This window comes from Manis pentadactyla, chromosome 4 (genome assembly GCF_030020395.1).
Source record: "Manis pentadactyla isolate mManPen7 chromosome 4, mManPen7.hap1, whole genome shotgun sequence".
In the NCBI taxonomy this organism is placed as follows: domain Eukaryota; kingdom Metazoa; phylum Chordata; class Mammalia; order Pholidota; family Manidae; genus Manis; species Manis pentadactyla.
The window spans coordinates 75811666-75922037 of NC_080022.1; the positions used below are offsets into that span (position 1 = coordinate 75811666).

The 110372-nt window shown below is 37.9% G+C and overlaps 2 protein-coding genes across 3 annotated transcripts; both read right to left on the minus strand.

Annotated features, from left to right (window-relative positions):
- Window positions 1–1986: 1986 nt before the first annotated feature.
- Window positions 1987–30407, minus strand: GTF2B (general transcription factor IIB). The gene is made up of 7 exons (XM_036890290.2): window positions 30259–30407; window positions 26271–26377; window positions 8633–8766; window positions 6189–6335; window positions 5927–6056; window positions 4356–4637; window positions 1987–2405 (listed from the first exon to the last, which is right to left on the minus strand). Exons 1-7 carry the CDS (start codon window positions 30273–30275, stop codon window positions 2272–2274), a joined length of 951 nt encoding a protein of 316 aa, XP_036746185.1. The 5' UTR covers window positions 30276–30407; the 3' UTR covers window positions 1987–2271.
- Window positions 30408–46287: 15880 nt separating this feature from the next.
- KYAT3 (kynurenine aminotransferase 3) lies at window positions 46288–104782 on the minus strand. Of its 2 annotated transcripts, XM_057500397.1 has the most exons (14): window positions 104650–104782; window positions 98597–98696; window positions 83790–83848; window positions 83055–83199; window positions 81895–82044; window positions 66846–66932; window positions 64837–64962; window positions 64617–64737; window positions 58691–58767; window positions 57603–57692; window positions 55783–55969; window positions 52244–52320; window positions 51888–51974; window positions 46288–46682 (listed from the first exon to the last, which is right to left on the minus strand). In XM_057500397.1, the coding sequence occupies exons 2-14, from the start codon at window positions 98693–98695 to the stop codon at window positions 46620–46622; spliced, it is 1368 nt and encodes a 455-aa protein (XP_057356380.1). In that variant the 5' UTR covers window position 98696; window positions 104650–104782; the 3' UTR covers window positions 46288–46619. The 2 variants fall into 2 exon arrangements, with proteins under 2 accessions (XP_057356380.1, XP_036746164.2); XM_036890269.2 differs by lacking the exon at window positions 98597–98696 and having other exon boundaries at window positions 104650–104777.
- Between the last annotated feature and the right edge of the window lie 5590 nt (window positions 104783–110372).

The following is a 110372-nucleotide window of genomic DNA, read 5'->3' on the forward strand; positions in this document are numbered from 1 at the left end:
CAAAATTTACCTTCTGTCCCCTGATTAAAGTTAGTTCTGCTGACCCGCTTTGTGAAATGTATAAACAAGAAATAAGCCAAAATGTTGAGATATGAATAACTGAGTGGCAGAGGCTAGGGCTCCCCCACCCCATTATGCTTATCTGCATTTTTTTCTAGTTATCAAATATATTTTTGTAACCAGGAAAATGAAGACTGAAGAAATCACATGACTATGCCTGAACTCTATTTAAAAAATAAGCTGTAAAATAGGCACAGACCTGATCATCTCCATTTGCCCTCTTACAGCACTAAACTGTTTTCTACCTTTATCTTGCATCTGCCACTTCAGCATTTTATTTAAAAAAAATAAGGGAGAAATGTGGGATTCACATATAAATCAAGTATAAAAATCAAACGAATATCTGACTTGTTTATAGTTCATGATGCATGATCAAAACCAAAAGTTTCTGTGATATGACTGCCCTTGCACTGTTCTCCATGTAAGAACTTGTTCACCATGTAAGAACTTGTTCCTTATGCTTCACAAGATTGGAGAATCAGGCTTGGGGTTAATGATTGTGCATTGGGTGCCCTATACAGAATTTTATTGTTGTTAACAACCATTTGATCAATAAATATGAGAGATGCCCTCTCAAAAAAAAAATAAAGCTGTAAAGAAAAAGACTGGTGGTTACTTCTGGGTTCTTTCATATGCATTTTCCAAAAGCTTTATAGAGTACATGTACTGACCTTTCATAATTGCAAAAACAACTATTTTAAGGTCTAGCTTGCAGTCTTTACTGATGGGAAGTTCTGTGGTTGATCACTAGAAACTAGGGAGCCTGAGGAAGATTACTGCTCAGTCCCTACTTGGAAAGGTGGAGACGTGTGGTTCTGGGGACCAAAGATGGTACCCAGGAGGGACCTAAGATTTTTTCTTCTCCTCCATCTCCCTCTAGGATGGGTTCTACCTACCTGGAGTATAAAATTATCACTAGCCCTGCAATACTGTATTTGAGTCACAGCATTCTTGTGTATGTTTGTCTGGTGTTCTCCCCCAGCTTTGGGTAGTACTGTTTTGTTTTGAGTGTCCTACTCAAAGGAGAATTACCATTCATCTTTGTAGCCCAGTACCCATCCCCTTCCCTTTCCAGGATCATTAGAAATGACAGTAGAGGTCTGATCTTCCAGAGGGAAGTCCCTCTAAGGACTAGAGCCTGAATCTGCCCACAAGGCTGTAATAGGACTCCCCTAATCTAAAGCTAACCTCTCTCCAAGTGTTAAGAACCAGACAATTGTTCTAAGGGAGGGCAGTTTACAGTGGTGATGCTTATTTTTAGTATGGATTCAAATCTCCTGTACACACTACCTAACTCGTAAAAGGGCAAAATTCTGTTGGTCATTGCTTCCTAGCCTAGCAGTCAAGAGACTTACAGTGTCCCATGAGTGATATGCAAAACACCTACACATCATGATCACCTGGTGGAGGGGATGGGGGAGAAGGGAGAGTTAGAAAAAATTCGTTGACATTCCCAGGCCAATCATCTCCATTTAAAATATTACTTACCTTATGAGTATCCCAATAAGTAAAAGTAAGAATTATAAACATGTAGATACCATAAAATGAAATGTTAACGTCCAAAAGTTGAAATCTGTTGATCTGTTAATTATTTACCATCACCTTCTCTGCTCAATATGCTCACTGAGGAAAAACACAAACTCAAGCCAGTGTCTTTCAAGGCTCAGTTCATCACGTCTTGCTTTTTTAATATACATTAAAAATCACATGTATCCCCTTTCAAACTGCAAATTAAATATTTTTTTATGTCAACAGTGGTTCTCAAGAAGCGTTTACTATTTCCTTGAGTTTAAGATAAAAAAAACTGAATATATATGGCAAGAAAATGGGAAACAAGGACCTCTATCAGCATTATTAGCTGCAACAGACATTGTTTGTAGTTATATTATAAATTACATATTACATATAACATGTAATAACAAAAACTTGTTTTGAAAAATGTTTTATTCAAGAATTACATAATTTCAAATATCTTCCAAAATACTGTTCCCTAGATTGCTACAAAAGAAAGCAAATTCAATTAAGAAATTTAAATCATTAAATATGTGCCACTAGTATGTACATATAGAATGCCAAGCAATTAGTAATTAGCCCTGGAATGCGTACCATGTCTCTTGTTTTTCCTTATTACAGGCTGGATCCAGCCCGTTGGATAGGCTATGTACAACAAGCAAAGTTCAGCGTTTATAAAGGTTTGACATCTGCCTCAACTTATAGCTGTGGTAGTTTGTCCACAGGGGTGTCAAATTTGAAGTCTGTTGGAAACAGATCTGGGGCTCGAGGATAGATTAGTCTGTAGGACTGTCTGATTGTGACATCAGCAACACCAGCAATGTCTCCAATTTCTGGAAGACAAAAATAAAAATTAAATATAACTTCCACCCTACCTCCCTTCTATTACCGACATTCCAATTTGTGTGATACTGTGGTATAAAACGCTAAAGTGGAAAACAAAACCAAAAACACTGATTTTAAAAACTGATACTGGGAACACATTCTAAAATGCAAAAGGTGGGGCTAAAGTTACTAACAATAATAATGGTGTAGTACTTACTACCTTACAGGGTTGCCATTTAGTATTAAAAGGTTTACTATATGTAAAACATTTAAACAGTACTTGGGGCACAGCACTGTGGGTGATAACTATTATACTGTCAATGCATTTAAACACTTCTTTTTTCTTCACAATCTTTTTGAGGGTCACAGAGTAATGCATGAATATATTCTTATGTAAGTTCACCATATTAGCAGCTAACTTCTATTAAGAGGTTAAAACCAAAATGGGATCATACTGTAAATACTGTTCTGCAACCTTTTTTCTACTTAATACATCTGACAGATATCAAACAGCTGTACATTATAGGGTACTGCAGACGTTTTTCACTATTACACACACACACCTTAGCACATACATACACTGAGCTCACATCAGCATTTCTACAGTCTACCAGTCAATCCTAAGAGTAGGTCCATTTTTACCATTCAAAGTTAAGGGTCCCTTTTCTTCCTTTTTATTCAAAGAAGTCTCAAGGATGCCACTTAACAATTATTTGGTTAGTTAGTTACTTAAAATAGATTTTTTAAGCACACCCTTTAATACAAACTCATTTTACCACCTTTTCAGTTGCTTCTAATCAATGAGGTTTTTACAGATTTTCAGTGTGGCTGCCTGCAATCAGTATGCAACTAGCCAATTTTGAATTTCCTTATCTCATGTTATATTACTTTGTTACAGACACAGACACTGATGAATATTAACTGGCTTATGGGCAAGGAAGAAAAATACCTTAAAGTTCAAGAAAACCCTTCATGTAGAAGACAAGCAGCAGTAAGTGCCAAGATAAACATTTTTGTGTTGTTACAATTAGATAAATCATATGACTAGGAAGGTAAGGACAACCTGTCTAGCTGCAACTTCTAGATTTTACTTGAAGACTCAAAATTTCCCTAAAAAATATGAATGGAAGCCAAAGGGAGTAGATAATGGCATATTTAAGTAACTAATGCTTGTCATCTTCTTTCTAATCATTCTTCTATATAATTTATTACTTTTATTAATACAGAAACATGCCACCTAAGCTGAGGTGAAAGGCTGTCCTGAATAGGGTATTACAAAGTTAGTATAGCAACTAATTTCCCTACCTCATTTTTAAATGTAGAATTAATTGCCTGCTCCTTTTTCTTTATCTTTGGGGATCAAAATAAATTCACTTAATACTTGTGAAAGTTCCCCTACAACACTAAATTCAAGATGGCTTTAGAAGGTTGAACCACTTATGTGAGTATTTTCATTAAGAAACTGTGAATACTGTAGAGAGTGAAAGAGAACAGGCTTCATAAAATGTTACAGCGCGACTGATGGTCGACACATATTTTAGTGTGCCTGTCTATAGGGAACCATGCCAGGCAGTGAGAAAGAAAGCATGGCCCCCTCCTCTCAAAATTTAAAAAGGTAAGTTTTGAGGGGGGGAAAAGGACTATTCAAAATAACCAGGAAAATACAGGGAGAAAAAAATTTAAAAGTTCTATTTTTATAAAAATGAAAAATGTTCAAACTAAAATTAAATTCAAATGGAAAAGAAAAAGCAAATCTATAGACAGGATTTTGCCTCCAAACATTGTTGTTTATGAACTACTTAAAAGCAAAATACTGTATTTTCTTACATTCTGATGCTAAGAAACCTCCTTTTAAAAGTGGGTTGGATATTCATCTCCCTCATACTTAAAATGGAGACACAATCACATACTACAGGCTTCACAGTTTCATCACTACTCTTCCTAACGAAGAATCCTACCTTTTTGGGTCCTCTTCTCAGCTGAAGCCTGTGAGGCCATGTAAATGGCTGCCGCCGCCACAGATATCGGGCTCCTTCCAGGAACCAAGTCCAGTTCCACAGCTTTACGGGCTATATGTGTGGCTGCCATCTGCACTTGTTTAGGAAGACAAAGGTTGGAACAAAACCTGGACATGAAGTCCCCAGTTGTAATCAAATCCACACTGGTTTCCAGTGCTTTCAAAATAAGTTTAAAACATCGACCAATTTCTTTCTTAGAAATTCGTGATACGGCACATATTTCTAAAAGAGAAAAAATTTAAATAAATCCATGTAAGCCATATAGTTCATTTTAAAATCTATCATTTCTGATTACAAAAGACATTCTACTCACAAAAAATTCATTCATGCCTTAAACAACCCAATCAAACAATGGGCAGAGGATCTTGAGTATTTTCCCAAAGATACCCAGATGACCAACAGGCACGTGAAAAGAAGCTGACATTACTAATTATTATGAAAATGCAAATCGAAACCACAATGACACATCACCTCACACCAGTTAGAACAGCTATTCTCAAAAAGATAAATAACAAGTGTTGGAGAGGATGTGGAAAAACAGGAAACCCTTGTGTACGGTGGGAATGTAAATTGGTGCAGCCACTATGAAAAACAATATGGAGGTTCCCAAAAAAACTTAGAGAACTAGCATACGATCCAGCAATTCCACTTCTGGATATCTACCCACAGAATACAAAAATTTTGATTCAAAAAGATATATGCCATGTTCACTTCATTATTTATAATAGCCAAGAAATGACAACAGCCTAAGTGTCCATCGACAGATGAATTAAGGACATGGTGTACATATGTAATGGAATACTACTCAGCCATAAGAAAGAGTGAAATCTTGCCATTTGCACCATCACTGATGGACCTTGAAGGTATTATGCTAAGTGAAATAAGTCAGATGGATAAAGACAAATACCACATGATTTCACTCTTATGTGGACTCTAGAATAAAACAAAACAAAAACTCCATATAGAAAACAGACTGAAGATGGGTAGGGAAAGGCAAAAAGGGGTTGAAGGCGGTCAACTGTATGGTGATGGACAATAACTAGACTTTTAGGGGTGATTACTTTGTAGTTGTATACAGATGTCAAATTACATTGTTATATACCTCAATTAAAAACCAATTTTACCTCAATTAAAAAAGTTGTAGGAGTAGAAACTGCTTTCCTCTACAAAGGCCCACTCTGGCTTATGATGCCAGGGCTCAAAGCCCACAAAATACCACAAAGTTGGTAAAAAATCTTATTAGCAAAGAACCCAAGGGTTACATGGACTAACATGACTTTTCCTGGGGAAACAGGTACAGAACACGGTCAATACAATTTTTTACAAATACACTACAAAATGAATTTTTTTCAAGGAACAAAACAAGTAGTCACTATTAGAAAATGATACTTAGGTGGATTATTGTATGACACCAGGACGACATGACTCAGGTGTACAGTGTCAGGTGTGGCTTTGTCTATTACTTTCATGTGCCACAGAGAACATTTTTATCTATGCAACCAAAACCTTACCTTTAAAAGTCCTAGGAACCCCTTCTTGTCTACAAGCAATATAGAGACAAGCAGAAGCTATGGCATCATTAGCTCTCCCCTTCAGGCTCTTTTGTTCATACACTTGTTTGAATAAATTATTTGTTCGATCCTTCAAAGAAGAGAAACTAAGTTTAATTAACTCTAGGCCATTTAATTAGTTGCAATATGAAAATTTCATGTGTTCATTAAATTATGCTAAATTAATGCCAGAATGGCTTAAAGGAAACAGACAAGAACTTACAACTATATTTCGAGGGAGGTTGATTCTATCTGCCATGGTAGTGATTTCCTTGAATGCATTCATCATTGCCCGATCAGAACTACTCATTGTTCTCCGATTTTGGTACTTAGAATTACCAAATTCATCAAAACTTGCAGCTCCTGTACCCTATTAAAAGAAAGTTTTATAATTTTATAGAAAATTTTTAAAACATGAATGAACATTTTCTAAGAAAACATAACTATACAATCTGACTTCATATGCCCAAGAAATCTACCCTGTGCATCCTTCCCTATTCCTCAGTAGAAAAAGTACCAGGTTAAGATGGTTCTAAACAGGTTTTCTATCAAATGTAAGATCTTATCTATTATTAGATAATCTAATAATATAAACCATTATTTTAACAGATCTATGGAGAAAAGTCAAATGATCACCCTTCAAGGTGCTAAAACAAAAAAGGACAGGTAAGCAAACCTCAAAATGCCCCTTCTGACACAAACTCCTAAAACACTACAAATGGGTACTTCTTCATATTAGTAAACCATGATCCTAGACCCAAAGCCAGCACAATGATTAATACACATTAGCACCATCACAGAAGCCAGAAAATACCAGCACCTCCTACCACTAACCACTTTTTTAACAATGTACTACAAGACCTAGCCAATACAATGTAATTACATAACATGATTATATGTATCACACTGGTGTAATTATATCAAAATCATTCAAGAGAAAAACTCAAAGTACAAATTCAGGAAGGCAGTGATGAACTATTTGCAGACAGTATTTTTGTATACCTAGAACAGTCAAGAACACTGAAAAACTGCTATAAAAAGAATTCATTTGAGTGGCAAGGTCAAAATGGACAAAAGTCACAGCCTTCACATATATATGTACAAGTTAGAAGACAAAGACAAATGCTCCAAGACAACAGCAACAAAAATGATAAATATCTAGGAATCAACTTAAGAAACACACAAGACCTTCAAGGAGAAAACTTTTTAAAGATCGCTTGAAGGATGCCTACAACCCAAGGAAACAGAATGCCCTACTATGTTTTGGACTGGAAGATTTGTCATGAAGAATCAATTTTCCCCAAGTCAACCTACAAGTAACTGACCAAAACATCAGTGAAATATCCAAGTTTTATTTTTAAACAAAGTGATCATAACCTGTACATGGAAAAAATCAAGGAAGAAAGTGCTAAGAAAAGAAGAGCAACAAAGGAGGACTGAGGCTACCAGATGTTAAGAGTGTGGTAGGGCATTTAACTAACTAGGCCTGGGCCCAGAAAGGAGACAACGTTATAGATAGTCCCAAATACATACAGCAATTTAGTGTATGATAAATGTAACATCTTAAAAAAGTCCTTGTTTGCCATATAAGCATAAATAACTTTCAAAGGATACAGAAGAAAACTAATTAATAGTGGTTACCTGTTTTTGACAGGTAAGAGGGTTGCAGTGGGAACTGAAAGTTTGGGGGTCAAGGGTGAGGAAAATTTACTGTGTTGTTTTTTACACTTTTATTTTTGAGTCATGTATTTCCTATTGAAAAAAATTAAACATGAAAAAAAGTCACAGTGGCAATTAGTTACAATCTTAGTTTAAAATATCCTTTACTTTTTTCCAGTCTGTAAAGCTAAAGCAAACATAGAAATCATCTACTTAAAGTTATTACTAACTATAAAACTGCACATTTTTAACATAGCTTACACTTTGTTCTTCAAATTTGATTATGTACTTTAGAGCATGAAAAAATAATGACCTACTTTTTCATACTTCCTTAAAACTAAGTAGTAGTATAAGATTAAGTACTAAAATAGCACTTCCTTGGTTAGTCCTTTGAAATACTGCCCCTACTACTTCCAATTTAGATGGTGAAGCAAAAATAAATCAGGTATCAGGAAGATACTGCCTTAATAGCAGCAGCTACCACTTATTAAACACATACTGTACACTACATGTTGTTACAAATACTTTACAAACATTTCCATGTAACCCTCAATATGTCTCTGAAGTACTATTATTTTCATTTACTGATGAGGAATGTAAAGCTTAGGTAATTGTCATAACTTCGCCGATATTAGAAAATAGGCTATGCTAAGCTCTAATTTATCTTAGGTGGCATGGAGGGAAAATAGATTTCTAACATTCAAGGAACATATCAGTGTGAACTTATAAACACCATACTATAATCAACTTCATTTCTTCAAATGTGCTTCATGAGAACAAGGGCCTGATATATTATAAAAACTTCATAATTTCAGTCGGTTGGTCTCCCCTTTAAGAAGGAAGAAATGCACAAGGTAACCTTCACTCACAGTGGCAATACTGGCAAATCTTTTTCTTCAATCAAGATTCCTCATTGGAGCAGTGACTGATAATTTTGCAAAGTTCCCCAACTCCCAGGTCTTTTGGTCAGTCTGCACTTTGATTTCTCTGCCAAATTGATGTTATTACCTTTCCAATCATGGTAGACAAATCTCCATCACTCAGAAGAGGATTCTGAGAATCTCCAACTCGAGATGGATCTTTTGTTGCTTTATCATTGCTGAAAGTTCTCCATTCAGAGCCCACATCGATAACCCGGTCACCTAAGAATATAAGCACAAATGTAAATTGTCTCGGCAAGATAGGATTTACTTAAGACTGTCTAATACCCAACTCAGCCCTTTTATTCCCAGGAAATCTCAACATGGACATCAAAGCTCCAACAAATGTCATGTCTCAGACATTTGGCCTAAAGCATTCTTCTAACTATTGTACCAGTCAATAACACTCTTTAAACACTGTGCTATGATTAGTCATATTCTAATTCTTTGAAGAAAAAAAATGAATCAAAATAAAGACAAACAGCAAAAAAAAAAAGCTATTCATGTGATGCTGATATAGTATGATAATTCAGAACCAAAATTTGCATAGAATGTTCAAGATGCATGGGAAAAAGCCCAGAAAGCAATGTTCACAATAGTACTAATGCACATAGTTTAATGTAAAAAGTTACTAAGTTTTCATGGGAAACACTTTGCAAATAACTAAGCCTAAGTCTGTATTTCAGTAAATATAAAACTATTTGAAGAGAAAATATTTTGGCCAAACAATTTATACAGAATAAGTTTTACACCTAGAATTCACTGAGAAGCCAGGTAGACAAACCTCCTTTTAGGCAAAAAGGCAGTGGCTAAGTATGTCATGCAATGAAACCAGACATGAATTATTCTAGATGACTACTGCTTTGAGGGGAATGCTCAATGGTTGGTAATATCTCCACAGCAGATAAGAGTTAACAATGGACACTTGAAAATGCTAGACATTATGCCTTGGTAAATACTGTCTTTTAATTCTCACAGCCTTATAAATGTAGCCACCACTTTTAATGACAATTAAGAAATAAAATCAATTTGCCTAAGATCACACAGACTGAACTGTACACTGGATTTCAGAGTCTGTTGTATACTGCATCTGTAAAAGCTTTTCCACCATAGTGTGATAAAGGTGAAAGCAGAAAGCAGGCCATTTTCATCTTCGCCTGTATATGACAAAAAGAGACAGCAATGGCAGAAATCAGTTACCTTAGCAATTGGAAGTTCTGGTACTGACAGACGATTAATATAATGGTGAAGCACGTGGACTCTACATTCGCTGTTAATTACGTCATTTTAGTGTCCTCACTTCCTCAGCTTTAAATCTCTCAATAACCTCATATTTTAATGACTGTAAAGATTCTAACACAGGTACAGTGCACAGAAAGAGCTTAAAAGGAGGGCTGAGTGCTTGATATTAGCTATTTACCGCTATAAAAATAAGATGACAAGATATTCTGACATTATCCCCCTTTTGGTGGGGGAAATAAGGAGGGACATCAGTTGTAAGACAATCTTTATATTAGACTTTTAAAGCATCAAAGTGCTCTGCTGCACATATCTGATAAGCAGGACAGCAAAGGAGATGGGGCAGGAACAGAAGGAAGGAACTGAATGTAAATTGCTATCTTCTAAACTCCTTTCTATATAATACATTAATTAAAATTCTCATAAACAGTGTTTAGTGATCATAATCCCACCTTAGTATTATATTTAAGAGAGCAGGTAAATCACAGAACAGAATCACTCTATTCCTGATGGTTTTGGAAAAACTCATTCTTCTTCGAACACTTGAAGGAATCACTTGGGAGTAACCAGATATCACTTGGACTAACGTGTCCATATCACGGAAACAGAGTAGAGGTAGGGTCCCCAATTACCATACCTGTATGCAATGAGAATGGCCAAGGAAAGCAGATGATCATTTATAAGGCAGTTTCAGATTATAGAGATTGAGTAGGTGGCCCACAGTGAGAAAAAAGTTAAATGGAAAGGAATGTCATGATAGATGTCCTCATAATAAAAAATATCACTCAACTTGGGAAGCAATTATATAAAATAACGTAAATTAACATTTTAAAACTTACTGAAAACTACATACATCTGTTAACTGTACACTGAGCCATATTATAATACTAAACAAGGCCCTGTCTCAGAGACCACTCTGAAGAGATTGGTTTTTCTTCCTTTTTATAAAATAATAATACTTGCTTACAAAAACAAAAAATAAAAAACAAAACCCACATACATAAGCTAACAAAATTACCTATTTTCCCAACACTCAGAGACAGCCACTATAAATATTTTGGTATATACTCTTCCTGCCTTTTTTCTTTCCCATGTATAATGTTTTTTTCCTGAAGTTTAAATTAGCTATATGCTTGTTCCACGACAAGCTCTTTTCATTCTGTTTGTATCATAAACACCAAAATAAGATTTTTAGACTATGTTGAGCCTCTTTAATAGCATTCACCAATTCAAGTGATACCACAATGTCTCCATGCACTTATGTTTTCAAAGGGAGAAAGGTGGATCTAACTTTCCTAGTCATCTAAATAAAAACACAAATGTACCTGATCATCTACATTTGCTCTCTTTACAACACTAAGTTTTCTACCTTTATCTTACATCTACCTACCACGTCAGCATTTTATTAAAAATAATAATAATAATAATAAAGGGAGAAATGTGGGATCCACATATAAATCAAGTATAAAAATCAAACATTCATATTTGACCTGATTGTTTATGGTTCATAATGCGTGATCAAAACTGAAAGTTTCTGTGATGACTGCCCTTGCACTGTTCACCATGTAAGAACTTGTTCATTATACTTTAGAAGATTGGAGACTGTTGAGAATTAGGCTTGGGGTTGATTAATGATTGTGCATTGAGTCCCCTATACAGAATTTTATTGTTGTTAACAACCATTTGATCAATAAATATAAGATGCGCCCTCTCACAAAAAAAAAACAAACACAAATGTGTAAAACAAAAAACTGCTGTGGCCTTCAAATTTGGAGTACTTGCTAAATTCTAAACCCCCCCCCCCAAATTCAACCATGATCATTACGTGTAGTGTATTAACACTCTGAATGTACTAAGAGAACACTGCAAATGAAAAGGCAGGTATGCTTACATCTTTTCAGTTTCTCTAGAAATCTAAAAGCATCAGCTAGCCAAAAAAGTCTTTATTTCATCTAGCGTTTTTATTTTGGGCCTAAAGTAATTTACCATGAGTTTCTATCTAACTTCTTGCTTTGATTGGCCATAAAAAAGACAAGATGGATTAGGGGGTTAAAAAAACAACAAAAAAAGGCTGGCCTAGGGTAGTATAAATAGAAAATCCAGAACTGGATAAGTGATGTAATTTTCCACATACATGAGAATGATCTACATGACTCATTCAACAATCTGTAGTTTATGCTAAGAGTAATTCTCTTTTTGTATTTTGTTGCTCAAAACAGCATTTTTAAGAAACAAATAAATAACTTAAACAGCACATCATGAAACCATTAACTAGACCATAAGTGCATGAGTAACAATCAATAGGTCAAACCATTTGTAACAAGTAAGAATACATAAAGGATTTCAAAACCTAAATGAAGTTGCTCTGCAAGGAATCTGAGATACAGAATCTCTTCAAAGGCTAAGTGTATAAACAAGCCAGCTACAACGTTTGTGTGTCATTAGCCTCTGACAACAACACAGCCTACCAACTAGAGCTTGCACACACACAACCATAACACAATCTGAGTGTCTCAGAAACAGAGAAATACACTGACTTTTACCAGTTTCTTTTCTTAACCACACACTGACTTTTGTAAAATTAACACCAGAGTCTGTATATGAAGATTTATCATAGCCAAAATAGTACTGCTGCTATGAATGTTAGGTCTCAAGATAGATATGAGTATCGGGGAAAGGGGAAGATAAGGTTCAAGGAAAAACTGCCCAGGTAGGAGTTCCCATTGGAGACAACAAAGGTTTTGCAGAGATAACTTACTGCCTATTGCGACCAGGCCAAACAGGTCCTAAAACAGGCACAATCTAATAAAACTAAAACTGCCCAAACCACACCTCCTCATAATATCATTAAAATAAAACTGCAATTTTGCTCCTCTCCCCTCCAAGAGCTTTTATCTGTGCATTTTGGGAAGACATGCGTACTAAGAGGACTGGGTGTGTAACTAGAGCTGTCAATCAAATGACCTCACCCTGCCCAACAAAAGTAGTGCCTTCCCTCTAAGTAAACACACCCTCCCCTAAAAGTTCAGGCCTGCCTTTGTCTACCTTGACTTTGGCCCGCTCCGCCCTAGGACTGTATTCAAATAAATTTTCACTCTGCCTCCCTACTTGTCTATGCCTTTCAATTCTTTGCTGTGGTGAAGAACTGAAAACAAACTCAACCTGTAACAGTGCTACTGTAATATATATATAATAGACCTGCTCCTCCTCCATCTATGAGTATGATAACTTAACACTTTGATCGGGTTCCCCATCTAAAAAAGTAAAACACACTCAGTATGTTCATTTTTATATTACACATATGGACAGTTCTCAATTCATGTACGAAGATTGGTGTCCAAGAAGTAGTAACTAAGATATTTTACCATATTCCAAAGAGAATGACTCTCATTTTCTTAATTTTTCAGTAAGAAATTGGGAATAATTGCCAAAAACATTCACACCAGTTAAAAATGGTTCAACTATTTTGGCATCTACCCTGACCTGGCAATTCCACTCAAGTATTTAGTCACAAAAGTCTCACACCAGAATATTCATAGCAGCATTACTCGTATAAGCTAAGAACTGGAAACAATCCAAATGTCCATCAACAGGAAAATATATATAAGGGAATACCCTCAGCAAATGAAGTACTGGTACATGCATAACATAAACACATTTCAAAGACACTAAATTGAGCCAAAAACCTCACAAGAACACACTATATGATTCCATTTATAGGAAGTTCAAAGCAGAATAACCTATGAGGACAGAAATAAGTACGTGGTTGCTACTGGAGAGGAGAGGTTAATAGCTAGAAAGAGGAAGAAGAGAAATTCTGAAATAAAGGAAATGATCTAATTTTGATTACTCTGTTAAGGTAAATCAGTATATGCAATGTCAAAATTCAAACTGTACATTTGGGATTTGTCCATTTATTGTATGCAACTGTACCTTACTAAATTCTAACTCAAACTGACTCCCACCAAAATACTGATTCTGAATTAAACTGCACCAAACATACATTATTTTGAGAATGACACAATTTTTCCAATCTTCTTGGACAAGGCTTTCCTTAAGTATGTAAATCACATTTACTAGACCTTTTTTTTTTCCTATTAAAAATCTCATTTTCTACAACACAGAGAAGACAAGTAGTGATTTTATAGCATCTTACTACATTGATGGACAGTGACTGTGAAGGGATATGTGGGGGGGACTTGGTGAAGGGGGGAGCCTAGTAAACATAACGTCCTTCATGTAATTGTAGATTAATGATACAAAAAAAAAATCTCATTTTCTAACTAGTAATTGCTGTAATATTTTATATGCTTGTATTTAGCCACTTTCAACAGACTATTTTTAAAAGTTGATCTGAATATTCTAGATATCCAATTCCATTAGTGGTAACGAACTTGTTTCCTTTCCAGTGCCTCTCATTTTATAGCTAAAGCACTTGTCAGAACTTTCAAAACAACCCCTTTTGATTTAAAGCAAACATCTCCAATATGTCAACATTATGTAAAAATTAACAGGTGAACTGAAAGTGTTCAATTAAAGCATTCTACTCAGAGTACCTCATGTTAGGAATATTGTGCTGAGTTCATTAAATGTCTGTCATCTTAAACCAGTTTCTTACATACTATACTGTCTTCTTACATTAAAAAAAAACAACCATAGCTGTTTGCAGATTATTCTTCTTGTATTTATGTTATGATCAAGTAAGATAGTCTGTAGTCAGTAATTTCAGTTCTTATTCATACTACAGAGACAGGACAAGCTTTCTATGCTGTCCTTATTTAAGATTTCTATCACTTGAGACATGCCAGTCACAATGGTGGGGGAAGGGAATGTGGTGAATTATGCAGACTTAATGGTTTCTAATTAGTAACATTTCCACTCACATGTCATTGGCCAAAGCCATTCAAGGGGTGATGTTTTACCTCAAAGGGGTGGGAAAGTACAACTGTGCCCTATAGCAGAAGAGCCAGAAGTATCAATGAATAAGTCATCAGTGCTGTTCCATGTGACAATTTAACAAACAGAATTCAGCACTGTATTCTGGGGGATTCATATATAACTTCATTAGAAGAAACTGTTCTGTGACGTTTTTGTGCCACACGACAAACTGAGGAATCAGAGTTAATTTCATTGTATTCTGACATTTGTCACAAAGAAGTAATTCATCAGTAAAATTTCAACTGTTTTCAAAGATAAGTTTTTACTGGTTGGTTACTTGCAAATCTTTTATTAATGAGAATTGTGTATGTTTAAAGGTTACATTCCCCACAGTGGGTGGGATTTTTGATTTGCAACCCTGAGGGTCTTCTGTGAGGACTGTGAAGTTTTCTTCTACTTTTTACCTTTAATACTTTATTGTATTGACCTGGATCTTCAAGTATTACCGTAATGGCTATCCTATCTTTACCACTTACCCTTTCCCTCTTTTTATTCTCACGTTTGTTCTCTGCTTTACTAAATTTTTTAGAATGTTAAGTCAGCTAATTGCTATCTAAAACAGTTCTACTGTGTTTGTCCCATTGTGCTATCTTCTGTCTGACCACATTTAATAGAAGCATTATGGAAGCTTTATTTCGTATCACAAAAAAATCAGTTACTTCCTATTAACTTTCTTCTAGGAAACTATATTAGGGGCAGAGATTTTCTGTCAAGTACATAGGATGACTACTACTCTTCATTGCAAGTTTGTATTCATTAGCCTCTTGTTGATTTTTATGCTTAACTATTCTGTAATAAAGAATTGTCAATCCAAGTCCAGTGGTGGTCGTGATGGTGGACAACCTTCCAATCCATTACCATCCATACTCTGTGACTCTGGGTACTCACAGTCCCTGACAGGTAACAGATGACCCAAAGTGAATGCCCAGTATGATTCCAGAAATATATTGGGAAGGATACAGGTAGATTCATAATCAAAGCAAAAATAACAGTGACTTAAACAAAATAGAACTTAAACACATTAATAGTCCACAATAACTAGTCCTGGATTAGTGTGACCCAGGTTCCTATCATTCTGATATGCAATCTTCATCATGACTTGCATTTTGTAGCATAAGATGGCTGTTGGTAGTTAGTTCCCTCCATTATGTCTGCATTCTAGCCAATGGGAAGGGGGAAAAGGGGCACATCCGTTAGGGTAGGATCTAGAGTTGCACACATCTCTTCTATTCACAACCAACTGGTTAGAACTTAATCACATGGCCATACCTAGTAACAAGGGAAGCTGGGAAATATGATCCAGCTGGGGAGTCACACTCCCAGATAAAACTCAGGGATTCTATTACTAATAAAAGAATAGGGGACACACCTGATCATCTACATTTGCTCTCTTACAACACTAAACTATGTTTTCTACCTTTATCTCGTATCTACCTACCACTTCAGCATTTTATTAAAAATAATAATAATAAAGAGAGAAACGTGGTATCCACATATAAATCAAGTATAAAAATCAAATGACTATTCATATTTGAACTGACTGTTTATAGTTCATAATGCATGAACAAAACCGAAAGCTTCTGTGATGACTGCCCTTGTACTGTTCACCATGTAACTTATTCACTATGTAAGAATTTGTACTCCATGTAAGAACTTGTTCGTTATGCTTCAGAAGATTGGAGACTGATGAAAATTAGGCTTGGGGTGGATTAATGATTGTGCATTGAGCATTGACTCCCCTATACAGAATTTTATTGTTGTTAACAACCATTTGATCAATAAATATGAGAGATGCCCTCACAAAAAGTATACACTTCCAATTGTAACATAAATAAGTAACAGGAATGTAATGTATAGCATAAGGAATATAGTCAAAATATTGTAACAACTTGGTATGGTGATAGCTGGTACCTAGAATTATCATGTATATAAATGTTGAATCACTGTGTTGTACACCTGAAACTAATGTAATACTGTGTCAACTACCCTTCAATAAAAAATAATTATCCAGAAAAAAAAAAAAAAAAGAAAAAAGAATAGGGGAATAGATATTGGGAAACAACCAGCAGCCTCTGCTGCAAGGAATAATGGGATAGGGAAAGAGAAATGAGAAAGTCCAATAGAATTAAGGTACATTGCCTTACAGTCTAAAGGAAATACAAAGACACAGTAAACAATTAGCCTCCTTACCATGCAAGCTATAAACTATAGATTCAACCAAAGGTATTTTGTAGTATAACATTAAAACAAAAATGGTTTAAGGGAACAGCTTAACAGTGCAGGGGAAAACTGGAACATACAAGAGCAGCCAGGAAACTAACGCTGAAGTCTGTTTTTCTAGCTTGACATGGACTCTCCGAAGAGTTTTTGTTTTCTGTTTCTCACTGTAAATTTAAAAAGGAATTTTTGAAAATTTTTAAAGAAAAAAAACCCAAAATTTTGTAAATTTAAAAATGAATTTGCCAGAATTTCAATTATTTCTGCTGTCTTCCTATAAACTGCTCATACTTAGAATTTTTGGTATATGACCTGTAGTCAAGAAATCAGAAGTAGCAATCTTAGAACATTTTCCAAATTGTTTTTATAGAATAGATATATCTAAAATAATTTAGCTTAAAACTACGGAATTTTCCAAAATGTGCTGGTAATTCTAAAAGTTCAATAATCAGAATGTATTATTATTCAAGATGGACAAACCCTAAGTATCAAATTTTTTTTAATGAAAAAAATCGAAGTGCTTTGGAAAAAACTATGTAAGCCAACACACTCTAGTCTTTAAATCTCTTAGGCAGGAAAATAGGTATGAGTGGGGTAAAAAGAGAAAAAGGCCAGGAAAGTCTACTAAAAAGACCCAAAATTAATCAATTAAAGGTCAAAAAGCCAGGAGCAACTTGGCCTGGAATGTTTGAATATTCCCCAGATAAAGGAGGGTACCTCAGCATAGCCCATGTCTTTATTGTGCTAAGCATGCAGGCCCAGCTTATTTTTTTACCTTTACCTATATGCTGCTTTTTTTTTTTCTCCTTCCCGCCCTAATTAAGTAGTTTGTAACCTAGGCAACTAGCATGCAGGCCCAGCCATATAAACAACATAGTGAAAGGCAGGAAGAATTCCATCTTAAAGATTATATTTTAAGACCCAGGAAGTTAAAAATCTAAAGATTCTTAACTTACTCTTTAGCAAACAAACAATAACTCAGCCCACCTTGGGGGCTGGGCAGGCAGCCTGTTTGATCTGCTCCCAGACCAAAACGCAGTATCCCAGGGAGAAATCAGAGCAGGAAGTTCCTTGTGTTAATTCTAAGTATTCAAAAACCACTTAAGAAGTCTGCACCCCCAGCCCTTAGTCACATTCTTAAAGAAGCTTTAAAAGGGAGGAACCCCCAGCCTTTCGGGGCACTCCTCTCCCTGAGGTCGCCCGTGCTTTGTAAGTGTCTAACCGTTTAATCTTAAACTTTCTCTCTCCAACCTTTCAGGGCGCCACTCCTTGCTGAGGTTGCCTGTACTTTGTCTGTCCTTAAGTAACTTTAAATAAAACTTTTAACTCTGCTTCACTACCGTGTCTCTGCCCTTCAATTCTTTGTCGCAGCGGGGACAAGGGCTGAGGAAAATACACCACGCTTCCCCAACAAATCTAATGCTAAAAATGAAATGCACCATTAGTTTCCACACCTCCCTCAGTCATTTAACCCTTTTCTACCATTTCTTCTCATGATATTTAAAAGAAATCATATTTTTAGCCTAGTGTTCCTATCTATACATTCTTATCAGAAATCTTGGGTTCAAGATAATATTGAAGAGATCTTTGATCAGGATATACTTTATAAAGAAATACTATTAATAATTATAGCCAGCCTCTAAGTCACAGTTTATGTTTGCATAATGTAAACTGGGCATGAACTCAAAATGAATTTTTCCCTAGTATCAAACCACACCCTGGTTGATTTTCCAGACCAGCCCATAGATGCCTACTTTACATGGTGTTTAAACCCCCCCAAAAATCAAACTGTACAAGTCAACAGTGTTGTTACTAGATAGAAATTAGTTTGTAAAGGAAAATGCATTATGAGTTCCATCCCTGAGTATCTCAATACATCTTACTTTTCCTCAAATACAAGCACCTGTAGCAGCAGCCATCTAAGCTAAAGAACAACAGCTCTAATGGAAGGTAACACTAGCCTTACTCATGATAAATTTAGTCATTCACATACTAATACTTCCAGGCCTCTACACTATGGCATGTTTCTTTTCCCTGTACTTTGAATGACTTTCTCTCCATAAACCCTTACTCACTCCTAATGTTTTTATGTAAATTCAATAGTAATTACCCCAGAAGTTACCAACTTCATCCCTGTTCTCACAAAACTTGGAAGATCTGTAATACAGCTTTTACCACATCACTATGTGATTTACCCACCTCTGTATCACACACTGAAGAGCTGCTCCACAGCTTGCTTACAGCATCTCATATTTCTATTGGTCTCCCTGACCAGCACAGTGCTTCAGGAAAATGTGGTACACAAAGACCAAAGGCTCTACAAGCCCTGCAGTTCTGGATTTAAGTGGCTCTGTCACTTAAAAAATGTGGAATCTTGAGCTAATTACCCAAGCACTCAAGCCTCAGTTTCCCTTTCTGTAAAATAGAAAAAAACTACCTCAAAGACTGTGTTAATCAAGTAGAATTAGTAATTCTCCAATGCTTGAGAGAAAAGAGCATCTAAATTAAAAATTCTAAGGCTGTCTCTGAGGGCTAGTAAGAGATGCCAATGCAAGATTTGAAACTGATTACATACATTCCTTAATTTAAAAATACAGCTTGGCCATGTTTAACTAACTCTAAATTTCTTCCTTTAGGAAACATTGCTTAGTGCAAATTTAAAGATGGTAACCCAGCGATCTTTAAAGTACCATAAATGGAGCATTCAGTATACCAGACCCATAGCTATCAACACATTTTGCAACTGACCTGCTATGAAGAATAGTATCTTAGACTTAAAATCACCCTCTTTTTCAATGAGGTTAAGAAAAAAAGGAGTACCTGAGTCCCCAAAATACCTATCAACGAAATCTCACTAAAATTACACTGTATGTTTTACACATTGTCTCATTTGATTCTTAACAGTAACTAACAATTCTGAGATGTATGGTATCTGCCCTTTCGATGGGGGGACACACAATTATCTTACACATGAAGAAAGTTAAGCATGGAGAAATTATGTTACTTGACTATAGTTAAGTAACTTATTAACTAGCAGACCTAAGCCTAGACTTGAGGGCCACTGACTCTGAGATACACCAGGAGCTATGACACACATAAATATCTACCGTACAGGAATTTGCAGTCTAGGTCTGGAGACATGGGAAATATAAAAACAAAGATGAAAACTCTGAAGGTACAAAAGATCTAAAAAATGTGGTAAATTGTAAAGTTGAAAGTACAGATTTGTGTTCCTTAGTATGTTACTAATGTATGAGCTAAACTACAATTTTTGGAAATGGGGCCTGAAATCTTTTAAAACGTATTTCCCAGCTGATCCGTAATGCATTCATGCATTCATGTTTCAGATTCACTGGTGTAAACAATATCCAGAATGAGTTTAGGAGGGAAAGATCAAATTGACTAATTTTTCTCTTTCAAACTTACCTTAATTATTGTTATTTTCTTTATACTGCTCTTAAGAGCAAAGAATTCAGTTTTAAATGGTACTCAAAAAGTGGCTGTAACTAGTAGAAATTACACTATCTCTAAAACACCTTTTTGTGAAATCTTCATTTATGAAAGTCATGATAACCAATCTCATGTTTTAACAGATATTACAGCATCTTATTAACCTAATACTTTGCTGGCTATAATTCAATGTGTAAACAACATACAAGGTCATATTCATGAACAAATTGATAATCCAAATATGATTATACTGCCACCCAGTGCTCAACTTTTAAAGTGACAAAATCACACTGAGGACTTGGGAGAGAAAACCCCACAAAACACTGCTCTTAGATCCAGTAGTTTTGTAGTAGAAATGACGAAGCTTTGCCTTAAAAAATTGGTCCTACTTTAGAGATCATTGTCATAACACTTCGTATGTTTAAAATAAAAATCTTGTAATTCAAATCAAAGAGGAACATGTATCAGACAACTATTACATGGTTAATAGTATTAAAAATAGCCACAAAAAAATTGGGCTACTAACTACTACACAATCATTGGAATAACAGAGAAAAAAACATTAAATGTATGACAAACTGTTATTTTTCAAAGATGGCAGCAATTATATACCCCACCCACGTGTTCTGCAACATGACCGTGTTGCTCTCACGCTGATGCAGGGCCTACTTCTCCACCCCTTCCAATCCAGATAGCCCCATGGCAGCTCTAAGAGAACACAGAGTGATCCTCCTCCAGGCACAGCCCTCAACCACCCAAGTCGTTTCAACTCTCTCAAAACACCAGCTCTTGGGAAATATTTCTCCTGTAAACCATCATATATGACAAGATGACTACTTTGAGATGACTATGGAGAAGCCCTGGAGGACGACAGACCCATATGGGGCCAGGGAGCAGAGGCACCAGAAATGCAGGCAAAGGAGCCATCACAGAAGTGGATCCTCCAGGTCCAGCCTGTGCCACATGTAAAGAAACAATGACCTAGATGAGTTATTCCCAAATTATTGACATGTACAGTCACAAGCAAAATAAAATGGTTGTTAAAAGATACTAAGTTTTGAGGTAGTTTATCATGTAATTAAACTATTTCCTGAAAGTATCTGTTGCTGTAAGAAAACTCTTAAAACATGTGGTACCAGTTTTGAGAATGAGTAGTGGCCTTCCTCAAGCAGCCTATGAATGAAGGTTTGAATGACTGTGAGAAGATTGTTATTAGAGATGGAGAAAAGGTAGTTATCACCATGTATGAGAAATATACTTTTTTATCAAGAATTATTTCATTAAAAAGGGTGATGATAATTGGTTCTCCTAGTCGCTGACTCAGTTGAGGGGGTAAATATACGACAATGAAGATGACAGTTCAGTAGTTTGAAATTGAGGGGAGTTAATGTTAATGATAAACATTAATTCAGTTGTCCAAAACAATTCTAAAGGAGTTCCAGTTTCTGAAGTTGTCTTGATTATTTATACCAAAGTCTACTCAAAATGCTTACTCAATAAATATTATGTAATCTAGAAAGTTTCCAGCTATGTGAAATTTTAAGGCAAGCACAATCAAACCATGTGTACCAAGGTCATTAGGAAACACATAATGATGTCTGGATTTAAATCTCTATGAACATCAATACCTGAAATATTAAAAATAAACAGATTTTTATGCCCTTAGTGGACTGCAGACTATTTGCTCAGCTTAGTTTCCTCCCTGTCTCCATAACATAAGATATACAGGCTGAATTGAGCTGGCAACAAAAGGCATATGCCTTTAAACCATCATGATACTGCAAACTCAATTAAATATATAATACAATCCAATCCAATGTATTGATGCCTGACAATGATACGTATTTTTAAAATTAAGACTCATGGAGTGTCATGTTCAATCACACTATTTTCAATGTTATTTGACTGATGGTTTCTTCAGTAAAATAGAACTTTCTTGCCTGCCTGACCTTGTTTAGTCATGATATAGATTGTTCACTTGCAGGACATATTATACATTTAACCAAAAGTACCTATGAATGAGGCTACTGTGTATTTTAAAACAACAGCTATTTTATATTTCTATATACAGAAAAGAAGTTAAACCAGGTATTTGTCAATTTTCAGGCCTTAAAATTTAGCCTAGTAGCTTTAGTTAGGATATACAGTACATCCAATACTGTAGTTTAAGACTAATACATAAAGAAAGCAAAATTAAAATTCACTTCCTTTTTTAATGTAACAGAAAAATGCAACTAAAAAAATAGGAATTCTAAGAAAAAAAGATATAGGCCTTGTGAATTACATCTTCCTTCTCCAGTTGGTTTACCTTACCCACCTATTTTGCTGGTCAAAGTGGAAGTGGAGCTGATGGAAGGGCTGAATATATAACACAAAATTTCTGCACTACTTCTTTTTAAATGGCTACAGAGGTTAGGAGAGTCAAGAAGCTGCTGAAGTTATCTTCAATCTCCTGTCTCTGTATGACTCTTAAACATTACCAATTTGATCCGAATACTTTGGAAGAATTAGAATGCTCTCATTTAGCTTAGAATTCAGAAAACTTTTTCTGTAGAGGGCCACACAGTAAGTATTTTGGACTTTACAGTCTAATAGCCAAATTGAAGAGATTACATAAGTACTTATATAAAAAGAAAAAATCCGCTTTTTAATTGATGATTTAAAAAATATAATAAGTATAATTTGTTGTAATACATATCTACTACTAAGAATAGAATTCTCTTTTGGGGGGACATTTTACTTAACTGAAGATCAGAGTAAATCTCTATCATCAAAATCATTTACCGATGTTCACCTGCCAGTGCTGTTAACATATTAATTTCATTTTTAAAAAGTGTCTTTTCACACAAATACTGCCAAATACTGATATTAATCTGCAAGCATGATTTTAACCAAGCATATTTAATGCTTAGAAGGCATGTATAGACTTTTATTACATTCTTCTGATATTTGCCTTTTAACATGTCATTACATCATAGATTAATCACTTCCAACTGGAAGTTAGGTGGAAGCTCCTTAATTGCATAGTTGAGTGGATTTTAAAATATGAGTATTTCCTTTGCACTTGCATCCAACTCTGAAAAACACTAATTAAAATATAGTTTGAGTTTGGGTACTGTATCTATTGCAGATTTGTGTGGGACTGAAGATCTTAGTTCTTTTAACTTCTGACAGCAATGAAAGCATATAAAATATATCAAGGCAATTGACATGACTTTTGATTCAAAAGTTTTCAATCAAAACTGTCGTCAACTCGACTTTACTACACTATCAGTTTATAACTGCTTTGTCTTCCAATTCTAGGTTGATTCATTAAATGTTAGCAAGTATGCAGCAAAAGCTAATTTTCAGTCATTCAGTGTTCAACAGTAGTTGCTGAAGGAAGTACTAGTACAGAAAAATTTCAACTTTGGCCCTAAGATAAAGACAGACAAACAAACAAGAAAACTGCCAGTGCTAAGCTACCAAATTACTGTGCTGTCAGGTCATTCAGCTTCTTTTTCTGACAAAAATTCACGGAACTGATAACGGTTAAGTCCATGGAAGTGAATGAAGTTCACTACTGGATCAGTAACACATGACAGATTCACATACAAGGTACCTGCTTTTGAATAATAAATGAGTAACTATAGACTTTTAAAATCTTATTTTCATAATCTTTGTATATTTGTCCAACTAAGTCTTCCTCTGCTTCACATATTATCACCATGAGTTTTAACACATATTAGCAGATTCTACCTCAGACTGTACTGAATTAGTATTTTTTGCAACTTCTTTGAAAATAAGTTTCTCCTATAGTTGTTCCATGCAGATGATTTAGTCACTTCAAATTGCAGACTCCACATTGACTCCTTGAGTAAACAACTCAGCAGGATCAGTAACATCTGTCTAGTCATCAAGAGTCTAGGAAAAATACTTGAAATAATTACAATTTGCCTTGAATTTTTATTAACTATTGATGTTGTTCCCAATGTCCTTAACTCTTCAAGCAACTGTTTTTGCTAAGAGGCTAAAAGTCCTAAATAATTAATTTTCTCTGGACACACTTCTCCAGTTACTGTAATTAAATCTGAATTAGCTTATCACCAGCAAATGGCTTTCTATACCTGGCCTACAAATGAGTCACTCAGAAACTTACTTTAGCTGCAGCCTTATTTTTATTAATTTTTTTTTTTTAATTAATTTTTATGAAGAAATTCTTCTGTGATGAGATATTCCACTTTACATTTTCTGAACCTTCTGACCCATTGTTTTCCTGGGTTGGTAGTACTGTGATGAGTGCTTCGTCTGATAATGCCAGTATTTATTCTTTTGGCACAGCTATTGTACCATGAATAATAAACACAACACGTGGCCATCTAATTCAACAACAAAATAGTCCACACTCCCATGTCTCAAAAGCATGACATTCAAAGGTCACATATTTTTCTTGTTTAGACATGATGGGTATGCAGTGGTTAACAAAGCAAATAAATAAGTGTTACCATATAGAGATATGCTTGACACTCAGTGCTGTTGTAACTGCATTACTGGGATATGCTGTACACCGAGCAGCAGTGATGTACACACCACATATGGTTTCTGTTCCAAATCCAAAGTTCTGCTATCTTAATACGAAAGCAGTCATAGACAATACACAAACAAATGTGTGGCTATGTTCCAATAAAACTAGTTATGGACACTGAAATTTGTGTTTGGTGTTATTTGCACATGCCCCCAAATATTGTTACTCTTTTTTTTTTCCAACCACTTAAAAATGTAGAAGCCATTCTTAACATCCATGCCATTTGAAAACAAGTGGTGGGTCATAGTTTGCAAATCTCAGATTAAACTCATGAAAAGCAATGCAGGATAGTAATTTGGCTCCCATGCAGACAGTGGAGCTACACTACCAGACTACCTAAACTTCGGCTTCCTCATCTCTCAAATGAAGATAATGTTAATACTCACCTCGTACATTTCTCTTGAAGATAAACTAAGTGATTATATAAGTCACTTAGTAAACTGCCTAGCATATAGTTAGTGTATTAGTTGTTAACACTGCTTACTAAGTAGAATACAATTGCAAATGGATTTTAATTCCTATTAACAACCCTGTATGATTTAAAACTCACTGGAGGTCTGAGGCAAGCAGCCTACTTGGATATTAATAGATGTCCTCCAAGAAAGAAACTTCCAAGAGTGTATTCACCACCATTCTTTGTTATATTTCCCACAGCCTTACTAGCATTTTCATTCCCAGGGTATTTCAAACTGGCAAATATTCCTCCTTTTCTCCAGTACTGGCTGCAACCCCACCATGAGAGTAATTTTTGGACAGACCATATCTAAAGTTCTGCTGCATATCTAGATTAGTGAGCAAGTATGAATAAAAGTGACATTTCTGGCAATAACATTGTTATACTAGAAATTCATAAATCAATCCATATAAGCAAATGAAAATCACAACCAAGTTTTTTGGTTGACCACAAGGCCTTAGATGAGACTCAATACTAATGTAACTAATATATATCTTTACTGCTCTGAAATAAACCACATCTTAAATGTATAAAAGCTACTAAAGTTGGATTACATTTATTCATTATGATGTATGCATCAGTGTCACCCCCACCCCATCAAATATTTAAGACTAAGGACTGAGGGCCTTTTCTTTTGGATCAATTTTAGATGTTCCCCACATTATTAAATATATGCATTTGTATAGAAAATAAAGTACGATGTCCCTGATTTTACTGCTTCTTTTCCGAATTCCTTGTTTTACAATAAATATGAATTACCTGTAGGGGAGAAAAGCCAGTATGTATTCATTAAAACAAAGTTTGGAAAATACACCAAAGCCAAGTACCCAAAATAATGGTTTCAGTTAAAACCAACTTGCTCACCTACAACCAGGCCACATTCAGGACAGATCATATCACCAGCTCTATAGTCTTCCACTAAAATCGCATCTGGGTGGTTTGGACATGTGACTCTTGGAAGAGCATCCAAACTAAATGGGGAAAAAAAAAAATTTATATCCTCCCAACCAACATGTAACAAAGTATAGTCTTTTGTGGGAACAAAGGGGGGGTTTTGAACACTTCCAATATTATACATTTAAGCTAAATATTCAAAATAAACATCCAGTTACACTACTTTCATTCCAGATAGTAATTAACAGGTAATTTCCATTGAAATTATTTTTTCTAAGAAGTTACTGGTTTGTAGACAACAAAGGTTTCAAAACTTATGTGGAAAACAAGTGTTTTTTCTTTTAACATTAAGGCTACAAAGATTTTTAAATATATTGATTAGAGTAGAAATAACTAGCTACCATGATAACCAGAAACATTTGCATATAGTCATCCTGGTTTGTGTGCCTTGCCACTTCTCTGGTCTGTTTCTACTTGCTAGGTATTTTTGTGATAGATTTTGAATAGTACACTGAACCTAACAGGTATGTAAAGTATGGTGGTAGATGTGGTTCAGCTGAACTTAAGACCTGATGATTTCAATAGTCCAGAATGGAGTTGGTCAGCATTTGAGAAATGGTTTCAAAAGCTACTTTTTAATCTGTTTGTGATATTAATAATTAGCTCAGTTACTTTATTTTGAAATAAAGCAGTTTGGGGAAGACACAACACACATACCTTAAATGACCTGATAGAATCAGTTTAAGTAACAGAGATATTTATCAAAAACTTAGTAATTATTTCTGGGAGTACAACCTCACAATGCAACCATATGGCATCACTGAAAATAGGCCCTCTTCCAAAGTTCACCTGAAGTAACAGTACAAGGTTATATCAGGACCATCACAAAAATACACCTAAAGGACATCAACCATTCTTTATAATATGTACTGATTACCTTTGGTTTGGATAAAGTTTCTCATACTAGCAAATACAATCCAGAACATTCTCAACATAAAAGGTGATTCCCACTGAAAAACTGATGAAATAACACTTAGCCCCAAAATTTGTATGTTCAGGTTAACCAGAACACATCTTGGGTTTTTTCACTGGGAAATGGGGGATGGAGGCTTGCTTTATATTCCCGTTGATTCCATAAATTCCTATCAGGGAAATATTTTTATAAATTATGACAAATAAATACTAACCAGTTATAAATTTTGAAAAACTATGTCAAAATTTCTAGGAAAATGCCAGCAGAGTAACAGTGATTACAACGCCTAAAATGGGCAGGCCTGTGTCACACGGGTTACAAATAAAAGAATTGATTTATTTTGCACTATTAAGTCTATACAGATATGTTGTAGGGTGTGTGTGTATATACATATATGTATGTGGTAAGGCAGTATCTCAGATACGCTAAAAGAGTGAAGTGGGGATTTACTACAGAACTGGACAAAGTATTAACTAGTTACATACATTAACGTGGATTACTCTCAATATGCTTACCAAAATAAACTAGACACAGAGATATACAAATGCTACTTATATAAACTTTAGAATGGACAAAACAAATATGTATCTATGGTGTTGCAAGTCAGGATGTGGTTATCTTTGGGAAGGGGTAATGACTGAAGGCACAAAGGAAGCTTCCAGGATGCTAGTGGTATTTAGTTCCTTGAGCTGGGTGGTAGCTACGTATATGTGCTGGCTTCGTTAACTGAACTGTGCACTTAAATGTGCACCCTAACTTCATAGAAAGGGCAAAAGGTAGCAAAAAAAAAAAAAAAGTTTACATTAGACTCCTTTTTTGGGGGAAGATATTAAAAATACATGCGTAAGTTCTGTTAATGCACAGAATCACTAGGAAAACATAAGGAACTTGTTACAATGGCTGCCTTTGGGGAGAATTAGAGGCTGGGAGGGAGGGAAGGAAGGAAACTGCTTTTCTTTTTCTTGTTTTTGCACTGTTTTTAAGTGTTACCTATCTGAAACAAGATGAGACCATAGTAAGGTAGTCAACTTTTAATCAAATTACCACTCAGAGTAATAAAAGAGGAACCACAGGAGTGGGGTGGTGAGGGAAGGGAGAGAAACAATAGGAAAGGAATAGAGTAAATAACCACCAGTGATATAGTAAAACAATTTAGACAACCAAAGGAGCCAGATAATCCGAAACCTCATTTTATAGTTATTATTTATTGGGTGCTTATACATGTTATTAATTTTCAGAGCAACCCTGCAAGATGAACGTTATCTCCATTTTAAAGATTATGCTCCAGGAATGATTTTTAGTCAGAGAGTAAGTGGTGGAATTTGAGTTCACAGCATTTATGCTCTTCTCCGTGAAAGTACGATGCAGCTTCATAGCCTAGTAACTGTACATCTTCCACAAGGTAAAAAAAAAGCTAAAGAAATACACTAACATTTACCTTTGTTCTCACTGACAGAAAAACTTGAGAGATGGACAACTGCAATGGCACATATATTTAAGAGCTGGACATGTCTGGAAAAAATTTATTTCAAACATTTTCTTAACAAATGAAGAAAATAAAGGTGTACAGAGGGAAGTATATTCTTTCAGTAAACAATCTATCAAGCCACCTTACTATATTTAACTACTGCAACATTTCTTAGAAACACAATTTCCTGTTCATTATATGCAATACCTGTGCCCAAATACGACCATTATTTACCTTTCAGATCTACTGCCATGAGAATATAAACGGTATTACGATGCCTTTGGGAAGCTTAAGTTTTCCATTTACCTACTAGGAAGCCTTACCTGACAGAGCCACACCCAGATTGATTAAGCGTTCAATCACAAAATTACAATCAGTAAACAAGACTGCTGTGGGATAAGATTTGTTTCCAAGTTGTTTTAGGTAAAAGCTGACTCTCCAATGCCCCACATTTTAAAAATACAGTAATATGAAAGAATAAGTCTTGTCTGTTACCATAAAGGGATTGGACTTGGCCAGTTTCCTATTTTGTGATTCGGGCTTTCATTGTAACTCCATTCCGCAGAGGATAACAAGTTCATAAAAATTATGCCAGAGTTGGCTTCCAGAAAAGACAGAATTTAAGTTGATACTTCTGATACATTATGGGTTAACTAGAGGCCAAGAATCGTGAAACTCTACCCTCTGTTCTAACACTAACCTTCAAAAAGTCAACATCAGCATGACTCAGTTTACACTTTTGCAAAAATACTAGTATCTACCTCACAGTGGTAATGAGATATAATTAGGGTCTGCATACATTTTTCAGGTTACAGGATTAAAGGCTGTCTCTAAGGCTGCATACAGTACATCACATATAAAAATATACTAAAAAGTAGCTTCCCAGCATACCTACGTAACCTTTTGCAGGCAAGATTTTCTTCAGAAGTATGCAGAAGAAATTTGTAAAAAAAAAAAAAAAAAAGTCTCTCAGAAGGGAACTTAACCACTCTTCGGAGATGCGCTAGGTTCCACTTCGGAGGGCCTCTGGGATGGTAATCAGTTTCCACCAGGCTACCAATGCTGACTTTCTTAACTTTGTAGCTGTCAGACTGACAGGGGCCTGGAGCTAACCCTTTCCCGCTCTTCGGAAAGGAAGACCCACGAACCCAGGGCTGGCTGAGCCACAGATGGAAAAACAAGCGCAAGAAAAAAATTAGCAAGAAAAAACACCGAAAGTTTAAATATCCGCAAAAGACGCAAAGCCAGGGGCAGGGCACACAGGGGCCCCCACATGGTGGCGCCTGGGTGAGAAACGACCTTAGACGCTGGATGTAACGCCGACGGCTCGGCACCGCCTGCGACACCCGACAGCCCTGCCGGCTGGAAGCGCCTTTGTCCGGGCCGGCCCTCCGGCCCCGCCGCACCCCACGCGGCCTCTGGGGCGCTCTGCTCGGCGCGGCGGTTCTCGCGGCTACCTCGCAACCCCCAGCACTCACTCGCCCCTCAGCTGGCCGGGCTCGGCCGGGCATACTAACCGGCTGGTAGACGCCATCTTCGCGGCCACTGCGGTTGCAGAAACAAGAAACAGACAAACGCAGAATAGGAAGAACGTGTGGCTACTAGACGCTCGAAGATGAGCTTTTATAAGCAAGTCACCCACGCAGTCGTAATAGGGCGCGGCTACGGGTCCGGAGAAGGGCCAAGAAAAGCGAGATCCTGTACGCAACGTGCTTTGCGTTTTCTTGTTTTCCTGTTCCGTTTCCGTAATTTGCTACTTTGCTGGGAGAATCAGCAAGATTACACAGAAAGACTCTTAAGGAAACCGTGCAAACGGGCTACATCAGAGATATCATCAACTTAACTGAGTTAACACGCAAATACACGCAAAGCCTCTGTCTCTGAAGACTAACCACCCCTCCCCCCGGGGAGCCAGTTACTTATTTTAAGCGCACATCTTCCTTCCCCAGAGGGGTTATTCTACCAGGGAAATTGGAATGAAAAAAGAAGTTCCCTTAGGTCAGCCAGACCTGACGTCAATTCTTACCCTGCCATCAGCTGGCAAGCCTTCTTAGGCACATCCTGTCGACCTTCGGGGCATAGGATAATAGTGTCTCTCTTGCATACCCTTTTACAATTGGCGAGAGATGAAACAAAACCGTGTGAAAGAAACGTGCACCCAGGAGACAGGGAGCTGTTCGCCCTATCCTGAGAAGTTTTTTTTATATGGACTTCGCAAATTTGGCTCAAAGCTGAAGTACAGAGAATTTAGCAGAACAATTGGATACCGCAAAGTCCCTAGATTTATTCATTAGTCAAACTGAGACAGGGACCATAGATGTAGTCAGAATGGAGTGAGGGCCTCCGGAGGGGCAGGGCAGGATATCTGCAGTCAGAGCAATGTAACTGCATGCAAGGAAACCCCCCCCCTGCTAAAACTCTATGTTAAACATTGAGCTCTAGAATCATTCTTCAGTGAGGTCAGTTAACGTTCCCCAGATAAAGAAGGGTAGCACATGTTTTATTATGCTAATCATTTGTAACCATGTGTAAGATTCACTTTAGCATGCTAAAAGGCCCAGGCCTATGTGCTGTCTTACCTCCTTCAGATCTGACAAGGTGATTTTGCAAACTGAGCAACTAACTTAGCATGCAGACCCAGCTGTAGATGACATGGTAAAAGGCAGGAAGAATTCCATCTTTAAGATAAGATTGCATTTTAACATCCAGGAAATTCAAGACGCAGGATTCTTTAGCATAGCAAGTAGACAATGCCTCAGCCCACCTTGGGGGCTGGGCAGGCAGCCTTTTGATATGCTCCCAGACCAAGGCGCTGGTGTCCCAGAGAGAAATCAAGGCAGGAAATTCCTTACACTTAAGTTAATTTTTAATATTCAGAGATCACTTAACAAGTCTCCGCCTCTGAGTTTTTTCATGTTCTCGAAAAATCCTCAACTGCCTATAAAACACCCTAGACACCGCACCACTACGGACTCTCTTGTCCCCTCCTGGCGTGAGTCGGGAGCTCTGTCCTTTCACTTTATCTCTAAATAAAAGCCTGTACCTTGCTCTCCTGTCTTGGCTGTTTGTGAAGCTCATTCTTCGGCTCCGCAAACAAGAACCCCGGCATCAAAACTAATGTCAGAATAGTTATAATAACACTACCACCCTACCACCGCTTTGCTGAAAACAAACCACTCTTGACCTTGTGGGAATCTAAAGAAAGAGGAAAAAGGGTGTTCTAGGTTTCTATGGGGATGAGGACTTAGAATATAGTGGCTGCTTTGTTCATTTGGGCATGGGACTTAAGTGTCACTGAACACTCATTGTTTTCTTGAAAGGTGGAAAAGTCTCGCTTCCTTTGAAGAAAAAAGGGGCGTAAGAAGCAGGAGTTGAGTACTGAAATCTAGATAGGATGGGGGGAGCCTTTTCTTTCTCACTGTTCCAATCGTAATTACGTAATTTAAAAACTTGACTGTACCTTGGGGAAGGGTGGGGGAGGAGGTCCCTCTTAATAGCTGAGAAAGTTTCAGAAATACCAGTTCATTGTCGCTGGGCCAAGTTCAACCAGGAAAGGGCGTGGGGGTGGGGTCTCCACCGGAATTCGGCAGGAAGTTTTCAAGGTAGAGCACCTTGGCTTGAAGGAAGAGAGCGAGAAGGAGGAGGATGGGGGCACTGGGCACCCCTTGAGGTCCAAGAATAAGGACCTACCACCTAATAGTTTATGGTAGATATTAAGTAATGTTTGTGAAAGGAAGAAACCATCAGAAAAACTGAAAGCCCAGTGGAAGGAAGCAACCAGTTAAATTACTTCTGCCTCACCTGGGGAGTCTCTTATCTGTCATAACCTAGCTAGAATTTCTTTTATATTAAAACGAGTTTAGGGAGCCATTTTTTCTCTTTTGTTAGTACAGCATTGGCAAGCATTTTCATCAACATTTACCCCGTTTAATCTTTATATCCAATCCTGAGATTAAAACACACAGCTCGGGTTTTATCACCTAGAAATCATTGATCCAGTCTAGCATTTACCAAAACTTGATATGTTTGTATCATTTTTATTTAACTGAATTATGTGACTTAATGGAAATAATTTATTTAAGTCAATTACTTAAATTGGCTCATCTTTTTTAACTTAAAAATTTATTTAAAAAGTTTATATCACTACTGTGAAATCATGACTTGATGTGCTAGTTACAGTTCTTAAGTATAAAATACTTTACATACCTAGTAAATAATTTTTTAAAAGTTTGTGACCCATCTAGATCTTTTTTTAATTTGAGGTATAATTACATATAGAATTCACCTGTTTAGTAGTGATTTTTAGTAGTTACAAAGTTGCACAACCACCCCCACAATCTAGTTTTGGCATATATCCCTCATCCTTGTGAGACAGAGACCGTGGATGTAGTCAAAGTAGGGTGAGGGCCTCGGGAAAAAGCAAAGCAGGATATTTACAGTCAGAGCAATGTAACTACATGCAAGGAAGCTCCCTACCAAAACTCTGTGTTAAACATTAAGCTCTAAAGTCATTCTTCAGTGAGGTCAGTTAATATTCCCCAGATAAAGAAGAGTAGTACATGTTTTTATTATGCTAATCATTTGTAATCATGTGTAAGATTCACTTTAGCATGCTAAAAGAAAGACCCAGGCCTCCGTGTTGTTTTTCCGCCTTCAGACCTGATGAGGTGATTTTGCAAACTGGGCAACTAATTTAGTATGCAGGCCCAGCTGTAAACAACATAGTAACAGGCAGGAAGGATTCCACCTTAAAGATAAGATTGTATTTTAATACCCAGGAAGTTAAGAAGTAAGATTCTTAACTTGCTCTTTAGCAAAAAATACCTCAGTCTACTTTGGGGGCTGGGCAGGCGGCCTTGTTTTTTATGCTCCCAGACCAAGGACACGGTATCCCAGGGAGAAATCAGAGCGGTAAATTTCTTGTGTTAATTTTAAATATTCAGGGAGCACTTAACAAGCCCATACACGTAAGACTTTATCCGGTTCCCAAAATTCCTCAACTGCCTATAAAACCCCTAGACAAAGCACCTCTGTCCTCTCACTGTATCTCTCAATCACTGTCCTCTCACTGTATCTCCCTTGCTCTCCTGCCTTGGGTATTTGCTAAGTTCATTCTTCAACTCCGCAAACAAGAACCCTGGCATCACTAGTAAGATCCTCATGCCCATGTACAGTTAATGCACGGTCCACTTTTAGCCCCAGGAATCACCAGTCTTTCTGTCCCTATATATTTGCCTTCTCTGGACTTTTCATGTAAACAGAATTATATGATATGTTGTCCTTTGTGTCTGGCTCATTTCACTTGGCATAATGTTGCGGAGGTTCATTAGATTTATCTTATGGCCTCACTTTTGGAAGCATTGGTATATATGTGTTGGTTATAAAAGTGAGTGGAGATATGGGAGAAGATGACAATTTCCTAACTTAAGCAAGATTTGACAAATATTTGTTTGGAAGTTATATGACATATTCTGCTGGACTAGGAAGAATGGGGAATTCAGTGAAATGTATGATCAGATCTAACTTGGACTCTTGGAAATGGGATGAAATGTCAAGAATGTTAGACAAGACTCATGTGCCTGTGGCCAAGATGCCATATATATTAATTCTAGAAACGTGAGGGGTTTTTTTCTTCTAATTTTTCAATATTTTTATCAGTTATGAACAATTAAAGCATACTAAAATTAGAATAATATAGTCATATGCCTATTATCCTGATTAAACAATTTTCAAGATTTTGCCCCATTTGTTTCATATAACCTTTTTTCCCCTTTTTTCTCCCTTCATTAAGATTTTTAAAAAACAAGTCCCATATATCATCTTGACCCATACATGCTTTAATGTACATTTCTAAAAAATATGGACTTTAAACCTTTTATATATACATTAGAATACTTAATAAATTACCAAAGATCTCCCTACACACTGAGTTTTCAGTTGGTGATTGTACTGAGCCTACTTCTTGGTAGTTTGGTTTCACCAGACAGATAAAGTAAGGCCTTGCGGAATGTGGCAAGGAGCCACAGAGGGAGAAGGGAGGAGCCCCACAGGCAGCTGCAAAAACTAGTGAGTTCTGGAAAGCAGGCCTGAGGCCCTTATGCATTAGACCTTCTATTAGGTGCCTCACATTCATTTTCTTATCTAATTCTTGGTTATCTTATCAGGCAAATATTATTCTCTTAAAGGTTAGGTTGAGTGGGTAAACTGTCCAGGGTCACACATCACACAATAAGTGAGTGGTAGAGGTAGAATTCAAATCCAGAACGACTGACTAAAATTTTCCTGCTTCTGTGCATGCCTACTATGTGTAAGGCTATATTTTTAGGCCTAAATTATTGTATTGCCCTGGGAAATACAAGTTATGTTTTTAGAGGCATTTACTATCCTTTTGATTCTCTAATGAAGGTGTAAAGCTTTATTTGATTTCAAATAGAAGTAGTAATAAAAATTAATAATCATGATATTAATAAACAGTGCTTACTGTATGGCAGTGCTATCTTAAGGCTTTGCATATATTAATTTATTTAATCTAACAATTCTCTGAAATGGATATTATTATCATCCCTATTTTATAGAAGGAGAATATGAGGCACAGAATGGTTAAGTAACTAGCCTGAAGTCACACAGCTAGTAAATGGCAGAGCTGAGATTTGAAACCTGGCAATTTGACTCAAGTCCATGCAGTATGCCTCCTAGTAGAAAACTCAATACACAGAAATTCAATTTGCAAACTTTAAGATCGAAGAATGAATTCAGCAAGCAATGCACCTGCAGCAATCATTTGGACCTGATTTTACAGGGCAGCTGTACTCCAAAATATTTTGGTCAGCTGTCTGTATAAAGACACTTGTGTCTGTCATCATGTCATGTGCTACTTAAACCAAAATCTACCTGGCTCATATCGCATTGTTAAATGTACTTGCATATGTGATCCTGAATGTAATTTCTCTATTTGCTTGTTTGTTGATTCACTTGAAATCTCTGATTCCCCAGTATTAGTGGCTTGTCCACCATTTGAGAATAAGCCCAGCTTCTCACTGAGAAAATCCAGCAGTTTCTCCAAGTGCTAGGAAGTAGAATATAGGCTTAAAACACTAATAATCAATCAATAAAAAATATTAACTGTTAGTTTTCTCCCAGCAGAATCAGAAAGATTGCTAGAAATTAATTCACTTTTTAACTCAGTATTCACTGAATGTAGTTTCCTTTTAAACTTCTAAATTACTCTGATAAAAATCAGACAAAACTAAATAACTCTTAAATGGTTCACATTAATAGTTTGTGACTTCTAAAATTATTTTTTTTTCCAAAAAGATACCATTTGGCCTTAAGTATGTATCTTCAAAATCTATGCTATACTATATAGTCTTGTTTCATTATATGTCTTGAAGCTAATATTTTTTCCCAAAATAACAACTTTCTCATTTTATACAAAAAAAACATGAGGAACTTGAATGATGATATATGAGATCATAATTTTCTAAAAATGTGTTTACATACATTACTTGTAAATAAGATTTGCCTTTGAAGTCCCACATGGTTTTTTAAGTGAGATACTGGGGGAAAATGAGAACATGAAACATGTTCACATTCATGTGACCTGTTACTTGACACTTTCTTAAAGACTGAATTTTAACATTAAATGTTTATTTTCTCCATGAGAATAACATGCCAAAAGCCTTATTGGTTGAAATAAGTAGTTATTTTCAAATAATTTTGTATTATTTGAATATTAAATTAAAATTCTGAAAATATTAATTATAAAGTCTGACCACATAATGAGAATATAATATCGCTTCTCTCATTACAGTCATGTATTACTCACAGTATTATTAATTGATACAGCCCTTTTAGAAAGCAATTTGGCAATACTTCAAGTATGATTTAGATGTTAAAGCCTCTTGAGCCAGCAATCCCACTTCTGAGAACTGGAACAAGAAAATAGTCTAAATTGTGTGATGCTATGTTCATGAAGATGTCCATTGTAATGTTGTTTATAATGATATAACATTGGAAGCAAGACAAATGCTGAAAATAGGAAAGTTGTGACTTTGGTTATTATGTTATAAAACAGGAAGGAACCTTTACCTTTGAAATAGGAGAATGATATACAGATGGTCCCTAAAGTCTTAGCACAACTCACGTGGTAAAACCAGTGCATGTACCAAGGACCTTTTCTAATCAACACTTTGCCAGGACTGATTCTGTTATTTCAGGTGCTTAAAAGCAAACTGCAGTGAGTTCACTGAGGGCCGAAGCATCCTAATATTTCCTTTGGACCTTTGTGACTAACTTTTTGCACACAAGAGATACCCAATAAATGTTGGTTTGTGTGAGTTATTGGTTGATTGAGTACAAGATTACATTTAAAAATATCATTATCCCGACTGTTCTTCACAATAATTAAACCAAATTAGTGAGGTTTACCAAGATGGCTCTCCCATTACAGCTTCCTTTTCCATTTCTTGTCCTTAGTGCTTTCTCATTTCAACCAAATTGTCCATAATACCTGCTCATTCCCATTATCTTCTGACCTTTCCTCCTCAGGAATTTGCTCTTTCACATGATGAAAGGACCCAGCCCCACACTTTTGTGAAGTAAAGCATTTGCCACCACTGCCCTACCTCTGATCTTAGCCAAAATGGGTAGTCTCTGCTCTGTGTCTCATGTTCAGACATCACAAGAGCCCACGCTATCATCATTATTATTATTATTATTATTATTCTCTGAATACTAGCAATGTACCCACCACTAAACCAAGTCTCTTAATGACTGACGATAAGATAAGCAATTCCCAAATATAGCTCAAAAAAGTTGGTATTTGGTATTCCATCAGTTACATAGAATACGTTTATTGGAGTGGGTTTTCTCAAGTTAAAAAAATCGAAGTTAACTTGGATGCAGTTTTTCTGTTAAAACCACAAAACTCACGATGGGTTAGCTCTCTAATAGCCCTTTTAATGACTTTCTGTATCAGCATCAAGATGCAGTATAAAAGCTACATAAATAGTTCATGCCACTTGCTGCATTTTTTCTAACCCAGTGTTTTGACCATGCAAGCTCATTTTGTAGCACTCTTTATCAAATGCTCACTCCTGTCTATGTATTATTATCTTTACTCTTTCAGTTATATTAAACTCTGGCTGTAGTCTTACATTATTCTTTATTTTGAAAACAAGGGGTTGGTTATATCTTTCTTCTTTCTCTTCTGTTATGTGGAAGCTAATGTTAAAAAAAGACTCCTCACTAACCCAAGGTCAATAGTTTGACTTTACAGTAGAGATCCTAAGAATTTTCCACTAAAGTAAATGGTTGCAAATTGTTCTATCTAAAATAACTAGTCTTGTGTGATACTTTCAAATTTTCATGAAGTTGTTCCAGAGTAATACGATGTGAGCTATACTTTAAGTTATTGACAACTTAGCTATGGCTTGCTTTCAAAACACTCTAAATTACCCTATGATAGATAATACCTTTGAAGTATTTTCATTTGGAACTCAAAAGTATTTGGACCTATTAATATGGAAATATACTTTTACAAGTAAATATGAAATAAGGAGAGAAAAAGTTTAAGTGACTTCCTAAAATCCTTTGTCCAGCACCATAGACCGTCAGTCCCATTTCCTAAACAAACAGCTATGCCTGAAAACAGCCCTGGGCATCACACCAAACGTGTTCACTGGGTCCTGACTTTCTCAGCTCCTTTCCACCTGAGCACCTTGGCCAAAAGGTGGTGCTGCTTAAAACTCAGGTGACTCTACCATGTTGCAATTGTATAAACACTGGGCCTGACAGTCTTGAAATTACATACTTTGTAAAATAAAATTTTCCTTTGAGGAAATTAAAATTATTTAGAATTCTGAACACAAGTAAGACTGCATTAATATTTTATACGGTCCAATATCTAATTTGCATAATTCTAATTCATAAAAAATATATTCAAATTGTGTCAGGGATCTACTGATATAATTTTGTTTTACTTGCATAAACAGATCATATTCAATAGTCTATTAGTTCTCTTCAAGTAACAAGATGAACTGCATTCTTTGATTATATACCATAATTTATTTAAACACACCATCAATAATGGAGGGATTGGTTGTTTCCGGATTTTTGGTATTGTAAACTACGATGTCATGAACATTCTTGTTTATATTTGTGGGTGAATTTTTGCATGTTCAAAATGTAAAAACCAAGCAACAGAATCAAGACGTCAAAGGCCATGCTCATAAAACATTGTGATAGGTATTGTGAAATTGCTTTCCAGAAAGGTTGCTCTGATATAAGTGCCCATTTCACCATGTTTGGACAGCAGGAGCTAAGTAAGATACCCTCTCATTATCATTTCAGAATAAGAACCAGACCCTGATGAGAAATATTCATTTGCCAGGCACAAGTGAGATGGATATAATTCCAGGCTTTTGTGTGTATCTATGCATACGTAAGTGTAATATGCATTACGTGGCTTAAAAATCCTTACAGACCACTACTTGGCTGAATCTGTTTTTGGACCCAGAAGCCAAGTGCAACTTTGAGCCCTGTATCCTGGCATTGGGCTTCCAGAGGTCAGAGTCCCACACTATTAATTAGCTGAAGCATCAGCACAGGTGATTTAGCTGCCTGGCCAAAGTGACTCTGAGACAAGCTAATCATCGTATCTGCAGCTTTTGAAACAATCTTTGGCATTTCATGAAATCATTAATTAGTGAAAGACCTGGGCCAGAGACCCAAAGTTGAGAACAAAACAACAGAAAAAACCAAGGGTGTTCTGAGGGTCAGTTCCATTTGCAGAAATTCTTAATTCTACAAATGTTTGTTGAGTGCCTGCTATGTGCCGAACTCTGCTTTAGGTGCTACAGACACAGCAGTGAACAGAACATTAAAAATCCCTGGCTTCATAGAAAATGTATGAGGAGGGCATATAGATGATAAATGAGAGAAACATCTTGTAGGTTCAATGGTGCCAAGAGCTAAAGAGAAAAAAATGAGGCAGGTATTGGGGATGTGTTGAAGGAGGGAAAGAGTGTTAGGAGCTGAGGGTAGGAAAGAGTGGGGTCTGGTTACACAGGGGCTCAGAGGTCAGGGATGATTTTAGCTTTTACTCAGTGTGAGGTGGAGTGGCTTGAAGGGTTTTCACCAGAACAGTGTCATGAGCTGACTTTCCTTTAAAATGGTCACTTGCCAGGATAGAGCAAGCAGACTAGAAGGGCATTCCAGAGAGATAAAAACTAGAAAACCAAACAGTTTTCATGAGTTTGGTACTCCTTCATGCATATGTTGGTCAGCAGAACATTACAAAAGCCTTCTCAGGAATTTCATGGAAAATGAAGCTAAAAGATACAGCTCTAAGGTTTCAGCTACAATATGATGTTTATACTTTCAATGGACAATTAATGAGAGGCAAAAAAGAGTTCATGAAAATAATACTTCAGATATGATAAACACTCTCACTGACAAAAGAACAAAATTATCTATCTTTTTAACAATGAGATTTTGCTACAAACGAACAGTTTTACCTAAGAAAAAAATGCTGTATCTAAATGTAAAAGTAGCAACTGTATAATATGAAGAAATCAATATTAATTAGAAAATTCCAATTATTTCTGCAATTTATTTGATATCCCAAGACAGCTGTTTGTCAGCAAGCCAACTTCCTATTTAATTGGCATGATTGAGTAATTAGATGTCTTCTCAGAGCAGCAATAAAATGAAATTCTCATGTCTCAGGAACTTGGTTGAAGTTTTTGTTTTGTTGCTTTCCCCTGGGTTTATCCAACTGAGACCAAGGAGACTCCTTGTTTAATCTGGGAATAATTTTTTATTTAAAATATTTGGTAATTGCATGGCTACAGAATTGTTTTCATCATAAGAATGATGGGAAAAATTCATGAATTTGACAAGAATGGTGATAATTTGCCTTTCTCATACTAAACCGTTCAGGCCCTCACCATTTCACCTGGGCTCCAGGAGGAGCCTTCTGACTGGTCTTTCTCTGTGTCCAGGACTCTTCATCAGGTCAACTAGACTGCTCCTAAAATGTTGAGACAGAAAATTCCTTTTTGTTTGATTTAAACACATATGGGTTAGGCTTTCTGTAACTTTCAACATGAATATGCTTAACTAATACATGTAGCATGATCACCTTTGCGATTTATAAAGCTTATTTGGTCTACAAGGATAATGGGTTGCAAGGATCGAGGCAAGTGGAACTGTTAAGAAGGTGCCTAATAATCCAGTTGAGAGATGATATTGCTAGACCAGAGTAAGCAGTTGGGTGGAGAAGGGATGAATTTAAGAGATACTTAGCATAATTCATAGAGGATTTAGATGTGAGAAGAAAAGTTAAGAATGACTTCTGGTTTTCTGAAGTTAAGCCACTGGATTGCTGGCACCATTCATTCAGGTGAGGAGACCAGATAGACAGGGTTTGCCTGTGAAATGTCCATGCAAGGTGACAGATGGGGTATTAGATATATTGGTCTGAAATTCAGTAGAAAGGGGCAGCCAGAGAGGTGGGAGGCAGTTCACAGATGCCCAGTGTCACAGGAACAAGAAAGGATGGGGTTTAAGGAGGCCAAGATGGTCTGCAGTGGTAAATACTAAGAGGCAAAGTCAGATAGGACTGAGAAGTTCCATTCAAATCTAGAAACATGGAGGGAGGTCTTTACGGCTCCAGTTGTGGGCAGTCCCCCAAGTGGAAGGCTATGGCTTTCCATCCTGAGACTGAGACAATACGGATGGAGGATGGAGAGGGGAAGAGCAGTCAATGGACTGAGTTGTGGGCAGTATGGTTTGTGATCACCCAGGATCCTTCCCCCATAGTTGTCTGCACTGATAGCTGGGCCGTCTATCGGGTCTTGACCCTGTGGCTACCAACATGGTATCATGCCAACTGGATGGTTGGTCACAGGCCCCTTTGGGGGCAAGAGTTGTGGCAAGGGCTCTGGTCAGACTAAGACAGTTACTGTATATCATGTGACCAGTCATTTGCCTTTTGCATCCCCAGGGAATGATGAAGCAGACACATTGGCCTGTGTGCACTGGCTAGAAGGAGAGCCTGCCTCAGATGTGGCCCAATGGCTACATCAGCATCTGTTGCATGTGGGGCAAAAGACAATGTGGGCTGTAGCCTATCCGTGGGGCTTGTCATTGATCTTTGAAGAAGTCAGCCGAGCCTGGAGGGAGAGCCATGCACATTGTGCAGATCAGCAAACCACCAAGAGGGGGCCTAGAGAATCTCTTTGTAGCCTATGGCCGGTCGCCAGTGATTGAGAGCAATCAAGGCACCCACTTTATTGGACATGTGTTACAAGGATGGGTGCAGCAATTAGGAATAAAATGGGCGTGGCTCTGGGCATTTCAACACATGGACTGGCAATGGCTGGCTCTTCTGGCACCTTGGGGAAAAGGCCTGGAAGGTGTCCTCCTGTGTATTCCTGGAATAACAGCAAAGTGACCCCCCACTATCACGGTTATTTGCTTCTACAGTCCTTGTGTCCTGGATGCACCCCCTGACTGCAACTGCCCTGTGATGGCTGGAATGGACAAGTTTTGGACTTAATCTGCATGGGACTTTGAACCTAGCTGAATCCTCTGGCTTGAGAATTATGATTGCATTGTTGTTATCAAGAAAAAAATGCTTAAAGAGAGGCTTGACTTTGTCTAATGTTTGGTAAAAGTTTTGTGAGCAATCTGGCATGGTTGTTAGGAATGAGTAAACAAGTGTAGAAACATATTTTGTGCTTAGTGAGAGACTGTGCTGTAAAATACATTTACTTAATCTGCATAGGCTGAATCCTCTGGCTTGAGGATTAAGATTTTATTGCTCTAGATTGGTCGGAAGAGGGGGAACGAGTACACTGTAAGGCAAGATTTCTGGAGGGGTGGCCTGTGGGTAAAACTATAACATTTCCAGAATATCTCCCCTGGCTTTAGTACATCTGCATATCAATAGGCATTCAGAAGTGGAAAGAAGTATGACTTTAGTGCATTTGTATCATTCCTCAGTGGGGGAGAGAAGTTAGTCTCCATATCAATGGGTAATTACTTGGGCAAGGAGGGCTTATCTGTCCCTGAGAGGTGAGGTGGATGGCTGGTTTTTGACTTCTGCTGGAGTAGGAAAGAGAGAAACGGCCTCAGACTGCAGTTTGTGAGCAATAAATGGATTTTAAACTTTATTTCTCCCTTTGACTGATTTTGGTTTTTAGAGGTATTGCCCCAGGATTTCCTCTCCCCGGACTTACAGATATAGTGGTCTGAAATTCAATAGAAAGGGGCAGCCAGAGAGGTGGGAGGCAGTTCACAGATGCCCAGTGTCACAGGAACAAGAAAGTATAGGGTTTAAGGAGGCCAAGATGGTCTGCAGTGGTTAAATACTAAGAGGCAAAGTTAGATAGGACGGGGAAGTTTCATTCAGATCTAGGAACGTGGATGTCTTCAGAGAACTTAGAAAAGTATTGTGTGTGGAATCCAGATTGCAGAGAGTTGTGGGTAAGCAAGGGATGTGTGTGTGTGTGTGAAAGTACAGCATCAAATGAGAAAAACTCAAAGCAGGAAGATTTCTCAAAACTCCAGAGCTAAATCAGCAGTCCTCTTCTTGTTGCTAATCCTGACATATTTGGTGATCTATCTACTTTGATGTCTTTAAATATCATTGATATGCTGCAGACTCTCAAATATGTATATATATATATCTCCAGCCTTTTTCTACACTCCACAGTTGAAAATCCAGCTGCCTAGTCAACATCTCCACCTCAAGTTTGAATAAGCATCTCGAACTTAATGTGCTCAAAACTGGCTTCCTGATCTTCCCCTAAGCCTGCTCCTCCACAAGCCTCTCCACCTCAGTGATGGTGGTGCCGGGGTTCTTGTTCATGAATCCAAAGAATGAGCTTCACAAACATTCAAGGTAGGAGAGCAAGGGCAGAGGCTTTTATTTAGAAATAAAGTGAGAGAATAGAGCTCCTGGCTCATGCCAGCAGGGGACAAGAGAGTCAGTAGTGGTGCACTGTCCAGGGGATTTTATAGGCAGTTGAGGATTTTTTGAGAACATGAAAAAAACTTAGGGGTGTGGACTTGCATCACCTGCCCTGTCCTCAAGGTGGGCCAGGTCATAGTCTAATTGCCAGGACTGACACTGGAGTCATGGGTTATGCTGATACCCTTACAGAACACTCAAACATTCCAGGCCAAGTTGCTTCTGGCCTTTTGACCTTTAACTGACCTCACTGAAGATGTCTATATTCTTAGGTATCTTTCCCTAGAGAATTAGTGTGACTTTGACTTTGCATAATGCTGAACAGAGTTTCAGTGGGGACTTCTTTACCCACTGTTACATTGCTTTGACTGTAAATATTTCACCCTGCTTTTCCCGGAGGCCCTCACCCTATTCTGACTACACCCACCGACCCTGTCTCATTGGCACTCAATACTTCCAGTTGCCCTGGCCCCAAACTGGACTCATTCTTGTCCTCATAAACTCTGTTAGCAAATCCTGTTGTCTCTGCCTTCAAAAGATATCCAGAATCTGACCGTTTCTTACCTTCCACAGTCACTTCTGTTATCTTTAACCCAAATTATTGTAGTAGGTCTCCACACCTCAACCTTTGCTGCGCCTACAGTCAGTTCTCAACATAGCAGCCAGAGGGATGCTTTGAGAAGATTGAAGAACTTTCAGAACCTGGGGTCCTTTCAAGAGGAGTGCGAGGAATGCACTCTCAACAGCAGAAAAGGGGAAGAAAGGTTGAGGTCTTTGAGATGACCAAGTGCCCAATTTTCAGTGAGGGAGAAAGAGGTTGGAAACCTCAGCCTAGATGAGTGCAAAGACAGGATTTAAAAACTGAGGGGCCAAGTACTTTGAGCAGCAGCATCAACAGTGACTGCCAGGGGAACCAACCCAACTCAAGGATGTAGGTGCTAGTGTGAGAGGGCAAGGCAGCCAGAGCCGATGCTGATGCTGTTGTTCGGGGAGTCTTAGCTCCTCGCAGGTGCCTCTGTCCAACCCCTTGGGGTTTCCCACTGTAACAGTTTACACTGTCTCTAACCTCAGTGAGGCCTGGATAGCTAGTTAGGCATCTGGAGGCCTCAGGTCTGGCCTTGGACTCTAAGGTCCCAATAAAGTTGACAACTTTCCTTTGTCCAGTATTGCATCACTCACTGGCAGACCCCATATTCACAGCCATGCCTTCCTCCTCTCCATGTCGGCTCTCCTAAAATCCCAGCCAGGTGGAAGGGATGGTAACCTCTGTCCCTGGTTCACCCAGAGTTCCCTATGGACCAGCCCTAGGCCTGACTGTTGGACCAAAACATGGAAGCCCTCACTCCAGAGGTCACAGAAATTCGAGAAACTGCACAGCTGGGCCTGCTGCTGCATACCCACCACTCTGCTTCCCACCCCCAGGAGGAACTGAAGGATGGATGCTGATGCACGTAAACCATAGGCTTATTGCTAGGATCTTAGTTAGGAGTGCTGGTCTGGTAGGTTGTTTTTTCACTTTGTTTTGTTTTTCATAGATGTGGTAGATGAGGTCATTCGCAATGATTTAATTGTGCTGGTGGTGGGCTTTGAGGTGTGAGGAGAATGGGAGAATATTAGGAATTCCTACTGAGGTAAAAGGTAGAAGACTTATTGGGTATCATAGAAGAATTAAGTCTGGTTAAGGTCAGTGATGTGCATTCAGTTGTCAGAACCTGCCCAATTGTGCATATGCGACAGCAGTGAGCAGCAGCCCAGCTGCCAGCATGGAGCTTCAGCCCCAGGCTAGAGGCTTTTTGCCCATGTAGGAGATAGGGCAATGGGCAAGTTATTCAAGGCAGCAAAAGTATCTTAGCTGGTGATGGGTGATGAAATCTAAGATGGATGATTTAGGATGAATATATAAGGGGACTGATGGGGATAAAAATGAGGCAGCAGTGATTGTTTCAATGGGTATAAGAATCCCTAGGAAGGGCCAGATCCAGAAATTACTATTCAGTAGTTCTGGGATGAAGACCAAAATCTATTTTCATAGATCAATTCTGATTGTGATGTAAGAAGGCCACAGACCATTTTCTGACAAACAGTGGATTTGAAATTATAGTGAATTTAAAGAAGATATTTTGTGAGGAGGTGAGAGAGAGAATATTGTAAGGATAGATTGTCACTGTGAGAAGACTAATTTACTATCTTAAAGGTGGAACAGCCTTGAATACTGAAAGGTTAAGGGTGTGCACAAGGAAGTGGGCAGCCGCAGCAGAGATGGAGTGAAGGTGAACAGCAGCAGAGGTGAGGTGGGCAAAGTACTGAAACATACATAATCCATGTGGACCTTGAAGCCAACCCCGATAATGACAATACTAGGACAGAGAGGCAAAACTGTGAGCAAAGGTCAAAGCCATTGGTAAATGAAGGGGAGGGGACTAGAGGTGGGGAGAGGCAGAGAAGATATGGAGTTGAAACTGGCCAAGAGTTCTCACACAATGGTGAGAAGTGAAGCCGACTAACAGTTAGTGTTCATTGTTTGCCACACTTTACACGTCATTCTCACAAAAAACTCAGAAACTTCACATAAAGTAGATGCTAGTTTTTACTGCCCTTTTAGAACCAGGAAACAGAAGCACAGAGAAGTTAAGCATCAACAAGTCTTTCACAGTCCCCATTCACCATGCAACATTTCCTTTCATAAAATGGTAGTGGAAAGTGTTTTAATACATCTTAACTGAAAGGAAAAAAAAGGACCCATCACCTGAATAGTGTTAGTAGTGGGATTAACTTCGGAAAAACAATGGAAATATGTCTTTAAATTGCCTTTGTATAGACATATTTTTCAGTATCCTGCAGGTGGCAGCACCAAATGATAATTTCGCACTAGGTCATCCAACAGAAACCAGTCTGTGAACATCAACACTTCTCTCTATTCCATGCCTTCATGATTTCTTCAGCAGCATCCAGTGTACTGTCTTTCTGTAAACAAATGAAATAGCCATCACATACCAGAATAAATTCAAGATGAAGTAAAGATCTAAATAGAAAAAGATACCTAAGTCAGTAGTATTATCAATAAGTCATGTAGTGATTTGGGAACCACGAGCCAGGCTGTCGGGTTGCAGCCTGTCATTGGCCTCCCTAGTGATGACAATGCCTGAGCATTTGCTGGGGAGGTCATGCCTTCCCAGTGCGTTGAGCCACTGGAAGCCTTGGCTATACTAAGCTGCAGCCCCAGCAGAAGCCTAGACAGAGCCCGGGGAACGGTACCCACAGCATCTTCCCCTGCCTCCATGGTCCAGTACACCGGGCCTCAGCTCTGTAAGGAGCCCAGCAGCAAGTGAGACAAACAGTTATTTATAATGCTATATTCCACTGCTGTCTGGCTGGAAAAGGGAATGAACCTCACAAGGATTCAAAATAAGAGGAGCTGGGGAAGTGCGAGGACAGTCACAACATATGCTCTTGTGATGCTGGCTGCCAGTTCAGGACACTTTATTGCTACTCTCCTGACACTAAAGGAATGTACGAATTAACTGGCATGGGCCCAAAGAGTATCACCAAGAAAAATGATGGGCAAATGGTATGAATACAGCTCAGATTAAAAACAGTTTAACCTGATGCCAGGAAAATCACGTCCATCAGTGTGGACACTCACTATTCATAACCACTTGTGGCAGACTGGGTGACCCGCAGGGCCAAAGAAGACCCTGACTCATAAATGACACTAACACAGGTGCAGACTCTGAAGGAAATGCCAGTGGGATTGACATTTATTACTTTTATCCATTTGGGTATGAAGTGTGCAAAATCAGAGATGTCTTTCAAAGAGGCTTCTAGACCACAGAAGAAAGCCCCTCTCTTAGCTCCCACCACACACACAGGATGCCAGGTGGAGCAAGAATGGAAGAATAAATGCCATGTTTTCCATGGCTCATAGCTGCTGTGGTCACTGCTAACTATGAAGGCTTTCAGACTAGGGATGTGTGGGCAGCAAGATCTCTATTGATTGATCTCAATTGATGAGAATTTTTCAAAGTAAAAACATGAAGGCAGATCTCCACAAAGAAAACAATCAATTGACATATAATTGCAGAAACAAGTCAGAGTATAGAAGAGCTTATGCTGAAAAATAATCATTTGCTCCATACTCCACCTGCCATTCCCCAAGACCTTTATGATAATTTCTGTTTTTAGTTCTTGTGATTTACTACCAAAAGCTAAGTAATGCATATGGTCCTATTTCCTTATTTATCAGCTTTGGACAATATTCACCATTCTCTACTCTGAATGTGTTAAAGTTAGTTCATTCACACGATTCTGACCCCTTCTATCAAAGTTTCATTGTTATAATAACTAGGCAATACATGCATATGGTATAAAATTAAATTGATGGGTAAACTGAAAATCAAGCCTTTTGTTCTTCCTCTTCTGCTTTCTCTACTTCTTCTTTCCCTTTCTCTTCCCTCTACAGAATGATTTAGTCCAAAAGCCATCAGGTGGGGCTGACTGAAGTAGGTGCTGATGTATGGGGGCAGGGCAGTGGGTTGGCTCCTTGGCAGCCTGGTTCAGCATGCTGCAGTCACAGTGCAGTGAGGAGGGTTTCCAGTGTGGGTGGCATGATGTGGCGAGGATAGCAGTGGGGGTGCTGGCTCTGAATAGGACAGGAGAGTTCAAGCAGGGAGAGGAAGGTATCTGTATGGCAGGTGGCTCCATGCAGGTTGCTGGCACTTGGAAAGGAAGATGCAGGCATGGCCTATGCAGACTGACATGGGTGTCAGAACCCACAAGCGATGAGGGCTTCTGTGCAGTGGGTGCCAGTCACAGCCTGGTGTGCTGTGTTAGAGAGCCAGAGGAGAGCACCTCTGCGTGAGGGTGACAGCACAGCACCCTGGCACAGAGCATCAAAGCCTGAGTGGGATAAAGGGCACCACCAGCCAGGGGTGGTGGGTAGAGGGGCAGTGGCACTGACAGGAGATAAGTCAAATACAGAGGCACTGATTAAAGAAGGGATCACATGCTGAGAGACAGGTTCTTCACCATCAGAGAAGGAAGTTACAATATGGAAAGGGAGAGAGCTAAAATAAATCCCATGGTGGTTTCAATTAAGAGAGACACAGAAATAAATGCAGATGTAAATATGTGTATTTATGTACAGTGTGTGTAGGTATGTACAGACATTCACGTATTCCCTACCTCTCTCCACTGGTAAGCACTAATACCCTAAAAGTAATGAGTACTTCTAATGCCCAGTTCTTAGCATTCTCCACGGAAGCTGATTCCGGATTGTGGTAGATAATGACAAGATGAACCTGCTGCGTCTTGCTCTGCCAGAAAGTAAGGAAATGCTCAAAAATGATGGGGACATATCAAAGGAAACAGTGGGCAGCTTAAAGGGGCTCCTAATGGCCACATCTGGGAAAATTTGAACATCAAATTAAGCAATAATAATATTATAACCTATTGCATAAAACAGGAATCAATGAGTCCATACATAAATGAATGAATTTTAGGTACATGAACAAATTACTTGATGAGATATGGAATATTTTCATAGTTTCAAACTACCTCACCACAAAATATTTATTATTTTATCAGGGGAAGAAGTGTAACTTCACAGTAGAAAGCCTGGCAGACACCACATTCTTTAAGTGATTAGAGTTAACATCACCAGTTTAGTTTAAGGAAAAACTAAAATCATGTGCCACCTGACAGATGCAACAAAACAGAGAATCCCTTCTGTGGTTCCCTGCCAAAGGTCCATAGCCTGAATCTAACCAGGAAGGTATGTTAAACACATGTTGAGGGACTTTATTCAAAACAACTGGCAGATTAATTTCAAAAGTTATCGAAGTCAAGAAAGTCAAAGGAAACTGAGGACCCATTCCAGCTTGAAGGGGACATCACAACTACATGCTACACACAGCCTGGCCTGGACTGATTGGTTGATTTGTTATAAAAAGGACTTTATTGGGACAATTAACGAAACACTTGAAGGCACCTGAAAATTAGAGAGAATGATATAGCAAATGCCACCTTCATGATTTTGATGGTTATATTGTGGTTTTGTAGAACAATGTTGTTTATGGGGAACATATGAAAAGTATTTGGCATGTTTTGCCATACATTTATTTTTACTCTTTCCATGGGGTTAAGTTAGGTGTGTCAGCGTGCACTAGGGAATTTTCAGTATTGCTCCACTACCTTCTAATATCGAATGTTGACATGAAGGAGGTGAGCCCACATTGATCCTCCTCTCCTGCCCCCATGGAGGTTTTGATCTTTTTTGTTTAGAAGCCAAAGGATCATTTCTATAATTATCTTTAAAGCCCAGTATATTAAAGAAAGTATATCTCAGTGCTAAACTAACCATTCTGTGAATCTTGAAACAAAGCTCTCCCTTTCAATTTTTTGATTTTTTTTTTAAGTGCAAAACATTCTCAGAATAAAGCTATAAAATTCTTTCCCACCTCCATTTGTTCTGCCTTCCCTGACCTTCCCCACTGCCCACAGGGACTCTACATGTTTCATTTGTTTTCCACATCTGTAATTCTTCTCCTAATGTTTTTTAATTCTTTGTTCTTTTCCACTTCTTTTTGCTCATTTTTCTCAATCCTTAATGTGCTTACAGTGTTCCCTATAAAGGAATTGGTGTTCTTTGTGCTGTTTCCAGTGTCAATAGAATTAGCAGTAGCTTTATTTTTTTCCCTTCAATTTGTATGACAACATTTTTCTTGCTGAATAGTCTTCCTCTGACACCTGTTTTTCCTTGTACCTTTCTCTTTTTTTCTGCATACTATCTTTTTATAGACTCATAGCTGGTTCCTTTCTATTACTCATTTTTTATTGAATTCTTTGTAAGTTTCTATTGTTTTGAGTAATGACTACTGGCTTTATCTATGATTCAATTTTATCTATCATTTGGTACTTCTTTTTTTTGGTTTCAGAAAATTTTTTTTAACTGAGATAAAATTCACCATTTTAACTGTTATAAAGTTTACAATTCCATGGCTTCCACTACATTCACAAGGTTCTGCAACCATCACCATTATCTAATTTCAGAATATTTTCATCATCTAAAAAGAAACTTGATACCCATTAGCAGCCATTTACCATTTCCCCCTTTAAAGTCCTAGACTCTGGTGACCATTAATCTACATTTTGTGTCCAGATTTACCAATTCTGAACATCTCATATAAATGGACTTATTTAATATGTGTTCTTCTGTGTCTGGCTTCACTCACTTAGTATATGTTTCTGACAATTATCTATATTGTGTCAGTACTTCATTCTTTTTTATGGCTAAGTAATATTCTATTGTATAGATATAACACATTTGGCCTGTTTACACTTTTTAAGCTCTGTACATTTTTCATAACAGATATTACACAACTGACCCTAAACAATCCAGGGGGGTTAGGGGCACCAACCTTCACTGCAGTAAAAAATCTCTAAAATTTTAACTCCCCAAAAACTTAGCTACTAATAGCCTATTGTTGACTGGGAGCCTTACTGATAACATAAGCAGATGATTAACATATTTTGTATGTGATATGTATTATATACTATATTCTAACAGTGAAGTTAGCTACAGAAAAGAAAATGTTTTTTGAAATTGTCTCATATCTCCAAATATTTTTCCAATATATTTATTGAGAAAAAAAATCTGTATGTCAGTGGATGCCTGCAGTTCAAACCCACATTGTTCAAGGGTTAGTTACACTTGTAAGTTTTGAATTTCCACTTGGTTTTCTTTTTATGGTTTTAATTTGTTCACTCATTATGATCATATTTCTCCTTTAATTTCTTGAATTTATTTATAATATCTGCTTTAAAGTCCTTATCAGCTAATTCCTACATCTGGGTTACCCTAAGATCTGTTTCTATTGACTGCCTTTTCTCTTTATTAATGGTCACATAATCTGTATCTTCACATGTCTATTAATTTTTGATTGCATGATCATATGTTACATGGTAAGGAGCCCAACTATACTGTAATCCAGAAAACTCAACACTTCAAGGAGTTTTGAGTTTTGCTGTGGTAGGTAATTCATTTAATAGTAGCAAGCCTAAACTTAAAAACTGCATATAAGTACATCATGGCTAGCAAGAGAAAAAAATATGCTTTATAAATCAATAGAAAGGACATTATAAATGTGTTTTTGAATAGAACAGGGAACTTACTTTAATAAAGCAAAATCTCACAAACTTCTCAAATTGTGATTTTGTCTCTGCATTACAGAATGCTGAAACTGGGATTGCTGATAGTTTCTGAAAAAAAAAAGGAAGACAAAATAGGAAAACTACTTATACTTCAGGTATTAACTTTATGACCATAAACATTAGAAACAAATACAGATACTTATAAATATTCACAACAATTTCCAAAAAGAAAAGTGTTTTCAACATCCTTCAGATAGCCAGGAGTTTAATATTATATGCAAAACTACTGTTAACATTATTCAAACCATGTCAGCAAGTTTCCTTTATAAATTAACTGTAAAATACAATACAATATTGCAAAGGCCAATAAACGTTACCTTATTTTTAGTCATCCATTTGACAAATTTGTAGTCATAAGGTTCATTGCTGTTCTTCATATCAGAGAGATCTACATCTAAAACAACAATGAAAATTAGATGACCTATGTCTTGTATCTGAGGCAACATGTATTTCATTTAAGTCTATCGAGACTTAAAATTTTCTCAGAAGATATTCACAGAATTTGCTGAAGTCTCATACTGCATGGTGTGGGAAGTGAGAAATTCATAGACAAGCTTTATTGCTATTCTAAGGCAGTACTCACATATACATTTGGGTGATCATGTTTGTGCATACAGCATTTAGCACCAGAAGAGAGTAGGAAAGGGAAAGGAAAGAGGAGTGTTACCTCTCCCTCTAGAAATAATATAAGACTATGATCACTATTAATGAAATAACACCTAAATTAATAGAGCATTCATCAGTAATAATTATGTCCCCAAAATAGTCATTCATTATTAGATTGTAAGCCCTACAAAGGTAAGGTGTCTGTATTTCAACCTATCATTATCTCCAACTCTTCGGACAGTATTTCATATGTAAGTAATAAAAGCCTTAGTTGTTGAATAAATAAATTAGTATTATCCATGATTAATAAAGGGAGAATGTCTGTGTAGATCTCCCAAGTGATATTCTTATTGTTTTTCTCTTTCTTCCATATAGTAAGCTCCTTTTTTTTAGTTTAATTTGGGGGAAAAACTTCAAATATGCATTCCTATTCTTATCTCTTGCTCCTATCTTGCTTTAAGGTCTGGGCCAGATATTTCTCTGGCACTCAGCTTGAGAATTTATATTTCATATTGTTTCAAATTTATTGACTTATACTTTTAGATATTTTTGAATGTTCCAAAGCAACTAACTGACGGTTATTGTGATCAATGAAATTTTACAATTTATTGTTCAAAATAAATTGAGTCAGTTATCTTCTTTTACTCACTAAATACTATTGGGTCTCTTCAAATTAATAGTGTAAAAACATTGACATTGAAGAAACTTTCACCTGTATTCTTTAAGAAGTCTTAATATACAGTTTTATTTAATTTTATTTCCATTCTCCTTTGTGCTTTAAGAATGTGAGATTTTCATATAATAAAGCTAATAATATACTACCATTTATTGAGCACTTACTCTTTAATTGTTAAGCATGTTATATTATCTTCTCATTTACTTGTTCTGTAATTATGAGAAGTAGCTACAATTTTCACTTTACAGAGGAGAAACTTAAATTATTATTTCAAGTTATATGTATGTACACATGTTTAAGTCAGGTTTGGTGCTAGCAAAAATGACTACTTAAAAAAGTTAAAGTCTAACTAAAGTATGTGAAAATTCCTTGTGACAAGAACACGATAGTAGTGTGTTCAAAGGTAACCTCGAGAAAGGAGTGATTACCTGTAGCAGCATAAGGAAGAAAAGTAGTAACTAACTGTAACTGACACCACTGTACTACTCGTTTATTCTTATAAAGCTTTAAAAAGAGGAATTTATTACCATAGTGCTCAAAAGAAAAGGGAATAAATACATTTCTAAATATTTTATAATTAGAAGAAAGCTGCAATCTATTTCTTTTAATGTTTGAGTTAGAGATCCTCAAAGGAACCAAACAAAATATTTCTTATTTAAAGGTAGGAGCTTGAAACATATAACAGCATTTGCATATTTAAATAACCTATGAAAATCAAAATTAGTTTTTACATTCCCACTATCTCCTCCATAATTTTGGACTTTTTCATCTCACTAGAACAACTGTAATAGCTCCCTATTTGTCATCTTGTCTTCTAATCAAACGTTTCCCTTTACAGTTCTAGGATGAAGCTCACTGGTCTGGAAAGCTACTTAGTATAGCAGAAAAATGGTAAGTTCACTGATTAGGACATGGATTCCTGGGCTCAGAGCCCAGTTTTGCTACTCATTAGTTGATAAACTTTGGTAAATTTCTCCATTCTCTGTCTTATTTTTCTCATCTAACAATGAGGATATAGCACCAATCTCATAGGGCTTTTGTGAGAACATGACATTTGTAAAGCTCTTAACATAATACCCACTATGTCATAAATGCTCAAAAATATTGGCCAGTTAGCCATTGGTACAAATTGTAAAAGGAAGTAATAACTATGTTTATGAAATTTATGGCTTATTTTCACAGTACCATCAAATGAAAGTTTTGTTTTTTGCTTATCTTTAGAAATGATGGGACCAACCTGTAGTATATAGAATGTCCACATTCAAACTAACCTGAGCAGATGAAAGAGTAAAATAAAATGAACTTGTCCTCATATGTAGGTGGTCTTATGGACATTAACATTTTCCCTCCACAGGTGAAGGAGGACCACGAAAAAGGGACATTTTTCCCCCATCATCACAAAAGTTTCTAACCAAAGTCCTTTCTGTTCTTTTACAACCACATCAGTTTAAGATCTAAGAACTAAACTAATAGTATAAATAAGATAGATCAACTAAGATAAAGTGAGAAACTATTTAAGAGCTTAATGCCATCATTCAAGCGAAAGTTGCATCATTGTCCTTTTGATGTTGAGTATCATGTCATAAATTCTTCTTACTATCTGAATTTACAATCTGGAAAAGTTTGTGTCCAGGAAAGAAGTATTTTTAACTAATAAGTTAGCTTTCTTTTTATCTAAGAATTATGTAACTAATTCCATTTTTCTATTTTTATTTGCTACCATGAAATTTGGTCTCAAGTTAATGCTAATTACAATACTATAAGAATCTATATGACTGAAATATTTGCTTCCTCTCTCTCTTATGTGACATTGATTTTTTTATTATATATAAACATTTATATTTATATATTATTGCATAGAAAACTTTTAATGTGAGTTAGTTTAAATTCCTTTTGGAAGCATTTCAAGTATTTTAAACAAAATAATTCATGTTGAAAATCTTGTGGATTTCTAATTCAAAAGCAAAAATTATGAAAGTGATGAAAACTGCTATTTCTTTTTGCCATTTCATGAAATAAGCTGCACTTTTAGGCCCAATTTAGGAAAAGTGATTTCCAAACTTGCTAAGTCTTCACATCTTTAAAAATGGAGCTAACAACACTTTCTTCGAAACGGTGTTTGGAAATGCTAGGCATGGAGACCCTCAACAAAATTATTTTCCTTCTTTACTTCATTTCAGTATATTCTAAAATGGCCAATATCCCTGCAGCATCAACATTCTAGAAATCTTATTTTTCTTAACTAAAAAAGGAAATTAAAACCTTAGGAACACAGGGTACATATATCATTTCATGTGCCTATGTTCTAAATCACACACCTGAACAAGATGACAACAAAGTCTGTATTTAACAGAACACCTAGGACAACTGGCCCATAACCATGTAACATCTGAGTCACATTTAAGGTCAACGATCTAAAAGTCAAGACTGTAGAAAAATACTGACATTGTAAAAATCCATTTTTCCACAGATAAAATGCTGATACAGCTATGACACCAATCTTTTCTCCCTAACTCTGATATAGTTCCACATAGAAGTTCCCTTGTATTTGAAATGATACAAATTTTTACAAACCTAGGGAAGACACATCGACAATGATGAAGTATCCCCCATCAGGAACTATGGGTTTTAGGCCAGCGCTTTCAAGCAAATGTACCATCCGACCTCTTTTTACTTCTAACTCTTTCGGCAAAGAATTAAAGTAACACTCCGGATCGTCCATGCGCTTGATATCAGTCCAAAATGCTTGAGTCAAGGCTTCCTGCGTGTTAAGATTGAAAAATGTGGGAAGGAAATATGGTAATGTTATTTATTGCTGAGTCTATTGGTATTATAAATAAAGACTGTCTGAGTAATATTGGCAAAAATGTCATTCAGGGAATCACAGCTGAATTCCTATGAACCCATGTTAAACTGTATTGATTAATGGAAAAATCAAGTGACATGTAAGTGACTAAATCTAATGTGAAGAACCGAGAGTGAGCCATGAAAATCCAAGTTGAAAAAGAGGCATTAAATAAAGATGACTTACTTGCAAATGAAAAGACAGTATTTTTTATTGAGGTGAGCTGCAGAATGACTCAGTAGATGTAAGTTTGACGGGTGACCAAAGAAATGATGAGCCAGCCAGGCTTTCCCAGTTACCCTGGGGGATGCGGTGGGGATGGAAGCTGACCCAGTGTGTCATTCCCTGGAGGTGTGCAAATCCCTGTTCTAACCATTGATACCCTTGGAAAGGAGTCTCAGTGCCACAGGGATTAGAAGCAAGCTTCTGTGGTTTCCCTGGAAGCATGGGCTGGTTTCCAAATATGGTTGTTGGAGGGCATGAAAAGAAACAGGCACTTTGCTGGAGTACAGAATCAGATAGTTCAGAAAGAGATGCTCCAAATTCTTACCTGGAATTTTTATTTTTCTCAGAAACTTATTCATCCCCTATATTAGGAGATACTGCCCTAGAAAATTCCAAGCCTAGAAGACATAACATCCCTCCTAACAGCAGAATTATACTAGACTCTTCTCTTTTTCTCATATCCCACATGTGACTCATCAGTACATACAATTAGTTCTACCTTAAAAATATATTCAGAACCCAGTCACTTCCCACCACTTCTACTGTCCCTATATTAGTTCAGTCCAGTGCTGTCTCTTTCCTGGATCACTTTAATAGTCTTCTGACTCAACAAAGCAGTCAGAGTCCCTTTGATAACACAGGTTATATCCTGTCTCTCCTGTGCTCAGAACCCTCAGTGGCTTCCTATCTCGTTCAGTCTTGGCAGTCACAAGCATTGTCCTACTCTGGCCCTCCATCTAGCCTGGCTCCCAGCTACCCCTGATTTATTTCATCCTACTTTTCTCCATTGATCATCTCATTCAAGCCTCTGTGCTTTTTGCTGATATGAACACTACGTTTGTGATAATTTGCTACAAAGAAATAGGAAACTAATATAGTCACATAATATTTAAATGCTTGGATAGACCATGGTTTATTTAACCAACTGTCTGTAGATGGTTAGCAATTATTCCCTATTTTCGGCAATGAATAGCCATGTACACAGAGAGTGTCTTACATGTGCAGGCAACAGCTATGGGTAAATTCCCAGAAGATAGATCGCTGCTTTGGAGGGTGCTCAGTGCTGTCACTGTCCACCAGAGTGCAGTTTGTAATCCTGCTAGCAATGTATGAGTATTCAAAGCTAGGATATTTTATATTTAAAAAGACCCAACAAACTCTTCTTGATAGATAAAGAGTATGTGTCTGCTCTTAAACTCCCATATTATATTGGAAGCCCTGCTCAAAAAGGTCATGAAGGAAAGAACCAAGCCATTTCAAATATTAAAACATAAAAATGACATCTTCATAAAAAGACCATGCTTCAACCCAAAGTTACACCCACCTGTAGAGGAGTTGCACAAGTATAAACAGAGTTTTGTTGAACTGTCTGTAAATGTTTTATCAAATGATTAGGACCAATGGACCAGCCGATCTGGAAAAGGAAAAAATAAAAGCAAGTCTCAAAAAATGAATCTAACTGTATATATCAAATCTGTTACAGTATTTAAATTTAATGCAATTATCAAATGCATACAAATCTAAAAGGTTCACTCCACGGAAGTAGTGCAGTAATCGTAGTTAGAATCATTTCAACACTGCTCTTTTTGTGGGAAAGTTTCCAACTGGAGTCGGTAAACTCTGCCTTCAGAAGGTAAACAGTACCTTATTATTATTATCCTTCTCTTCTAATTTGCTACTTCTGACACTCTGGAGATCTAGAAACTGGTAACAAGGCATGTTTGGATTAGCTGTAGGTAAAATAGGCCTAAGGGACTCTTCTATAACTGGTTCTGCAGGCCTCTTTTCTGATACTCCCTGCTTTCTTAGCCATGCTCAGGAGAGTAGAGGTTGCAAGATAGCAACTTTCAACTGGATACATTGTTATTGTATTACAGAGGGCAGTGGTTAGGTGCTTGGGTTCTGAAACTAGACTGTCCCCCTGGCTTGGTTTATTTATTAGCAGTGTTAACAGGCAAGTCACTTAATTTCTCTGTACTTTAGTGCTACTGTCTGTAAAATGGGGATAGTAAATCATACCCACCTCATAATGTGGTTTTGAGGATGAAAGGAATCAGTACGTGTTGAGCACGTAGCAGCACTAGGCACATAGTAAGTGCCAAAATATTAGCAATTGTTACTTTTCTCCTTTTATATTAATATGTAATAATCTGAACACTTTGTAAAGACAAAGTGTCACTAGTTGGTTACATATAAAATGAAAAATTACCAAATATTTCTTACTTTTAAAGAAATGATCAGGTCTCAAAAAGGACAAAGGCCAACATGAAAGTTAAATGAGTTAATAATAAGCAGAAGATCATCAAGTATAAAACCTGTGTAAACTCAGTATGTACACATGGAAAACACAAAAAAAACTCTGTAAGAAGTAAAATACATGTGGTTTTGAAGCATTTAAATTCTTCATCTTACCTTCCAGCCAGTTACACTAAAAGTCTTTCCAGCGCTTCCGATTGTTATGGTCCTCTCCCACATACCTGGAAACGTAGCTGAATAGGAAAAAGGGGGAAAAAAAGGTCAAATAATTGCTTTCCAATCAATCTGCATGCAGTACAATCTAAACACGTAATTATATCACAGCACAGTCAAGTTATTTCAATAGGCTTTTTAAAGGTAATGTACCTTTAACCCAAAGGCAGTTGAAAATGTTATAATGCTTGAAAACACTGTAATATTGAACCAAAGGAATATGTTATAGATTGAATAATCTTAAGTAGCAAAACTATTTCAAGGGGCAGAAGTGGCAGAGGTGCCGGCAGGCTGCAGTGTTCCAGTCTGAGTTGCTGCAATGGACACACAGTCCATGGCACGCCACACGCAGTGGCAGCAGCCGCCTCGTGTTCAGTACGATCATTCTGGGGCACAGTTTGCTTGTGGTCCTGGCTACTGTTTAACTCATCTCTACTCTACCCATTTCCGAGTCTATTTCTACAGGATTCCTAGGACAATGGTTCTTAAAATGTGGTCCCCCTGCCAGCAATGTCAGTATCACGGGGGAACTTTTAAGAAAGGCATAATCTTGGACTGCATCCCAGACCTACTGAACTGGAAACTGTAGGCTAGCCCAGCGATCTGTGTGTGCATGTGTATGTGTGTGTGCTTGGGTTGTCCTGACGACTTTATTGAGATACAAATCTCACACCATATAATTCACTTATTTAACATGTACAATTCAGCGGTTTTTACTATAGCGACAGAGTTGTGCAACCAATTTTAGGATGATTTTTTTCACCCCCTAAAAAGCCCTGCATCTTTTAGGTTATCACCCCCTGAAAGTCCCATGTCAACAGCCCTAGAACTTGTGCCTGACTGGAGCTTAGCTAATGCACATATTCTCTCTGTAATGCACATCACAGGACCCCTGCACTGAGAAATATTAGATAGCACTTCAGCACTATGCTTGGGAGCCATTTTAAAGAGCAAAATCACTGTGAAAACAACGTGAGCTGAAAGCAGAAGGCAGAGTGTTACCATGTGGACCTCAACTGGAGAAATGCATATTAGGGGACTTGAAGTCCCTTTGTACATGTCTGTGAAGGAAGTGCCCTGAGTACTGATTCAGGGATAAGTACCCTAAGTATTGATTCGGGGATACAAATATACTTTAGTGATAGATGAACTCACAAATACAGATTCCATGAATAATGAGACATGATTGTATAGACGTTTTCAAGTTGATTGGTACCTTTAATAAAATCATTCATTCATTTATTCACCAAACATTTATTAGCAACAATCAGGTGCCAGGGACTAAGCTAGGGATAAAGGAAACAAAGAGGAGGAAGATACAGTTCCTATCCTCAAGGAGCTTACTGTCTAGTGGGGTAGGAGACAAATGAAACAAGCGTAATACCGTGTGGTTAAGTGCTCTAATAGCAGCAGGCATGGGATATTATGTAAGGGTAGAAGGTGTAGGGGCAGCTTTCTGCAACATTCTGTAATGCTTGAGCTGAGACTTGGAAGACCACATGTCTTTGCCAGGCAGAGAAGGGGAAGAAAGGTATTTTGGGCAAAGGGAATGCAGGTTAACAAAGTCATGGAGATATAAAACGCAAGCATCTGTAAATTTTGCTAGACATTGGAAGTTATTCCCCTGTTAATCCGAGAATGCTACCTACAGCATGGCTTTGGGATACGTCAAGTGATTTGGGTGTCAGGGTCTTCACATGGAATCCCACAGCTTTTCATGTTTTTTAGAGGCACAGTAGATGCTCTAATAATATCGTTGTAAGAGTGTTGGTACACACAAAGGGAAAGTAAACACCCATATCTGGGGGGCTCTTGTTTTCTTAAAGTAATCTCATAAGCAAGTAAAGTGCCTACTAATATGTAAGGTATCTAAAGAAATTCCCCAAATGGATGCATACATAATTTTGGTCTATCAAGAAATACCTGACAATATTTGTAAAGGGAGGAAAACTATATAAATCAGAGAAGTCATAATGGCATTTTCTATAGAGTATAACAAAAACCAAAAAAGATAAATGAAGAAAATATTTAAAGGGTCCATTCAAAAAAGGGATATTCTAACATTTGATATAAATAATTATATTCCTTCAAGTTTGGAGACATTTCTAATCTTTCAAAGTATTCCAACACCATGACACATGTCCCACTTTCCTATTTGACCAGAGAAAATGTAAACTATATATAATGCAGAGTATCACTACTGTCAAATATCCAAAATCACGAAGGCCTATTAGCAAGAACAATATTTAGAAATAAATTCTTTGGAAATAAGAATTACCCATGGAAACTAATGCATCCCAAATGTGTTTTCACTATAAGTTATAGACAAAGAAAACCAAACTGCTCACAAGTCAAATACAGGTTTCAATCACAAAACATTAAATCTAACTACATTATTTAAAAGGAGACCTAAATAATTTGTTAATGGCTATTTTAGCCATATAAAAGTGGATGTCTTTTTTTCAAAGAGTAAGCTGATCAGCTAAATAACTTACAAGGAATTTATATTAATTTGCCAAATATCAATGGTTGTTATATAAATACCAGCATATTCATATATCTCTTTTAGAAGAGAGATTTCTTTTGTTGACTGAATCATCATTTTACTGAAACGTGGAGACATCATTTGAATCAAGAATTTGATCCAATAAGAACAAATTCTACATTTCAGTAAAAAGGGCCCCGCGTGTTTTTTAAATCATTTAGATGGTCATGTCTTCTCAATCTCGGAGATTTGGAGAGCCACAGAAGTTAATGTAAACAGACAGGCAGAACAGATGACCACAGCATTGAGTATGAATGTAGTAATCTATGGGGAGAAAAGAAATCTATGCAGGTCTGATGATTTTTAAAAACTATACCCAGTATTGGTTAAGTTTAGCTTGCAGTTGTATCTGAAAGACAACTGGTAACTTCGCGTTTCTAGTTTATATCCCATGACCCTTAAATCAGTCACAGCAGCTACAACAGTTATTTATAGGCAAACTAGGCCTCAATAGAAGTCAAATAAAGATTAGAGATGTGATGAAGAGTACTACACCAGGGAAAACTGCCTCTGTGACAACCTGAAGATGATGCTAATTTCATGATGTATGGCTAGAAAGCCTTGTTGAATTACATTGTAGAACGACTATCTGCAAATTGATGGAATAGCCACTTTGCATCTTTCATATAACAAAGGCCACTGTATTTGACAGAATATCTAAGTTTTCATGCAACCAAACTGTACTCTCTAAATGATGAAATAGTGAATTCATTTTCTTGTTTTAAATTCAGATTTAAAAGTATGTCTTAGCAAATAATATTATCACTTTTATCATTCAGGGTTTACAATACAAGGTTTGAAGGTTTAAACAATAAATTTCAAGATAATTGAAAGTAATCCTTTGGAAATGATATTGCTAAACTGAATTAACTAAAACTCTAGAGCTTTGAGTCATTATCGCATAGACATAGACACGTTTTATGTTGAGTCTCAGATTATATTCATTAGATGTCCTTCCTCTCTCTACTTAATCTAAAAAAATTACCAAATAAATTAATTGCCTATGTCGGTCTCATTTTCTCCTGGGGAATAGTCTGATGACCTGAGGTAGTGGTCATCCACTAGACAGGAAAAGGTGAACTCTGCTGCAATTCTGACGTATAACAACAGGTTGCTGTATTAAGGCAACACACCTTGCAATCTCTGGCCTTTTCTGTTTATACATTCTCCCTGGGAAAATTCATTCTCTTCCATGGGTTCCCCTATCAACAAAATGGTGATGACTGCCAAAAATGTATCCCTTCTTAATTCATCCCTGACCATCAGGCCTATGACTCCAGCCTCCAGACATCTCCTCTGTGTCTCACAGACACTGAAACTTAGCAAGACCAAAGCATGAGAAGCAGGAATTTCCTCTGCTCAGCTCTTCCCCGCAGGTCTGCTCCTCCTCTCCACATCGCCATCTCTGGTTAAGGGCCTCATCCCTTGTGAGTGGTCTAGGCTGGAGATCTTAGAACCCTACTTGCTTATTCCTTTCCTTCTCATCTTCAAATGCTATGCTCTGTGCACCGATTTTCTACTTCTAAATGGCCCCCATGCATCATCTACATGGCCAGGCGTCTGATTTACTTAAGATTCTCACCTGTGACTGGTTCTTACCTTTTTAAATAAATCCCATCACGTAACCAAGTCCTCTGCCTTGTCACACCTTTTACAGTAGCTCTTAAAGTATGGTCACTGGTACTCAGGTGATTAAATTAATATGTAGAATTTTTCTTTTAACAAATCAATTTGAAGTTTTCTTCCACAAAATTTTCTTAAGCCACAAAAGTTTCTTAAGCACTTATGATAATCAGTGCCATGACTTATCTGATAGTGAGTGCTACCAACAGTGAAACAAATGAGCATTTAGTAAATGAACATCCATGGTGAAATCAGAAAAACTCAGATGTGTTTATTACAACAGCTCTTTGTTACAGACAGATGTGTGCAGAATTCAGTATTTTATATTGAATTTCCTCTAATTATTGAATTTCTGTTAGGAAAATTGCTTCCAGTTTCAGGATGGAGTACAATATATCACTATTTTATGATGTAAACATTGTGGCTCCAAGGTGCTCTACCACTAAAGTAAATTTAAGAACCACTGATCTCAACAAAGTTCAGACTCTTTTTTTCTCATATTCAAAGCCCTTCAGAATCATCCTACTTTTCCACTCTCACCTGTGCTAGTTAGTATAATACACTTTATAATCCACTTACCTTTCTTTATATCTTGATCTTCTGCGCTCCTTTCCACATTCCATATTAGTTTACCTGATAGGCATTTTCTTTCTCTTCTCTGCCTAACAAATTCCATCTTTTGATCACTCCTCTGTTGATGCCCTAAACCAGTTGCTTTCTCTTCTTTATCTCTGCTATAATTTGTAAGGTACCACAGGGGTAATTATGGTAAATGCAACAGCTCTTTAAATATAACATAAATCATTTTTTATTTATTGGTTTCTGCCCAGTGATTTTTAGTTATCCTGCCCTTATTCTTTCCATACTTCCTATCATTCATTCAACAATCACTTTCTGATCATCTATCACATGCAGGACACTATTCTGGACTCAGAAGGGACCAAAACCAACAAAAATGTCTACACCTTCTTGCAAGTTAGAAGTAAAATGTATAGACCGTGATATTTGTTATAAAGAAAAAATGACAGAAAAGGACAAAGCAAATGCTGGAAGGAGAGGTGTAACTGTCTTCAACGTCATGGTTATAAAAACTGACACCTGGACAAAGACCTGGGGCAGGTGAGAGACTGAGCCATATAGCTATCTGGAGGAAAAGTATTTCTAGGCATAAGGAGGGCAAGTGCAAGGACCCAAAGGTGGCAGCCCAGTTTATAATCCTCTAATTGATACAAGTTTGGATTTCCCGGGGAAACACCATGGCGGTTGTGAGATGGTCCAGTAGTGATGGTGAGATCCCAGGCAAGGGCCAAAAAGCAGTAGCTTACTGTGTACCTGTAGTTTTTGCCTATGGACCTGGTGTTTTGGCAACCTGTTCAGTAGAGACAGTCCAGGTCAGGAACAAGTAAGCTCCCTGTGTCATATGCACCAAGTAACAGCTGGATTCTTGATAAAAAACCAAGGGTGTTTTGCAGCTTTATGGTGTGGTCCAAAATCTCTTCCTGTAAGTTTGTACCATTTGTCCTTTAATCTGTGTACTAATTCCCTCAAGCATCTATCATTCACATCCCATTTTTAGGTGCTCATACAAATAGGTACCCATTACAAAGACTATTTGAAAGCTGTTCTGGGATCCTTTCCAATCAGTTGCTCCCCATATGCCCACAAACACTAAGACTTGTGACTCTACAGAATAATCAGTACCTATTTTTAAATGCTTATTTCCAGTATATACAAGCCATTCATAGACCTCATCACTAATGCACAGTGTGTCATACTTGATGCAAAGGTCAGCAATCACTTGTAGTTCTTCTCTGGAATACACCTGCACATGTTAAAGGAAACAGAAGAGCAGAGCCAATCATGATTTGAAACGTCAGAAAATGGTGGGTCAGAAGACTGTATAAAGAGATCAAAGACTCACCTTGCCAATGGGGTTATGTGGAGTATTTAGTATAATAGCTTTGGTTTTGGAATTAAATTTACTTGCCAGTTCTTGAGGATCCAATATCCAGTCAGAACTAGACCATTTTTTCCCATCAACAGGTTTCTAAGCATGAAGAATGAAGATGTGATTTAATTCAATTAATTCATGTTTGCTATCTTACAAATAAGTAACCTAATGAGGAAAAAAAACTAGAGAAAGGCATGGCAAAGGTAACTGAAAAATGACTAGCAAAGAAAGTAAGTAGAAACAACTAAGCTTTAGTTCTGTCTTATGAGCCCAAGAGGACTTGGGTCTTGTGTTCACATCTGTTAAATGGAAAAGTGAAGTCTGTCAACGTTCACAGCTGTTAGCATTTATATTCCTTCAAAGGAGCCAGCTATAACTATGTTAACAAAGTTAACTATGTAACATGGATAATACTCTAAGGCTAATAGAAGATTTTGTGATTCACCCTAGTGTATTATTTATTTTGATAAGATTTTTAAAAAGACAATGTTAATATACTTTATTATATTTCTCTCTCTTTTTTTTGTGGTTTGTATTTTATTTTTTTTCTTAAGATATCATTGATATATACTCTTATGAAGGTTTCACATGAGAGACAATGTGGTTACTACATTCACCCATATTATCAAGTCCCCCCCATAACCCACTGAAGTCACTGTCCATCAGTGCAGTAAGATGCCACAAAGTCACTACTTCTCTTCTCTGTCTACACTGTCTTCCCCATGATCCCCCCAAACACACCATATGTACTAATCATAATGCCCCTCAATACCCTTCTCCCTCCCTCCCTACCCACCCTCCCCCACACCTCCCCTTTGGTAACTGCTAGTCCCTTCTTGGAGTCTCTGAGTCTGCTGCTGTTTTGTTACTTCAGTTTTGCTTCGTTGTTGTATTCCACAAATGAGGGAAATCATTTGATACTTGTCTTTCTCTGCCTGGCTTATTTCACTGAGCATAATATCCTCTAGCTCCATCCATGTTGTTGCAAGTGGTAGGATCTGTTTTCTTCTTATGGCTGAATAATATTCCATTGTGTATATGTACCACATCTTCTTTATCCATTCATCTACTGATGGACACTTAGGTTGCTTCCATATCTTGGCTATTGTAAATAGTGCTGCAGTAAATATAGGGATGCATATGTCTTTTTGAGTCTGAGAACTTGTTTTCTTTGGGTAAATTCCTAGGCATGGAATTACCGGGTCAAATGGTATTTCTATTTTGAGTTTTTTGAGGAACCTCCATACTGCTTTCCACAATGGTTGAACTAATTTACATTCTCACCAGTAGTGTAGGAGGGTTCCCCTTTCTCCACATCCTCACTAACATTTGTTGTTCCTAGTCTTTTTGATGTTGGCCATGCTAACTGGTGTGAGGTGGTATCTCATTGTGGTTTTTATTTGCATTTCCCTGATAATTAGTGATGTGGAACATCCTTTCATGTGCCTGTTGACCATCTGAATTTCTTCTTTAGCATTCTCTTACATGTAGCTATACTTAATTATGTTTCTAAGCAGACTTTATTATATTATTATATTATTATAATTCTAGCAGAATTTTTAAAAATTGCTTTGTTTAGAATTCAGCAAGCACTTATTAAGCACTCAGCATATACCTTATCCTGTTAGTTAGTAGGAAGCAGTGCTGTAAAAGTGACACAGAAATGGTCTCTGATCTGGTGGTGCTTATGTCAGTGGGGGAAGACACAAAATATAAATAACTAGAAATAACTATTTCTATTTATAACCACAAAAGAGAATATCATATATGGTGCGGATGCTGATATAACAGAGACAGACACATGGCAAACACATGATAACTTATAAAAGTTCCCCTCTTAAAGTTGTTGACTACCTTTAGTCATAGTAGAGATATATAGTAAATCCCTCAATGTAATTAAGGTAGGAACTTAATCAATGACAAAGTAACTGGTATGTTCAAAACTTCTCAAAGCAAGTGAATCATCCTGGCACACTTACAGATTTTAGGGTAATAAAAACAGGTGTTGCTCCAGCCATTCTCACCATGGGCTCATAGCAGTCATAGAAAGGCACCATTATTATGACCTGAAATAAAATAAAATAAGAACACAACACATTAATTATTAATTCATTTAACAAATATTGTGTACCTACTACATGCAAGGCACTATAGCACATGTGAGATGCAGCAATGAATAAGGCAGGCCTTTCCTTCATGGGGCTGACGTCTAAGTGGAAGTGACTGCAGGGATGAACTCATCCAGGGAGCTTCACTGGAGTCCTTGGTCTCTGCAGGAGCTCTTGGGTGGGCCTGCAGTGGGGACCCTTGAACTGTATCACTAAGCAGATTTTTCTGGGGAGAGCAACCATAGCCTTTATCACATTCTCGAAAGCATGTTCCAGCCAAACACATTCACATTCTTTAAATTTCAAATTAGAAAATAAAATATTAGAGAGTGGTAGGAGCAAGGCTATAAGGAAAGAGAACACTGCCATGCTCTCTATTATGAAATAATTTATAAGTATTATCCTGAGAGTAAAGATATTTCTCTTTTCTCAAAAGCATCCCCAGAACAAAATAAAAATTAAAACAAAGAGTGGATGCAGGGAGACCAGTTAGGATGCTATTGTTATTGTCTGATACCCACAGTTTCCCTTCAGATGACTTATACTTGGATTCTGTCTTTTCTTCTTAGCCCCTTGGCAGCTACTCACAGACCCTTTGCCCCTACATGCTCTCTCTTAATCACCTGTGGACTGGCTTTTAGGTCAGTGGCTCAGTCCAACTAGTCCAGCTGATTTTTCTCCCACAATCCACCAGCCTGGATCCAGTATCCCTGACTTTTTGCTTTTCTGTAAGGAAAATTTTAACTTACTCAAATTTACATAGTTTAGAACCATCACCTATATTCAAATTTTCTGTCTTTTTGAAACCTAGCAATATTTCATGAAAACTTCATAGTATTATGGTTTTAGTATTTATGATTTTCATGGCTATTTGAGTCTAACAAATTCTAGAATAATTTTCTTGTCATTTGTTTATATAAATAATGCTATGTTCATTTGTGAATATGTGTAATTTCTCTATTTCTAGATAGTTCACTCTATAAATTCATGTGATTGTATCACTAGATTAAAGGGTATAAACATTTTTAAAGGATATAAACATTTTATGCATCTTTTATATATATATGGAGCCATATTGCTTTTGAAATATCGGGTAACAATTTCTAATTTCAAAAGTCTACACTAAAGTTGTCTCATTTAACTTTTTGTTGGCTAAATTAATATCTAGTTACAAAAAAAAAGACTGCATTTTCTTACTGTTTGTAATTCTTACAATGTAAAATACCTGTTCAAGGCCTTTCTCACTGGACTCACATGAGGCCCTTCCATTCTAAAACCCATTTATTTGTACTAGTCATTTAACTTGCATTGGGTGCCTACTACACAATGTGCTGTGTTAGGTGTCAGGGACTGTGGAGGACAAAGAAATGAATGAAGAGTGGATTTTTTCCCTCAAGTAGATGTAAGTTCCTAATTACTCTGTGAAATTCTCAGGGACTAAGACGACCTATCTGTGTAACTCTGGTGAGAAACATCGTGCCTGATACGAACTCAATAAAGGAGAATAAACTGGAGAGGATGGGAAGTAAAATTGAAAGAATATACTTGTCACTCTGTTGTAATTTCCTTATTTTCATAATGGGAATAATTCCCCTTTCTTTTTGAAGGGTATTTATTGAGCTGGCAGGATTTTAGATGTTGGCAGTAAAGCAATAAATAAATTCTCCTGGAATTGACATTCTGCTGAAAGAGTAGAAAACAAGGAAGTGAGTTAGATGATCTCAGATAGTAATAAATGCTATAGAGAAAATAAAGTAGGTTAGTATGATAGAAAATGACATGTGCGTGGTTTCAAAATATTAGATCAGGTGATCAGGAAAGAAGAAATAGAGAAGGCCAAGGACTAAGCCTTGGGAAATTCCAATGGAGTGCAGAGGAGGAGGAAGAAGCAAGGCATCAAGAACATCAAAGTATGAGGTAAAACTCCCAACCTTTCTACAGGACTATTGGAGATGATGTATATGAAAGTATACCTGTACTTCCTTAAGTAGCCTACCGCCTGGCATAGAAGAGGGGGCCAGAGATATGAAAGAGCAACATATCACAAAGTGATAGTGGTATCCTTTACAGATAAAGTGCCAGGACAGTTGAAAGAAGGGAATTAACAGTTCAGGTCAGGGTAAATATTCATTCTTCAGACCCAGCTTACGCAACACCTCTGGCACGTTCCAGACCTGCATTAGCAGACTTGGCCACTTCTTCCTGTTGTCACCCCCATAACTGACACATCCTCCACTACTGTCAACTGCCTTCTTCTCCTGTTCATCTGTTTATAAGTCTCTCTCTTCTAGCAGACAGGGAGCTCCTTCCATGAGGAGACTATCTTTTAAAAATCTTCTCTCTTGAAATTAAAGGGGACACTAACAGATGGAAACTCATCCCATGCTCGTGGCTAGGAAGAATTAATATTGTCAAAATGGCCATCCTGCCCAAAGCAATATACAGATTTGATGCAATCCCTATCAAATTACCAGCAATATTCTTCAATGAACTGGAACAAATAATTCAAAAATTCATATGGAAACACCAAAGACCCCGAATAGCCAAAGCAATCCTGAGAAAGAAGAAAAAAGTAGGGGGGATCTCACTACCCAATTTCAAGCTCTACTATAAAGCCATAGTAATCAAGACAATTTGGTACTGGCACAAGAACAGAGCCACAGACCAGTGGAACAGACTAGAGGCTCCAGACATGAACCCAAACATATATGGTCAATTAATATTTGATAAAGGAGCCATGGACATACAATGGTGAAATGACAGTCTCTTCAACAGATGGTGCTGGCAAAACTGGACAGCTACATGTAGGAGAATGAAACTGGACCATTGTCTAACCCCATATACAAAAGTAAATTCAAAATGGATCAAAGACCTGAATGTAAGCCATGAAACCATTAAACTCATGGAAGAAAACATAGGCAAAAACCTCCTAGACATAAACATGAGCGACCTCTTCTTGAACATATCTCCCCAGGCAAGGAAAACAACAGCAAAAATGAACAAGTGGGACTATATTAAGCTGAAAAGCTTCTGTATAGCAAAAGACACCATCAATAGAACAAAAAGGAACCCTACAGTATGGGAGAATATATTTGTAAATGACAGATCCAATAAAGGCTTGACGTCCAAAATATATAAAGAGCTCACATGCCTCAACAAACAAAAATCAAATAATCCAATTAAAAATGGGCAGAGGTACTGAACAGACAGTTCTCCAAAAAAGAAATACAGATGGCCAACAGACACATGAAAAGATGCTCCACATCACTAATTATCAGAGAAATGCAAATTAAAACTACAATGAGGTATCACCTCACACCAGTAAGGATGGCTGCCATCCAAAAGACAAACAACAACAAATGTTGGCGAGGCTGTGGAGAAAGGGGAACCCTCCTACACTGCTGGTGGGAATGTAAACTAGTTCAACCATTGTGGAAAGCAGTATGGAGGTTCATCAAAATGCTCAAAACAGACTTACCATTTGACCCAGGAATTCCACTCCTAGGAATTTACCCTAAGAACGCAGCAATCAAGTTTGAGAAAGACCAATGCACCCCTACGTTTATCGCAGCACTATTTACAATAGCCAAGAATTGGAAACAACCTAAATGTCCATCAGTAGATGAATGGATAAAGAAGATGTGGTACATATACACCATGGAATACTACTCAGCCATAAGAAGAGGGCAAATCCTAAAATTTGCAGCAACATGGATGGAGCTGGAGGGTATTATGCTCAGTGAAATAAGACAAGCAGAGAAAGAGAAATACCAAATGATTTCACTCATCTGTGGAGTATAAGAACAAAGGAAAAACTGAAGGAACAAAATAGCAGCAGAATCACAGAACCCAAGAATGGACTAACAGGTAACAAAGGGAAAGGGGCTGGGGAGGTTAGGTGAGTAGGGAGGGATCGGGGGAGGGGGGATGAAGAAGGGGATTATTAAGATCAGCAGGCATGGGGGGGTGGGAGAAAGGGGAGGGCTGTACAACACAGAGAAGGCAAGTAGTGATTCTACAACATTTAGCTATGCTGATGGACAGTGACTGTAAAGGGGTTTATAGCGGAGACCTGGCATAGGGGAGAGCCTAGTAAACATAATATTCTTCATGTAAGTGTAGATTAAAGATAACAAAAAAAAAAAAAAGAAAGAAAGAAAAGGGGGATTAGTCCATGATAGGATAAAACTAACTGTAAATCAAAGATTAATGCATGCTTTAAATATCCTTAACTTTGATCACTTAAAGGGTGTCAGATGATCAGCTATGGAGGTACACTTTTCTGATAATATTCCTTTCCCTTAAAAAAAAAAAAAAAAAAAGCAGTTCCTGTGTGGTGACCTCCAATGAGTTCTACACAACAGTATAAAGGGCAGATCAAAGTGTGGGCAAAGGGTCTGTTTGTGTTTATACAGAGGATCAAAGCCTAATTTGGCTACCCAGAAAATGAACTAAGATATGATACGAAGAAGAACTTCCAACATTAGCACTACCTGGAAGAGTCATACCAGAAGATGATCATCAAAAAACCTCAACAAAGATCCAGGCGATGCTGCAGTTGTAGCTGCATTCATCCCACCGGTTCCTGGACTTGTCATAGGAATGAAAAGGAGAAATCTAAGCTGGCCTGTGCATACAGTAAAACAACAAATTTGACTGGATCTACACTGTTGGAACTCAACCAAGAATTAGGAGAAGTGCAAGTTGTAGCGCTCCAAAATCTTACAACTATAGACTATCTACTGTTAAAAGAACATATGGGATGTGAACAGTTCCCAGGAATGGGCTGTTTTAATTTGTCTGATTTCTCTCAGACTGTTCAAGTACAGTTGGACAATATCCATCATATCATAGACAAATTTTCACAAATGCCTAGGGTGCCTAACTGGTTTTCTTGGCCTCACTGGAGATGGCTGGTAATTATAGATCTGCTTTGGTTATGTAACTGTATTCCTATTATGTTAATGTGTGTGTGCAATTTAATTAATAGTTTAAAACCTATACATGCTTAAATTACTCTACAAGAAGATATATCAAAGAAATAATCAATCTTACCATGTTTTCTTCCGTCTGCTACCTCTATAGCTTTTCTTCTTCCTTCCTAATTACAACCCTTAAATAGAATTCGTGCCTCATATCGAATTTACCGAGTATCATAATTCCTCCAAGTGCTAAAGATACCTCAAGACAAATGCTGGGCATAGAAGCCACAGGGCATAAATCTGCAAAGAAGTAAAAAGCTATCCTTTTCAAACAATACGGCTTCTCTCTCACTTACCAACTTTACATCTCCCTGTTAGGCCGCGGAAGATGACTGGTTAGCCAGAGATGGGTAAGATTCCTCAAGGGAGGAACAACCTAAGACAGGTACAGTCACAGGGGGGTCATCAGGTGAGAAATTGGGGATCAACAGAGGTGAGGCTTAGAACCTCTCCCCCCATTTTGAGAGAAATCTTCTGCATCTGTGGATGTTTTATTGCCCTTGTATAGCTAGGATTAACACATAGTCTACAGGCACACACCTGATCATCTACATTTACTCTCTTACAACACTAAACTAAGTTTTCTACCTTTATCTTACATCTACCTACCACTTCAGCATTTTATTAAAAAAAAAAATAATAATAATAATAAAGGGAGAAGGGGCGGAAGATGGCGGCGTGAGTAGAGCAGCGGAAATCTCCTCCCAAAACAACATATATCTATGAAAATATAACAAAGACAACCCTTCTTAGAAGAAAGACCAGAGGACACAGGACAATATCCAGACCACATCCGCACCTGAGAGAACCCAGCGCCTCGCAAAGGGGGTAAGACACAAGCCCCGGCCCCGCGGGAGCCGAGCGCCCATCCCCCCAGCTCCCGGCGGGAGAAGAGCAGGCAGAGCGGGAGGGAGACGGAGCCCAGGGCTGCCTAACACCCAGCCCCAGCCATCCGGGCCAGAATGCAGGGCCCTCGATACTAGGAAAACAGGGCAGCAAGAACAGTGAGAGGGCACTGGAGGCCGGGTGTCAGAGGACATAAGAAAAGCGCGCGACCATTTTTTTTTTTTTGCTTTTTTGCTGTTTTGTTTTGGCGAGCGCTTTTTGGAAGTCTTAAAGGGATAGGGCCCCCAATACTAGGGAAACAGGGCAGCAACACCGGTGAGCAGAGGCCTTAAGCTGGCACCGGAGAATAAAGAAAAACGAGCGACCACCTTTTTTTTTTAATTAAAAAAAATTTTTTTTTTTTTTTTAAATAAAAATTTTTTTCTTTTTTTTTTTTTTGGTTGTCGTTGTTTTGTTTTGGCAGGTGCTTTTTGGAAGACTTAAAGGGGCAGGGCGGGACACTTAATCCAGAGGTAGGGAAACCGGGGATCTCTGGGAACCCTAACCCCTGGGCTTCAGGGAGCAGGGAGGCCCCTTACGGAGATAAATAGCCTCCCAGCCGCTCCTGCTCCAACGCGACTCCACCATTTGGAGTAGCTGCCCGAGCCAGGCCACGCCCACAGCAACAGCGGAGATTAACTCCATAGCAGCTGGGCAGGAAGCACAAACCCTGTCTGCGCGCAGCTGCGCAGCACAAGCCACTAGAGGTCGCTGTTCTCCCAGGAGAGGAGGGCCACAAACCAACAAGAAGGGAAGGTCTTCCAGCCATCACTCGTCCCAGCTCTGCAAACTATTCCTATCACCATGAAAAGGCAAAGCTACAGGCAGACAAAGATCACAGAGACAACACCAGAGAAGGAGACAGACCTAACCAGTCTTCCTGACAAAGAATTCAAAATAAGAATCATGAACATGCTGACAGAGATGCAGAGAAATACGCAAGAGAAATGGGATGAAATCCGGAGGGAGATCACAGATGCCAGAAAGGAGATCGCAGAAATGAAACAAACTCTGGAAGGGTTTATAAGCAGAATGGATAGAATGCAAGAGGCCATTGATGGAATTGAAATCAGAGAACAGGAACGCATAGAAGCTGACATAGAGAGAGACCAAAAGGTCTCCAGGAATGAAACAATATTAAGAGAACTGTGTGACCAATCCAAAAGGAACAAAATCCGTATTATAGGGGTCCCAGAAGAAGAAGAGAGAGGAAAAGAGATGGAAAGTATCTTAGAAGAAATAATTGCTGAAAACTTCCCCAAACTGGGGGAGGAAATAATCGAACAGACCACGGAAATACACAGAACCCCCAACAGAAAGGATCCAAGAAGGACAACACCAAGACACATAATAATTAAAATGGCAAAGATCAAGGACAAGGAAAGAGTTTTAAAGGCAGCTAGAGAGAAAAACGTCACCTATAAAGGGAAACCCATCAGGCTAATATCAGATTTCTCAACAGAAACCCTACAGGCCAGAAGAGAATGGCATGATATATTTAATACAATGAAACAGAAGGGCCTTGAACCAAGGATACTGTATCCAGCATGACTATCATTCAAATATGACGGTGGGATTAAACAAATCCCAGACAAACAAAAGCTGAGGGAATTTGCTTTCCACAAACCACCTCTACAGAACATCTTACAGGGACTGCTCTAGATGGGAGCACTCCTAGAAGGAGCACAGCACAAAACACCCAACATATGAAGAATCGAGGAGGAGGAACAAGAAGGGAGAGAAGAAAAGAATCTCCAGACAGTGTATATAACAGCTCAATAAGCGAGCTAAGTTAGGCAGTAAGATACTAAAGAGGCTAACCTTGAACCTTTGGTAACCACGAATTTAAAGCCTGCAATGGCAATAAGTACATATCTTTCAATAGTCACCCTAAATGTTAATGGGTTGAATGCACCAATCAAAAGACACAGAGTAACAGAATGGATAAAAAAGCAAGACCCATCTATATGCTGCTTACAAGAAACTCACCTCAAACCCAAAGACATGTACAGACTAAAAGGGATGGAAAAACATATTTCAAGCAAACAACAGCGAGAAGAAAGCAGGGGTTGCAGTACTAATATCAGACAAAATATACTTCAAAACAAAGAAAGTAACAAGAGATAAAGAAGGACACTACATAATGACAAAGGGCTCAGTCAAACAAGAGGATATAACGATTCTAAATATATATGCACCCAACACAGGAGCACCAGCATATGTGAAACAAATACTAACAGAACTAAAGGGGGATATAGACTGCAATGCATTCATTCTAGGAGACTTCAACACACCACTCACCCCAAAGGATAGATCCACCGGGCAGAAAATAAGTAAGGACACGGAAGCACTGAACAACACAGTAAAGCAGATGTACCTAGTAGACATCTATAGAACTCTACATCCAAAAGCAACAGGATATACATTCTTCTCAAGTGCACATGAAACATTCTCCAGAATAGACCACATACTAGGCCACAAAAAGAGCCTCAGTAAATTCAAAAAGATTGAAATCCTACCAACCAACTTTTCAGACCACAAAGGCATAAAACTAGAAATAAACTGTACAAAGAAAGCAAAGAGGCTCACAAACACATGGAGGCTTAACAACACACTCCTAAATAATCAATGGATCAATGACCAAATCAAAATGGAGATCCAGCAATATATGGAAACAAATGACGACAACAACACTAAGCCCCAACTTCTGTGGGACACAGCAAAAGCAGTCTTAAGAGGAAAGTATATAGCAATCCAAGCATATTTAAAAAAGGAAGAGCAATCCCAAATGAATGGTCTAATGTCACAATTATCGAAATTGGAAAAAGAAGAACAGATGAGGCCTAAGGTCAGCAGAAGGAGGGACATAATAAAGATCAGAGAAGAAATAAATAAAATTGAGAAGAATAAAACAATAGCAAAAATCAATGAAACCAAGAGCTGGTTCTTCGAGGAAATAAACAAAACAGATAAGCCTCTAGCCAGACTTATTAAGAAGAAAAGAGAGTCAACACAAATCAACAGTATCAGAAATGAGAAAGGAAAAATCACGACGGACCCCACAGAAATACAAAGAATTATTAGAGAATACTATGAAAACCTATATGCTAACAAGCTGGGAAACCTAGGAGAAATGGACAACTTCCTAGAAAAATACAACCTTCCAAGATTGACCCAGGAAGAAACAGAAAATCTAAACAGACCAATTACCAGCAACGAAATTGAAGCGGTAATCCAAAAACTACCAAAGAACAAAACCCCCGGGCCAGATGGATTTACCTCGGAATTTTATCAGACATACCAGGAGGACATAATACCCATTCTCCTTAAAGTTTTCCAAAAAAATAGAGGAGGAGGGGATACTCCCAAACTCATTCTATGAAGCTAACATCACCCTAATACCAAAACCAGGCAAAGACCCCACCAAAAAAGAAAACTACAGACCAATATCCCTGATGAACGTAGATGCAAAAATACTCAACAAAATAATAGCAAACCGAATTCAAAAATACATCAAAAGGATCATACACCATGACCACGTGGGATTCATCCCAGGGATGCAAGGATGGTACAACATTCGAAAATCCATCAACATCATCCACCACATCAACAAAAAGAAAGACAAAAGCCACATGATCATCTCCATAGATGCTGAAAAAGCATTCAACAAAGTTCAACATCCATTCAAGATAAAAACACTCAGCAAAATGGGAATAGAGGGCAAGTACCTCAACATAATAAAGGCCATCTATGATAAACCCACAGCCAACATTATATTGAACAGCGAGAAGCTGAAAGCATTTCCTCTGAGATCGGGAACTAGACAGGGATGCCCACTCTCTCCACTGTTATTTAACATTGTACTGGAGGTCCTAGCCACGGCAATCAGACAAAACAAAGAAATAGAAGGAATCCAGATTGGTAAAGAAGAAGTGAAACTGTCACTATTTGCAGATGACATGATACTGTACATAAAAAACCCTAAAGACTCCACCCCAAAACTACTAGAACTGATATCGGAATACAGCAAAGTTGCAGGATACAAAATCAACACACAGAAATTTGTGGCTTTCCTATACACTAACAAAGAACCAACAGAAAGAGAAATCAGGAAAAAACTCCATTCACAATTGCATCAAAAAAAATAAAATACCTAGGAATAAACCTAACCAAAGAAGTGAAAGACTTATACTCTGAAAACTACAAGTCACTCTTAAGAGAAATTAAAGGGGACACTAACAGATGGAAACTCATCCCATGCTCGTGGCTAGGAAGAATTAATATTGTCAAAATGGCCATCCTGCCCAAAGCAATATACAGATTTGATGCAATCCCTATGAAACTACCAGCAACATTCTTCAATGAACTGGAACAAATAATTCAAAAATTCATATGGAAACACAAAAGACCCCGAATAGCCAAAGCAATCCTGAGAAAGAAGAATAAAGTAGGGGGGATCTCACTCCCCAACTTCAAGCTCTACTATAAAGCCATAGTAATCAAGACAATTTGGTACTGGCACAAGAGCAGAGCCACAGACCAATGGAACAGACTAGAGAATCCAGACATTAACCCAGACATATATGGTCAATTAATATTTGATAAAGGAGCCATGGACATACAATGGCGAAATGACAGTCTCTTCAACAGATGGTGCTGGCAAAACTGGACAGCTACATGTAGGAGAATGAAACTGGACCATTGTCTAACCCCATATACAAAAGTAAACTCAAAATGGATCAAAGACCTGAATGTAAGTCATGAAACCATTAAACTCTTGGAAGAAAACATAGGCAAACACCTCTTAGACATAAACATGAGTGACCTCTTCTTGAACATATCTCCCCGGGCAAGGAAAACAACAGCAAAAATGAGTAAGTGGGACTATATTAAGCTGAAAAGGTTCTGTACAGCAAAAGACACCATCAATAGAACAAAAAGGATCCCTATAGTATGGGAGAATATATTTGAAAATGACACATCCGATAAAGGCTTGACGTCCAGAATATATAAAGAGCTGACACGCCTCAACAAACAAAAAACAAATAACCCAATTTAAAAATGGGCAGAGGAACTGAACAGACAGTTCTCCAAAAAAGAAATACAGATGGCCAACAGACACATGAAAAGATGCTCCACATCGCTAATTATCAGAGAAATGCAAATTAAAACTACAATGAGGTATCACCTCACACCAGTAAGGATCACTGCCATCCAAAAGGCAAACAACAACAAATGTTGGCGAGGCTGTGGAGAAAGGGGAACCCTCCTACACTGCTGGTGGGAATGTAAACTAGTTCAACCATTGTGGAAAGCAGTATGGAGGTACATCAAAATGCTCAAAACAGACTTACCATTTGACCCAGGAATTGCACTCCTAGGAATTTACCCTAAGAATGCAGCAATCAAGTATGAGAAAGATCAGTGCACCCCTATGTTTATCGCAGCACTATTTACAATAGCCAAGAATTGGAAGCAACCTAAATGTCCATCGATAGATGAATGGATAAAGAAGATGTGGTACATATACACAATGGAATACTACTCAGCCATAAGAAAAGGGCAAATCCAATCATTTGCAGCAACATGGATGGAGCTGGAGGGTATTATGCTCAGTGAAACAAGCCAAGCGGAGAAAGAGAAATACCAAATGATTTCACTCATCTGTGGAATATAAGGACAAAGGAAAAACTAAAGGAACAAAACAGCACCAGAATCACAGAACTCAAGAATGGACTAACAGGTACCAAAGGGAAAGGGACTGGGGAGGATGGGTGGGTAGGGAGGGATAAGGGGGGTGAAAAATAGGGGCATATTAAGATTAACATGCATGGGGGGGCAGGAGAAAAGGGAGGGCTGTACAACACAGAGAAGGCAAGTAGTGATTCTACAACATTTTGCTATGCTGATGGACAGTGACTGTAAAGGGGTTTATAGGGGAGACCTGGTATAGGGGAGAGCCTAGTAAACATAATATTCGTCATGTAAGTGTAGATTAGTGATACCAAAAACAAAGCAAAAAAAAAAAAGGGCAGTTCCTGTGTGGTAACCTCCAATGAGTTCTACACAAGGGTATAAAGGGCATATAAAAGTGTAGGCAAAGGGTCTGTTTGCATTTATACAGAAGATCAAAGCCTAATTGGGCTACCCCGAAAATGAACTAAGATACGATATGAAAGAGAACTTCCAACATCAGCACTCTCTGGAAGACTCATGCCAGAAGATGATCATCAAAAAACCCCAACAAAGATCCACGCACTGCTACAGCTGTAGATGCACTCATCCCACCAGCTCCTGGACTTGCCATGAGAATGAAGGAGATATCTAAGCTGGCCTGTGCATACAGTAAAACAACAAATTTGACTGGATCTATACTGTTGGAACTCAACCAAGAACTAGGAGAAGTGCAAATTCTAGCGCTCCAAAATCTTACAACTACAGACTATTTACTGTTAAAAGAACATAAGGGATGTGAACATTCCCCAGGAATGGGTTGTTTTAATTTGTCTGATTTCTCTAAGACTGTTCAGGTTCAGTTGGACAATATCCACCATATCATAGATAAGTTTTCACAAATGCCTAAGGTGCCTAACTGGTTTTCTTGGTTTCACTGGAGATGGCTGGTAATTACAGATATGCTTTGGTTATGTAACTATAATCCTATTATGTTAATGTGTGTGTGCAATTTAAGTAGTAGCTTAAAACCTATACATGCTGAATTTACTCTACAAGAAGATATGTCAAAGAAATAATCAATCTTCCCATGTTTTCTTCCGCTTGCTACTTCTATAGCTTTTCTTCTTCCTTCCTAATTACAACCCTAAAATAGTATTCGTGCCTCATATCAAATTTACTGAGTATCATAATTCTTCCAAGTGGTAAAGATACCTCAAGACAAATGCTGAGCATAGAAGCTACAGGGCATAAATATGCAAAGAAATAAAAAGCTAACCATTTGAAACAATAAGGCTTCTCTCTCACTTACCAACTTTACATTTCCCTGTATGGCCCTGGAAGATGACTGGTTAGCCAGAGACGGGTAAGATTCCTCAAGGGAGGAACAACCTAAGACAGGCACAGTCGCAGGGGGGTCATCAGGTGAGAAATTGGGGATCAACAGAGGTGAGGCTTAGAACCTCACCCCCCCGTTCTGAGAAAAATCTTCTGCATCCGTGGATGTTTTATTGCCCTTGTTTAGCTTGGATTAACACATAGTCTACAGGCACACACTTGATCATCTACATTTGCTCTCTTACAACACTAAACTATGTTTTCTACCTTTATCTCGTATCTACCTACCACTTCAGCATTTTATTAAAAATAATAATAATAAAGAGAGAAATGTGGTATCCACATATAAATGAAGTATAAAAACCAAATGAGTATTCATATTTGAACTGACTGTTTATAATTCATAATGCATGAGCAAAACCGAAAGTTTCTGTGATGACTGTCCTTGTACTGTTCACTATGTAACTTATTCATTATGTAAGAATTTGTTCTACATGTAAGAACTTGTTTGTTATGCCTCAGAAGATTGGAGACTGATGAAAATTAGGCTTGGGGTGGATTAATGATTGTGCATTGAGCATTGACTCCCCTATACAGAATTTTATTGTCGTTAACAACCATTTGATCAATAAATATGAGAGATGACCTCACAAAAAAAAAAAAAAGGACAGACTTCCAATGGTAAAATAAATAAGTAACCGGGATGTAATGTATACCATAAGGAGTATAGTCAAGGTATTGTAACAGCTTGGTAGGGTGATAGCTTGAACCTAGAATTATGTATATAAATGTTTTATCACTGTGTTGTACACTTGAAACTAATGTAATGTAATACTGTGCGTCAACTACCCTTCAAGAAAAAATAATTATCTAAAAAAAAAATAAAAAAATAAAAACAAAAAACAAACAAACAAACAAAAGTAATAAAGGGAGAAATGTGGGATCCACATATAAATCAAGTATAAAAATCAAACGAATATTCATATTTGACCTGATTCTTTATAGTTCATAATGTGTGGTCAAAACCTAAAGTTTCTGTGATGACTGCCCTTGCACTGTTCACCATGTAAGAACTTATTCACTATGTAAGAATTTGTTCACCATGTAAGAACTTGTTCGCTATACTTTAGAAGATTGGAGACTGTTGAGAATTAGGCTTGGGGTTGATTAATGATTGTGCATTGAGTCCCCTATACAGAATTTTATTGTTGTTAACAACCATTTGATCAATAAATATAAGATATGCCTTCTCAAAAAAAAAAAAATCTTCTCTCTCACATTGCCTACCATACAGGAGGTCCTCAATAATTTCTGAATAAATGAAAGATCAGGAAACATGGATGCAGGGGTATTGGAATGGTAAAGGGGAAGTAGAGGCAGAGCTGACTGAGTTGGGTGCCAAAGTGGGTCACTGTACTAAATAGCAGAAATCACTCAACCTTCTTGTTACACAGCCCTCATACAGTGCTAACAACACCGGGCACAAAAACACATTGACCACATACTTGCTGACTGAGTTCAGATGAAAGGTTATTTTAGCAGTGAAAACTGAAGATTTATATTCCCCGTCATTGCTAGTCCCTTCTACCTACCCTTATCTAAACAGGCTGTATAAATAAGAATGAACTACACACGATGGATCTCTCAGACATGAGGATGAAAGACGCCAGATTCAAGAGTACACATGGTGTGACTCCATTTATATCAAATTAAAGAGCAAGTAAAATGAACCTACGCTGATAGAAGACCAAAGAGTAGTTACCACTGGGAGGATATAGACTAGGAAGGGGCAAAAAAGGAGCCTGTGGGGTGCAGGAAATGTACTATATCTTATCCTGGTGTGTGATTACAAATAAACAACTAAACTACATATACTCACAAAAATTTATAAAGGTGTACACTTGAGATTTGTAAATTTTTACTACATACACATTATACTTCAAAAATAAGAATAAAAAAGAGTGTAAGATAAGTAAAAGATGCAAAAGCAGGAGAAATGATAATGACGGATACAGGTGACCTGATAATGTTACTATACTTACTTCATCTCCCTCATCAATTAATCCTTGGATGGCGTTAAAAAGAGATCCGTATGCTCCTACTGTTACAAGGATTTCTTCATTTGGATCGATTTGCTTTTGACAAATTTTTCCATATAGGCAGGACAGGGCTTTCACAAGTGATGGATGACCCTGTTGAATAAGAAAGAAGAGAAAACCTTGAATTTGATTATGGGACCTACTTCTTGGAGATAATTTGGATCTAAAAATGAAAGAATTTTTAAAAACTGGGTCTTATAATTATCCAAAGAAAAGTTGTATTTTTTTAAATGGAAATAATTTTAAAAAATGTTTCCCTCTACTTTCAGATGGTTCCTACGTGAATGGTCATGAAGACTTTCTAATGACTAAAAACCTCCGATTAAATGATTGGTTTTGGAATACAAAATTTCAAGGCATTTGTTTTGAATAAAAGTTGACTTGAATACCACATATATCTCTGACAGTACATTTTTTGACAGTGAGGAAATCACATTCAATTACTTTATTTTTGACAATAATTAAATCACATTGAGTAGAGTTGGATTTTTTTTTTCCCAGTTAAAAGAAACTAAAAAACCTGCATGAACTGTAAATCCCCTGAATCTGTTCAAGTTGCAGAAGAGAAGGTTATGCCAACCAACAGACCACCTAAACACAACTGGTTTTTGTATACTGGCCTTATGTCCTGCAACCTTGCTCAAGTCACTTAGTAAGCTGTGGTAGTTTTTTTGTGGAATCTACAAAATCTCTGGATATCCCAGGCATTTCATCATAGTTGGGGTTTGGGTTGAGGTAGAGAGGAACAAAGTAACTAGTTGGAAATAGAGGATATTAATTAAGAGGCCAGTGCTGAGGCTTTGTAAGTGTTAACGCAAGAGAAAACACATGTCTTAAGAGAACATTCTTGAATATTCTCCCCTGTTGCCATAGGACCCCAGCCCAGAACAACAGTAAAATAAGGGCCAAGGCAGGACTGTAGAAAGGCTGGAAATGGGGGACGGCTCCCAGGCAACAGGGGCAAGGTTTTTTTCTGAAAGGGTAAGCATTCCTCTAGTTACTGGGTTGGGATAGTTGTTCCCAGAAAGCCAATTTATATAGAAGTAGCAGAAGTACACTCACACACACACAGTCTCATGCCCCGAAGGTCCTCACATACTTACAAAGCCCCGTGTATACTGATTCAGGCTATCAATTGCTGCAATCTTTGATAATTCTTCCTTTACATATATAGGAGGGGATATATCTGGAAGGCCTTGGCCAAGATTCACAACAGAGGGGTCTGCGGCCAACTTGGTAAATTCAGTCCTAAGATAAAAAAAAATACTAGTACTATAATTACAAAGATCACTTTTTATACCTCATAGTCTTATTATAAAACTAAAATATGAGATCTCCTTTAGCCTTACGGATGTAAAACAATAACGAGTTCCCAACAAAAATTTCACCATTTATATGACTTTACCTAGTAATAAGATAATGAACTAATGAACTTCATGTTTCTTACAAATGTCAGTTCCATGACAATCATGTATTTTTTTTCTTAACCATACTAGCCACTGAGAGGTTCTCTTATCAAACATTAGACTTTGATAGAGTCATTAGGAGTCATTAGAAATGTTCATGGATTAGAATGTAAATTTCATGAAGGCCTCAACCAAATTTGCCCTTATTCTCTGCCCATCTCCAGTGGTTAGTGTACAGGGCTGGGCACATTTGCTGAATGAATTAATCAACATATGGATTGTTAACTTCCTCCCATTTTCATTTAATGGATGAATTAAAATTCATAGCTTTATTTACAGACAATAGATAATACTAAAAATCCTCACTAAGGATATAAAAATGTGTGGGAAAAACCCTCACCAAATTACTGTTGTTTATTTTAAGGTACTCACCACACACTAGTACCAAGGCCTTCGATTCGTTTTGCATTTTTGAATTTCAAAGACATTTTCTGAAAGATATAAATAATGAAAGGTTTTTTAAATTTCTTAATAAAAATTTTAAAATGCCAGGAAATCATGAGTAACTCTTCTTTTTTTCCTGTTACCATGGAAAAAGCAGTACCATTAAGAAAAATTCTAGAGTCTAATACAAAATGCTGAAGAAGAATTCATCTCCCACCTACTGCCCTAAGGGGTGCTTTTTCCTATGATCCTTAGATATGTTATCTTCTCACATAAGAAAAAAATATCATCCTAGCCAAAAAATAAATCGATTCAAAAGCCTGAAATGTATTAAAGACAGCAATAATGATACTAAAATAGTGACTTAAAAAAATATCTTAACTCATGCCCTGAAAATCACTTTAGGTAAGATGTACTAACAGTTTCACAAGTGTCTTGTATGGCATCTATACAAGGAAGCACTCAACAAATGGTTTGGAAACTACTCAATAAGGGATTCTAAATGATAATAATAATAATAATAGCTAACATTATCAAGCACTGAGTGTTTGCCAGGCAGTGTTCTAAATGTTTTACATGATTAACTCATTTAGTATTCACAACAATCCTATGCAGTAGTTCTATTATTAGCCATCATTTACATATGAGGAGAGGTTCAGAGAGGATGAAATCACAGAACTTTATATACATTTGCCCAAGTTTACAAAAGCTGGTGACATTTAAACCCAAACAGATACAGCTTAGGATCTGAACCAAAGTAGTCTAACTCCTGAACAAATACTCAGAACTATTTACATATACTGTCTTCTCTGTAACAAGACCTTACAAAAAAACATTACTAGAATGCTGTCTCTTAAAAAAGTATTTAGACATTTAGATGAGGTCTACGTATATCAATCAAGCTATGGCTGTGATAGAAAATTATTGAAAGTTTCAATTATAGTACAGTATACAATTTTTTGGTTCTTCAGGTTCGAAAATTGAGTTTGTATTACCTCTCAAAAGCACTCAGTTAGCTTTGAGCTCATTGTTAACAAGCTGATGGAAAAAACCAAAAAGTGATTGGTAGCATATTTGCAAAGATTTTCCTTATAGCATATTAAAGTAATTTTAATGCAATTTGGGAGGAAGATAGTGAAACGGTTATTAAATAGACCATTGTTCTCATTCTATTCCTAAGAAAAATATCTTTCTTTCATATTTTTAATCTTTGAAACTCCAGTGAAGTAAATCACACACAAATTCTCCAGAGGTTAATGTGCCTTCCAGAACAGCAATATGATTAAGAACCTACCTGAGCATGATGCTATTCTAGAAGCTACAATCATAAAACTAAAATACCCCAAAATGATAGATAGAAAAAGATACTTAACAATTGTCCTTTGCCATCTCTGAAAAATGTTTAAAACTTAATGACTCATTCAGCATGGGACTGCCAACACCAAGGGCAGATTTCACATATAAAAATGTGAGCAGTCTGCAGCCAATTATTTAGACACAAAGTCCAGTTTTATTTAAAATATTTAGACCATTGAGGTCAAAATGCATTTTCCAATTTAATTTTCTTTAAAATCTGTGTTTGGAACAGCTTCTGCTCCTCCCCAACTCTATGCTTCAACCATTCTCATATTTCAAATATTCTATGTCTCTCTTACTTCTGTAGCTTCAAGTGAGATTATTTCTCAACCGGAATGGTCTTTCCGTACTACTGTTTCTTAACCTCTTTTTCATCACTGCCTCCATTTTAGACATTTTCTTCTGATCATCTTCCCCACTTTCCCAGTAAATAGTAAGGAATAAGATTTTGTCAGATAGGATTGATTGAGCTGTGCATGGTCACCAAACACCGTAATAGATAATGTTTATTTCACCTGTCAATCACCAATTTTTTCCTCTTTGGGGGCAATAATGCCTCGATGAGAATTCATGTTCTATAGTCAGTCTAACCCCTGGGTCCCACCACCCTGTCCCTACAATCTGCTAACTCTTAGTCTGCCCTGTCACCTTCAGGTCTCAAGTTAGACTACAATTTCTCCAGGGCGCCCTCCCTGGCTCTTTGGGTCAAGGCTGGGTGCTCCTCCATGGGCACCTGTTACATGGAGTACTTTGCAGCATTTATTACATAACTTTGTTATTTTTCTGTTTACTTGTATGTATCCTTTCTTAGACTGTAAGCTCTATGAGGACTCTTTCTATCTTGTTTGCTAACTGACTGTATTAATCAAGTTTCTCCAGAGAAAAAGAACCAATAGGATGTACATATATATATAGTGATTTATTTTAAGGAACTATCTCATGCGGTATGTGGGGGCTGGCAAGTTTGAAACCTGCAGAGCAGTCCAGCAGGCTGGAGACCCAAGGAAGAGCTGATGTTGCAGCTCAAGTCAGAAGATAGTCTGGAGGCCGAATTCCCTCTTCCGAAGGGAGCCTCAGTCTTTTTTCTCTTAAGGCTTGCAGCTGACTGGATCAGGCCCACGGTATGATGAAGGGAAATTTGCTTTACTTAAAAGTCTACTGATCTAAATGTTACTCTCATCTGAAACATACCTTCACAGAGACATCTAGTGTTTGACCAAATATCTTGGTATCATGGCCTAGCCAAGCTGACACATAAAATCAACCATCACAGTGTCTAACACATAGCACCATGTCTAGTACATAGCAAGTTTTCAACAAATGTCTGATGAATAAATGAAAAAAACCCCACACATTAGGAGTGAGCTTATTTTGTCAGTTAGCCTTGATGGCTTCCAATCATAAGTTTGTTTCTTTTTTATGTTATGTATCCACTGAAGGTCAGCTGCTACTCTTTCCATGGCAGTCACTCTGACATAGGCTGATGAAATAGACTTTATCTGGAGCACTGCCAGTTTCATGGAAGAGGGAAAAAATTATTAGTTTCTACTTAGATGTACACACATCACCTCTGATCTTATGGGCAAAGCAATTCCATGACTGAGCCTGACACTGCCATGGCAAAAATGAAGTACAGAGGCATAAGGAGATAGGTGCTTGTTATGGATGGACTGAATTGTGTCCCCTAGTTCATATGTTGAAGTCATATGAATTTTAGATTTCATCTAGTACATGAGTGTATGACATTATTACGAAACAGCTTAACGGCAGATGTAATTATTAAGGTTGTTAGTATGGGCCCTAGTCCAGTATTACTGCTGTCCTTATAAAAAGGGGAAATGCAGAGACAGACTGGTACACAGCGAGACGCTACATGAAGATGAAGGCCAAGATCAAGGTGATGCCTCTACAAGTCAAGGAAGGCCACGGATTGCCTGCCAACTACAAGATGCTATGAACAGATCCCTCCTCACATCCCTCAGAAGGAACCGACCCTGGCAACACCCTGATCTTGGACTTCTAGCCTCTAAAACTGTGAGATAACCCAGTTTGTTGTTTAAGCCACCCAGCAAATGGGGCTCTCTTACGGCAGCCAGAGGAAACTAATACAGTGGTGAAAATTTACAGGACGCCCTATAGTATCCAGAGACATCAAGCAAGATCCAGCAGTAGATGCAAATTCTCACTGTGCAAGAATTACTTTCTGGAGTAGATCTGGTATTAGGAAATTAAAATATACTTGGAATCCTGTGAGGAATTAAGTATGAGCCCCAGGTGTATAAGGGAATATCTACAGGGGCTGTATAATTTCTGGACCAGCTAACTACATGAGATGGCCTTTTTTTCCAGGTAGATTACAGCCTCGCATACACACTGTACTGCTACATTATAAACACAAACCTGCTAGTGAAATAATAAAGCAGCATCTTTTCGTTGTTGTTGAGGCTTAAAAGTGCGATTCTATAGAATAACCACTAGGTGGCACTCTAGGCAGAGATGAGAGAAAGGTTATAGTTAATTGTCTTTAAAACGTTCACTGCAATGGTTTTGGAAAAAGGAAAGTTTGGAAAGAAGAAAAATAATTATTACATATCATCCTAAGACATTAGAATACTAAAGTTTCCATTTTACATATTTTGAGGACTCTGTAAGACCTGATGCATTCAGGTGGGATAGGACAGCCATAGAAAAAAGTTTTCCCAAATGGTGGGTTGAAGCTGGGAAAATCAAGGCTGTTAATATCTACGGGCTATGAGTCATGTGTAAAAATGACAGAGTGCAAGAAAAGGCCAGAAACAGAAATAACAAAGCTAATAGTTGGAGAGGTGAAGACAATAATCAGACCTGAGAAGCAGATAGACTCGATTATTTCAAGACTGGGCTGGAGCAGAAAGTGAGCATGTGCGTAGCAGCCTCTCCTTTAGCATAGCGCTGGGATGCTGGAGCAGCCAAAACGTCTACTATCTTTTAGATCTATGAATTAGGCATTTCTATGTAGTTATAATCACTTGTAATTTTAAAAACATCTTTTGCCTTTTCTCTCAACAGAGTATCAGAATTTTCTTATATCATAAAATTTTCACTTTTAATTAGTAGGTAGTATTTTAGGTTGTTTGTGTAATCACACTTCATTCTTTCCCCTATTGTTTACGCATTTGTTATTTCCACTGTTTTGCAATTATAGGTAGTATGTTTCTACTGTGCATTCAATTACATGGACTCTACTCTGTTTCCTTTAAAGTTTGATGTGGAAGGTGAGTACCCTATTGCAACACAAGTATTAATTATCACAAGAAAAATGACAAATATCATCATTTGCCATCTTGTTCTATCTGAAGTAACCAACAGTAATTTTTCATTCATTTTTATGAACACATAGAGAAAAGCCTGTATATAATTATATATATATAGCATAAAATTTTATGTTCCAGCAACCATAGTGATGACATTTAGTATTATTTTCCTTCATTCCTTAGCATTTACGCCACTTCTAAATGTCTTTTTTTGAATACAGCTCTATTTTTAAAAGAAACTTTGTATATCTTACCCTTTGGAAAGGTAATTTATTGACACATATCCAGTTTGAGAGCTGGCTAGAAATTTGTTTCCCAGCCTGACTAAAAAGAAACTTTGTTAAACTCTTTTCCCAGCTTCTGAGAGTTAGAAACAGACAGTGCCTAGATGCCTCTGATGCTCCAAAGCTATATTAATCAAATTTCTTACTTGCACTATCATAACTTAATCTGAAACAGTTTAGGCAAAAAGGGTAATTTTTTTCAAAAGCTCATGTCCCTGTAAGAAGGAAACAGGGGCAACCAGGCTCAAGGGTAAGTGAAACCAGACCCCTGAACCTCACCAGGGTTCTGCTTCATCTGTTTGTACCCAATCGAAGTCTGCTTTTCTCCACATGAGATGAAACCGTCAGACCTCTCACTTCACCAGCATAGAGGGACTGAGAGCTGCTTTTTCTGGTTCCAATTTCAAAAACTCTAGGGAAGAGCTCTGAATGGCCTAGCCTTGGCTAATGAACTGTGGCATTTCCCCAACAATTTAAAAAGTACTCTGTTAATATGGCTGTTAAGACTATGACAAAAAAGTATTAGTGAAAGAAGTGTAGAACAAGATCACGAAACATTTAATGACATAGCTGAACAATGATGCCTTTTTTTTGTTTATGATGTCTTTTTAATGTGCTCACTACCCAATCAAAAAGTGGTACAGCCCTGACCCCACAATCCCAGCCCCTCCACGTGTGCTCCTTGAGCTAGAACCTGTCAATGCCCCTATGTAAGAAATTCCTTAAATAGACCAGCTTCTCCTGAAACATATGGCTGGAATGGGAAAAAGAGTGTTTTTAAGAAAAATAGGAGGAAATTCTGTTCTGAGGAGGAGGAGGGGTCTCAGGCCACAGCAGTCCATGCAAGTCCAACTAAATGGGCAAGTTGACAGAGAAAGTGGTGTAGACACTGGGCCTCTACAGCAGACAGGTTTGTTCCCATCTGTCATATATGGCATCGCTCTGTGTAACTCTTGCCCCTTCTCTTCGGGAGGAGTGACTTTGAGACTGGCCATGTGATTTGCTCTGGTCAATGGAATGGGAGTAAATATTACTTATACAACATCCAGGAGAAGCTTTAAACACTATTGCATGGTTTGCTTGGCGTCTCGCTCTCTACTATGAGAAGAGTGGTCTCAGATAGGGGCTACTCCTTTAGCTTCAGTTCTGGAATGCAAAGACACAGTGGAGTCGCAACCTGGAGCAGAGCCACTGCTGACCTGTAGCCAACATAAGAGCGAGAACGAAATGTTTACTGATATGAGAAGATCTTGTGGGTTTGGTTACTCAGCAAAATTGACTGATATAAGAGCCTTTGCAATTGCTGTGTCGTCTGCCTGGAATGAATGCCTTTCCCGTACATCTTCACATGGCTGGCTCTGTCTGCCATTCTACTCAATATGATTCCCTATTGCAGCCTGCTTCACCTTTCCTTTATTTCCTTAGAATAATGTTGGAGCAGCAATGGCTGCTTCCTCCCCCTGAACATGGGTGTGTAGCAAACAAACTTGGTGGGTGTTTGTGGTGGGGCCTCATGGTGCCTGGGAGGAAGTAAGAATGAGATTTTCCCTATTGTATACATGAATATTGCATGATTATATTAACACCCACATATTCAAATATAATTTCCTCATAGAGGACTTCCAAAACAACATGCCCTAACATTACTTATCCCCTAGTACTGCCAAGAATGTTAGCACATTTCTCTATTTAATTTTCTTAGAACATTATCACTATTTGAAATTGTTCATTTTTACTTAATCCTCTCTCTCACTGAAATGAAAACCTCAGAAAGCAAGGACTTGTCTTGTTCAGTGCTGTATCTCCAGTATCTAAAATGGTGTATGACAGTCTGTGTTCAAAAGTGTTTACTGAACACATTACTGAGATCCTATCTCTTTTAATTATCCCTATTCTGCATTTCTCCAATGGCACACTCTAACTATCATTTGTGGTGCCCCAGAGTTAGGTACTTGAGACACAAATTAGCTACCACCCTGCTCTAAAGTTTCAGTGATTCTCCTGAAATTGTGGAATATAATTAAAATTCCAGCCTGGCACTCAAGGCCCTCAATTTATTTCCAACCTTGTCTCCCAACATACCATCCCCTCACACACAGTCAGTCATTCAGGAGCACAGAACCACTTGTCATCCTCTAATTGCATTAGTTTGTTTCTGTTTCCCATGTTTTTATTCCAGTTCTTCCCTCTGATATGATCTTCATAATCACATCAAGCTCAGAAATGACCTCCCCCAAAATATCCACATCCTAATCCCTGGAACCTGTGACTGTTACTTTATATGGCAATATATGTCCTTATATCCTTGCAGATGTGATTAAAGGTCTTGAGACGGGGAGGTAACTTTTGGATTATCCAGGTGGCCCCTAAATGTAATCACAGATACCCTTGTAAGACAGAGGGAGAGGAAGCTTATACACATGCAGGGAAGGCCAGGTGGGGACGGAGCAGACACAGACTTGAAAATGCTGGCCTTGAAGATTAGATGATATGACCAAGAGCTCAGGGCTACTAGCAGCCGCCAGAGGCTGGAAGGGAGAAGGAACGGATAATCCCCCAGGGCCTCTGGAGGGAGTGTGGCCCTGCTGACACCTTCATTTTGGCCAGTGAAACTGATTTTTGGATTCTGGCCTCTAGAACTGTGAGAAAATTAATTTCTGCTGTATTAAGCCATCAAGTTTGTGGTATTTCTTAAAGCAGCCCCAGGACACGAGGTAAAACACAATCTCTCTGACAAGACATATCTTAAATTGAAAGTCTGAGGAATGTTTTCAGATTCCCAGCTATAACTAATCTTTTCTTCTTCTATTCTCCCCTAGATCTCTCTCCTACTTACCACAATTTATACGGTATGTGTGTACCTATCTGTTTTCACATTTTCTTTTAGTAACTGAATTTGTCTCATTTCTTATACTTTTCAGATTACCTAGAAAACATACAGTATAGTGATTAAAGACATTCAGTGTGACGAAAGAAAATTACTAGATCCTTCCAAGCCTACATTTGCTTATCAGTAAATTGGAGATCAAAACAGTACTTATAATATAGGAGAGTTATAAGGATTAAATGAGAACTCATGTAAAGCACTTAGTGCATTGGCACATGGTAAACACTAAAAAATGCTTATTATTATTGCTTGGCTTAAAAAAACCTATAAAATCTATTGTGATTTTTGGAAATCAGAATATACCACCCCAAAATATGCCACTTGCACCTAAGGGCCATTTTGAGCTAAAGCCAACTGAGAAGAAGTAAACACAAGAAAAACTCTGTGTCCTCCCCAGGCCCACCAGCTCAGGCAGGAGGATTCTTAACCAGCTGAGAGAGCAGCAGAGCAATCTGCATTAACAAACCTTATTAAAACTACCTTTATCTTCCTTGCCTACATCCTTTTTCCTTTGTCTTATCACTTCTCTGCAGATTTACTGTTCTTTGTTAAAATGCCATATAAGCCCAAGTTCTAACCACCCCTTTTGAGTTACTTATCACTGACTTCTACTGTGTATATGTGCAATGCACACGTTAATCAACTGTTCGTTTTACTCTTGTTACTCTATTTTTGTCAGTCAAATTTGCAAGGCTTCAGCCAGAAAACCTAGGAGGGTAGAGGAGAATATTTTTTCCTCCCCTTGAATATCATTCAGTGGACTCAAATATCTCTTAAATTATTGCCAAGTGAGCCACAGAATTGGAGAAGGTATTTACAACACATATCTTACAAAAGACTTTTACTTAGAAAATATAAAGAACTACAACTCAGTAAGAAGACAAATAACCCAGTTAAAAATAGGCAAATGATTTGACAGCCACTTAACAGAAGATATAAGACTGGCCAAAAAGCACATAAAAGATGCTCAACATCATTAGTCATCAGGGAAATGCGAATTAAAACCAGAAGGAGGCAGCACTAGATATTCATCAGAATGGCTAAAGTTGTAAATGCTGAGTGTCAGCAAGGATGTGGGCAGCTGGGACTCTCATACAACCCTGATGGGAATGTAAAATGGTACAACCATTTTGGAAAACTGCTTAGTAGTTACTTAAAAATTAAACGTAAATCTACCACTCAAGTCAACCATTCCACTATTAGGTATTTACCAAGAGAAATGAAAACATGTCTACACAATGGTTTGCACACAAGATTTTATAATGTTTGAGACAGGCCACCCAGGGATTATAGGGTTAATCTTCCAATGCTACAGTTTTTCAAAAAAGTCCAAGAGCCTTGGTTAAACCATTAAAACCACCAACCATGAGCCTGGTCTAATAAACAGATCCAGAGAAAAGTAATACCTGCACAGAAGCAGCTAGAAGTGACCAAGCATTACCTTTGCCTCATTTTAATAGTAATTTCTCTGCCCCAGGGTTGGAGTTTTCCACCATTTTTGAACATGAGATGTATTTGTAACGTAGTAGAACAGAGCATGTACACAGAAACCCCACCTCCACATGAAACCTAAGACCTCCCACTTCAATACATGCATGAGTTTCCAGCTTAAAAACTTCCCACATTAACCCCTCAGAGAGGCAGAGCTTTGGAAATTATTTCCCTGTCTCCTTTACTTGTAAGTAAAATAAAGTTTTTCTTCCAACAACTCTTGGTGTGTTCTGGCTCAAACATGCCAATGGTGACCTCAGTGTTTTCAGTAACAGTAATAGCTTTATTCATAATAGTAAGAAACTGGAAACAATCCAAAAGTCTATCAATAGGTGAATGGAAACTAATGATGGTATATCCATACAATGGGATACTACTCAGCAAAAAAAAGGGAAGGAACTACTAATACATCAAAACACGGGTGAATTTTAAAATCATGTGAAAGGAGTATATACTACAAAATCCCATTTACACAAAACAGCAATTTTTTAAAAAGCAAACTATAGAGATAAAGAGCAAATGAACAGAGAGAAAGACTGCAAAGGAGCATGAAGAATCTTTTTTTTTCTTTTTGGTATCATTAAAATACAATTACATGAGCAACATTGTGATTACTAGATTCCCCCCATTATCAAGTCCCCATCACACACCCCATTACAGTCACTGTCCATCAGTGTAGTAAGATGCTAGAATCACTACTTGTCTTCTCTGTGCGATATTGCCTTCCTGTGTCCCCCGCTACATTATGTGTGTTCATCATAAGAGCATGAAGAATCTTTTAGGGGTGATGAGAATGTTCTGTATGTTGATTGTAGCAGTGGTTTCATGGTACACAGATTTTTAAATAACCATTGAGCTTTATGCACTAAATGGATGCAATTTATTGTAACTTGATAATGCTAATTTTAAAAAGCTGCCAAGGTAATTTTTAAGAAAAAATAAGGATACTCTTCCTATACAATCCAGCAATCAGTTTCTTTGATATTTACCCAAAGAAGTTGAAAAATTAGACCCATATAAAATCTTGTACATGGATGTTTATAGCAGCTTTATTCATAACTGCTACAACTTAGAAGCAACAGTGCATGATATCCTTCAGTACATGAGTGGATAAATGTACTGTGGTACAAAGACAATGAAATATTATTCAGTGCTAAAAAGAAATGAGCTACCAATTAAAGAAATGACATGGGGGAACCTTATTCCCCAAGAAGGCAAAGGCAGAATCATGGACACGGTAAAGAGATTAGTGGTTTACACAGTAAAGAGATCAGAGCTTGTGGGGGAAGGAGGGATGAACAGGTAGAAGACAAATTTTAGGATAGTGAAATTATTTTGTATGGTACTATATATATAGGTGGATTCATGTCATTACATATTTGTCAAAACCCATAGGTATACAACATTAAGGATGAACCCTGACTTCATCCTAGACTAAAGGTGACAATGATATGTCAAGGTAGGTTCATTGGGTACAACACATGTACCCTGTGGTGGTAGATATTGATAATATGTGAGGATATGCATGTGGGGGGCAGGGGATATATGGGAATTCTCTCGTTTTTGCTCAAGTTTGCTCTGAACTTAAATGCAAAAAAAATAAATAAAGTCTTAATTTTTTAAAATGTTAATTAAAAAAACAAAAGCTTTCAGTGTTCTGAAATCATGTCCTCTCTCTCTTTGCTCCTCAATCAAGCAGATTTTATCTCACAGATTTTAGATGTTTTCCAAGGTAGCACTACACTACACATTAAAAAAAAAAAAAGCCCCAAAAGCCCAACAGATTAATTACACTCTTTTGCCACAAGGTGGCACAGGAAAACGACAGAATGCTCCTGGAATGGCAGAAGAACTGAGTAAAACAAAGCGGAAATGCCAAGTAGGGACAGCTGACTTCAGATACTCATGGCGAAAATCCAGTTACATAAAAATCCATTTTGTAACTGAAAGGCACACAGATTTAGCTGGAACTTTTAAGCAACATATATTAGTTGCTTTAACAATTACTTGTGCTGATATATTGTAGCTATTAGATATTTGCTGACTAAATGAGTCAACGGGAAGGAATTTGGATCCCCTCCTAAGAGACAATATATTGGAGAAAAACTTTCGTACTTCAAATGGAAAACTATGCAGTGGTTACCACACACCCTTGCAGGACTGATTCTAACAGGGCTGGAACTGGTCTCTGAGATACTTTGCACTTTATAGATTGAAGGTAACTGACAGGCATGCGAACTCCAGTTCAGGAGTTTTGACTGATCTTCACCTTGTTGAAAAACTGGTTTTGCCTTCATTTGCAATCCAATTTATTATATTTAAATTTGTACTTTTCAGCTTTTCCTTTTAACTGGTTGTCACCTGCTTTATCATACTGTATGAATAAAATAAAAATCTTTAACATACATTCATTTTTATATTTATATGAGTCATGACTTTGCCTTTTTCTGAAAATTATCTTTCAGCAATACCTCTAGAGAAACAAGCTTATTGGAAACAAGGGTTTCTCTAAACCTGAGAATTGACAGAAAAGGTAAAAATACAGAGCTGGAATACCAGGAAATGGACTCAGGTCAAGGGAAAAAAGCCTGATTTATTTTTTTTGAAAACTGGGTTTCAGCAAAGTTCTTGCATAAGTGAGTTTATTCCCCACACCTATATTCACAGCCCTTCTGCTTGTCTAGATTACATAATCCCATCCCTCCCCTAAACCCTCACACTTACCTGATTGAATTAGGGGAGGACAGAGTCAGGTTAACCAACAACTCTTGGAAATTTGTATTTGAGGCTGAGACAGGGAGTTTCTGCTGGGCACTTGTAAGAGGAAGAGATGCAAAGCTAGGTCTGGGACAAGACTGTGCACAGTCACTCACAGGTCTGCAAAGCTCTCAAATTAAAATCTCCAAAATTTGTTTAATACAAAAGGCTTTCAAGCTAGATAGATCTTACTTGGAAATTTAACATTAAAAATTCTAGTTGTGTGGCAGTAGGCAGTAGGCCTTCTCTGAAACTCAGTTTCCTCATTTGTTAATAAGGAAAGGGAATGTCTGCTCTATACAATTGCTATGAAGATTGAGTTAAATCCACAGTGGAAAAGCACTTTTTGGTACACATAATATACTCAAAAACTAGTGTTCACTCAGAAAGTGGAAGAGATTCTCTTAGCTACAAATAGGATGAATAACTACACAAAAGGGGGTAAAGAGATGATAATTATGGTATGGACTAACTGTATAACAATGTTTTCACATCAAAAAAGAGGGCTGTGATTTCTTTCAGGAAGGACAGATTTAAGGAGAAGGAAAACTTTTTGTCTCAGTTGCTGTTTTAAAATAAAGGTCTTGTGCTTATGTGATGGGCATGTAAATTTTAGAAGTCTCTTTTTACAAAAAAAATTATTTTTAAAAAGTTTTAGGTTCATAGCAAAATTGAGCAGCAAGTACAGAGTTCCCATATGCCCCCTTGTCACCCCCACAAACTTCCCCACCAACATCAGGTGAGCAAGTGGCACATTTGTTACAACCAATGAACCAACACTGACACATTATCACCCAGGGCCCATTGTTTACGTTAGAGTCCATTCTTGGGGTTCTGACTAATGTGTGACATGTATCCACCATTATACTATCATTCAGAATAGCTTCCTTGAGAAGTCCCATTTAAGGCTATTTTGAGGCTAAGCAGAGAATATTAATGGAAGAAGAGTAGAAAACCAATGGGCTACCAATTATACTTCCATGATATTAATGATGGTGTGGATGAGGATTTTCTAGTGCATACTGGCTGATGGCAAGTAGCCTTGCTGGGTCTGGTGAATCTTCCTTGATTTGGACTTGTCACTACTACTTTTGACAACACTAATCAATCTACTTTTTTCATTTGTCCAAGAGCAGGAAGAATACTTATTTATCTGTGTGGCTATGTCAACTGCAAAGACTGGTGAACTGCAGAGACTTTTCTGATGTGGTTGTTAATGATGGAAAGGGTTGAATTCTATCACAGATAATCTGCAAGGCTGAATAGTGCACTGTCGGTCATTCTTACCTGGGATATACAACAGAATCAGAAAGATTTTTCAAAATATACTTTGGCCTTAGAGAATCAGATTCTCTCAGGATGCTTCTTGATCTGTGCACTGCAGCACACCTCTGCAGAGGATGATTCAGCACCCGATCACCCTTAGCTGAGGACCATGGGGCTATCTGACCGCTCTGGTGGCTACACCGACTTCTTTGGCTTCGACCGACCTCACCACACGGAGGAAGGCCTGAACTGAGATAGTCGTGGAGAGGACTTAAGACATTTATGATATAGAAATCACAGTATTTACACATAGAAGAAGAAGTTGATGAGGGTTTTTATGAAAGTTTCAAACCTATGTAAAAGTTGAGAGATTAGAATTGGGTTGAACAATATGAAACTGCCAACAATCATCTATTTTTGACCTACAAAAATGACCATTTCATGTGATTCCACCTAATATAAGACACTTATACACACAACATGATTTTACTTCATTTACTGCTCCTTTCCTCCTTTACCTTTTAAAAAATGTTTTTCTTGCTAAGTAGTTTTAAAGCAAACCTTAGACTTTATGTTACTTCACCCCTATAGACTTGGCATATAGCTCTAAAAATTATCAACATTTTCTTCTACAATGTCAATGTCATTATCATGCCTAATTTACAATAATTCCTCAGGACCATCGAGTACCCAACCTACATTCATATTTCTCTGTCTTTAAAAATGTGCTTTTATTTCAGTGGATTGGGTCAAGTATCGAGTACCCAACCCACATTCATATTTCTCTGATTGTCTTTAAAAATATCTTTTTATTTTGGTGGATTGGGTCAAGTTCTTAGACAAGGTCCACACAAAGTATCTGGTTCTCAGGCCTCTCTCTGAAATAACCACTTTTTTCCCAGTGCCCTGACTTGTTGAAGAAACTGGGTCAGTTACCAAGCCTGTTGTTATGACTCACATTCTGGATTTATTAGCTTTTCCATGATATCAACATAATCTGTTCTTTAATCTGCCATGTTCCCATAAACTGGGAGTCAGGAGGCCTGCATTTATAGTCACTATAATATCCTGAGTGGACAGATCCTGTCTGTAGAATGCCAGTTTTGGATATGTCACCGACAAGCTGTGTGACCTTGGGCAAGTTACCAAGCCTATCTAAACCTCCATTTTCTCATTTGTAAAACAGGAGTATAATAATTCATAACTTGAAGAGTTTTGTAAAGAGAAAATAAGATAATGAATATGCAATGACCAGAAAAATGCCTGATATATAAACAGGCAAGCAGTTGCTCCATGAATGTGAATTCCAGCCAATGACAAGAGATGCTCTCAGCTTATGATGTAATACAAATATTCATTTCAATAAAATACTTATAAAGTACCTGAAAACTTGCATCTTTACTTTTTTACATTGCAGGATACATACATTATTGTATCTGTAAGGGATTAAGTAATACCCACAGCAGAAGTAGAGAGTCCAAGGATTTTTGAAGAATAAATTGTCTTCAGGAATTTGGCTCTGCTGCCAAGGATGCAGAGTCTCCTCTGAGCCAAAAACATGCTACAGGATAAAAAGTTTTGAAAGGGCATAAATATGTGACATTTACATCACTATCAGACACATATAGCCAGCTAATCAACCATAAGCTTATATAGGGAAATATAAATAAAAATTTGTAATAGTTGTTTTCTTTCTATCATATAACCTCTCCTCACTAGAATCATTCTAATCATCCTAATAGAATCCTCCTTATCTTACACCAACTTATGCATATGTCATTTTACACTAGAGATCTGTAAGGACATTGTGAATTCAGGAAATCAGGCTCTAATTTAGTCATGAACATAAAATTACAGTAAGTAAAAGTTGCATTTGTAGCAAGCTATAAAACCCAGAATATTTTAATATAAGAACTACTCAAGTTTCAGAATTGTCTAGATAAGTCACCAGTGAAAGCACAATTTGTAACAGCAAATTAAAGGGGTTAGAAACAGGTTATTTAGAAGGTTATTTGAAAAGGATTATGTAGGTCCTTGATAAATATGAAGAATATATGAATAATCTTAGGCTATTTTCTCAGTTGTTACTTCCCTCAACAATCCAAGGGAAGCTAGCAAGTGAGCCATTTCAATAGCTTTCAGTTATATGACAGGCGTGCATTCCGATTACACCTCTTCCTATAAGGAAATCATCATCGGTCATGGGTAAACGTAAGGAAACAGAAGCAATGTGGACTTCTCTTATTCTACTGACACCAGGAAGCGGAAGAAAACTCAGGCTTTCTGAAAACATTCAGGTCAACAAACCTCATAAGGTTTTACTCTGAGAATATTCTGTCAGTTGATAGCATTTCCCCTATCTCTAGTAGTTAATCAAACTTTAGAAAAAGAGACATATTCTATGGATTCAAAGGAACCACTGAAGCGAACTATGAACCTCTTTAAGTTTCCAAAATATTTAGGCTACAGAAAGCTTTAGATGTGAAAAATAGCATATTGGATGTTTCTTAAAAAATGAAATACAAAATCCTGACTTTGTCAAAAACCTCAGCTTAAAAGATAGTCTCTTGGCCATTCTACCTCACATCAGACAGTTTTAATTCTCTGCAAAGCACTCCTTTTTTGCTTCCTTGTTTGGCTGGTTACTCATTCATTCATTGGATGATTTGTTATGTGGCTTCAAGAGCAGAAATGTGGTGTGTTCTGTTCACCACTGTATTCTCTGGCAAATAGGAGGCCCTCAATAAATAAAAGTGTTAAATGACTGACTGAATAAATAAAATCACATTTAATGTGACTTATTTGTTAAATGTGTTAATGTGCTAAATGACTAAATGACCGAATGAATAAATAAAATCACATTATACATTAATGATTTAAGTGGGTTTATTTATGGCAAGAAACTTTTTATGAAATGTTGATCTTATCCAGTAATTAATCCTATGTTTTATGTGTTTCCAATCAAACACCAAGTTTTCTTAAATCAAGACATGCCTATTCATGTATCACTAACTTCTGTTCAAGAATAAAGAAGTAACTGCGTTAGGCAGTAGGGATAGTTTTAAGGAAGGGTTTTACCAAACAACAGGAACAAGGTTAAACAATTTTCATTCAGTATTGTAGAGTTATTTGATTCAGCATAATACCGGGTTTTTTTTCCAGCAAAAAAATGGCCACTTATTAAAGTTCAGCCTAATTTCTTACGTATTTAATAGGAGTATAAGCAAAATCTGTTCTTGTAGGTAGACAAATGAGAGAAACCTCTTCTACTTTCTTAAGATAAACTGGGGGGAGAACACAGTACTATGAATCAGGGTACCTGAATTCTAGTCTTTATTCCGATACTGACATAAAGGTTTCTATCCTCAGAGAAGTCTCTGACTTTTGCTTAGCTTCAGTTTGCCCATTTTTCAAAATAGATGAATACATAACTCCTTGGTTTGAAGGTAATCTCAGAATGCTGTGGTAAATCACTGGTGGTCACGTAAACTTAGAATGCAGTTCTTGGGAGATTTCCCTCCAGGCAGAGTGAGCTGTGCCTCTGTGCCCATTCTCCTTGGGGAGTTGACACTAAACTTACCTGATTTTGTCTGGAAATCCCAAAGCCTAAACCTCACATCCTCTCCGCTGTCTCTGACAGAACATCACCTCCATGATGCGATGTACTTCCTGGCAACTGACCCAGCTCTTCATTTCTCTTCCACTCTCCCAACCTCCTAGTGTGTCTTTCGGGATGACTGGACCATAATCAGCAAATTTCATGATATCTTTATGTGCTCATAGTGCTCTCCTTGCTTTAACTCAAACATCATTGTCCCGGAAGATATCACTTCTCTATTCTTCAGTGTTGACTTCTGTTCTTATATGCCCCACCTGACTTTCTTGCTGTCCGTTTTACCATTGTCAGACTATCACTTCCCTCATCTGCCTCAGTGATGCTGTCTCCTGACCTGCTGATAACTCCCTATCATTCATTAAGGATTTGGTCATTAAGCATACAGTTTTCTTCTCAACTCAAAGTACTGTGATCATCTCATGGAATTTCAGTGTCTTCAGAGCAGAGCCATCCAGCAACCGACATCCCTGTGTCCACTGCCCTTCTCTTCCCTCCCACCTCAGTCTCTCCGTCCTACTGTTGTAACTTGTACCTTGCCACTACCCCCGTCTGACCGGTTTCCAAAATATTTAATTGAAACATTCTTCTCTTTGATCATAAACTACATTTCTTTTCAATTAATTATCCTATGACTATTCTTCAGTACCATCAAGATCTCCAGGAGGCTGCCTCTCCTTTTACCAGTCAGCCCTCACTTTTCTTTACTGTCCAATGTGGACGTCAGGTCCTTCACTTCAATACTGTTCCTGCAAGAGCCCTAACCCCTCATCTGTCTTTCCACCTGTCTGTAAAACCATAGCCCTGGATGAACGCAGCCAGCGCCTTGTTTCCTATGGTCCATGAAGCTGTGAACTGCTGCAGAAAGTCACACAGGATCTGTTTGGTTTCACCACAAATTCATGGTAGTTAACTTCACATTGACCCCCCCCAACATTGTCCAGCATTTCTACTACATTTTACAGGTGAAGGACGACAGAATCTGCTACCCCAAAATATGCCACTTTGGCATAAGGAGCTAAAGGCACTTGAAAAACAACAGATGCAAAAAGAGTCATGTGCTCACTCCCTTTCTTCCCCAAAACAGGAGAAAAAATTCTCATGTGAAAGATGCCTTTCCAGTACCAAGAGAAAACAAACACTCTTAGATAGGCAGTCAAGGCTGAGAATTCTGTACAAACAGACCTCGTTAAAATAATTCTTATCTTCCTTTAGTTCCTTTTCCACAATTGCCTCTCTTTGTTCCTTTTCCACGATTGCCTCTCTTTGTTCAACTTAGTATTAAAAACATTTGGTTTTGCCACTTCTTTGGGTCTTTAATTTCTTATGGGAGCTCCTGTGTCATGCAGAACTTATACTGAATGTGTGTTCTTTAATCTATCTCCTGTCAGTTTAATTCTCAGGCCCAGCTAAAAACCCCAGGGGACAGGTCATACTTCTCATCCATATTCCAAAATAATTAATTTTTCCCACACTCCCCTAACTTAATACCCTCTTTAGTCTAAGCAGATGATCTTGCTTCCTATTACAGAGAAAAGAGAAGACATCAGATGGGAACTCTCTCAATTTACCCAAATCTAAAATGCCAAACCTAAAAAAAAAGCCCTTTTCTTTTTTCTTCCTATCATAACAAAAGACATGGCCCTCTATAGAAGGATAAACTCTCCTTCTATGGCTTAGGTCTTGTCCCTTCTACCTCTACAGAGACCTTGCTCAACTGATAATTCCCTCTTTCTCCTGGATATTTAGCTTTCTTTGCTGAAGTCTCTTCCAGTTTAAAACAGCAAAAACAAAACAAAATACAAATAAACAAAAAATAAAACGCCTGATTCTACCTTCTCCTCCCTGTTGCTTGTTTCTTCTTCAAATCAAAACTTTATCACTTTCCCTTGAAAGCAAAACTTTAAAAAAGATTTTTTCAGTTGTCTCCTTTTCCTCAATCAATACTCCTCAACCTGATGCAATCTGACTTTTGTGCCCATTACTCCATAGACTCGGCTGTTGGTCAAGTCAGTTCTGCACCTTCACAATGTTAAATCCAGTGGACATTTTTCAGTTCTCCCTTTCCTTAAGCTCTCTGCAGCTTTAGGTGGTGCTGGTCAAGCTGTGTCTCCTCCCAGAAATACCACAATCGCTTGGCTTTTGACACACTAGCTCTCCCCCAACCTTTCATTAAATAATGGAATTCCTCAGCACCCAGGTCTGGGCTCTTTCCTTCTCACTCATTACGCTGTCACTAGGTAGTACTGTGTAGGGGATTGTGGGGGCATTCATGAAAATAATGGTTCCAAGGAAATCTATGCAGGCTGACTGATACAGATTCAGGACCTCTGAAGCTATTCTTCTAGTGCACTTTAAATAAATACATTTTGAGCAGCATTTTCAAATGCATTTAATATATATGTATACACACACATACCAATAAGCTAAAAAAATTAATTCAGAGGTCACTGAAAAGTTGCGAGAAAATCACAAAGTATACATGGCTTTTAATTCTGGACAATATTTGCTGCTGTATTTTTCTATTTTCTCCTTAAAAACAATATTGTGTGAAGAAAACCAGGCAATTGTGAATCAAGGTGATGTAGTGAACCTGATTATGGCATAGCATACATAAAGTCAACTCCATATTCAAATACCCATACTCAGTAGAATATTAAACTATTTATTATCATTGGAGTAGACTGTTTAAAATGAAGACCCAGAAGGTGTGTGGCACATCTGATGGTGACCGAAGCTGAAAAGGCTGGTACATGGCTGGGGGCAGAATCCAGAGCTAAAATGTAAGCAAAACAATCAAAATAAATTGCAAGAAGTCTTAAATCCAAGTGACCAACTTGTAACCACTTTGCATATGGGGAGGAGAGGTAGAAAGAGATTCAGTTAATTTGGCAAAGTTCCGCAGGTCTAGGTTAACTTGCAAGTTCAACAAAAATTAATGTGAGGTTGACAAAAAACAAGGCCAGGGTTAGTGCACAGCTCACATCGTTGAGTCTGACCTAAGACAAGGTTATTTCCACCTCATGCTCTCTACTTGTCAGTCCGGTTCTGGAATGTTTATAGGAGTCGGTGATACAACAGAGAGCTTCTAGGAGTAAACAAGGTACTGGTTGTAAAAGCACAGTGGGGATAATAAGCTTCAAAGTCATGTCACGAGCCAACAGTGGAAAAAATCGGCCCCTATGTGGCCGACACAATACTGAAGGAGGCGTCATTATTGGGAAGCTGCTCTGTGTAAACGGATCGGCATAATTAAACATTTTCCCATAGTAAAGAAGTATGGCTAAGTGGTTCAAACTAGCAGGAATTAATTTTAGCAACTTCCTAAGGGCCGATCTGCACCGTTGATGCCTAGGGTGGCGGTGGGCAAGCTGCCCCAATTCTCGCTCAGGGGGCAGCTGAGGGGTCCACGTGTGCAAAGGCGGCTGAAGGACGAACTGGGCGGGGGCGCGCACTCCCAGAGCTGCTCCGACTCCCAACAGATGGGAGCTTTTCTCTTTTGACTAAACACTTTAGATTTCACTACGATTCACTTAGATAGCAGGTTAACAGCCTGTTTGCTTTTTTAATAAGAATCCCCGTTAGGGATGAACTGCAGTCGATGTTACCCTTCCCAGTTTTACAAATGCCAAAGACTGCAAAATCAAGAGCAAAACGGACCGCCGCTGAACGGGTCCAGGGACCCCACCCCAGAAGGCTGGTCACCTCAGTGCCATTCCTTCTCCCGAGGGAACTACAACTCCAGCGCCGGTCCTCCAGGGCCCGGGTCAGGCGCCCCCGGCCGCGGGACCAGTCCGGGTCCTGGGGGAATCCGCCCCAGCTCGTGCCTCTCCCGCACGGCCAGCCGGCCAACCCCCTCCAGCCCCGCTCCGCACGGCCCCGCCGCACCGGCCCCACTCACCTCCCTGGCCGGACAACCTCGCCTCCGAACCGCGGACTGGCGCCGGGGCTGCCGGGCCGCGTGGGGCGGGGCTCGGGCGTGGGGCGGAGCCGCGGGCGCCGCTGGAGTCGGAGCGGGCGGCGCGGCGCGCGGGGACCGCGGCTGGGAGGGAGCCGGGCGGGCGCGTGCGGAGGAGGCGGCGACAGGCGCGGCGCTGGGAGCCAGGGCGCGGGCGGCGGCGCGGAAGGGGGGCCTTGGACCGGGTCCGCGCAGGGGGATGGAATTTAGGTCCGCGGCTCTAATCGCGTGTGTGTGCGTGAGCGGTTGGGTGGGTTATAGGACGACGATTGATTTGGGAGAAGAGTTTTTTGTTTTTCTGTTTTTTCTTAGATTCGCTGGGATTTTCTATGTGGACAATCATGTCTGAGAATAAGGACAGTTCTTTTTTTAAAAAATCTTTTCTGATCTATATGCCGTTTATTTCCTTTTGTTGTCATATTGTGCTAAGACTTACAGTATAATGTTGAATAGGAGTGGTGACAGCAGACATCCTTCCTTTGTCCCTGAGTGAGGGACAGTGGATATTATTCAGCCTTAAAAATGAAGTCGTGGAAGTAGTGATTTTACAGCATCTCACTACGCTGATGGACAGTGACTAATGGGGTATGTGGGGGGGACTTGGTGAAGGGGGGAGCCTAGTAAACATAATGTTCCTCATGTAATTGTAGGTTAATGATACCAAAAAAAAAAAAAAGAAGTCGTGAAAGTGGAATCGTGGGGCATTTTTCCTTTTTTAAAAATTTTGGTATCATTAATCTACAATTACATGAAGGACATTATGTTTACTAAGCTCCCCCCTTCACCAAGTCCCCCCCACATACCCCTTCACAGTCACTGTCCATCAGTGTAGTAAGATGCTGTAAAATCACCACTTGTCTTCTCTGTGTTGCACAGCCCTCCCCGTGCCCCCCGACACACTATACATGCTAATCGTAATGCCCCCTTTCTTTTTCCCCACCCTTATCCCTCCCTTCCCATCCATCCTCTCCAGTCCCTTTCCCTTTGGTAACTCTTAGTCCATTCTTGGGTTCTGTGATTCTGCTGCTGTTTTGTTCCTTCAGTTTTTCTTTGTTCTTATACTCCATATATGAGTGAAATCATCTGGTGTTTGTCTTTCTCTGCCTGGCTTATTTCACTGAGCATAATACCCTCTAGCTCCATCCATGTTGTTGCGAATGGTAGGATCTGTTTTTTTCTTATGACTGAGTAATATTCCATTGTGTATATGTACCACATCTTCTTTATCCATTCAGCTACTGATGGACATTTAGGTTGCTTCCATATCTTGGCTATTGTAAATAGTGCAGCGATAAACATAGGGGTGCATCTGTCTTTTTCAAACTGGGCTGCTGCATTCTTAGGGTAAATTCCTAGAAGTGGAATTCCTGCATCAAATGGTATTTCTATTTTGAGCATTCTGAGGAACCTCCATACTGCTTTCCACAATGGTTGAACTATTCCCACCAGCAGTGTAGGAGGGTTCCCCTTTCTCCATAACCTTGCCAACATTTGTGGTTGGTTGTCTTTTCGATGATGATGATCCTTACTGGTGTGAGGTGATATCTCATTGTGGTTTTAATTTGCATTTCTCTGATGATTAGCAATGTGGAGCATCTTTTCATGTGCCTGTTGGCTATCTGGATTTCTTCTTTAGAGAACTGTCTATTCAGCTCCTCTGCCCATTTTTTAATTGGATTCTTTGCTTTTTGTTTGTTGAGGTGTGTGAGCTCTTTATATATTTTGGATGTCAATCCTTTATCAGATCTGTTATTTATGAATATATTCTCCCATACTGTAGGATACCTTTTTGTTCTATTGATGGTGTCCTTTGCTGTACAGAAGCTTTTCAGCTTGATATAGTCCCACTTGTTCATTTTTGCCTTTGTTTCCCTTGCCCGGGGAGATATGTTTATGAAGAAGTCACTCATGTTTATGTCCATGAGATTTTTGCATATGTTTTTTCTAAGAGTTTTATGGTTTCATGACTTACATTCAGGTCTTTGATCATTTCAGATTTACTTTTGTGTATGGGGTTAGACAGTGATCCAGTTTCATTCTCTTACATGTAGTTGTCCAGTTTTGCCAGCACCATCTGTTGAAGAGACTGTCATTTCCCCATTGTATGTCCATGGCTCCTTTATCATATGTTAATTGGCCATATATGTTTGGGCTAATGTCTGGAGTCTCTATTCTGTTCCACTGGTCTGTGGCTCTGTTCTTGTGCCAGTACCAAATTGTCTTGATTACTGTGGCTTTGTAGTAAAGCTTGAAGTTGGGGAGCGAGATCCCCCCCACTTTATTCTCCCTTCTCAGGATTGCTTTGGCTATTCGGGGTCTTTGGCGGTTCCATATGAATTTATGAACTATTTGTTCCAGTTCATTGAAGGATGCTGTTGGTAATTTGATAGGGATTGCATCAAATCTGTATATTGCTTTGGGCAGGATGGCCATTTTGATGACATAAATTCTTCCTAGCCAGGAGCATGGGATGAGTTTCCATTTGTTAGTGACCTCTTTAATTTATCTTCAGAGTGTCTTATAGTTTTCAGGGTATAGGTCTTTCACTTCCTTGGTTAGGTTTATTCCTAGGTATTTTATTATTTTTGATGCTATTGTGAATGGAATTGTTTTCCTGATTTCTCTTTCTATTAGTTCATTGTTAGTGTATAGGAAAGCCACAGATTTCTGTGTGTTAATTTTGTATCCTGCAACTTTGCTGAATTCCAATATTAGTTCTAGTAGTTTTGGAGTGGAGTCTTTAGGGTTTTTTATGTATAATATCATGTCATCTGCAAATAGTGACAGTTTGACTTCTTCTTTACCAATCTGGATTCCTTGTATTTCTTTGTTTTGTCTGATTGCCATGGCTAGGACCACCAGTACTATGTTGAATAACAGTGGGGAGAGTGGGCATCCCTGTCTTGTTCCTAATCTCAGAGGAAAAGCTTTCAGCCTCTCGCTGTTCAGTATGATGTTAGCTGTGGGTTTATCATATATGGCCTTTATTGTGTTGAGGTGCTTGCCCTCTATGCCCATTTTGTTGAGAGTTTTTATCATGAATGGATGTTGAATTTTGTCGAATTCTTTTTCAGCATCTATGGAGATGGTCATGTGGTTTTTGTCCTTTTTGTTGATGTGGTGAATGATGTTGATGGATTTTCGAATGTTGTACCATCCTTGCATCCCTGGGATGAATCCCACTTGGTCATGGTGTATGATCCTCTTGATGTATTTTTGAATTCGGTTGCTAGTATTTTGTTGAGTATTTTTGTATCTACGTTCTTCAGGGATATTGGTCTGTAGTTTTCTATTTTGGTGGGGTCTTTGCCTGGTTTTGGTATTAGGGTGATGTTGGCTTCATAGAATGAGTTTGGGAGTATTCCCTCCTCTTCTATTTTTTGGAAAACTTTAAGGAGAATGGGTATTATGTCTTCTCTGTATGTCTGATAAAATTCCGAGGTAAATCCATCTGGCCCAGGGGTTTTGTTCTTGGGTAGTTTTTTGATTACCGATTCAATTTTGTTGCCGGTAATTGTTCTGTTTAGATTTTCTGTTTCTTTCCGGGTCAGTCTTGGAAGGTTGTATTTTTCTAGGAAGTTGTCCATTTCTCCTAGGTTTTCCAGGTTGTTAGCATATAGGTTTTCATAGTAGTCTGTAATAATTCTTTGTATTTCTGTGGGGTCCGTCGTGATTTTTCCTTTCTCATTTCTGATTCTGTTGATGTGTGTTGACTCTCTTTTTCTCTTAATAAGTCTGGCTAGAGGCTTATCTATTTTGTTTATTTTCTCGAAGGACCAGCTCTTGGTTTCATTGATTTTTTTCTATTGTTTTATTCTTCTCAATTTTATTTATTTCTTCTCTGATGTTTATTATGTCCCTCTGTCTGCTGACCTTAGGCCTCATTTGTTCTTCTTTTTCGAATTTCGATAATTGTGACATTAGACTATACATTTGGGATTGTTCGTCCTTCTTTAAATATGCCTGGATTGCTATATACTTTCCTCTTAAGACTGCTTTTGCTGCATCCCACAGAAGCTGGGGCTTTGTGTTGTTGTCATTTGTTTCCATATATTACTGGATCTCCATTTTAATTTGGTCATTGATCCATTGATTATTTAGGAGCATGTTGTTAAGCCTCCGTGTGTTTGTGAGCCTTTTTGCTTTCTTTGTACAATTTATTTCTAGTTTTTCTTTTAACAGTTAACAACAATAAAATTCTGTACAGGGGACTCAATGCACAATCATTAATCCACCCCAAGCCTAATTCTCATCAGTCTCCAATCTTCTGAAGCACAACAAACAAGTTCTTACATGGTGAACAAATTCTTACATAGTGAATAAGTTCTTACATGGTGAACAGTACAAGGGCAGTCATCACAGAAACTTTCAGTTTTGATCATGCATTATGAACTATAAACAATCAGATCAGATATGAATATTCATTTGATTTTTATACTTGATTTATATGTGAATCCCACATTTCTCCCTTATTATTATTATTATTATTATTATATTTAATAAAATGCTGAAGTGGTAGGTAGATGCAAGATAAAGGTAGAAAACATAGTTTAGTGCTGTAAGAAAGCAAATGTAGATGATCAGGTGTGTGCCTGTAGACTATGTGTTAATCCGTTAGACAAAGGCAATAAAACATCCATGGATTCAGATTTTTTTCAAAACGGGGGGTGAGGTTCTAAGCCTCACCTCTGTTGATCCCCAATTTCTCACCTGATGGCCCCCCTGTGACTGTGCCTGTCTTAGGTTGTTCCTCCCTTGAGGAATCTTACCCGTCTCTGGCTAACCAGTCATCTTCTGGGGCCATACAGGGAAATGTAAAGTTGGTAAGTGAGAGAGAAGCAATATTCTTTGAAAAGGTTAGCTTTTTACTTCTTTGCATATATATGCCCTGTGGCTTCTATGCCCAGCATTTGTCTTGAGGTATCTTTACCACTTGGAGGAATTATGATACTCAGTAAATTCGATATGAGGCACGAATTCTATCTAAGGGTTGTAATTAGGAAGGAAGAAGAAAAGCTATAGAAGTAGAGGCGGAAGAAAACATGGGAAGATTGGTTATTTCTTTGACATATCTTCTTGTAGAGTAACTTCAGCATGTATAGGTTTTAAACTACTAATTAAATTGCACACACACATTAACATAATAGGAATACAGTTACATAATCAAAGCAGACCTACAATTACCAGCCATCTCCAGTGAAACCAAGAAAACCAGTTAGGCACCCTAAGCATTTGTGAAAACTTATCTATGATAAGATGGATATTGTCTAACTGAATTTGAATAGTTTGAGAAAAATCAGACAATTTAAAACAACACATTCCTGGGAACTGTTCACATCCCATATGTTCTTTAATTTATTTCTAGTTTTATACCTTTGTGGTCTGAAAAGTTGATTGGTAGGATTTCAGTCTTTTGGGATTTACTGAGGCTCTTTTTGTGGTCTAGTATGTGGTCTGTTCTGGAGAATGTTCCATGTGCACTTGAGAAGAATATGTATCCTGTTGCTTTTGGATGTAGAGTTCTATAGATGTCTATTAGATCCATCTGTTCTAGTGTGTTGTTCAGTGCCTCTGTGTCCTTACTTATTTTCTGTCTGGTGGATCTGTCCTTTGGAGTGAGTGGTGTGTTAAAGTCTCCCAAAATGAATGCATTGCATTCTATTTCC

Coding starts and splice junctions, on each gene's coding strand:
- GTF2B (XM_036890290.2), bottom strand. Junction 6,336..8,632: donor TGTCTACCATGATTGGAAAG/GTAATAACATCA, acceptor TTCTTTTAATAG/GGTACAGGAGCTGCAAGTTT. Junction 2,406..4,355: donor TGAGAAGAGGACCCAAAAAG/GTAGGATTCTTC, acceptor TTTGTCTTCCAG/AAATTGGAGACATTGCTGGT.
- KYAT3 (XM_057500397.1), bottom strand. CDS start 98,695: ATGTTTTTGGCTCAGAGGAGACTCTGCATCCTTGGCAGCAGAGCCAAA. Junction 66,933..81,894: donor TAATTGATGAGGGAGATGAA/GTAAGTATAGTA, acceptor ATTTTATTTCAG/GTCATAATAATGGTGCCTTT. Junction 58,768..64,616: donor AAATAAGCATTTAAAAATAG/GTACTGATTATT, acceptor TTTCCTATTCAG/CTACGTTTCCAGGTATGTGG.